This window comes from Crinia signifera, chromosome 19, assembly GCF_055691185.1.
Source record: "Crinia signifera chromosome 19, ASM5569118v1, whole genome shotgun sequence".
Lineage (NCBI taxonomy): Eukaryota > Metazoa > Chordata > Amphibia > Anura > Myobatrachidae > Crinia > Crinia signifera.
This window is the reverse complement of record NC_139226.1, coordinates 65,680,185-65,824,363: the sequence shown is the minus strand read 5'-3', so window position 1 is coordinate 65,824,363 and position 144,179 is coordinate 65,680,185. Positions and strand designations below refer to the sequence as shown.

The window sequence follows — 144,179 nt, the reverse complement described above, 5'->3', positions numbered from 1 at the left end:
GCATCTTTCATCCAGTGCTGCACTGACGTGTCTGGAGTCATGGGGAAAGCAAAAGAATTGTCAAAGGATCTGCTGGAAAAGGTAATTGAACTGTATAAAACAGGAAATAGATATAAAAAGATATCCAAGCAAAGAAGTGGAAAATGACAGATTCTGTGGAAACCAAATCAAAAAGTCAGATAGACCAACAACAATGTAAGCCACAACTGCCAGGAAATTGTTCGGGACGCAAAGAAAAATCCAAAAATAACTTCAGCTGAAATACAGGACTCTCTGAAAAAAAGTTGTATGGTTGTTTCAAGATGCACAATAATGAGGCATTTCAAGAAAAATGGGCTGCATGGTTGAGTCGCCAGAAGAAAGCCATTACTAAGCAATTGCCACAAAGCATTCGCTTACAATACTCCAAACAGCACAGAGACAAGCTTTAAACATCTGGAACAAAGTCATTTGGAGTGATGAGACCAAAATTTAACTTTTTGGCCACAGCTATGAACGTTACATTTGGAGAGGAGAAAAGGGGAAGTTTGACCAGCGCTCTGGCTCTATGGCGTTGACCAGCAGGTTGCTGGTGAACAATGGGTGGCTACTTGTTTAGAATACAGGTTAGGTGTAGTGGGTGCCCCTGGATATATGACTGCACTGAGTTGGTTAATAAAACAGAATTTATTAAACATAAAACATGAATGTATTAGTGCATACAAGCATGTGGGGTGAGTGGGGTAAGTGGGGGAGATGAATTCCCTGGTGGAGGGATGCGGGGATAGTGAGGTTTGGCAAAGGGTGAGCCTTATCGTCCTGCAAATGTCACAGGGGGGTGTGTGCAGAGCAGACACCACTTCACCTCCTGCGGTGAACGTGGTCCGTGTGCCCTGGATGGAGATTAGCTGTGGTGGAAACAAGTCACAATGTGCAGCTCGGGTTGCTGGTGATGGAGAGCAAGTCATAAGGGGTCATGGAAAGTGCATAAGTGTCGCCCGGAGCCAGCAAGTCCGTCCTCTGGTCCCAGCGGTGCACCTACCACTTACCTGATACCCGGGTGGGGTCTCCTCTCCGACTGTCCCACGTCGCGCTGTCTGTGTCTTTCTCCTGCTGGTGTCTGCACGGCTGTGCAGACGCACCAGTGTAGAAGCCGCGTCGCTTCCACAGTGTCCTGATTACTTCCGGGTCCTGCTTCTAGACGTTCGCCGGGTTGAACGTGAAACTGGAGTGACGCGGGCTCAACTCCCGGTGGGGAGGAGATTGCTGTGTTGTGTGGATAGTGTGGATAATGTCCAACTGGGATTCTTGTATGTAGTCAGTAGTGTTCAAAATAACAATGCCTCCCGCCTTGTCTGCGGGTTTGATGGTGATTTCATTGTTTTTCTCAAGTTCTCTAATGGCCTGGGTTTCTTGTTTGGTGAGATTGGGTGTCGTGATGTGTGATTTCTTTTGATCGATGGTTTCTAAGTCCCTTGTCACCATTGATTCAAAGGTTTTTATGTGATGACTCTATAGATATGTTGGGTTGAAGTTTGATTTGGGTTTTAAGGTTGTGTGTTGGTATTTTTCAATGGTGTCTTGGTGGTTCCTGACTATGGGGTTGGAGTTAAAGTACTTTTTTATGCATAATTTCCTGGTGAATGAATGTAGGTCACAGAATACGTCAAATTTGTTAGGTTTCTTGTTTGTTGCAAATTTAAGTCCTTTGGTCAATACAGTCTCCTGCTCTTGGGTCAATGTGGTGTCACTTAGGTTGTAGATTATTGTATTGCTTGTGATTCGTTCCTGGTGGGTCAGAGGTATGTGTTTGTGTTTCTATTGTTTCTCTATTGTGCTCTTGATAATCCCTTAGTGTGGTCACCCAACCTTCATCAAAGGAGAGATTGTTAGATTACTAGATTGTCATAATCAGTGTCTTCTTCTATTTCCTGTATGGAAAATGATGTACTAGAAAGGCTGTCAGTGGAGTCTTCTGATAAATCGCTGGTGTTTATGTCTCTGTCTAGTTGTTGGGATTTTGCAGTTGCGGTTTTTGTGTGTATAATGGCATTCATTTTGTGTATTGTCGTCTGGTACTGTTGGTACGTCAGGCCCTTGTTTTTATAATTAGATTGGTCTTTGTGTGTACTCGCTTTCACTTTGTTCTTAGTTTGGTTTGGTGTTTTAAGTAGGCCATGAGGTTTTTTAGGGGCCTTTGGTCGGGGGGTTTTGCTAGTGTTAGGTTTAATGTCTCTGAGGATTTTCTTAAATTAGTTTTTAATGAGTTCGTCCTCGGTCCTAGTCAGTCTGGATTTTGTGATTGCCTCAATTTGTGCGAAACCCTTCTCTGACGTGAGTAGCAGAAGGAGTTTGTTCTTGGTCTCTATATCTTTCTCAATGGTCTTTAGCTCTGAATCATGCTTCTGAGTGACTATTCTGATCAGTTCTTTTGAACAATTGTGTAGGACATTCCTCCAATCCGTCATGAATTGTTGGTCGTCTAAATGGTGTGCTGGTATTTTTTTGATTCTGAGTCCCTTAGGGATTATGTTGTTGTCTAAGTACCACCCTAGAATCCTATTGTCCCACCATATTTTGGTTTCTTTCTGTATTGAGGCTTCCAATTGTCGGAATTGTGTATAGAATTCAGCAGGGTGGTTGGCCTCTTGTGATGTTAGAATGTTTTGGATTTCATTAGTAGCCCTTTTATCCCTGTCTAGCCTTATGTCAGTGATCCCCATATATGTTGTCTGTGATGTCTAATGCGGTTAGCTGCCACACTCCTAGGACAACAGGCAATAGTGAGATAGTGTAGGAGATGGGCGCTCTACCTCTATTCCGGCTGCTTGGTCAAGTTTGTCCAGACTCAGGGTAAATGTGATAAAAAGGGGAAGTTTGACCAGCGCTCTGGCTCTATGGCGTTGACCAGCAGGTTGCTGGTGAACAACCATTGGACATTATCCACACTATCCACACAACACAGCAATCTCCTCCCCATTGGGAGTTGAGCCCGCGTCACTCCAGTGTCACGTTCAATCCGGTGACTTGTTTCCACCACAGCTAATCTCCATCCAGGGCACACGGACCACGTTCACCGCAGGAGGTGAAGTGGTGTCTGCCCTGCACACACTCCCCTGTGACATTTGCAGGACGATACGGCTCACCCGCAGCCAGACCTCACCATCCCTGCATCCCTCCACCAGGGAATTCATCTCCCCCACTTACCCCACTCACCCCACATGCTTGTATGCACTAATACATTCATGTTTTATGTTTAATAAATTCTGTTTTATTAACCAACTCAGTGCAGTCATATATCCAGGGGCACCCACTACACCTAACCTGTATTCTAAACAAGTAGCCACCCATTGTTCACCAGCAACCTGCTGGTCAACACCATAGAGCCAGAGCGCTGGTCAAACTTCCCCTTTTTTATCACAATTACCCTGAGTCTGGACAAACTCGACCAAGCAGCCGGCATAGAGGAAAAGCTCCCATCTCCTACACTATCTCAAATTCGGAGAGGGGTCAACAAGGCCTATGATGAAAGGTACACCATTCCTATTGTGAAACACAGAGGTGGATCGCTGATGTTTTGGGGATGTGTGAGCTACTGTACACTGCCACTGGAAATTTGGTCAAAATTGATGGTAAGATGAATGCAGCATGTTATCAGAAAATACTGGAGGAAAATTTGCACTCATCAGCCCGGGAGCTGCGCATGAAATGTACTTGGACGTTCCAACATGACAATGATACAAAACACAAGGCCAAGTCGACCGGTCATTGGCTACAGCAGAAAAAAAGTGAAGTTTCTGAAGTGTCCATCTCAGTCTCCAGACCTCAATATCATTGAGCCACTCTGGAGATCTCAAACGTGCAGTTCATGCAAGACCACCCTAGAATTTACAGAAACTGGAGCCTTTTTGCCCAGAAGAATGGGCAATACACAGTATTAAGTAAACCTGGGGTATGTAAACTTTTGATCAGGGTCATTTGGGTAGTTTTTGTTGTCATTATGATTTAAAAAGATTGTTGTTTGACAATAGTTTGACAGTTGTTTGACAATAAATTGCTTCATCCAACCACTAACCATGAGTGAAAGAAAAGTTTGTGAGTTAGCATTCATATCTCTGACAAAAATCACAAATTCTACTAGGGTATGTAAACTTATGAGCACAACTATATATCAACAGTTCTACCCCCAGATTTAGAGTTCTTGAACCTATTTTTTGAGAAAAATAGTACTGAAAGTCCATCAATCTCTTTACAAAATCATCAGGCAACATTAAGCCAAAACACAATCTGCATCTGAATTAGGCTAAAGACAAGATTAATCTGGCATTTTGGGCATTGTCTGCTGGATCCTTTTATAGGTGCTAGATGATTAGCTCTAGCGATCATCTGACAGACAAGCACACACAGGATTGGTTATGAAGCGATCAGGTGACTGAATCAGAGATGGCTGTGCCCATGTTTGAGCTTTGGTGAGAATTCTGTTTGGTACACTAGGAGCCTGGAGAAGTGGATAAGCAGAGTACTACATGGAGATACAGTATGCCTGGGCAGTTATTTATTTATTATTTATTAACAGCTTCTTATATAGCGCATACATATTCCGCAGCGCTTTACAGAGAATATTTGAACATTCACATCAGTCCCTGCCCCAGTGGAGCTTACAATCTTTATTCCCTACCACATGTACATGTGCACACAGATATTCTAGGGTTAATTTTACCTACCAGTATATTTTTGGATTGTGGGAGGAAACTGGAGTACCCGGAGTAAACCCACGCAAGTACGGGGAGAATATACAAACTCTGCACAGTTAGAGCCATGGTGGGAATCGAACTCGTGATCTCAGCGCTGTGAGGCAGTAATGCTAACCATTACACCATCCGTTTTGCCCCAGTTATGTATAAGGAGCCCCTCAAAGGTGGCAAAGGAATGCCCGATATCCCCACTATGCTGCAAGGATTCTTTTGTGTAACTGGATCCACAGGACATTGGTCCTGATTTGCAGTTGATCACAAAAGCCAAATCTTTCTCAAATGGACAAAACCATGAACACCGCAGGAGGGGCAAATGTAACATGTGCACAGAGATTTGGGTGACCAGAGCTCTTTTCTATGTACAGCGCTGCGGACACTTTGCGGCGCCTTATACATAAACGTACTACTACTACAGTACTACTACTTTTCTGAAACGTGGAATGATTGGCTAAGTTGGTCAGTGCTCTGTTTTTACATCCATAATGGATGGATGAGATGATCTGACTTCCATTCTAGCACACAGAAAGGCCTGCTAAAGTAGTCAGTGCTCTGGGTCAGAACCCAGAAACATGGTCAGTGCTATGTGCCTGCATAAAAAACAGCTGGCTAATGTGGTTAGAGCTCCATTCTGGCACCTAGTGGTCAGAGTTTAGTATTGGCATGGGGAATTGCTGTCTAAATGGTCAGCGCTCTTTTTTTGGACCCTGGAATGGCTAGAACTTTATAGAGCCTTGATCTCACATCTGAAATAATGGTAAAGGTGATCAGAGCCCCAATCTAGCATTTGAAACAGCTGGCTAATGTACTCAGAGCTCCATTCTGATATTCAGAACAACTGGCTAATGCACTTTCTGGCACCCAAAACTGATGGATGAAATGATCAGGTGATCTCTGCTCCGTCAATTAGACAGAGCTAAGTTCCAGCAAATGAAACAGCTGCCACCATTGCAGTATGCTAAAGTCTACAGTTTGCTAAAGTCTACAGTGTGCCAAAGTATTCACAGTGTGCCAAAGTATCTACAGAGTGCCAAAGTATCCTCAGTGTCTTCTAAGTGCTAAAGTATCCTCAGTGTCTTCTAAGTGCTAAAGTATCTACAGTGTGTTCAAAGTACTAAAGTTTTGTGGTTGAGTGCTAGAATCTTCCACAGTCGTGTCTTTCCAGTACCAAGTTTCCACAGTATCAAATCTTCACAGTATTCCACAGTATCAAGTCTTCACAGTATTCCACAGCACCAAGTCTTCACAGTATCGAGACTTCACAGTATTCCACAGTATCAAGTCTTTACCGTATTAAGTCTTCACAGTGCCAAGTTTTCACAGTACCTAGTATTTCCCATCTTCCAGTTACTACAGTTATCTACAAGGTCTTTATAGTTTACTACAAACTTTTACAGTGGTCTCCAAACTCCTTCATCATCTTCAACTTCTTTACCGTTGTGTGTGCAAGTTTCTCATCATAGTTTCATCATCATACAAACTGTTACTGTTGTTGCTGTTATCATTCATTCACTGCATTACCTGCTGTGTGCTATTATTCATTGATTGTATTTTAAGACCTTATCATTAAATGCTTCAATCTTATTCAAGTTCTCCTCGTTCATCCTCTATCCTGGTTTATGAGAAGGCAGTACATTCAACCACCAAACTTCCTCCACCCAATCCCCGTCCCCATTTGCCAGTCCCTACAAAACCCCATACTCTGAGCAACAAATGAGACGTTGGTGAATCAAGAAAGTTAGATGATAGATAGATAGATAGATAGATAGATAAATAGATAGATAGATAGATAGATAGATAGATAGATAGATAGATAGAGGCATGTTTGTGTTATACCTCAGACCAGTGATTTTCAACCGTTTCCAACTTGCAGTACACCTATAAGACTTTAAAATTGTCAAGGCACACCATCAGAGGCCCACAGGGGAAAAACACACACAGTGGCCCCTGCAGTAATTAAACAAACACAGTGCCCTTCACAGTACAATTACACTGCAAATAATCCACTCAATGTGGATAATAAAAGATTAATGCCAGGCACTACAGTAGGTGGCATCTTTAGAATGATGGGTCTATAAGCTTCTCTCCCAATATAGGATACTGACAGTGCTGTTCTTTAAAAAATAAAAATAGGATTTTAATACCTACTGGTCAATTCTTTTCTCTGAGTCCATATGGGATATTGGGGATTCTTCAGAACATATGGTAGAAGAGAGGTATCTGCAGGAGACAGGCACATAGAAGCTCTTTCACTGGGTGTACTGGCTCCTCCCCTCTACTTCCTTCTCACAAGCCAGTTAACATGAAACCTGCCCGAAGGAATGGAAAGTATATGAGAAAAGTATATAACTACTGTATGTGTTAACATATATAATGTATTAAAATGGTGACATGCAACAGCACACCCATAACACAAACATATGGCCAAGAACGCTTTTGGCAATATAAACTGTACTCAAGTGAACAGTAACAGGATTCATTATTCAGGATCAACAAGGCAGCAAGTTACCGCACTGTGGGGGGCGCCCAATATCCCATATGGACTCAGAGAAAAGGATTTACCGTTAGGTAGTAAAATCCTTTTTTCTCTATCATCCATATGGGATATTGGGGATTTGTCTGAACATATGGGAATTATACCCAAGATTCAAGGACGGGCGGGAATGTGCGGAGATTGCTGCAGCACTGCATTCCCAAACTGAATGTTCTCCGTGGCAATAGTGTCTAATTTATAAAACTTGATTAAGGTATGTTGGCTTGACCATGTAGCTGCCCTACATAGCTGCAGAGCCGAAACACCCTGGGTAGCCTCCCAGGATGATCCCACTGCCCTGCTAGAATGAGCCCTAACTGTTGCAGGGCCCGGCAGACCAGCCATGGCATAGGCCTGTTTGATAGTAGTACAAAGCCACTGAGCAATAGATTGCTTTGATGCCGGATTACCTTTTTTCTGGGCATCTTACAGAACAAAGAGGGACTCTGTCTTAGCCATCCTCTGGATGTACAACCTGAGAGCCTGGGCCACATCCAATGTCGCAGGAATGTCCGAGAGAGGCCCACCTGCTGGAACCACAATGGGTTGGTTCAAATGAAAGGTCAAAACAACCTTTGAAAGAAACCGTGGGTTCATTCTCAGCTCCACCCTATCCTCATGGAATATAAGGTATGGGCTCTTACAAGACAGAGCGTCCAGCTCTAAAACGTGTTGTGCTGAAGCCAAAGCTAACAGAACAGCTGTCTTCCATGTTAGGAACTCCACTGAGTTTAAGGGTTCAAACCATGATGACTGTAGGAAGTCTAAGACCACCTCCAACTCCCATGGAGGCATAGGCGGCACAAAGGGGGGCTGAATACGCAACATCCCTTGCAGGAACATCTGGACCTCTGGCAAGGAAGCCAATTTCTTCTGGAAGAAAATGGAGAGGGACAGAACCTGTACCTTTAAGGAATCCAATTGCACCGGCCTGAGTCATCGTAGAGATGACTGATGCATGCAGTCCCTTGTGAGCTAAAATCTGCTGCTCAACCTCCAGGACATTAAACGTAGTTGCTCTAAGGTCCGGCAGACTCAGGGACCTTGAGTGAGCAAGTCTCTTTCTTGAGGAAGGCACCACGGGTCGTCCGCTAGCATGGCCTGAAGGTCAGCGTACCATGCTCTGCGAGGCCAGTCCGGAGCTTCAGAATAGCTTCCACTCCGTTGTTTCTTAGCTTTTTTAGGACCATCGCCAGTAATGAAAATTGGTGGGAATACATACACCAGTTCGTAGCACCAGGGTGTTGCCAGTGCATCCACCGGCTTCACTTGAGGATCCCTGGTCCTGGAGCAATACTGGGCCAACTTCTTGTTGAGTATGGATGCCATCAGATCTATCTGTGGGCTTCCCCATCGATCCACAATGCATGCAAAGACTCATTCTTTCAGGCTCCATTCCCCCTGGTGAAGGTTGTGATGACTCCGGAAGTCCGCCTCCCAATTGTCCACAGTGGGAATAAAAATGTCAGACAGTGCAGTCAGATGAGCCTCTGCCCAACTGAGGATCTTGGTGACCTCTCTCATGCAGGATTTGCTCCTCGTGCCTCCCTGGCAATTTATAAAAGCCACTGTCGTTGCATTGTCTGACTGGACCTTTACAGCCTGATCTTTCAGCAGAGGTGCAGCTTGCGGGAGAGCATAAAATACAGCTCTCAACTCCAGGTTGTTTATGTGGAGTTTGGACTCCCAAAGAGACCATCTGCGTTGGAAGGTCACTCCCAGCATCACGGCGCCACATCCTTGGAGGCTGGAGTCCGTAGTCAGTAGAATCCAATTCTGAATCCCAAATCTCCTGCCTGCAAGCAGGTTTGGAGCAAGGAGCCACCATTGCAGTGACTCCCCGGATGTCGTATAGAGGAAAATCTTCCTGTGCATATGCAGATGAGACCCTGACCACTTGCTCAGGAGGTTTAACTGGAAAACACAGGAGTGGAACCTCCCATATTGGACCACCTCGAAAGAGGCAACCATCTTTCCCAGAATTCGGATGCATTGGTGGAATGAGACTTAGACTACAGCCAAGAGTTCGCTCACCAGTAACTGGAGCGCTTGATCCTTGTCCCCCGACAGAAAGACTTTCTGCTCCCTTGTATTTAGGATCATGCCGAGAAACAGCAGCCACTGCGATGGGCTCAGCGAGGACTTGGGAAGGTTCAGTAACCAACCATGTGCAATGAGGACCTGTGTAGACACCTGAATGGCCAGTCTCCTCTGACCTGGCTTTTATAAGCAGGTCGTCCAGATCGGGTATGATGTTTATCCCCCTCTTTCTGAGTAAAGCCATCATCTCCTCCATCACCTTTGTGAATATACGGGGGCAGTGTACAGACCAAAGGGAGGGTCAGAAACTGATAATGCTCCACAAGAATGGCAAACCGCATGTACGCCAGATGTGGGGCCAATATTGGGATGTGTAGGTAGGCGTCCTTCACATCGAGGGATGCTAGGAATTCTCCCTCCTCTAGTCCCGCTATGACAACCAAAAAGGGATACCCATACGGAACGTAGTGACTGTTAGGAATGGGTTGAGGGACTTTAAGTTTAGAATTGGACGTACCGAACCGGCCGGTTTTGGTACTACAAATATGTTGGAGTAATAACCCTTGCCCCTTTCCTAAGGGGGGACAGGGATAATTACCTGGTACAGAAGTAACTTCTGTATAGCCTATAACAGGGTGGTCTGATTCTCTATCAAGGCCGGTGGGCCTGATTTGAAGAACCTGTGTGGGGGTTGCTTTGCAAACTCCAGCTTGTAGCCTTGAGAAATGAGTCTGTACCCAAGGATTGGTACAGGATGCCTCCCACACCTGAGCGTAGTGTAGTAGATGAGCTCCCACCTCGAGTAAGACTCATGGTGGGTTTGGGCAGTCATGCAGAGGGCTTGGATGCGGTAGCTCCGGAGCTACGATCCTGGGCTTTAGAGGCTGAGGCCATACGGAACTTTGGGGGTTATTCTGATTCACTTGGAAAGGCACAATCACTCTCTAATGGACAAAACCATATGCACTGCAGGTGGGGCTGATGTAACATGTGCAGAGAGAGTTAGATTTGGGTTGGGATGTACTTCAAACTGATATCTATATTGCAGTATAAAAATAAAGCAGCCAGTATTTACCCTGCACAGAAACAATAACAAAACCAAATCTAACTCTCTCTGCACATGTTACATCAGCCCCACCTGCAGTGCATATGGTTTTGTCCATTAGTGAGTGATTGTGCCTTTCCAAGTGAATCAGAATAACCCCCTTTGCCTGAAAACCCCTCTGCGCATTCGAGTCACCTCTAGCCTTCTGGCGGAATCTAGTGGCCCGAAAGGAATACTGCATGGGACCTGAAAAGGGCCGCCACTGCGTATTAGGAGTAGATGGGAGGACTGTTGATTTACCAGCAGTAGCCTTGGAAATCAGATCATCTAACTGACTCCCAAACAATCTGTCCCCTATATAAGGGAGATTCTCTATGCTACACTTAGAATCAGCATCTGCCGCCACTGGCGTAGCCAGAGGGTCCTGTGTCCGGAGGCCGCCATGGCAGAATTGCGTGCATTAGTGCCACCTAATTCTTTTTGTGCATCGCACAGCATCTTGGCCGTGTCTTGAATGTGGTCCAGTTTCTCCGAAACCTGTGCCACTATCATGTCCCCTTGTAACCCTTCCAGTATCTGGGAGGCCCGAATATGGACGGCCTTTGCAATCCAGCAACTCGCTAGTACCGGGCGTTGACATGCCCCACTAGCAGTATAAATAGCCTTAAGGATAGTTTATACCTTTTTATCAGAGCTGTCCTTTAGAGACGAGGACCCTGGTACCAGTAGTACCACCTTTTTGGACAAGCATGACAGGGACAGGAAAGATTGTCTGGGATTTAGTGCACCCCTTCCTGGATAAGGGTTATCACCTCTATGTGGATAACTTTTAGACCAGCATCCCCCTGTTTAAGGCCCTTGGTTCAAGAGGTACAGCAGCTTGCGGTACTGTGCGCAAGAACCAAAGAGGCCTCTCAAAAACGCACGTTGCCCAATTACTGAGAAAGGGTGAAAGCAGGGCAATATGCACCGAAAATATGTTGTTGGTCAAATATAAGGACAAGAGGGATGTCCTTATACTGACAACAATTCACGGAGACAGTACCACCTCCGTCCCTGTACGAGGTACCAGTACCCACACCTCAAAACCTATTTGTATCCTAGATTACAATAAGTACATGGGCGGAGTGGATCTTTCAGATCAGGTACTGAAGCCGTACAGTGCCCTGCGGAAAACAAAAATATGGTATAAGAAGCTGGCCGTGTATATCATCCAGATGACACTGTATAACGCTTACGTACTATTCCGTTCTACCAGCCAGACGGGGACATTTATGCACTTTCAAGAGGAAGTCATAAAGGGCCTAATATTTGGGAACCAGCAGGCAGAGGGCCCCAGTACTTCTAGTACTGGCCTCAGTACTTCTAGTACTGGCCCCCGTATTGTATCAGGGCAGCATTTTCCTAACGAAATCCCCTCCACTGGAAAAAAGGGCAGGACACAAAAAAGGTGCAAAGTTTGCTATAAAAAGGGAATACGAAAGCAAACTATTTTCCATTGTGAAACTTGCCCCGACAAACCCGGCCTATGTATGAAGGAGTGCTTTAAAATATACCATACATCTATGGATTATTAGGTTCATCATTTCACCGTGCTTCGGGGGTCTTGCTAATGCGACATAGCACCCACCATTCATTCCACCAGAATCTGTGCTGCAAAATCCAAATATCACTCCTTCCCTTCTGAGTCCTGCCATGCACCCAAATGGTATTTTTTGGTCACATATGAGGCATTGCCGTACTCGGGAGAAATTGGGGCACAGATTTTGGGGTGCTTTGTCTCCTTCTTTCCTTGTGAAAATGAAAAATTTTGAGCCAGAACTGCATTTTTGTGTAAAAAATGTAATTTTTCATTTTCACAGCCCAGTTGTACCACAATTGGTGAAACCCCTGGGGGTTTGAAATGTACACTATACCCCTAGATGAATTCCCTGAGGGGTGTAGTTTGCAAAATGGGGTCACTTGTGGGGGGGTTCCACTGTATTGGTGCTTCGGGGGTCTTGCTAATGCGACATAGCACCCACCATTCATTCCACCAGAATCTGTGCTGCAAAATCCAAATATCACTCCTTCCCTTCTGAGTCCTGCCATTTTTTGGTCACATATGAGGCATTGCCGTACTCGGGAGAAATTGCGGCACAGATTTTGGGGTGCTTTGTCTCCTTCATTCCTTGTGAAAATGAAAAATTTTGAGCCAGAACTGCATTTTTGTGTAAAAAAATGAAATTTTTCATTTTCACAGCCCAGTTGTACCACAATTGGTGAAACCCCTGGGGGTTTGAAATGTACACTATACCCCTAGATGAATTCCCTGAGGGGTGTAGTTTGCAAAATGGGGTCACTTGTGGGGTGGTTCCACTGTATTGGTGCTTCGGGGGTCTTGCTAATGCGACATAGCACCCACCATTCATTCCACCAGAATGTGTGCTGCAAAATCCAAATATCACTCCTTCACTTCTGAGTCCTGCCATGCACCCAAATGGTATTTTTTGGTCACATATGAGGCATTTCCATACTCGGGAGAAATTGCGGCACAGATTTTGGGGTGCTTTGTCTCCTTCATTCCTTGTGAAAATGAAAAATTTTGAGCCAGAACTGCATTTTTGTGTAAAAAAATGTAATTTTTCATTTTCACAGCCCAGTTGTACCAAAATTGGTGAAACCCCTGGGGGTTTGAAATGTACACTATACCCCTAGATGAATTCCCTGAGGGGTGTAGTTTGCAAAATGGGGTCACTTGTGGGGGGGTTCCTAACTTTTAGCATCTTATGGTACCTAGAAACCTACATGGTGCCTAAAAAATAATCTCATAAAAAGGAGGCTCCAAAATCAAGTAGGTGCTCCTTCTATTATGAAGCCTGTGGTTTGGTCAACGTGCACACTAGGGCCACATATAGGATATTTATGAAAATCTACTGTGTTCCTTAGAAAAATGGATTAAAATTGCAAATCAGCAAAAAAAATGAAATTTTGAAATTTCACCTACACTTTGTTTTAATTCCTGTGAAACACCTAAAGGGTTAACAAACTTCCAAAATGCTGTTTTGAATACTGTGAGGGGTGCAGTTTTTGAAATGGCATCATTTATGGGGGTGTCTCACATACAAGTCCCTCAAAGTCACATCAGAACTGAACTGGTCCCTAAAAAAATCAGTGTTTGAAATTTTCTTGAAAATTTGAGAATTTGCTATTCATATTTTAAGCCTCCTAGTGTCCAAAAAAATTAAAAGGAGGTTGAAATAATGATGGAAACATAAAGTATACATATGGTCTATGTTAGTTATTAACTATTTTGAGTGGTATGATTATTTGTCTCACAAGCAGAAAATTTAACATTTTGCAAATTGCAAAATTTTCAATTTTTTTTACGACATTTTGGTATTTTTCACAAAAAAACACAGACTGTATCGACCAAAATTTAACACTAACTTGAAGTACAATGTGTCACGAGAAAACAATCTCAAAATCACTGGGATAAGTAAAAGCAAAAAAAAGTTATCCCCACTTAAGTGATACATGTCAGATTTGAAAAAAAGGGCTCTGTCAGGAAGGCAAAAACAGGCTGCGGCGGTAAGGGGTTAATGTATTTATTTTGTATACATCTACACCCTTAATGTAAGAGTGTTTCCCATATTTTGAAAACAGGACCCACAAATTATAGGAGTCGACATGTGTCAACTTTTTCGGCTGTTCTGTGGGCGGACTCACGCTAACCGTGAGAGTGCGGAAAACGCTCTGTGTGCACGTCCGTATGCACATTTCACCGATCCGATCAGCATAAGGCCCTTAGGGTGGGATATGTAATAGAATTCCAATCTTGTGGGATGGGTTGAGAGTTAGTCGGTGTTTGAGATGCAGGATCTACTTCTGAGGGGAGAGAGGAGGAGTACAGGGATTTGTAAAAATGTTGCATCGTCTGGGCAATCTGGGCATTAGATTTAGTCATAGTTCCATCTTGTTTTCGAAGTGGATGTACTGGTTTGCAAACTCCGCTTGCAATTTGAGATTTTTTTTTAAATAGTTTTTGTTCGCTGCTGCAGTAAAAGAAATTATAGAGCCTCTTACCACTGGTTTTAAGGCCATCCAGAATAAGGCTGGGTTTGAGTTGTATGAGTCAAAATTATCAGTACAGTATGTCTGGACTTCCTGCAATAGTTTAAAAGTTTTGAAATTTTGAAGATTTGCTAAATCTGGCAGGGAATTTCCAGTTTTTCGGAGCCAGATTCTTCAGCTATGTGGAGATGAGTTTTTACCATAGCGTGGTCTGACAGTGTAATGGGTGCGATATCAGAGTATGTGGAGAGAGGGAAGATAGCATGGGACATAAAAATGAAGTCTATGCGAGATAATGATCCGTGAGCTGAGGAAAGACAAGTATAATCCCTGTCTAGGGGGTAATGTGCTCTCCATGTATTAATGATGTGTAATGATTCCTGTATAGGTGAGATACCTAAATTTGGCAAGGGATTGGGAGGAGAAAGACGCGGAAGCCACCACAGTCCATCCCAACATCTGCAACTTTAGGGTTTCAGGTGTAGTCAGGTGGGTCTCCTGTAAAAAGGCCACATCTATGTTACTTTTGTTTAAATAAAGTCAATTTTTTCTGCGTTTCGCAGGTGAGTTTATGCGTCCCACGAGCAAATTTTTAAGTCAGGCATGGTCCACTATAATACAAATAAATTGGACAGTGGCTCTCCACCGTGACAACTGTAATACATATCTCCTTTCTACCATAACATCAAACAGGTTGGACAATTCAAATCTGAAAAAAGTATTTATAAACTCAATCGGCCGGGGTAAGGTGAAGGATGGGGTGCGGGAGCCAGGGATAGGAAAGGAATAGAAAGAGAAAAGTAAGAAGAGACATAAGATTAGAACAAGTTTTAAGAACTTGTGCACGTAATCTATTTGCCCTGCGGAGATATTTCCCAGGGCGAGACCTCTGTAAAATTTCCAACTATGCATAGGTAATACAATCAACAACCGGTTTCTCCCTCGGACTCCAGGCCCCGCCATATCATGTAATCGAGGCAAGGAAGGACATGGGAGGGGGTGGGGAGGGGGTGGTAATGCTACCCAGCTTTGGCATAAGAGCTGCCCAGTAACTATTTATATAGCTAAAACTTTCCTGGACTATATTAAGCCATACTGCCGAAGTCGGCTCATGTAATTATAGTTCTTGTCTATGGAGCTCTCTATGAGAAATATTATTATTAAAACAAGAAAGCGAAACAGAACAAAAAGCAATGATCGTATGTCCATGTGTATAAAGAAAAAAAAACTGCAGGATCCTTTATCCATGACGCATTAAATAGTAGGATGATAGTGAAGACTTCTCAACATGAATAAAGTGGGAGTGAAGTGGTGTGATCAGCTACAAGGTTCAGGTGGCCGAGTCTGAAATATCCGCTGCAGCGGACTGTGCCAATTCTCTTAGGTATGCTGCAGCGTTTTTAGGGTTTGTGAATTCTTTGAAAGATGTCCCATCATATACACGAAGTTTAGTCAGGTATAAAAGACCAAATTTGCATCCTTCTGTTGCCAGCTGTGCGCATATTGGTGAGAAGGCCTTTTGTGCTTTGGACAACTCTGCAGAGTAGTCCTGAAAGATATGCAGTTTGTGTCCTTCCCAAGCCAGGTCTTTGATTTTTCTAGAGACCGACCATATCTCTGCTTTGTGGAGGTAATCATTGCAGGTCGATTAAATTTGAAATAATGAGGGTAGGGTGTTTTACAAAATGGGTCAAAGCTGGCCCCTAAATTGATTCAGGGAGACCCACCAGCCTGATGTTATTCCTGCGGGATCTGTTTTCCAGATCTTCCACTTTGTTCCAGAGCTGGTAATTCTCTGTATTGAGCCTCTTTAAGTCCCCTTGTTTGTCAGATATATCATGGGTGACAACACTGATTTGCTTCTCATTCACAGTGACCCTATGTGAAAGTTGCTGCAGTTGTTGTGTAATGTCAGATACTGCCTTATTAAGCAGGGGGGGTCATGGCTGCATTGATTGCCTCGACCACTTTCCTATAGGACACTGGGGCCTCTGGGCCTTGACTCACATGTCTCCTGGGTTCTGTGTCCCCTGCTGCGGACTTCTTCTGGGAAGGAAGATCTCTGTCCCCTTTGTCTGCAGGGTCCATATCTCCTGCCGTCCTCCGGCATTCAGCTCTTGTATGCTGAGGCTGTGGCTGCTGCTGCGTGTACTGGAATGGCTGGGACATGTAGTGCGCCAGCTGGCCTGGCTGCTGCAGGAATTTTTCCATCTAGGCGGCGTGGTCGGCGAGTGCTGCAGGAGTTTGGGGGTGAGTAGAGGCTCTGGGAGCCGAGTAACTGCAGCAATAGGCGGGGCGGGAGATGGAGCTGAAAGCTGGAGCTCCTCACTCCATAGCACCGGAACCGGAAGTCCCTCCCTCAATGATTTAAAATAAAAATTAAAAGACATGACTAGTTAGCATTGAAAATCTTTGGTTTATTTTGTAAAATATTTTTCAAAAAGTTTTATTCAGTGCTCAAGCACATATACCGGTATAAAAGTGCAGCATCACTGCATTACCCATGTGCTCTCCCCAGCCCCTTCCCCTGCAGCAGCAGATAATCTTCCATGTACTCCCCCAGCCCTATCTAAACAGCGTTGTACCTGCTGTTAGGTCTGGGATGCTCTGGGGATCTTCTGTGAGCAGCGAAATCCTGCGCATGCCCAGTGCAGCCGGCCGGGGGGACAGCGCATCAGTGTAAACTGATGCGCTATGTCCAGAAGGGGACATCGCCGGAGTTAGCTCTCCCCGCTTCGGCGGACAAGATGTTAATACATCTTGTTGGTCTCCCCTCCTACTTCGCCTCGCTAATGAGGCGAAGCAGGAAGTATTATAGCGGCGCGATATGTGCCGCTATAATACATCTGCCCCAATATGTGAACAGGTAATGCTCTATGTGTAGCACAACCTAAAGGTCCATACACACTGGGCGACTATGCCGATGATGTCAATCACCTCTGCGGGGAATGCCGCTCAGTGCATACAAACTGAGCGGCTTCCCCCCTGCCCGGTGCCGACAGAGGGGGGAGGACGGCTTGCATAGCACAGAGCTATGCAAAGCCGTCCTCAATGCCGCTCATCTGCTGGTATAACCAGCAGATGAACGGCTCTCCCAGCGATGATGCGGGAGCATGCAGCAGCGCTCATCTCTGGGGCATACACACTGGGGCAAAACAGGCTGTTTTGAGCAGCTTTCAGTTCAAAGTCGCCCAGTGTGTATGGGCCTTAAGTGTGGAACAGCTTAACAAGCCTGTGGGTAAGACTCAGAGGCACATCAATCAGCTAGCTCCCAGATTGGGGAGAGCTGGTAAATTATACATAAACCACATAGGAATATATATACATTTATTAACCCTTCACATGGGTTAAAAGCACTGCTGCATGTTCCCCACCACTGAGGAGTGTCCCAAGAGGTGATTAATGTCAATTACAGAGCCCAGGGAGAAGTAGGAAGCTGTTGGTTTGGTGCCCTCAGAGGTCAGGTCCTGCTCTGAGGAAGCCCCTCCCATTGTATAGCACAGGGGGATACAACATATATTTATACTGGAATATGGCATATATATGCCCTGTAAGTGGTAAAACTGCCCTGGGGTATAGTGGCAGCACCTATTTCCAGTGACAGGGCTGCGCAGTCCCTGTGCATGGACGCCGCGATCGCCACCGCCATCTTGCTGCATCACATACCAGGGTAATCTGCAGTGCTGCCTTCTGCTGCTTGTGCCGCCCCTCTGCTGCACGTTCCGCTCCCTTTGCTACTCCCGCTCCCATGGCCGCCCCATGCTGTGCTGTCAGAGCTATGACCATGTCCAACAGAACCCTAGCCGGCAGCCGAACAGTCGTGAAGTCAGCCCCGGCACTTATTGACTTGCGCATGCGCAGTCACTGTTTTTTTGCCAGGCAGGCTAGAAAGCCGGGTAGATCCAACATATTCCCAGGGGACCTTCAGTAAATGCTGGAGGGTTGGCAACCCTGCATAACATACAGGTTATTTTCCTGACCATGATGGGGAACAACAACCTTCACCCACACACCCACACACACTCACAGTGATTGTATATAATGTACTGTATATAACAATGGGGCAGATGTATGAGGATCGTTATGGGGGAGAAGGGGTATCAGCGCACGTTATGTGCACTATACCACTTCTCCCCCATGTATGAAGGAGCCGGGATACGCCCCTGTCCATATCAGCGCTGCTATCTAAATGAAAGCAGGCCGAATGTATGAATGGTAAGCATCGCTTGCTGCTTTGGTTTCGCCAGCATCAGGCTGGCGAAGCCCTATCTAAACAGCGTTGTACCTGCTGTTAGGTCTGGGATGCTCTGGGGATCATCTGTGAGCAGTGAAATCCTGCACATGCCCAGTGCAGCCCGCCGGGGGGACAGCGCATCAGTGTAAACTGATGCGCTATGTCCAGAAGGGGACATCGCCGGAGTTAGCTCTCCCCGCTTCGGCGGACAAGATGTTAATACATCTTGTTGGTCTCCCCTCCTACTTCGCCTCGCTAATGAGGCGAAGCAGGAAGTATTATAGCGGCACGATATGTGCCGCTATAATACATCTGCCCCAATATGTGAACAGGTAATGCTCTATGTGTAGCACAACCTAAAGGTCCATACACACTGGGCGACTATGCCCAGTGTGTATGGACAGCGATGATGTCAATCACCTCTGCAGGGAATGCCGCTCAGTGCATACAAACTGAGCGGCTTCCCCCCTGCCCGGTGCCGACAGAGGGGGGAGGACGGCTTGCATAGCACAGAGCTATGCAAAGCCGTCCTCAATGCCGCTCATCTGCTGGTATAACCAGCAGATGAACGGCTCTCCCAGCGATGATGCGGGAGCATGCAGCAGCGCTCATCTCTGGGGCATACACACTGGGGCAAAACAGGCTGTTTTGAGCAGCTTTCAGTTCAAAGTCGCCCAGTGTGTATGGGCCTTAAGTGTGGAACAGCTTAACAAGCCTGTGGGTAAGACTCAGAGGCACTGAGGGGGACCTGTACATCAATCAGCTAGCTCCCAGATTGGGGAGAGCTGGTAAATTATACATAAACCACATAGGAATATATATATATACATTTATTAACCCTTCACATGGGTTAAAAGCACTGCTGCATGTTCCCCACCACTGAGGAGTGTCCCAAGAGGTGATTAATGTCAATTACAGAGCCCAGGGAGAAGTAGGAAGCTGTTGGTTTGGTGCCCTCAGAGGTCAGGTCCTGCTCTGAGGAAGCCCCTCCCATTGTATAGCACAGGGGGATACAACATATATTTATACTGGAATATGGCATATATATGCCCTGTAAGTGGTAAAACTGCCCTGGGGTATAGTGGCAGCACCTATTTCCAGTGACAGGGCTGCGCAGTCCCTGTGCATGGACGCCGCAATCGCCACCGCCATCTTGCTGCATCACATACCAGGGTGCCCACTGAGGGAACCCCCTTATGTCTTCGGGCTGAACCAGGGGTGTGCGGCATGCTGGGGGTGAGCTATGCTGACATCTTAAGGTCCATTCACACTGGGAGACTATGCCCAGCGTGTATGGAGAGCGACAGTAGCGTTCATCGCTGTGGGAAAAGCCACTCAGTGCATACACACTGAGTGTCTTTCCCCCTGCCCGGAACCAACGGAGGGGGTACGATGGTGTTATCAATACCGATATAAATATTACCAAAAGGACAATAAGTGAAATGCGCAGCTTACGTACTCTATCCGTAATCTGCTTACCCTTTTAACCTAGCTACGTGCGAACAAAGCGTAGCGGACCTTTTCCGTGTATTGTACACACTGGATCGACACCAGTAATTGAGTATCCCTTTTCAGTACTTAGTACCTAAACTGCGAATACCTTTAAGGACAATGTCCGTAACACACCTTTATCGCTAGATGCGAATAATAGTCAAGACAAGGATATAACTCAAAGTGAGGAGATAGATTCTCCAAATAGTGTATTTTAGTCCCTAGCGGACAACAGGGGGTTACAGAAAGAAAGGACACAGTATAACACGTGATACAGTTAAATTAACAATACTAAGGGGGAACAGAACAGGGGAACAGAAACAGATACAGAATATAATCAGCCACATTACACACACAGGAATAAAAATGTTACCGTCATATCGAATGTCGCAGCGCAGTCCGGTCGGAGCTCACTATGTTTAAATTGAACTTAGCCCGGTCAGGATGAAGGGAGAGATGCAGTGCCAAAGAGACTGAGCCAGCTCAGGGATAGCTATCTTTATAGTTTTCAGACAAAGGGGGGTCAAAGGCTGTTTCCATTGGTTAAGGGTTCAAATGTCAAGTCCTCAGGGATTGGGGCAAAGTACAGCACTTTACATGGATTGGTGGAGAAGGAATGTGTTCCTGAGTCCTTTGTCAGCTGGCATCGTCATAGGGGGTCGTAAATCAACAGAAAGAACTGGCTACATCCTGATCTTTTGTCTTTCCCAGGACACATGGCAAAAGTACATATAATAAGGATTTTGTCCGTAATTATCAGACCATAGGACTTGCGAATATTTAGCTGCGATCGGAATGCTGCGCACGGGACACGGAACATAAAGATACCAAACATGTACAGGAACAATTGTGTATTATTGGTTAAACTATGTGTAGTGCACTAAACCTTTAATTAAATATATTTTATTCCGTGTTACTGTGGGATATGAATTTATGTACATTAGTATGGCGGCTCTTAAGGTTTGCTTCGCTACACAGAACCTGTGTATAATACTTTATTTGCGCAACTCTGCGAACCAAAATGGCGGCCATACTCTTCTAAAATGGCGTGAATGTAATTCTACTTTAACAGTCCACACTTTGACAGTAAATATAAAACTGTCACAGTTCAAAAACTATTCCTAAAACACAACAGAAATTCATAATCCTAATAAAACAATTTATTTTTTAATTTGTTTTGGGATCTTTGAATTTATCATAAAAGGGGAGTAAACCATCTGTTCTTGGCCAATCCTGGATTATGGATAAACGAGGGGCCACATTTATCTAACAATTTACTCAGGGTGACGAAGGATAATATACAGATTTGGGATAAAAATAAAAACAGGAGTAGTTACACTATATACATTTTACAGATATGGCATCCTTTGGTAGGCATTGGTTGTGATTCTAGGGTCACACACACACACACACACCAGACCCTTGAGTTCTTTGTTGTCTCACATTCTGGTATGCTTTGAGTATGCTGGTATTATCACTATCAAACCTCCTTACCAACCTCCGGTCCTGGGTAATGTATCAAGCTTAGAGATTCTATCTTGACCTAAACTGGGTCGAGTAACACACTCTCAGAACTCAGTGTGATCTGCCCAATACCTGGCAGCAGTGCAAAAGCAGTATCCTTGACTTTGGGGACAAGAAAGGATAGTGGGGGGTGGAACAAAAATAGGACCCATAATAATGAAGGAGAAAAACGAAAAACGTGTTAGTGATCCTTCCAACCTGTTACCAGTGAGGTTTGTCACAGTCCTTTTTGTAGCTTGTACAGGTTGCTTGACTGCTCTCCAGTCCTCCCGAAACGATGCCTCTAGTGATTTCTTTCTTTCGCTCTTAATGTAAGGTGCTTCTGGGTTTTTGGTCTTTTGGCAGTAGGACGAAAGTACCCGAATCTCTCTCTCTGCGACTTTGTTATCAACAAGACTTGGGGTGGTTCTTTTCAATGGTCTATCAAGCAACCTGTATATGGCAAATCATGGGAAACAACAAAATCTCCTGGTTCAGGGTTATGACAGTTCACAACAGGTGTCAACAAATCCTTTTGCTGCAGTTTCCCAGGTGTGGATACATCATTTGTGTTATATTTGAAACAAGGGTCAGTTCGTGGTTGAGTCTAGGATCTTCTAGTGGGGTTATCATAACGTGTGGCTGCCGGCCAAGTAATGTTTCGATGAGGTGGAGTTCTGAGAGTGATTCTACTACTATGCAGCACAATGGGCAGTGCCCCTGGCCATAGCAATTCTCTTTCAGCTGTAACTTTACCCAGTTGGTTCTTGATAGTACCCTTCACCATCTGCACCATAGTGGTTATTTTGGGGGTCAGCAGAGAGAGTGGGGTGTACCATCAGTCCCTAGGAGTTTACACATGACTTAAACTTTTCATATACATTTGTGTACTCAGGGGTGCTTCTGGGCTACCATATCTATACATAAAACATCGACACATAGGACAGGAATAACTAAGCGCTTCTAGAGTGGACTGTACAAAGTCAATTTGTATTACCTGCAGAGGATCCTGCTGGAGGAGGGATGTGGAGATGGCTCTGTGGGAACAGCTTTTCCAGTATCTATTCCCCAGACAAGTAAGGCATGACCTTGTCGTCTTACCTGTCTGTGGGCACACCAGTAATTTTTGACCAATTTCCACATACCTTCCCTGCCAAGGCAAGTCAGGCCATAGGCTATCTCTGCCCTGACAATTTGGCATGCTCTCTGAGTCACTGGTTTTCCTTGTCCATCTTTCTATTCCTGTCCACATTCCTTCGGCTTCCAGACTGCTTTCTCCTGCAGGGGACACAAATCTTGCATTTTTATGTGAACACACTGACATTTACAGGGTAACAAAACCATTATTCGCAGAGCGCGTGGCTCACCCAGCTTCCTCGCTAGCATGGCCATTACCAAGTGACACTGAATCCTTATCGAGGGTGTGGGCTTTACACTTGATAACAGCCACTCTGTCTGGCAGCTGTGCGGCTGTCAGGAATCTTTGAACTTACAACGCTTGCGCCACTGGAGTGCCAGTTACTGTCACAAAATTTCTGAGGCGCCATAGGGCCCCAAATCTTTTGCATTACCCCAACAAACATACTTAGAGTCGGTATAAATGTTGACTGATTTCCCCTTGGCCAGTTCACATGCTCTGGTCAATGCCACCAGTTCCGCTACCTGTGCCGAGTGAGGTGGTCCTAGGGGTCCAGCCTCTACTATACCTTCTCCATCTATCACGGTATAGTCAGTGCACAATTTTCCCATCTCAGTGTCTCTGTGGCAGCTGCCATCAGTGAAAAGAAAGAGAGAAAAAAAAATGAATAACCTCTTCCAATGGGTTGTTACCACCCTTTGGGGACATGCTGCAAAGGTCTGATTCAAACATGTCATGCAATCATGTTCGTCTAGGCTCCCACTAACTTCGACCATTCCAGCAACCTCATCATCAACTCCCACCCTTTGTGCCCTGGAGGGCACACCTGGTAAGAGTGTTGCTGGGTTTACAATATTACCCATGTTACTGGTAACATTTATAAAATTCATCAATGCAAGTTCCCATTTAGTGAACTTGGCTGATGAATATTTTTCTCATGTTTAGGCAGAATTTTTTAGGAGTGTCCAGACTACATGAGGAGCATAACTAGTTAAAATACACCCCAACACCATATTCTCTGTCTTGTTTACCAGTAGTGCTATGGCAACTACACTGTGTAGACAAGTAGGAAGTGCTCGAGTAACTGGGTTTAATTGTACACTGCAGTACGACATTGGTCAGGCTGGCATCACCAGGTTTCTTAAGTCACTATATTTGTCGCACTCTCAGCAGATGCCTAGTATTCCAAATCACATGATCTCCTGTGTCAGTCATACCCAGTGCAGGGGCTGTAATCAGGCCTGTTTTCGGCACAACAACCACCAGCCATAGTGGCAGGTTCCTTTTTACTATTAGCCACATTTGTCTGTGAGGACATGGGTTTTGTGATTGCAGCTATTCATATGTAAATGCATTTTACAACCCTTTTCATTCTCTGTTGAATGGGAATGCTTTGTGCACTTCTTGGACTGCTTTTCACAAGATGGTGGCTGTGGTTGCCCTGGGTAACGTAGGAAGCAATGCTTAAGGTTACTGGGACTTTGTTCAAAGTTTACTGAAAAATAGTGTGACTACTCTCTTGTCCACTTGTGCTGGTTTATGGGGTACTGCACATTCATAAAAGGTATTTCTCTGCTGGGTGTGCGACAGAGTTTTGAACTACTTATTCTATAATTTGTGGGGTTAAGATTACTACAGTGTCCCAGATCCTCCCCCTCCCCCCCCACTCAGACACAACTGCAATCTGTCCTGCGATACCTTATGTCCTGCCTCAGGGGAATACACCAGAAGTTGTCTTATCGCCATCTACTGGTGTTATGGATGAGTCAGGACATAACAATAAATCATTGACCAATTATATCGGTATCAAGCCATTTGTGGGCTGTAAGGACAGTGTGCAATCCTGCAAGACCTGGGGGAGAGGCTTTGTGGCTATAAAATAACTGGAACAGAAGAGGAGGGAAAAAATGAAAAATCAAAAGTGAGAAAAATTAATGACAGCAATGTGTGCATTTATTGCAACAGTAATTTTTCTTTTGTTTGGATGACAACAGGATTTGGCACTATCGGGAAATTGGCTCTCAACTATTTGGTTCTGACCCTTTTCAAATCCTGTTCTGATCTGTAAGCCCTCCCTCCTTTCTCTTACCCAGTGGGGGTGTGACTATGGGCCATGTCTAGGGGTATTAACTAAAAGGTTCTCTTTTGGGAACCTTGTTATATCACTGGGTACTTTTCCAGCTTGACCTCAGGTTTCAAATGGTGATGCTGTATTTTGGGGCACTATGCTGTCTGTTTTTAAATGGATTTCTATTGAAGCTATCATTGCTATTAATCCTGTGTCCTGCCCATCTTTAGTTCAAAGGGAACTCGGTATTCATGCTGTAAATTTTAGCTACCTTAGATGGGTTAGGATCTATAACATTACAGTGCAGCATTAATCATGGAGGCATATCTAACAATTTTGCATCTTGTTCGTGCATACTGGTCCTGTTGGAGCCCAGAAGTAGACATAACTTATTTTTCAAGGCAGTTCTCTAATTAGAGGGTAAATAGCAGCTGCTGCAGTTAATAAGACAGAATATTTGGTATGCAAGGGCCCGATTATAATCTTGATTGGTTTTACCAATGGGTAATACTGCACTTCTCCTGTTACCCCAATTGTAACTACCATTTCCTTGGCACAACCCAGATCAAGAGGAAATGTTGTTAGCAGGTTTAAGCAAAAAATAACTTTAGCTTTTAAACCATTACACTTACCCATATCTGAGGCTCCTCCTTCAGATATTGTGTCATGTTACCTGGTTGTGGGGTATGTGTATGTCCTGCTCCCTGTTTGCATATATGTGTCACGCTTAGGGCGGCGTTGGTTAATTGGTGGGGCTATGGCTATGTGTTGAGACCAACCTGTCTCCTTCCGGTGTGTCTCCCAGTTACTTATGTGTGTGTTTTTATACCTATGGTTCCCTATCCTGCAATTTCTGGCTAAGTGTCCCTTTTTACCACAGTTGAAGCATATCGTTTGTTTCTGTCCTAGCGTTTCTGGCCGTGTGTGTTGCGTGTTTTTGGTTGGGGCCTTACTGAAAGCTTGACTGCTAACTGACATATAGTTTCAGCACACCGTTTGTTTGCATTTCTCTCATAATTCTTTTGTCTAGATCAACAGTTGATTTTCTTTATGCGTCTATGGTCATTTCTCTGCTGTTGGGGAAAATGGTTTCTATGCTGGTTCTCAAATTATCTTTAAGGCCTTGTATCAGCACAGAGACAATCACTCCCCTTAAATGTATGTTGTCCTTGGGGTCAGGGATACCAGTGTGTTTTGGCAATGACTGCAAAGCACGGTTGAAATATCCGCGGGCAGATTCACCATCTTTTTGTTTGATAGTGAACGTCTGGATATTTTCAACCATCGCAGGGAAATATACACCCAATTGTATAGTTATTAGGCATATATTTTCCTGGTTGCCCTGTTCAGTTAAAATCTTATCGCCCCCCACACCACTATCCTGAATAAATTTCGGGATATCTATGTGGGAAGGGAGGCAATCTCTCAACATGTGCCGCCAATCCTTATTGGTGGGCTCATCTGCATTTCCCAGATCCTTTACAAATTTCTGACAAATTGCCAGATTTTTCCTGGAATCAGGGAAATTTAAGATGATTGAGCGACGTTCCAATCGTCTCCACGTATTGTGCATGTCGCTAACCCTTGCAGGCATTACCTCATCTCTGTCTCCCTTTCCACAAGGAGTTTCCACTGTGTGCAGAGGGTAGGTTTGTATCCCCTCTGCACCATTGGACAATAGTCCAGGAATAACTATCTCTGTGCTGTGTTGTGTGTGCTTACCTGTGTTTCCGAGTGTGTTTCTGGCATCAGCCATCTCCTCGGCTAGGATGGCAGCAGCATTTTTGACTGTCTCAGCCTTTCTCTCATTTCCGCTAGCTTCGCAAAGAATGGCTGGTGCCAGGAACTCCCCATCTTCATCTATATCTTGCTTATAGGGGGTAAAAACAGTATACAGGTTATTCATTTTCATGTTTTTGTTTGTTTCACTTTGGACTGGAATTGTTCCCTTTTTTACATATTGGGAGGTAGAAACATTCGTATTCCTGTGGCTGATTACATTGGTATCTGACAAATGACCATGTTTCCTTTGAATTTTACTTTCCTTCTGCCACAAGTTTAGACATTCATTTTGTTCAACTCTCTCCTTGAGTGACAAGAGCAGACATATCTTATCTCTAACTGCTGATAAGACTTCTGGGAAATACTACCTTGCTGCCCTGTGTCATTTCCTTCCATTTATTTAAGTAAACAACTGCTTGTTCACCGTGCTTCCTGCACATTATGAATGCCGCCGATCCTTGTGGTCGGTGTAATTCTTCCCTATGTAGCACGACCCCTCTGTGCGAGCTACTGCTTCCCATTGTTCAAATTTGATTTATGAGAATGAGAGGTTCACACTAGAAGAGGCCGGTGGGTAATTTATCAGTGAGCAGTACCCAAAACACTCCTTCTCTGTAGCGTGGCACTCTTCCGCACTTAAGCGTGAAGCCCGTCTACTCAATCACCACTCGCTTATGGTAAGTGACGCATCACAAACACGACTTGCAGGGTGCGGCCGAATTTTGCAGAACACAAAAAAACTTGTTTTTCCTGTATCCTCAAAACTGGTATCTCTAAATAAGGGGCTAATCCAGTGGTTCCCAAACTGTGTGCCGTGGCTCCCTGGGGTGCCTCGGGACACTTGCAAGGGTGCCACGGGTTGGTGGTCCAGGACCAATAAAAATAATTTGTGATCAATTATTTATGGACAAAACCAGTGCCAATCATAAAATATGTGTACAATCAGAAGCAAATCCTGCCCTTTAACACATAACTGAACCTGAGAAGCACATATAAACACAATCTACTTAATTTAAAATATATTTTTCTGGGCCTAGGGGTGCCGTGGAAAAACTCTGATACTCTAGGGTGCCATGATTCGAAAAAGATTGGGAACCCCTGGGCTAATCAGATCACTGGGTTCTGATTTTGCTTCTTGTACCCTTCCGATAGATCCAAATAGGCGGATCTATAAAAGGGGCAGTTCCTATAGGTACGTCGTCACGTACCGCCTATGTCCTATCTGAACACACACACTTTCTATCTCTGATTTCTATAGCGCTATGGCTTACACCGTCATGCACCCGTTCACCCAATGATTTTCACACTGGATGCTACTTTCACCTGGGCCTTACGTTTAAACTTGAAATATTTCTGTACAGAAAACTTTCCCTGGTTGGTAGTTTCTCACCGGATACTTCTGCAGGTATAAACCCCTTAAATGGCTATGGATATTAAAATAATGCTTGAATTGCTTGCTTTTGAGAAAAAAAATGAATTGAAAGCACTATACTTTCTTGTATTAATTACCGCTCTATCAACAGTATGTTAGTATGCTGTTAAATAGAGCTCGTGATTAATACTAGCCAGCTCTAGGCTCCTATGTGTACTGCGTATGCAGTGCTTGCGAATAGCCACGTATGCATGTGTCTTTGTTATCACCTGTTCACAAGCCGCCGATGGATCGGCCACCCACGTGTTCCACAGTGTATTTGTAAGGTCGCGATCAGGTTACGCTGAACGCAGTAATTGCGCAGAAATGCGAAATAAATCCCTTAACTTGGTCCGAAAGTTACGTATAAAGATGCAAAATAAATCCCGCACTAAATCCGTAAATTAAGTACCAAGATGCGAAGTTTCCTAACGTAAGCACGTGTGTGCGTACCTTACGTAATACACAGCAGATGCTTTACGTTACTGTAAAGGCCCAGAACTTGTCGCCACGTGGCCGAGTCCCTGGCTCTGCAGTAACTAACAGTAAAAGGTTATAGTTTTGCACAGAAGGGATCCTCTATGTACTATAATAAACACAGGCCTTTGCCTCCCCGTGTGCGAAATTTCATCGCACGCGGCACATATGCCGTACTATAAACAAGCAATTCAAGACACTATACCCCGTTAAACTCTGTACCGCCTCTCCAGCAATGGTTAAATGATCACTTTCCACCCTTTTGCTGGTATAGGCTCAAGTACCGTGCCTGGCACAGTGTTTTAAAGGTGTAACGCTCGGACGTAGCGCCAAAGTATCAATACCGATATAAATATTACCAGAAGGACAATAAGTGAAATGCGCAGCTTACGTACTCTATCCGTAATCTGCTTACCCTTTTAACCTAGCTACGTGCGAACAAAGCGTAGCGCACCTTTTCCGTGTATTGTACACGCTGGATCAACACCAGTAATTGAGTATCCCTTTGCAGTACTTAGTACCTAAACTGTGAATACCTTTAAGGACAATGTCTGTAACACAGCTTTATCGCTAGATGCAAATAATAGTCAAGACAAGGATATAACATAGAGGTTGGAGAGGACCCTTACGCATATAATGCGTGACAGTGCACCCGAAGCCAATGAACAGTCAATGGTAAAATACAACCGACTTTTATTTAGCAGATGGTTGTAAACACAGGCAGTAAAGTATGCAGATGAATTGTACAGTCAATGTAGATGGCAATACAGCTGGATGATGAGATGGTATCGATGGTGGAACATCGGATCCGGAATATCGGATATGAGGTTGGAGACTGTTGGTCCGGAATGACGGACGGAAACTGGAGACTGGGGGTCCGGAATATCGGACTTTAGTGATGGCGGAACATCGATGGTAGACGATGGCGGAACATCGAATGGACCAGAGTCCTGGAGCTAGGCTTGAGTGCTGGGCCGTGGAAGCAGGCTCGCAGGAGATGGAGTGCCCGGAACTTCACAGGAGATGGAATGCCTGGAGTACACTGCAGAAACGGAGATAACAACACCAGCAGGAAAACACTTGTGGATACAAGGACAGCTGAACACACACTGGAGACAACTGAAGCACTAGCAATGAATCTGAGAGCTCCCAGCATACTTATACCCACTGAGTGGCCAGGATTGGCCGGGCAGGTATGACTGGGAGATCAGATCATTCAGGATTGGCTAATGCAGACATGTGACTGGGAAAACATGGCAGCCCCCATGTCTGACTATGGCGGGAAAGAGTGTTTGTATCCACCATCAGTGTCGGACTGGGGCATGAAGGGCCCACCAGGGAATTGCACTCACAGGGGCCCACCAAGGGGCGTGGCTTTTTTGAAGGGGTGTGGCCACCTGACCAGAGAGGAGTGGCTATACACTATGCGATTTTGGGCCAATTTTATCCGATTTCGGCACTTTGGGCCGATAATCAGGCAAAATCGGGCCAAAATCGCAGGTGTGTAACATCTGATCCGTAAATCCCCCACCCTGATAATAAAGCACATAGGTCCCACAGATAATAATACAGCAAATAGCCCCCCCAGATATTACAGCACATAGGTCCTCCACACACAGATGATAGTAGAGCAGGTAGGTCCCCCCACATATAATACAGCACATAGGTCCAGGGACGTTTCTAGACAATTCAGCTCCCAGGGTGAAGAAATAAAAATGCCGCCCCCCCAAATACATAACATGGTAGTGAAGAAATTGCGCGCGCCGCAGGCACGCCAAAATAGGGGGTTTGCGTAATTCCCGCACTTAAGTTGGCGGGCTGAAGGCCACACAGTGACTTAGTACGCCTCACAGATAAAGACCAAACAATGACATGCTACTTAAATCATTATACACTGTTTATCCCTGATACCAATTACACATTACGCCGCACACTGTGATGACAATTACACATTACGCCACGCACTGTGATGTCAATTACACATTACGCCGCACACTGTGATGACAATTGCACAATATGTCGCACACATGATGCCCATGACATACTATATAACACTCCGCAATGCCCATGACATACTATATAACACTCCGCAATGCCCATGACATACTATATAACACTCCGCAATGCCCATGACATACTAAATAACACACCGCAATGCCCATGACATACTATATAACACTCCGCAATGCCCATGACATACTAAATAACACACCGCAATGCCCATGACATTCTAAATAACACACCGCAATGCCCATGACATTCTATATAACACTCCGCAATGCCCATGACATACTATATAACACTCCGCAATGCCCATGACATACTATATAACACACTGCAATGCCCATGACATACTATATAACACACTGCAATGCCCATGACATACTATATAACACACTGCAATGCCCATGACATACTATATAACACACTGCAATGCCCATGACATACTATATAACACACTGCAATGCCCATGACATACTATATAACACACTGCAATGCCCATGACATACTATATAACACACTGCAATGCCCATGACATACTATATAACACACTGCAATGCCCATGACATACTATATAACACACTGCAATGCCCATGACATACTATATAACACACTGCAATGCCCATTACATACTATATAACACACTGCAATGCCCATGACATACTATATAACACACTGCAATGCCCATGACATACTATATAACACACTGCAATGCCCATGACATACTATATAACACACTGCAATGCCCATGACATACTATATAACACACTGCAATGCCCATGACATACTATATAACACACTGCAATGCCCATGACATACTATATAACACACCGCAACGCCCATTACACATTTGACACATAAGTGCCACTTACCTACATGCTCAATGCCAGGGGCTTCATGCTCGATGCCAAGGGGGTCTGAATTTGCTTGTTGCCAAGGTGGACAGAACTGTGCAGCGGCCTGCTCCCGCCCGGTATTTTCAATTCAGCGCACCGCCGGTGGTGTGCAGCAGGGAGGGAGGATGGTGTGTAGCAGGGAGGGAGGGTGGGAGCGGTGGTGTGTGCAGCAGGGAGGGAGGGTGGGAGCGGTGGTGATGTGCAACAGGGAGGGAGGGTGGGAGCGGTGGTGGTGTGCAACAGAGAGGGAGGGTGGTAGCGGTGGTGGTGTGCAACAGGGAGGGAGGGTGGGAGCGGTGGTGATGTGCAACAGGGAGGGAGGGTGGGAGCGGTGGTGGTGTGCAACAGAGAGGGAGGGTGGTAGCGGTGGTGGTGTGCAACAGGGAGGGAGGGTGGGAGCAGTAGTGTGCAGCATGGAGGGAGCGGTAGTGTGCAGCAGGGAGGGAGGGTGCAGCAGGGAGGGTGGGTTGCAGTCATGTGCAGCAGGGTGGGTGCAGCAGGGTGGGTTGCAGCAGGGTGGGTGGGTGCAGCAGGGTGGGTGGGTGCTGGGTGGGTGCAGCTTGGTGCAGGGTGGGTGGGTGCAGCTTGGAGCAGGGTGGGTAGGTGGGTGCAGCTTGGAGCAGGGTGGGTGGGTGCAGGGTGGGTGGGTGCAGCTTGGTGCAAGGTGGGTGGATGCAGCAGGGTGGGTGGGTGCAGGGTGGGTAGGTGGGTGCAGGGTGGGTAGGTGCAGGGTGGGTAGTTGGGTGGGTAGGTGGATGTGTGCAGAGTGGGTAGGTGCAGCAGGGTGGGTAGGTGCAGCAGGGTGGGTAGGTGGATGGGTGCAGGGTGGATAGGTGGGTGGGTAGGTGCAGCAGGGTGGATGGGTGCAGGGTGGGTAATTGGGTGGGTGCAGCTTGGAGCAGGGTGGGTGCAGCTTGCAGCAGGGTGGGTGGGTGCAGCTTGCAGCAGGGTGGGTGGGTGAGCCAGCCGCCGGTTAGCTGCTCACTTCACCTCTCCCCCTGCCTGTGCTGCGTGCTGGGCCCGGCCCCTGAGGGCTGTTTCACACAGTACGGTTCCTGCCGCACGGTGAAATCCCGTACGGCCAGGGAGCCGTGCCGCACTCAGCAGTTGTGAATGGACACTATTGTGTCCATTCACACGGGACGGCCACGGCCCGGCCGCACGGCTGCAGCCGGATCCCCCCACTGGAAGGGACGGCTGCCGGGCTGTGGCCATCCCTGCCATTATAAAATTCTGAGTGCGGCGCGGCTCCCTGACCGTACGGGATTTCACCGTGCGGCAGGAACCGTACTGTGTGAAACAGCCCTGAGTCCCCCGCTCCCCGCTGTGTCTGGGAGAGACTGACAGGGAGAGACGTGCTGCTGCTATGTAAAATTCACATCTCCCGCTGGACCGCTAGCCAATAGGCGCTCGCGGTCCAGCAGCCACCAGCTGATTGGCTGCTGGACCGCAAGCGCCCATTGGCTAGCGGTCCAGCGTGAGACGTGAATTTTACTTGGCAGCAGCAAGTCTCATCACTGCCCGCACCCTCCGCCTCCAGCTGCCCGCCCCCCACCCTCCGCCTCCAGCTGCCTGCCCCGCCGCCGGGTAAGTCACCGCTAGCTATTGACTACCCGGCGGCATAGGAAGCGTTAGGCCCCGCCCCACTGTAAAAGTGGGCGGGGTTAGGATGACAGGGGCCCACGGGGGAATCCCCCGGTTCCCCCCCAGGCCAGTCCGAGCCTGTCCACCATGCTTGTGGCCGGGAGCAATGGTGGCGGACAGATGGATTGCCGTGCACTGGATACTGTCTCTGTGGGTGAGGAGAGCGGTGCGCCGCGCAGCCGCAGACTCAGCAGCGCTGAGAGGACTGGAGGATGACAGCGATGATGGCGCACGGCAGACAGGACGCCGGCTGGGATGACATCTGAACCGCAAGCTGAGCCTGCGGAGGCACTTAGCCGGTAAGATAGCCTGTCTTAATACCCGGATCGTGACACGTGTATTATTGGTTAAACTATGTGTAGTGCACTAAACCTTTAATTAAATATATTTTATTCCGTGTTACTGTGGGATATGAATTTATGTGCATTGGTATGGCCGCTTATAAGGTTTGCTTAACTACACAGAACCTGTGTATAATACTTTATTTGCGCAACTCTGCAAACCAAAATGGCGACCATACTATTCTAAAATGGCGTGAATGCAATTCGACTTTAACAGTGTTGCATAGCGGAGCGCTATGCAAAGCCACCCTGAAAGCCGTTCATCTGCTGGTATAACCAGCAGATGAACGGCTTTCCCAAGCGATGTTGTTGGAGCGCGCAGCAGCGCTCACCGCCGGGTCATGCACAACCTGCTGTTTTCAGCGACTTTCAGCTCAAAGTCGTCCAGTGTGTATGTGTTAAGTGATAAGTGGGGGTTTTTCCCTATCTTTTCAGCTCCTGTATTTTCAGTCAAAGTGGTTTCATTCTTGTATTGTTACCCCCATTGTTTACCACGCTGCTCCTAGAGGGTTCTGTACCACCTGCATACATCTCACTGTCTGTATATTGTTTGGTCTGGTACCCCTCTAGGTTTAGGTGGTTTAAGTACCATCATTTGAGTATTGTTACTCCTGTATGCCATTTATTGTTAAAGTACCATCCTTTGAGTATTGTTACTCCTGTATGCCATTTATTGTTAAAGTACCATCCTTTGAGTATTGTTACTCTAGTATGCCATTTTGTTGCTAAATACCATCCCTTGAGTATTGTTACTACTTGGTGCCATTTGTTGCAAGAACTACCATCTACAAGCAGTGTCCCTCCTGTAGTACCATTTAACTGTCACCCCTTTAATAGGGTTGGGGGGTCCTCGTCTGTGGTGTTCCAGTCAGTTGTTCCCCTTGTCCTCTGTTGGCCTTGACGGCCGCGTTGTCACACGTAAGACCTGGTGGCATCGGGGGCGGAGCCTGACTAACAGGCTCTGTCGAATGCGGCTATTTTAGGTGAAGCCTTAGCCCTTGCACGCGTCCGTCAATTCTACCCGGAGGCAACGGAGTTAGGGTTGGCGAGGACTCTACGGATCCTAACATTATCACCGGCCACAAAGAGAAGCATATTGATATTCTTAGGGGATCCGCTCTCTTATCATGGATCCTGCTCAACAGGCCACAGGCCACGCGCTGGTAGGGCAGATGCATACTCTCACCCAGAAGCTCCAGGAGCTTACTCTCAGGGTTAATACACAGGAGGAACGGGTGCATGGGGCCTTATCCTCATCTAGAAACCCTGAGCCTAAGGTAAACCTCCCTGATCGTTTTTCTGGGGATCGCTCCCAGTTTTTTAACTTTAGGGAGGCTTGCAAATTGTATTTCAAACTCCGGCCGGTATCCTCAGGTACGGAGTCTCAAAAAGTGGGAATTATCATCTCGCTTCTCCAGGGAGATCCTCAGTCCTGGGCATTTGGGCTCCCCGCTGGGGATGTGGCTCTAATGTCTGTTGATTCTTTTTTCACTGCTATGGGATTATTATATGATGACCCAGACCGGGCTGCCTCCGCCGAAGCAAATCTTCGAGCTCTATGGCAGGGTAAGGGAACTGCGGAGGCATACTGCACCCAGTTCCGGAGATGGGCTATAGATTCCGGGTGGAATGACCCAGCCCTCCGTAGTTAGTTCAGGATAGGCTTGTCTGAGGGTCTTAAGGACGCCCTGGTCCATTACCCCGCTCCCACATCCCTTGATGGGATCATACAGTTGGCCATCAAGGTAGACCGGCGTTTTCGCGAACGCCAGAGGGAAAGAGACTCAGGGGTGTTGCCCTCACAGTCGTCTGGGGATGCCCTGGAGAATTTGGGTGAAGAACCTATGCAAATAGGGGCTACTCACCTGTCCACTGCTGAAAAGAACCGTAGGAGGACCTACATAGATTTACATAGTAGGTAAGGCTAAAAAAAGATTTGCGTCCATCTAGTTCAACCTGGTATAGATATCCATTGCTGATTTGATAGGTTCTGGTATTTTACAGACAAATTATAATTCTTATTTGTACCCTTGGATGTTTTTCTCCTAAATGTTTGTCCAACTTTGCCTTGAACGCATTTAATGAGCCAGCCGTTACCACCTCTCTGGGAAGAGAGTTCCAGAGTTTGACTGTTCTGACCGTAAAGAAATTCTTTCTACTAGCTGAATGAAATCTTTTTTCTTCTAACCTGTACTCATGCCCTCGCGTCCTAGATTCCTTTCTAGTAGAAAAGAGGGTACGTGACAGTTCCTTATATTGGCCCTTGATATACTTGTACATGTTGAGCATGTCCCCCCTTAAACGTCTCTTTTCTAATGTAAATAGTCCCAAATTGCTTAATCTCTCCCCATAGCTTAAATTCTCCATTCCCCTAATAAGCTTTGTTGCTCGCCTTTGGACTTTTTCTAATTCTATGATGTCCTTTTTATAGTGTGGGGCCCAGAACTGTACTCCGTACTCTAGGTGAGGTCTCACCAATGCTTTATATAGTGGCATAATTACCCTTGAGTCCCTAGTTTCCATTCCCCTCTTAATTCATGCCAGAATTTTGTTGGCCTTTTTTGTAGCTACATTACAATGGGCACTACATCCTAGTTTGCTGTCTATTTGGACTCCTAGATCCTTTTCAAGTATGGAATTACCCAGTTCCTCTCCGCTAAGGTTGTAACTTGCACACTGGTTGTGTCTCCCAAGGTGCATAACCTTACATTTATCTACATTGAACCTCATCTTCCATTTTTTTGCCCACTCATCTAGAATTGCAAGATCATTTTGAAGCATGGTGACATCTTCTGATGATTTGATGACTTTGCTAAGTTTTGTATCGTCCGCAAAGATGGATACATTGCTGAGTAACCCTATCCCAATATCGTTAATAAAAATGTTAAACAAAATGGGCCCCAAAACCGAACCCTGGGGCACTCCACTTAGTACCGGTATCATATCTGATACGGCACCATTCACAACCACTCTATTACATAGCCAATTCCCTACCCATCTGCAGATATTTTCACCCAATCCTAGGTTCTCCATTTTATTAATCAATCTCTTGTGTGGGACAGTATCAAATGCTTTAGCGAAATCTAGGAAAATCACATCTACAGCATTTCCATTATCGAGGTTTTTACTAACCTCTTCATAGAACCCTAGTAGATTAGTTTGGCATGAACGATTTTTCACGAACCCATGTTGGTTAGCACTGAGTAGACTGTGATGATCTAAATATTTCTGGATACCATCCCTTAAAAATCCTTCAAATAGTTTACCCACAATTGATGTTAAACTAACGGGTCTGTAATTAGCGGGATCTTCCTTTTTTCCTTTTTTGAATATTGGCACTACCTCTGCTATTCTCCAATCTTTTGGTACTATACCTGACGATAGTGACTTGCTAAAGATATAATGTAGGGGGGTAGCTAGTTCATCCCTTAATTCCATTAATACCCTTGGATGAATCCCATCTGGCCCTGGTGATTTATTTGTTTTGAGTTTGCTTAGCCTCAGTATTATTTCCTTCGGCGTGAAATCCACAATGAGATCTGGCTTATTTGTCCCGTTTGTGGTAAATGTTCGTTCCACAGTCTGCTCTCCCTTAGTAAATACTGATGAGAAGAACTCATTTAACAGTTTTGCTTTTCCCTTGTCCTCAGTAACACTTTTTCCACTAGTATCAGTTAGTGGGCCTATGATTTCCTTAATTAAACGTTTACTATTTATGTATTTAAAAAACTTCTTTGGGTTGGTTTTGCTTTCAGTGGCTATGCACTCTTCATATAATATTTTAGCTGCTTTGATTACCCCTTTACAAGTTTTGTTTGATTCTTTGTATTTTGCGAACGCCTCCTCATTCAAGTTATTTTTATAGAATTTAAAGGCTCTGGTTTTATTGTTGATAGCTGACCTTACTTCTTTGTCCAACCATGGTGGCTTTTTTTTGTTGAATTTACCTTTAGTTACTTTAGGAATGTATTCAATAGTTAGTGAATCAAGCACCTTTTTTAGAGTATCCCACATTTCCTCTGCATTTTTTCCCTCCATAACCGTTTTCCACCCAATTCCTGTTAGGGCTTCCCTGAATAATTCAAAGTTCGCTTTTCTGAAGTTTAGAATTTTTGCAGATCCTTTTTGATGTAATTTACTGAAGTTGATTTCCAGTGAAACCATATTGTGATCACTGTTCCCTAATTGTTCAATTACTTTTGTGTTTGAAACTAAGTCTGTGTTATTTGTTAAAACTAAGTCCAAGAGTGTCTCATCACGAGTTGGAGTTTCCACCGTTTGTGTAATAAACTGGTCTTTAAGTAAACTTAAGAACCCATTGCTTCTTGCGGATTTACCTGTTTCGTTTTCCCAATCAATGTCGGGTAAATTAAAATCCCCCATAATTAATACCTGACCCTGATTTGATGCTTGTTTGATTTGGTTTAAAAGAAGAGACTCTTCCCTTTCGTTTATATTTGGTGGTCTATAGCATACCCCTATTATAAATTTGTTTTTTGGTTTTTTATTATTGTCAGTTATCTCTGCCCACACTGTCTCCGAGTTGTCGTCTTCCAGGTCTGTGCTCATATTTTTCTCACATGATGTTAAGTTATTATTTACATATAGGCACACACCCCCGCCCCTTCTATTTTCCCTGTCTTTCCTGTAGAGTGTATATCCCTCCATGTTTAATGCCCAGTCATGCGACTCATTACACCATGTTTCTGTAATACCAATGATGTCGTAGTCGTCCCTACTGATCACCGTTTCTAGCTCCCCGATTTTACTCACTAAGCTTCTTGCATTAGCCAGTAAGCATTTTAATTTATGTTTATTTTTAGATATGGCTCTAATATTGTGATTAGTTTCACCCCAGGACCCATTTGAATTCTTTACTAGCTTCCTCTTTCCCCTCTCCCCTTCAATAGACTCTCTACAGGCCTCCCCACCATGCACACTGCCTGCCCTCTTTATAGTTCTGGGAATTCTTCCTCTGTCCTTCCCTCCTTCCCGTATACTAAGATCATCTGTACCTAAGAACTGTATTGGGGTAACGTGACTGTTACAACATAACATTTTATTACATGACATTCCTGATGCACCCTGAGAGTTACCCCCGATTATACCCTTGTTATGTCCCAGGACATTGTCTATGTCTCCGTCCCCCCCATCATCTCCTTCCCCCATATGATTCCTGATCCCAGTCCGGCTTCTCTCCCTGATGGTCCCATAATGTCTTGCTGCCCCCACCCCCCCGTCGCCTAGTTTAAAATCTCCTCCAACCCTCTAACCATCCTTCCCCCCAGCACCGCAGCCCCCTCCTCGTTCAGGTGCAATCCATCACGGCAAAAAAGATGGCGCCTGACCGAGAAGTCCGCCCAGTGTTCCATGAACACGAATCCCTCTTTCCTACACCAATCCTTAAGCCACACATTTACCTCCCTGATCTCCCTCAGCTAGCGCGTGGCACTGGTAATATTTCCGAGAAAATTACCCTAGATGTCCTCGTCTTTAATTTCTTACCTAATTCCCTATACTCTTTCTTGAGGACATCCCACCTACCATTCACTTTGTCGTTGGTGCCGATGTGCACCAAGACCGCCGGGTTGCTCCCAGCCCCTCCCAACAATCTGTCGACTCGGTCCGCGATGTGCCGTACCCGAGCACCCGGGAGGCAACAGACCGTGCGGCGATCGCGGTCCCGATAGCAGATTGCCCTGTCTGTTCTCCTAATGATGGAATCCCCTACCACCACTATCTGCCTTGGTACCTCACTAACTGTCATCCCGTTTGAGCTAGAGGGACCGCTCCCCCGGTTGCTAGAGGGAGCCGTATCCTCCAGCTCCGTCATTTCGTCTCTATCCTCCCCCGAAACTTCGTCCAACCGGGTGGGTGTGATAGATCCGAGATGTCGTTCCTGTTCCTCCTGTCCCTCTTGTTTCCCCTTCTAACCGTGACCCAGCTGGCTGCCTGATCCTCCTCCTCTACCAGTGACCCCAACTGCAACTCCTCCACCGTTCTATTTAGGCTTTGCTCAAGATTGGAAATGTCTCTCAGTCACTGAACAGTCCGCTCTAGATCAGTGACCTGGGCTTCCAGGGCGGACGTTCGCTCACATCTCGTGCAGATGTATTCGCACTGGGACTCATGCTCCAGGTGTGCATACATCTTGCACAACATGCACTGAGTGAGATTCTCAATCAGGGCCCCACCCATTTTATCTACCTCCCTGCGACTAACCCCCTAGTATACAATAGAGAGTTAAATTACAATGCAATTACACACTACAAGTTAATTTCTATCAAAATATAAGAAAGTTGATACTTATCTGTTCCTGCAGCTGTGTCACACTCCTGGTGTCCTCACACCTGATGTGTCTGCAGCAGCGACAGTAGGGCTCTAATCTTGTCCTCTGATCTCCTGCTGATACTGGCTGTCTTGCAGTCTGCTGACACACCACTCTGTATCTGTCCGCTTCCTCTGTAATTTCTTCCAGTTGCACGTTTTCCTCAGTGGCCTCAGATCATGCAGCACACTATCTGCACTTTGTGGACCCTTTAACAGGTCAGGCACCTGGGCTTCAAGCAAGAAGAAGAAAAAAAAAAAAACAGAAACAGAAGGGACAGAAGCCTATTGCAACCTGGTTGTACCCCTTCCTGGATGTAACTCCTTCTTGGATATAACTCTGCACTTATTAAAAATGGCACTTAGAATAAAATGGCAGTTCAAAATTCACAAGTTCATTACATTCACTTGCCCCCTGCTGTTCTTATACTGCTGCTACTAATCAGCTACCCACCTGAGCAGAAAACCACTCCCACCTTCTGCACAATTCTGAGCAGAAAACCACTCCCACCTTCTGCACAATTCTTCTGCACAATTCTGAGCAGAAAACCACTCCCACCTTCTGCACAATTCTGAGCAGAAAACCACTCCCACCTTCTGCACAATTCACTCCTTCTTGGATATAACTCTGCACTTATTAAAAATGGCACTTAGAATAAAATGGGGCTTATGTCTTATGTCTCTACTGTGGCTTATGTCTCTACTGTGGGGGTCAGGGTCACCGCGCAGTAGCTTGCCCATTGAAGTCAGTAAAAGACAGGGCCTAGGTGAATTCGGGGGGGTTCATTTAGGCCTATCTAGTTTCTCTCCCCTAGGCTCTATCTTGTTGCAGGTCATTGTCGCTAGTGGAAATATGTCGTCTAAGGTGTCTGCCTTTGTGGATTGCGGGGCGGCCGGCAATTTCATAGATATGGGGTTAGTCCGCGCATTAGGGCTCGAGCCCATACCCTTAGTTAATACCTTGTCAGTCTGTGGATTGGACGGCCTTCCGCTCTCCAACGGCAGCATTTCCTCATGTACCCCTTGTATTCATTTGTCCGTGGGAGCTCTTCATTCGGAAGAGATCTCTTTCTACATTTTTTACTGTCCGTGGGCTCCTCTGGTACTGGGTTTACCGTGGCTAAAGAAACATAATCCCAATATTGACTGGGTTACAGGGGAGATCACGCGGTGGGGGTCGTCTTGTTCCAACAACTGCCTCACGCTTCCTCTCCGGGCCACGCACTCAGTCATCTCTTCCCTGCCTCTTCCCTATAGGGAATTTGCCAACGTATTTTCTAAAAAGGAAGCCGATACATTGCCCCCTCACCGCGCTTTTGACTGTGCCATTGATCTTGTCCCCAACTCCCGGTTGCCCAAGGGGAGGCTTTATGCCTTATCTGTTCCAGAATCACAGGCCATGGACCTTTACATCAAGGTAAGTCTCGAGAAAGGGTTCATTCGTCCCTCCAAGTCACCGGTGGGTGCAGGTTTTTTCTTTGTAGAAAAGAAGGACGGGTCACTGCGTCCTTGTATTGATTATCGGGCCCTTAACAAGATAACTATAAAAAATTCATACCCATTACCCCTCATTTCGGTCTTATTTGATCAGATTCGAGAAGCAGTCATCTTTTCTAAGATCAATTTAAGGGGAGCATACAACCTCATCAGAGTTTGCCAGGGAGATGAGTGGAAGACCGCGTTTAATACCCATTCCGGCCACTACGAATACCTGGTGATGCCGTTTGGACTAGCCAATGCGCCCGCGGTCTTCTAGGACTTTATCAACGAGGTGCTCCGGCCATTCTTAGGAATTTTCGCTGTGGTCTACCTGGACGACATTTTAATTTTCTCCAAGAGTCTTGCCGAACATCGCCAACATGTTTGTATGATCCTCCAAAAACTGCGGGAGAACCAGTTGTACGCTAAATTAGAAAAGTGTGAATTTGAAGTCTCTCAGATCTCCTTTCTAGGATACATAATCTCACCCAAGGGCTTCTCTATGGATCCATGTAAGGTTCAGGCTATCTTATCATGGGCCCGTCCCACCAACCTCAAAGCAGTCCAAAGATTCTTAGGCTTTTCTAATTATTACCATAAATTTATTTGGTCTTTTTCTCAGATTGTTGCTCCCATCGTCGAGCTTACCCGTAAGGATGCCGATCCCAGTCATTGGTCCCCACAGGCGATCGAATCTTTCGAATTATTAAAGAAAGCCTTTTGCTCTGCTCCCATTTTACACCATCCGGATCCCAGATTCCCATTTGTGGTTGAGGTGGATGCCTCGAATATTGGGGCTGGGGCCGTTCTTTCTCAGAAAAATAATCTCGATCAAAAGATTCACCCTTGTGCCTACTTCTCCCGCAAGTTTTCCCCGGCCGAGAGGAACTATGATGTGGGGAACCGGGAGTTGCTGGCTATAAAGTGGGCGTTTAAGGAGTGGCGCCATTGGCTGGAAGGCGCAAAACATGTCATCACGGTGATCACGGATCATAAAAACCTGGCCTATATCGAGTCAGCCAAAAGACTGAATCCGCGACAAGTGCGATGGGCATTATTTTTTACCAGGTTTCGTTTTCTTATCACCTTCAGACCAGGGCCAAAAAACGTTAAAGCAGACGCTCTTTCCCGGAGTTTTTTAACCAGTCTTGTTACCAATTCTAATGAACCTCCCATTCTCCCGTCTTCCATCATCCATGCCGGTTTAACCCAGGATTTGGCCTCTCGTGTCATCGCCTCCCAGTCGTTAGCTCCCCAGGACTCCCCGCAAGGTCGTCTGTTTGTTCCCAAGGAACTGCGTGAATTGGTCATCAAGGACTTCCATTCTAGCAGACTCGCCGGACACCCTGGCATTACCAAGACCCTAGAACATCTGTCCCGAGCAGTCTGGTGGCCTGCCATGAAACAGGATGTGTCTCGTTTCGTTTCTTCTTGTCAGACTTGTGCCAGACATAAGTCTTCACGACTGTCACCTGTGGGTCAGCTTCTGCCATTGTCCATTCCAAAAAGGCCTTGGTCTCATATTGCTATGGACTTCATTCTGCCCATTGCACCACCATTTGGGTCACGGTGGTTCGCTTTAGTAAAATGGCACACTTCGTTCCCTTGCGTAAGCTTCCCACAGCCAGGGACTTAGCTCAATTGTTTATTACACATATTTTCAGGCTGCATGGCCTCCCCGAGAATATCGTCTCAGATAGGGGTACGCAGTTCGTGGCCACGTTTTGGAGACGATTTTGCTCCATGTTAGGGGTACAGGTCAATCTCTCCTCTGGGTATCACCCGCAGTCCAATGGGCAAACCGAGAGGGTAAACCAGGCGTTAGAACAGTATTTGCGTTGTTTCATATCTAAATGTCAGAGTAATTGGGCGGAGCTGTTACCATTGGCCGAGTTCGCCTATAACAACGCCTATCATGTGGCATCCAAGAAGTCTCCTTTTTTGTGCAACTTCGGGTTGCATCCCAAGTGTAATTCTTTTGATGTCCCCATGGATTCCTCGTGGTCTTCTTCCTCTGCGGTGTCTCTTCTTCAAAGGGCTTGAAAGAAGGTGCACCTCGCCCTCGGACAGTCCGCAGCGCGCTCCAAGATCTTTTTTGACAGACACAGGAGACTGTGTTCTTTTAAGGTCGGTCAAAGAGTCTGGTTGTCAACTCGACATGTCAAACTTCACCAGAGATGTCCCAAATTGGGGCCCAAATTTATCGGGCCTTTCCTGATTACCGAACAAATCAATCCAGTTGCGTTCAGGTTGCGGCTACCCAGATCATTGAGAATTAATAGTGTCTTTCATTGTTCTCTACTCAAACCGGTCGCACTTACTTCCCGGTCCTTGCCCCTTCAAAGCCGCAAACCCATTTTTATTCAGGGACACAAGGAATTTATTCTTGAACGTATCTTGGATTGCAAAGTGGTCCGGGGTCAACTAAAATTTTTGGTCCATTGGAAGGGTTTCGGGGATGAAGAGAGGTCTTGGGTGCCAGAGAGGTTTCTTCATGCGCCCAGATTAAAGGCTGAGTTTTTAAAGAGGTTTCCGTCCAAACCCGGTTCTAAGGGTTCGGTGACCCCTCCTCAAGGGGGGGGTACTGTTAGGAGCTGCTCGGGCAGCACTACCCCGGCAGTCTTGAGACGACGCGCCCCGGCTGTTGCTAGGCAGCCGGGACGCCGCGTCATCAGCCCCGCACTTCTGCCGGATGCAGACGCCCGCCCGGCAGCTCTGGTACAACTCCTTCCTCCCCTGCCGCAGCGGTTGCCTAGGCGACGGGGGACGCCAGGCGGCCGCGGGGAGGAAGGAGCAGTCAGCAAGCCTCACACAGCTGATTAGCAGCAGCTGCAGGGGACACCTTTTGGCGCCCTATTTAAGGTCCTGGGCGAGACACTCTGACGCCGGTGATAGTTCCTACCTTTTTGGTCAGAGTGTTCTCGGTTCCAGGTCCCTGTCGGTTTTGGTTCCTGCCCTGCTTCCAGCATTCCTGTGCCTTTCTCAGCTCGGTTGCTGAGGGATATCCCTCCTTGTCTAAATCATCATGTGTCAGATGTCTGTATATTGTTTGGTCTGGTACCCCTCTAGGTTTAGGTGGTTTAAGTACCATCATTTGAGTATTGTTACTCCTGTATGCCATTTATTGTTAAAGTACCATCCTTTGAGTATTGTTACTCCTGTATGCCATTTCTTGTTAAAGTACCATCCTTTGACCCCTCCTCAAGGGGGGGGTACTGTTAGGAGCTGCTCGGGCAGCACTACCCCGGCAGTCTTGAGACGACGCGCCCCGGCTGTTGCTAGGCAGCCGGGACGCCGCGTCATCAGCCCCACACTTTTGCCGGATGCAGACGCCCGCCCGGCAGCTCTGGTACAACTCCTTCCTCCCCTGCCGCAGCGGTTGCCTAGGCGACGGGGGACGCCAGGCGGCCGCGGGGAGGAAGGAGCAGTCAGCAAGCCTCACACAGCTGATTAGCAGCAGCTGCAGGGGACACCTTTTGGCCCCCTATTTAAGGTCCTGGGCGAGACACTCTGACGCCGGTGATAGTTCCTACCTTTTTGGTCAGAGTGTTCTCGGTTCCAGGTCCCTGTCGGTTTTGGTTCCTGCCCTGCTTCCAGCATTCCTGTGCCTTTCTCAGCTCGGTTGCTGAGGGATATCCCTCCTTGTCTAAATCATCATGTGTCAGATGTCTGTATATTGTTTGGTCTGGTACCCCTCTAGGTTTAGGTGGTTTAAGTACCATCATTTGAGTATTGTTACTCCTGTATGCCATTTATTGTTAAAGTACCATCCTTTGAGTATTGTTACTCCTGTATGCCATTTATTGTTAAAGTACCATCCTTTGAGTATTGTTACTCTTGTATGCCATTTTGTTGCTAAATACCATCCCTTGAGTATTGTTACTTCTCGGTGCCATTTATTGCAAGAACTACCATCTACAAGCAGTGTCCCTCCTGTAGTACCATTTAACTGTCACCCCTTTAATAGGGTTGGGGGGTCCTGGCCTGTGGTGTTCCAGTCAGTTGTTCCCCTTGTCCTCTGTTGGCCTTGACGGCCGCGTTGTCACACGTAAGACCTGGTGGCATCGGGGGCGGAGCCTGACTAACGGGCTCTGTCGAACGCAGCTATTTTAGGTGAAACCTTAGCCCTTGCACGCGTCCGTCAATTCTACCCGGAGGCAAATGAGTTAGGGTTGGCGAGGACTCTACGGATCCTAACAGTATGGGCATTAAGCGACCACAGTGGCAAACACCATCTCAGGACAGTGGTCCTGCAGCAGGGACAATTCGGTACCTAAAGAGGTCAGTAATTGAACACTTCCCCTGGTTTCCCATGATGTAGGAATGCTGTTGAAGCCCAACCAGCAGACTCAAAATAACAAAGAAATAAAACTAAATAAAAACTCTGGAACTTCACAGTGAGCACCATTTCCTGAGGGCACATTTTCTTGGCTTGCGGGGAGGAAGTAGAGGGGAGGAGCCAGTACACCAGTGAAAGAGCTTCTATGTGCCGGTCCCCTGCAGATACCGCTCCAGTAGCGCACGCAGGGGGGGTTTATGAGTACCCAGAACCCCCCCCCAGGAGTCTATGGGGCCTAGGCTGAAAGCTGAGGGTCCCCTCTTTCTATGGATACAAGAATTTTAAAAATCGGCCCTTGGGAACCGGAGATATTTGACTTCAAAGCAGTTGTCCCCATCCAAGCCTGTTAATTGCTCTCCCCAGTCAGATATTTCAGTTTCTGTCTGACTAAGAGTTTTTCTCAACGTATATTCCAAAAGCTGAGACTCTCCCCCTTTGATGGACACTAGTAGCTTGTCTCTACTGTTCCCAGAACCAGAGATATCGGCCTTCCAGCAGCTGGTTACTGCTCCAGCTCCACACACCTGGTATGTAGTTTTATATACTCGTTGGCAGATTGCTCTGCCTCCTGAACTCTGATCCCCTAGTCCCCAATACCATTTGGTAGGTGGGATTCTCTAGTTTTTAATTAAAATCTAAGAAATGTACTTCCGGGAACTGGAGATATCTGTAGTCAAGCAAGCTGTCCTCCCACCAGAAAATTATGAATAATAAGCCTACTCCACTATGCACCCCTCCTCTGCGTATTAAACTTCCTCTACCACCCTGAAAGTTATGTATTGGGACCCCTTCATTCAGCCCAATGCCCCCTTCTCCCACCCCATCTCCCACCATATGTGCAGTAAAGGGGTAATTAATGGAAACTACTGATCCAGGCCCTACATGCTGAGCGGTTGATATAATACCCCCTACCACCCGAGGGACATCAAAGCTTCCCCCACCCCTACTGCTGGAGGATTGGTAGGGGCCCCAATACATTGCTATGCCCAGGGGTATTATTATTTATATACATTTGGTCTATCTATAATACTTTAACTGACCCGGTGTATGCTGGGTCACCTAAGTGTCCATCTCCGTGCTTTGCTCCGCCCCTCTGGAAACCCCCTTTTGAAAATCCTGCGTTTGCCCCTGCGCTCTTCTCCCATACGTTCGACGAATCCCCAATATCTCATATGGATGATAGAGAAAAACAGCCCCCCATGGATAGGGTTGCCACCTCACTGTACATGGATTCCTGGAGACCCCCCCACCACGAGTAATGATGCGCTCCAGGATAGTGGGCGTGGCCTATCCAAAACTGGGTGTGGCCTATTTAAGAGGGTGCGATTTATTCAAAAAGCTGTGTAGCTACTGTTCTTTTTTTTACCATAAAGATAAAAATTCTTGGGGGCAGGGTAGGCAGGGTCGAGCGGCGGAGCCTGACAGTGGCAGGCAGCCAGCCAACACTCAACTCACCAGGCAGTCGTCACCGTGGGTGGGCCAGGGCCTGGCACCAGCAGGCTGACACAGCAGCAGCCAGCAACGCAGGGAGCGCCTAGGCAACGCACACACTAAAAGGAAGCCTTGGCGCAGGCGGAAGGCAGCAGGGCGGAGGCAGGGCATGCTGGGACTCGGGTCTCACGTGCACTGACTGTGCCAAGTGCACATGGGTGTCTGACTCCAAGTCCTAGGAGCACAGTCAGCAGTGGGCGGAGTCAGCGCGCCGAGGAAAGCGCTTGAGGAATTGCGGCATCACGTGTATCTACACTGGTCGCAGGCAGGGCGGGCGGCTGGCTCTGCATCATCGTCGCGCGAGTGCAGCAGAGGCAGGCCTGACAGGCGCAATGAGCGCCATGACATCCGCTGGCATCTGGGGACGAGGGGGAAACCGGCGAATAGGCCAGGAGGCTTTTCCAGACACCCGGATTCCGGGAGAACCCCGGAATCTGGGAGACTGGAAAAGTCTCCTGGAGGGCAACCCTACCCCTGGAGCTAAGTGTACATATAGCATTTACCCTTACCCCTGGAATGGACTACACTACCATGGTCAGAGTGCTGAATGCTTTTCTCCTTAGTGGGTCCCTACTGCAGCAATCTGCTGGCTGAGCCCAGAGTTGCAGCTCCAGCTATTTGGTGTGTGCCGCTGCCTCCTTCCTCGTTGGTGGAACGCAAGAGGCGTGTACAAATGATTACATCCGCCTCGATGTACAGCGGTATCCAGTTCCCGCAGCAACGGGAATCGTGTGTGGAAGGTTCCTCCAATGTATTTTTCCCTCTAAGTCCTGATAGGGGCTGGGGGCAGCGGTTCTGTGGGGCGGGTGCGGGTGGCTGCACAGCTAGAAACTAGTCTGTCACGGCACACTAGTTGAAACAGACTGCCTAAGTTTCATGTCATTTTTTATGTATCCCTGTGAGGCATGGTTAACTCTGTTCCTATTTCCCCCTACCTACTTCCCACGTGCTGGGGAGGCATGTGTGGATGGAAAAGTCTACAGTGTCCAGGTCCACATGCAAATGATTGCGGGGGGAAATTTACTAATATGTGTATTCTACTTCACATGTGATGTTGCAATAAGCAACCAATCAGAATCTACTTCTAATTTATTTAGCACCCTGTCTAGAAGATAGTAGACAGGATCTGATTGGTTGCCCATAGCAACGTCACAACATAGCAACATGTGAAGGAATACACATCTTAGTAAATTTCCCCCTGCATGTCAACATTTTGTCAATGTCAAACAGTGGCTAGACAACATTTTGAAATAAGCAAAAGCTCAACATGAAAGGGGTTGTGAAAAGGCATAGTTGTCTTCCCTCCTGCATTCTGCAGCAATCTCCCTCTCTCCCTCATTAGTCTAGCAATCTCCCTCAATTCACCTAGCCCACATTACACTGTTACATTTTTGTGGGAAAAAAAGGAATGATAGACAAATACATTTACATTGAATCATCAGCGCCATTTCCCAGCACTTTCCCAAGTATAGTAACTCTGATGGTGTGTACACACGTTAGATGTGCCTTAAGATCCTATCCACGATCTGATCAGATCGGGGATAGGATCTTAAGGCACATCCGATTTGCATCCTATCTTGACTATATAGTGCAGATCTGCACTATATAGACAAAGCAGCCAAGACTTTCTGGCTTCCGATACGTGAACGCGCATCGGGATCGGATCGGGATCGCAAGGGTTAAAACCCTTGCGATCTGCATCCGATGTTGATCCGATGCCGATCCGATGTTGACTATATCGTCAACATCAGAAAGGAAATCGGACCGTGTGTACACACCATTAGTAACTTCTTTGGGGCTCATCTACATTTGGTTATAAGTCAGTATATAGCAGTACACAACCACACTTCTAGGTGCCACATTCACAATCTCTCCATATATGGAACTAGACACGCACTTTGGGTGGAGCATGACACGCCCCCTCAATGTGGCGCTGTGCAAAATTCTACTACCAACTATAATCTCCCTGAAACTAGTTTTCAAAAGTAGGCAAGTGTGTGAAAAGGTGAACATGAGTTTTTACATTTTTTTGGTGTCAGTGTCAACACCTGTTGACATGGATCCCCAATTAGTGTAGTTTGTACCCTCGCTGTGCTGGGTACACTTTACCATTCCCAATCGAAGTCCATGTGGATGTCAAAGTATACAAAAGTACAAATGTAAAAAAAAATAAAAAATGGAAAACTCATGTTACGCTTCTGCATGTCGACCTTTTGGAGTTCACCTATTGACAGTCACCGACTTGCCATAGACTGTAAACCTATAAACCGGATAACGGGGAGGCTGCAAGCTCCATTTTCCCATTCCCATTTCCTATTACAGCTGGGGCACACTCGCAGAAGAATGCTGCAGGGTGACAAAATTAGCTTCTTCACCACATAGAAACATAGGGTGACATTTAATGGAATGAGTTTTTCGCACTTCAGTTTTTCGCCATATTTAATGAGGTGCGTGTTCCGGCAAGAAACGTGCGATAATGTGCGAATTTTCAGCATGAAAATGTGCAAATTTTAGGCATAAAAATGTGCGAATTTGAGCTAATGTGCGATTTTGTGTTTGTAAAAAATAAAAAAAATTGCGTGGGGTCCCCCCTCCTGAGCATAACCAGCCCCGGGCTCATTGAGCCGGACCTGGTTCCAGGGGACAAAAAGTGTAGGGGTCCCCCGTATTTCTGAAACCAGCACCGGGCTCCAACAGCCCGCAGTGTCATGCCACAGCCAGGGGACACTTTTTACATGAGGTCTCCCGGCCATACCATGAGCACCGTGGCTGGTCAGCCTTGGACGGGGTGCCTGGAGGAGTGGGGACCCCCCCAATAAAGCCCCCCCCCAGGCTTCATCCGTCCAGGGCTGAAGGGTTAAATCTTTCAATCCTTACATTGCTTTATACAAGAGAACTACAAGTGACAGCAGACCTCCCCCGCAGGCTGGGGCTTGGAGAACCACAAGTCCCAGCATGCGGGACATTAATGGGCCCGCTGGGACTTGTAGTCCACCTGTAAAAAGAATGTTAAAAGAAAAGACACACACACACACAGAGAAGTTTAACTTTATTACATACACATCCACACACCTCACTTTTACACCCACATACTTACCGATCCAGGATCCAGCGCTAGTCTGTCTGCAGCAGAGCCGGTCAGCCTGCACTGTCAGCGGGCTGAACGGGCTTTCTCCCGTGCAGATAACAGCCTGTGTAGCGCTGACTCCCTGCGCAATTTTTTTCCAAAAAAACACTTTAACACATTTTTTACCACAGGACCATGCACAGATCTCAATGATCTGTGCAGGGTTCTGGTCAACTCACATATCAGAACCTGGTCTGTTTTTTTGGCGAATTTAAGACACATTTCCCACATTCGCATCTCATTAAATATGCAAATTGTATACTTTTCAACGGGAAAACATCTGGATGTGAGTTCCGGCACGAGTTAAAATCCCACTTTCTAAAAGTGCGATTTCGCGGCAAAATCTGCTATGTTGGGCGTTTTTCGCACCTCATTAAATATGCGAAAACGGGATTTCAGCCGTTTTTCGCGAAAATTCCACAAAAAACACAAATCGTCTCCCATTAAATGTCACCAATAGAATTTGATGGCAGATAAGAACAATTTGGCCAGGCCCATCTAGTCTGCCCCTTTTAAATCATCCCAGCAGCATTTGGCCATGGAACACACACGTAGTTCTAGCAGCACAGTTTCGACCATAGGCTGTGCCGCAAATTGTAAACTCAACCACAGGGACTATATTTTTTATTTAAATACAAACAAATATAAAAAAATGAAATAAAAAGTCTGCTATTCCTGCACCGGGTTTACCTCGGTACCATAATCGTTGGTGCTAGTGCAGTCACTGCTCTGTCTGTTCGCATGCATGCAGGCAGCTCCTCTAGAGGGGAAGCGGTCATCTATTAGAATGAACTTAGGTCTACAGTCATTAGGTCGACCCCACTAGGTCGACTGGCAGGAAGGTCGACCTGACTTAAGGTCAACATGGGCCAAGGTCGGCATGACTTAAGGTCGAATTTGCATAAAGGTCGACATGAGGAAGGTCGACTGGTCATAAGGTCGACATGGGGTTTTTCACTGTTTTTTGAGCCGACATGTGCCGACAGGCGATATTTCATGCCCTACCATCCACTAGGGCGTGGAGGAGGTTATTAAAGCTGTGGCGAGCAAAGCGAGCCACCGTGCCCGAAGCATTGCGAGCAAAGAGAGCGATGCGAGGGTCCGATCCTCATTGCCAACTGTGTCCATGTCGACTGTGTCGACATTCGGATAAAAAAAAGTGAAAAACCCATGTCGACCTTATGACCAGTCGACCTTCCTCATGTCGACCTTTATGCAAATTCGACCTTAAGTCATGTCGACCTTGGCCTATGTCGACCTTAAGTCAGGTCGACCTTCCTGCCAGTCGACCTAGTGGGGTCGACCTAATGACTGTAGACCTAAGTTCATTCTGATAGATGTACCGATTCCCTCTAGAGATGGGTCGTTCACGAACGAACCAGATCTTTTGAACGGATCACATTCAAGAACGAGTGAGCCTCTGATCCCCAAAAGGTGATCAGTTTAAGTTTCGTTTTCCATTACAATGCATTTTCCTGATCTCAGTGCTGCCATCTGTGGCAGCTGAGATGTACTACCTCTGTAGACTGAGTACAGTGGATGGCCATCGGTGCAGACGCCATCGGTGCAGACGCCATCGATGGTTTCCATCGATGGCGATTCTGCACCCAGCCATCGATCAGTGGTTTTACCTGGTCATGTATATTCCCCTTTTTGTTAAAAGTGAGCCGAGTCCCAGTCTAAAAGATCCGTATATTTCCACCACGGGATCCACCGGATCCCGGCTCAACTTAATGAACCGTTTTTTCCGTCTCTAAGCTCCTCCCTGTAAACCACACCTATTATTTCAAGTGCCCTGCCCCTGTACACTTCTCGTGTAGTTTGTATGCGCCCGCCCACGCCACTTTTTTTCCCCCTCAGCTGGCAGTGAAACATCGCTCCGTCACTGGGCCGGCCTCAGGAAGCTGCAGAGGACACTCAGACATTTGGCTTCTTATTTAGGAAGAGGACAGGAGACAGGAAGCGAATGGTAGGGGAAATAGTATTGTAACATACGATGTACATACAATAGTGTTCCTTCCTTCAGGTAGTTGTGAGTGCATACTGGATGTGCCATTCATGGTGGATGACATTTCCTGGTGGAAAGTTAGCTTTGTATTGGGTTGTACTGTATAATAAAGTAGCACCAATGATAATCTGTCATGAATAATTGCAGTTTCCATGGTTTCCATTATACATGTATTCTGACGTTTTTATAGTAGTGTCCTGCAGAGACCTGTTGTCATTCCAGAGATGAGTCAGGATGGTGACTGCTGCCTGTTCCTACATAGTAACCTTCCTCTTTAAACAGGAGACCAAGTTTTTATAGCTTCCAAAAATAATCCATCCTTCCTAGTGTATATCTCTTATGTTTCTCTAGTGTCCCTATTTTACGGTTTGCTCTTTTTATTTCTAATGCAGTCTAGGACCTGACTTTATGCCGATCAATGATCAAGTAATTGTGGCAGCTCAGGTTTATTCTATTAGCCCCAAAAAGCTGGATCAGAGATTTTGTTTCACCTGCCTCCAGCAACCGAAGCAATATCCCTGAAAACCGCCCCATTTTCGGAAGCCTTTTAAAGTGAAAACACTCAAGTTTCAATGAAACCATGTTTTTCAGGGAAAATGTGTTTTTTATTTTTCTGGCATCCAAAATTGGATAGCCGGAAAAAAAACATGGTGCTTCCTCATCTTTGCGGCCACACATAGGCAAATCTAAGGGGTGGACCCATTAGACCGCCGGCACACACATTTTGAAATTACAGCTGGACATCAAGAGCCGTGCGCTGCCTGGCTGTATAGTCTCAGCTAAGCAGTGCACAGCTCTTGCACTGCCTGGCGCCCCCTCGCAGGTGTACCCATACACCATCCCCTGTCATTAAGTCACCTGCACACAGTTGGTGCTGATGCCGATACCCACCCCGCAGAGCGCAGGGCATTACTGGGAGTGTGGCAGAGGAGGAGATGTGGTCACCAGAGGAACTACCAGTGCCAGCGCAGCTCTGTCTGTCTTCATGCTTCTGACAGAAATAGACAGAGCAATGGTGGGGAGCTGTGTCTACTGACTGGAGTGTCTACCGAGTGGTGAGTCCAGCTACTGTATGTACACAATGTGGGTGTGTACAGTAAATATATGCATTGGGGGGCACAGTGCATGTGTTTGGGGGTAAAGTGTGTGTGGGTGCAAAATGTGTGTGTACGTGAATGAGGGCACAGTGCATATGTATGTGGGCACAAGGCTTGTGTATGGGGGCATTGTATGTATTGGGGCACAATGCATGTTTAAAGGGTCACAGTGTGTGCGTATTAGGGCACAGTGCATGTGTATATTGGGTCACTGTGTGTATGGGGTCACAGTGCATGTATAAGGGTCACAGTGTGTTTATAGGGTTAGAGTAGTGACGTAGTGCGGCGTATAGGGGAATGCAGCATATGTGATACATATACCTATAGCTACTTGGAGACATTCAGCAATACTTCATATAAAATTTAATAAAGTGCATGTCTACAAGTCTTTACTGTGGCTGTGTGCTGGCGCTAATTTACATTATTGTGGTTGTGTAAGTTGGGGCCCCACTGCACCTCTTTGCCCAGGGGCCCATAATGCTGTTAAGATGGCCCTGCGCTGGACAGCGAGCCAATAAGAGCTTGCGGTCCGGCAGCCAATCAGGAGCGGCCACCAATACTACAAATGCCGCTCCTGATTGCATACCTCCCAACTTTTCATGTGAAGAAATAGGGACACTCGGGGCGTGGCGTATGCAAATGAGGGCGCGGCTTATGCTAATTAGCCGCGACCTCATTTTCATACGAGAATAGACGCTGTGCGCATGCGCACAGCGTCTATTCTACTACATTGGGGGGTCTCCCAACTGCCACCCCCCCGCAGCGGGACAATGCCTGCCGCGGGTGGGACGTCGGGACAGGACCCGAAAATCGGGACTGTCCCGACGGAATCGTGACAGTTGGGAGGTATGTGATTGGCTGCTTGCAACTCGCAGTCCAGCCCGAACATTAAAGATATTGATGGAGCTGCTGCTTTGCTTAGACAGTGATAATACAGCCAGGCAGCACACAGCTCTTTCCAGCTGTCAATTATTTAAATTGTGTGCGCCCGGTGTCAGTGTCATTTCCCCTTTGCAATGAGCATGTATTCCCCCTTGGCAATGAGCATGAAGCCCCCTTGGCATCGAGCAAGAAGCCCCTGGCAACGAGCATGAATCCCCTGGCATCAAGCAAGAACCCCCTAGCAATGAGCATGTAGATAAGAGGCACTTATGTGTCAAATATGTAATGGGCATTATGGTGTGTGGCCTTATGTGTAATTGTCATTATGGCATGTGGCTTTATTTGTAATGGGCATTACGGTGTGTGGTCTAATGTGTAATACCACGCCGCTTTTTGTGATGACACGCCTCCTTTCCATGAGGCCACATCCCTTTTTGACCCACGTCTTCGCCGCGCAAAGGTCCGACTTGCTTCGGTATTTGGATCTGGGACCAACTACTACCATATTTCTAGATTCGCCTATGTGGCCACATGCTACGCTAGTTACCTTAGCCACTTTCAGAATAGTGTCATCGTCCCCTCATGGGCTCACTACACTTTGGGCACAGTGGCTCGTTCTGCTTGCCACAACTTTACTAAAGGTTATAGATGGTGCTGTGGACCCAGGGTGGTGGTGTGCAAAGATTCCTACGTAACTTCCGTTGCGTAAGCCGTGGTTATTCACACGCGATTATTTTTTGGCCCTAATTGAATATCAGCAACAGAATACAGTATTTAAGTTTTTGGAATGACATCAACTCTGTTTAATCACCAATCTTTATTTGAATTAATCCAGCCAGATGGAATGAAAGTACCTATATCAACAGTTTTTTTCAGGAAGGTATGTAGAAGATTTAACTATGAGTGATATACTTCAGTCAATCAGTCATCTTTCAGATGCATGTTGGGAGCTACAGTAATTGGCAATTATCACAAATCATTATTAAATCTGCCCCTTTATGTTTACGCAATCATTTTAATGTCTAGATCAGGCTTTCCCAACCACGGTCCTCAAGGCACACCAACAGTGCAGGTTTTAGTGATATCCAGGCTTCAGCACAGATGGTTTAATCAGAATCACTCAGGTACTAATTAAGTCACCTCTGCTCAAGCCTGGATATCTACAAAACCTGCACTGTTGGTGTGCCTTGAGGACCGTGGTTGGGAAAGCCTGGTCTAGATGGTCCATAGAAATCAGAAACTTTTACATTGTTTAGTTGTTTTTATTTTATTTTCTGGAAATTACCTATTTTTAATTTAAAAAGTTTTTTTTAATGGATTTTGCAACGGTACGGGTGGTGTAATGGTTAGCATTACTGGCTCACAACACTGAGGTCATGGGTTCAATACCCACCATGGCCCTAACTGTGCAGAGTTTGTATATTCTCCCTGTACTTGCGTGGGTTTACTCCGGGTAATCCGGTTTCCTCCCACAATCCAAAAAATATACTGGTAGGTTAATTGGCTCTCAAACAATTAACCCTAGAATGTCTGTGTGAGCATGTACATGTGGTAGGGAATATAGATTGTAAGCTCCACTGGGGCAGGGACTGATGTGAATGGTCAAATATTCTCTGTAAAGCACTGCGGAATCTGTGTGCGCTATATGAGAAACTGCTAATAAATAAATATCGGTATAAGTGTATATATAACTCTGACATCAATCTCACATATAACGAGCACATATGACAACAAAGTAATACATAAGATGATACATAAGTTCCTCCTTGCATGGATTAGGACTGATATTGATCCAGGGTAAACCATTATATAGTGTAATTTAGCTATTATCCCTATACTCAGGTAATTCAAGAAAAATTATGGTACTCTTTACCTAGAACGGCGCCCATCGCGGTGATCGCGACATCGCGGGCAGCACATAAACGGCCGCGACGCGATGCCCGCGATCACCGCGATTTTCCCATAGGGAACAATGTTAAAAAGCCTAATTGACCGCGATTTTGCATTCAATGCCTCAATGCCCGCGATTTTCCCATAGGAATCAATGTTAAATGGGCTACAGAGCCCAAATAGCCCCAATTAACCCTTAAATGTCCCCCCAATTTTTGTACGCCACCCCACGATCCACGCCAACCCGAAGCGTGGCGAGCGCAGCGAGCCCGCGAGGGGCGGCGGTACGCGTCCTCCGACCTTTTCATGCCCTACTATCCACGTCGGCGTGGAGTTGAGAATAGAATAGTGTGGCGAGCGCAGCGAGCCACCGAGCCCGAAGCGTGGCGAGCGGACGCGGATACCTTCACAGTTATACGCGTCCCCTCGCGGACTTCACAGGTGTCCGTGGCGACGCGGACACCTGTGAAGCCCGCGAAGGGACGCGTTTACCTGTGAAGGTATCCGCGTCCCCTCGCGGGGCTCGCTGCGCTCGCCACGCTTCGGGCTCGGTGGCTCGCTGCGCTCGCCACACTATTCTATTCTCAACTCCACGCCGACGTGGATAGTAGGGCATGAAAAGGTCGGAGGACGCGTACCGCCGCCCCTCGCGGGCTCGCTGCGCTCGCCACGCTTCGGGTTGGCGTGGATCGTGGGGTGGCGTACAAAAATTGGGGGGACATTTAAGGGTTAATTGGGGCTATTTGGGCTCTGTAGCCCATTTAACATTGATTCCTATGGGAAAATCGCGGGCATTGAGGCATTTTACAGTAAAATCGCGGTCAATCAGGCTTTTTAACATTGTTCCCTATGGGAAAATCGCGGTAATCGCGGGTACCCGATTTTGATGTACCCGCGATTTACCCGCGATGCCCGCGATTACCGCGATTTTTTACCCCCGACGCCCGCGATTCTGATCGCGGGCGCCGTTCTAGGTAAAGAGTACCAAAATTATATATACCAGGTGATTCATCGCGCCCTACGGGCGCTCTTCACACCGTCGTAAGGGGCTGCGCCCCCTTAATTTGTGAACATTTGTATATGAGAAAGATGGTTAGAATTGTATGAAAGATGGCCTGTATTGCAACTTGAGTTATAGGTGAAATGTGTTAAATAGAGAGCATATGATTTGGAAGGGGGGTGTATTGTTTTGTTTAATTAAAAAGCGGTTACAGAGTAAGATGTACATTGATAGTGTGGATGGTACAGTGACATTTGTGGGTGTGGGGGGGGGGGGGGCTGTGCGTGCATGTTGTTTAGGTGTGTGTGCGTGCAATAGTATAGTAGGGTGTTTTTGAGTCAGCGGCTCCCCACTGGTGGAGGTCACGACACAGGAAAACATGAGGCTGGGTAGTGATAGGGGTGTGTGGACATAAGGGGGACTAAAGAGGAGGGTGGGAGATACTGTGCAGCTTCTGTCAGTGGGTGAGGGTCCAGTGTGGCAGTACAGGAGTACAGGATGGTGGCCCTGAGTCAGTGTCTCCTCCTACTGGGTGGGAGTTAGGGTACATGAGAGCAGGAGGCTGGGCTATGAGGTATGATAGGGGCATGTTGCCAAAACAGCGTCAGCGACTCCCCAGTGGTGGAAGTTACGGTTCAGGAGAGCAGGAAGCTGGGTAGTGATAGGGGTGTGTGAGTATACGGGGGACTAAAGAGGGGCTTAGGGGTGCCGTGAATTGTGGGAGGGGCGTGGGGGGTGCCGTGAATCAAGGGAGGGAGGGGGCGCAGGTGTCCGCGAATCGCGGGAGAGGGCGGGGGTCCGCAAAGCGTGGGAGGGGGCGTGAATTGCGGGAAGGGGGGTTGCGAATTGAGGGAGGGGGGTGTGCGGGGGGTGACGTGAATCGTGGGAGGGGGCGTGAATCGCGGGGGGTCCGTGAATTGCGGGAGGGGGGGCACGGGGCGCGATAAATCACCTATTTGGTTATATATTCTTGTAGAAGGATGGTAGGATGTTGCTGTCATTCAGAATGCATTTACATAAACAGTAATAGTAGCAGTAAAAGAGCTGACTTAAAACACCTACAGTAAAACAAAACAGGTGTTATATAAAGAATTGGTTGATGATGTGAAGGTTGACGCGCACATAGTTGTCACTGTAAAAAAATCAACACAGAAAGGTCAACACATGTAAATGTTGACATAAGTGTGGCACTTCATTGGTGTCCATGTCGACACATGAGAATGAATATGAAAACATTAAAAAAAGAAAAATAAATCTTCAAAAACTCATGTCAATCTTTTTCATTGTCGACCATAGCCGTGTCAGTGTTTTGCATGTGCCATTTAATACTGGGGTTGCCGTGAATCGCGAGCGGGGGTGGGGGGGGGGGGAGGAGGTGAGGTGTGTCCGCGAATCACGGGAGGAGGGGTCGTGGGTGGATGCAGTGAATTGCGGGAGGGGGGGGTCGCGGGGGGGTGTGGGTGCCGCGAATCGTGGGAGGGGGGGACGCGGGGGGTTGCAGTGAATCGTGGGAGGGTGGGTCGCAGGGGTGGGTGGTTGCCACAATGACAGGGGGGGGATCGCGGTAGGGGGGGGTCGCGGGGGGTACCGCAAGGAAGGGGGTGCCTGGGGGGTTGGCACAAATCTTGGGAGGGGGGGTCGCGGGGTGCCACGAATCGCAGGAGGGGGTGTGTCACGGGGTGGGGCCGCAAATCGCGGGAGTCGCCGCGAATTGGGGGGGGTGTGCTGTGAATCGCGGGAGGGGGGTCGCCGGGGGTTCCGCGAATTGCCACAAGAAAAAATCAACACAGATAGGTCAACACATGTAAATGTTGACATAAGTGTGGCACTTCATTGGTGTCCATGTCGACACATGAGAATGAATATGAAAACATTGAAAAAGTGAAAAATAAATCTTCAAAAACTCATGTCAACCTTTTTCATTGTCGACCATAGCCATGTCAGTGTTTTGCATGTGCCATTTAATCGTGGGTTTGCCGTGAATGGGGGGGGAGGGACACATTGCTCTGTTTCTGGACTTTCTTCTTAATTTATGGATTACCATCACCTGTGCTTAAACACCTTTCTTATCAATTACCCTGTTTAAAACAGGTGATGACAATCATAAATTAAGATGGAAGTCCACAAACAGAGCATTCTGTCCCTCCTGGAGAGGGTCATGTTGGGAGGTATGGAGGTGTGGGGCGCTCACCTGGTGTGTCTGGTGAGTAGCTGTGTCTTTGCTGTGTAACATGGAGAGGGCTGGTTCTTTGTCATGTGAGTCAGAGGCTCCACCCAGCGTTACAGCTTCAGACACACTTTGAGTGACAGATGTAGCCAAATATATAAGAGATATATATATATATATATATATATATATATATATATATATATATAATAATTTTTTCTTGAATTACCTGAGTATATATTTCCAAGACTGCCGGCACTCAAAAGGTTTAAATCAGGGGTGGGGAACCTTTTTTCTACCAAGGGCCATTTGGATATTTATAAAATCCTTCGGGGGCCATATAAAAATTATCAACTTAAAAATTACATTATACACACGGGCAGCAGCTTATACATGTGGGCATTATACACACGGGCAGCGGCATATACATGTGGGCATTATACACACAGGCAGCGGCATATACATGTGGGCATTATACACACAGGCAGCGGCATATACATGTGGGCATTATACACACAGGCAGCGGCATATACATGTGGGCATTATACACACGGGCAGCGGCCTATACATGTGGGCATTAAACACATGGACAGTGGCATATACATGTGGGCATTATACACACGGGCAGCGGCCTATACATGTGGGCATTAAACACGCGGGCATTATACACACTGGCAGTGGCATATACATGCGGGCATTATACACACTGGCAGCGTTCTATACATGTGGGCATTAAACACATGGACAGTGGCATATACATGCGGGCATTATACACACTGGCAGCGGCATATACATAGAAACATGCGGGCATTATACACACTGGCAGTGGCATATACATGCGGGCATTATACACACTGGCAGCGTTCTATACATGTGGGCATTAAACATACGGACAGTGGCATATACATGCGGGCATTATACACACTGGCAGCGGCATATACATAGAAACATGCGGGCATTATACACACTGGCAGTGGCATATACATGCGGGCATTATACACACTGGCAGCGTTCTATACATGTGGGCATTAAACACACGGACAGTGGCATATACATGCGGGCATTATACACACTGGCAGCGGCATATACATGCGGGCATTATACACACGGGCAGCGTTCTATACATGTGGGCATAAAAAGTGACAGTGTGGAGGAAGGGGGGGGGGGAGTTGTCACCCCCAAACAGGTTTATGCGAATATGCAGCACTGGGGAAGGGAGGTCTTCATGAGTGAGGCTGCCGGTCACTGGGTGGTTGGGTGAGGGGAGCGGTGCAAGAGGCAGCCAGGGACAGCAGGGAAAGGAGGTGGCCCTTAACGCCTTCCACCGTTTACCTTGTTAACAGGCATTAGCTCCGGCTGCTGGACTCCTTGCGCAATGCTCCCGCCCATGCAGTGCATGGCGGATGCATTACAACACTTGCGAGAGCGAGACCGGTTCAAGAGTCCAGGGCTGGTTTCAGAAATATGGGGGCCCCTACGATTTTTGTCCCCCTTATTTTTAGAACCAGGTCCAGCTCAATGAGCTCGGGGCTGGTTATGCTCAGGAGGGGGGACCCCATGCCGTTTTTGTTTACCAGCGGGCCCGGTGCCCCAATGAATAATCATACAACACTCCAAGAAATGATTGGCACTCGGGAGGCAAAATCAACAGATGAAACGGATCTGTATTGCTGAGCTTTCGCGGTTTGACCCCCTTCTTCAGAGCACAATCCTACAGCAAACAAACAGTGAACACTCACCACATAAATACTGTCTGTACCTCACGCCCCTCCATCATGCTGGTCACGTCATCAACAGCTGCACGTGCAGACGCCGGAACACGGACGGCGGCTACCTCACTTCCGGGTCCAGCATTCAGCAGGGTTGCCTAGCATCCTCGGCTGTTTGCGTTCCACTGCGGCCATGACGGTGACACGCACATCGTCCAGACATTGCGCCGCTGAAGACTAAAGCAAGCAGAGAGGGACATATTAACAGCAGAACACCATACCATAATAGTGTATAATATCTATATACAAAAAATGCAACAATAAACAAAACTGAAATAAAGAGAAAATTAAAGAAATATACATGAAAAAATACAGGGAAAATACAAGAAAAAATACAGGTCAGAGTACCATCATAATGTAAGAACAAAATGTTATGGAATACCACGATCACATGTAACACAACTATGCGGTTACAGAATTCCAACTAATTTTGTCATTAAGAAGATAGGGGTGAATCGTGTTTAGGCGAAAGATCCACCGTGATTCAGCGATGATCAAACGTTTCGCCCTATCACCTCCTCGCAGTGAATCTTTAACAGTATCAATCATAAAATATTTGAGAGAGGATAAAGAGTGCCCTGCAGCCTTAAAATGCCGGGCCACCGGCTGGTCAATGACTCTACCACCGAGCGCCAAATCGATGGCCGACCTGTGGAGAGCCATCCGCACCCGGAACGACTGTGTCGTCTGGCCGACATAGTAATGGCCACAGGGGCACACAATAATGTATACAACATATTCTGACCGGCAGGTCAACACTGTACGAATATCAAACATTTGATCAGAATGCGGGTGTTTGAAGTTTTTGCATGTCACCATGTGTCTACAGGTCATGCAGCTGTGGCAGCTATAACAGCCAGGAGGCTTGATATAAACATTAGGGGCTCGGGGTATATTCATCCCCGTGATGTTTGTCTTCACAAGACGGTCCCGTAAATTGCGACCCCTCTTAAAAGCTGCCAGAGGCCGCACATCCCTAAACACAGGGAGGTCAGGATCACTTTTAACAGTGGGCCAAAGTGCTTTAGATGCAAAATGAATGGATGGGCTGGCCACTGTATACGTACTGGTCCAAGGCAGTACCTCTCTAGACTGGCGTTTACTGGGCTGAAGTAATGTCGATTGAGGCAAGGACAAGACTTGCGCTTTCTGCTGCTGCAAGAGGTCATGATCATAGCCTCTAGAAACAAATTTGGCTATCAGTTGATCCAGGCGTTCAGAGACAATCAGGGGGTCACTGATCACTCGAGCCACTCTCAGCATCTGTGAGCGAGGGAGACCACGTTTGAGGGCTGGGGGGTGATGGCTAGAAGCCATCAAAAACGTGTTGCGATCCACATTTTTATAATACACATCAGTGGATAATCGATTATCCTTGATCGCAACCGCCACATCAAGAAACTGGGCCTCAGTCTCGCTACAGGAATACGTAAACTTGATGGTAGAGTCACTACTATTCACCTCAGACATCAAACATTCAAAACGCTCCTGTCCACAAGATGAAGATATCATCTATGTAGCGGGTGTACAGGAGCAGATGTTGCTTAACCTCGGGCCGACTTAGGAACATATCATCCTCCTGATCAAACATGTATATATTAGCGTACGAGAGTGCGACCGCCGACCCCATTGCGCACCCTCGCAGCTGAAGGTAAAAATTACCATCGAAGAGGAAGAAGTTACGCTCCAAAGTCAGGCCCAATAATTTCAAAAATAGATCATGATTGAAACATGCTTTATCCAGGTGCCTGTGTAGAAAGGAACGAACTGCCCTCAAACCCCCTACATGGGGTATAGACGTATACAGGCTTGAAACGTCCAAACAGCATAATAAAGTCCCAGGTGGCACCTCAGGGAATTTCAACAGCAATTTGAGGACGGTAGTAGTGTCCTTCAAAAAAGACTGTTGAAGACACAGGGGTTGTAAAACACTGACTGATAAAGAGAACCACGAGCTGAAATTATGGGACGACCCGGTGGCTTCCTGGGGTCCTTATGTAAGGTATACAGGACAGGAACCACCGGGGCCGCTACCACAATCCGCTCACACACTTTGGCAGATAGATGACCCTCAGCCACAGCTGCTTTGAGGATCAGTCCCAGTTCTTGCTGGAACTTCATAGTTGGATTTCCTGGAAGTTTAGAATAGACCGCTTTGTCAGCCAATTGCTGATAGATCTCCTCTTGGTACTCATGAAGATCCTGAATCACAATGGCACCGCCTTTGTCGGCTTGCCTAATTGTGATATCTTGGTAGCTACCAAGATTTTGGAGGGCTTTAGCCTCGGCGGAAGACAAATTTTTGGAAACCTTTCCAGGCGCTGCCAAAAATCTGTGAACGGAATCATCCATCAAACGTCCAAATGTTTTGATCGACGGGTTCGTCTACACTGGGTCAAACTTTGATCTTGAGGATGACGCAAAAAATTTGTCAAAAAAAACAACTTGGGTCGTGGATGGTTTGGCTTGAAAGAACTCTTTAAGGCGAAGTTTTCTCAACAATCGATGGTGGTCACAACGCCAGTCGAATTCATCGAAAAAATTAGTGGGCACGAAAGAGAGGCCTTTGGACAGCACAGAAAGTTCAATGGGTGTAAGGTTACGGCTGGATAAATTGATAATTAAGGTTTCTTCGGGCCCGGGATCCGGGGTGGATTTCTTCTTAATTCTGTTATTTTATTTGCCCCTGCGGGTGGCTTGCCTCTTCCGCGCTTTCCTTTGGAAGAGGTTGCCTCGGCTAAAGGGGCAAATTGATTTTCATTCGCATCATCAGATTCTGATATGGCGAATTCACTATCACTCATATTCTGGGTATTCTGTTGGCGATTGCGATTTCTGCCGTGTTTTTGTTGCCACGGCTTCCACCGCCGTTGGCCGGGCTCTTGTCGACGTTCAGGGTAATCTCCTGATAACCAGCCGTAGACCCTATTTTCGTCGTAGTCAGAGTCAACTGTACTACGTTTACTGCGCTTAAATTTTAAAAGATCTCTCCTGTAGGCCTCACACTGTTGTTCAAGTTTCAACAGACTATTTGCATTAGAAGGATCATTGAGAGCCTCTTGGTGCTCATTTTGAAATGAGGCAATTTTGGCTTTTGTCACCTGCAGTTCCCGACCTGATTCTTCAATCACAAGGAAAATTAAGTCCAGGGACGCACGATTCAAGATCCCAATCCATTTTCGCACGAATTCAGGGCTATGACGCCCAATCGTAGGAGTGTTCTTAATGCGAAAGCCGCGGGGCAATTTACTGGCCCGATAGTAATCCGACAAGGAGGATCCATACAACTGGAAATCAATCTCCCGCCGGCGTAATTTAAATAGATGATGTTGCAATTCATCGATACTGTGATCCACTGCAGCTAGTGCAGGATCAACCTCAAACAAGATATCACTTATCTCTGCTGGTGTATATGTAAAGGTGGTACCAATAGCAATGGAAACATTCTGGCACCCAGGGGCATCCTGGGAAGCCGATACTCCTGCATGATCCATGATGTTACTTGAAGGAGCAGAGAGTAATAAAAGTAGTGCTGTGCAATCACAAACAAAAGTCCAATAAATAAAGCAGGTGCCATACAACTAATCACTGCTAGCAAGCAATGAAATAGATATAGTTCCAAGACTGCCGGCACTCAAAAGGTTTAAATGGACAGCCGGCCCCGGTGCTTTCAGCTCAGTCGCCCAGTGTGTAAAAGCCTTTAGGGACTCATTTGTTAAGGGATCCCATATGCAATGTGATCTGCATGGCATTTAACACCCAGGATTGCATTGCAATATTCCATCCTTTCTCCCCCGCAGGGACAGGGTTGCTGCCGGCAGTGTGGTCCGTAGCTTATAGGCTACAATGGGCTAATGTCATCTTAGAATGGCGGTAGCCCAGGTACCCTCTGCGATGCTGTCCGATATTGATACATTGCGCATCCCTATAGGGGATGCGGCTGGTGGCAGGGCAGGAGGGATCACAGCAAGGATCTGAGATTTCCTCCGTGATACATACGGGGGTTACTTAATTTTTGCGACTAATCCCTTGAAAATTTCAGAGAATTTGCCACAAATATTTAAAAGCAATTTGACAATGTTAACATAATGAATTAGTCACTCTGATTTAGTATTTTACCAACATAAATACCATGTGCCTACATCAATAAGACGGCTTGTGAAGACTTGTGGTACTGCTTTTCTAGGACATGATGACACAGCAACACCTGTAAAAAGGAAGCATTTATGAGCAAGTCTCTATAAATGTATTTAATCACAGGATAACATTGTTGTGTTTTTTTAATTTTAGGTACTCTTTACCTAGCACGGCGCCCACGATTTTGATCGTGGGCATTGCAGGTAAAAAAATCGCGGGCATCGCGGCCATTGAATGCACTAAAAATCGGTGCCGACGTGGATAGTGGGGGTATGAAAAGGTCATAGGACGCGTACCGCTGCGCTCGCCACGCTTCGGGTTCACGTTGATCGTGGGGTGGCGTTAACAATTGGGGGGGCCATTTCACACTTCAGGGTGCCTATTTGGCCTCTGTGGGCCATTTAACATTGTTTCCTATGGAAAAATCGGGTCAATTGAGGCATTGAACAGGAAAATCGGGTCAATTGAGACATTTAACATTGTTCCCTATGGGAAATCGCGGGCATCGCGTCGGTCGCGTCGCACCCGATTTTTTTTAGTGCATTCAATGCCCGCGATGGGCGCCGTGATAAGTAAAGAGTACCCAATTTTAAATATCAACGTTCCTGCATGTCGACCTACTTCCTGGTGACCCAATGACCATATCCCCATGTCCTAATATTAACGCTTTGAGTGCCAACATCTTTTAGAGCTGCTAAAAATGCCAACATCTGTGAGAGATGTGCAAAATATTGTTTAAAAGCGCAAGCATCGCTAACATTTGTTATATGAACTCTAATAAAAAAAATGTTTTGTAAAAAAAAAGATTATACTGTATTTCCTATATAAGGTAAACATTACAGGTCATTCTGATAAATAAAAATGTTTGCTTGCCAATTTTCACACCTGTTTTGACAAAGTCACTTGGCACTCAAAGGGATAAGAAGAATCAGAGGAGTAGTGTGTGGTCAGGAATTGGGTCCCTCTGTGTCTGGCCGCTGGCTGTGTACAACTCCGTGGTTCCCGCTAACACCTGTAGGATTAATGCCTGCTTCCTCCATCCGTGTCATTGCGAGGCAGATGATTGCTGATGTCTGAGGGCAGTGTGGGTAGCTCCCAGTAGATTGCTGGTTGGGCAAAATTATGAGGAGACCCTGATGATGCAACAGATAGTATTGGAAGTGACCCAACATGGTTCATCTTCACGGTAACTGGAGACCTGCCTCTTCCGCCACTACCAATATTATTTTCAAGTACCCCCAACCTATCTGCAGAGTACCTCCAGGGGTACAAGTACCCTAGGTTGGGAACCACTGCACTAGATGATAAAATAAATGATTTTGCTGATTCTGATAGCTGGAATTACAAAATCTTCATGGTGCATATGCAATATGTCATTGATGATGCATGCTCTTGTCTGTTGTCAGTGCTGTCCTCCATTGCTTGTACATGAAAGATGATGGAGGACATCCCCAGCTAGGGTCATGCTGCAGAATTTAGCATGGTCTCCACTACGTTGCTGCTGACATTGACAAATGTGTATGCACTTGCTGATGCAGGGTACCCCCCATAATGTCACTGCATACACATATCTCATAGTGTTTACCAAGCATTACAGTACAAGATAATGTAGGACAGATACATGGTTTATAAACATTTCTGCATAGGGGACAGGACAAAATACAAATCAGTCATCAGGGTGCAAAAATCAAGGGCCAGGTGCTGATTAATTTTCTTTTAAACACACAGTGTATTTATTACTGTTTAATTTGGAGCTTCTTATTACAGTAAATGAGAGCTGATCTTGCAATTCTATGGTGTATCTATATATTTTAATACTTACCTACACCTCTTACTAATTAATTTTGACTGCAGCATTTATATTCCTTAGCAATCATGGGTGGGTAGGCACACATATATATGTAATTACATACTCTCCCTGTGTTGTAATCATGCCTTCCAAAACTTGTTTGTTGGCTTTTCTAATTATACAAATTGGCATTCCTGTGCACAACCTGAGCATAGACTGTAAATGACTAGAGTACCTGAATTATCGCAAAAGAGGCACTGAAAATATTGAATCGGACAGATCAGTACACATGTTATCAGGTTTATTAAACCCCGGCATTAGACTGTGTGTCTAGACATTCTGAGGTGCTGCGTGGTTCTTGCAAGGTGCCTTGGGTTGTTAACCCCTTCAGTGATGGGTTCTTCTGGGGCAGGAGTACCTAAATAGGACAGGTTTTTCCTGTCCCGGAAAAACCATCCACTGATGAGGGAGATGAGTCCCAGCACTCCCCTCCCCTCCTGTGAACCAGCCCCTCTGCTCCAGCGATCTTTAACGGAGCTCCCCTGCCCCTTCGGCTGCTGCCAATTATACAAGCACACTGACCGGCAGCAGGCGGCACATTTGGGGATGTTCACGGCGGCTCGGGAGGACTTGGGCACCCGAGCGATCCAGAGTCCCCCGAGTCATGCTGAACATCTCCAAGCCTGCCGCCATCTCTCCCATAGTAATGGCGGCGGCAGGGGAGCTCTTTACGATCGCCGGAGCGAGGGGGGGGGGGGGCTTTACAACAGTGGAGGTGGGGAGGGAGCTGCCTGGTGGGGGTCGCTGGTCAGGTGATGCGCCAGTGGTGCACACCTGCAGGCACCACTAGCACACACCTGTAGGTTTGTGGCATGGCTGAAAATTTTCCGGGACTGCCCGCTGCGGCACCGCAGCGTGGCCCGGAAAATTTCCGGGACTGCCACTGAAGGGGTTAATACAGGACCAAGTCAAACTATTTACTTAGTCAAAGTGATAGGCAAAATGCTTGTTGCTGCCAAACATGGAACATGTGCACAATCAGAAGCACAACTGCAAGGTCACCCCCACTCCCTTGGAGCTCAGCCCGGAACCCGTTGCTGCCTGGGACCCGCCACTGCTGCTCACCAATTTAAATTCTTTTTAAATCTCACATCAAGTACCAATTTGTAAGTGAGCTCTTCCTTAAGAGTGCTTCCAAAAATAGAAGTGGGTACAGTTTTGTTTTTATCAATGAACAAAAATGAAAAGGGAATTAACAGAAGATTAGAAATAATTGCTGATTTTTTTTTTTTTTTTTTTTAAATAACCACATGAACTCTTACATATGTGTTATTTTAACACATAAGGGGGCAGATGTATTAGGTTCTGGTGAAGTGATGATAAAGTTTTTACAAAAAGGAAGGTGATAACTAACCAGCTAATCAGGTCCCAACTACCATTTTTGTTCAGCACAGGCCCCAAATGATCATATATTGTGAAATTATAGGGGTCAATATTGAGTGCAGGATCAACTTCACAAATGAATGTAATGCTGTGTACACACGGTCCGATTTCCTTTCCGATGTTGACGATATAGTCAACATCGGATTGGCATCGGATCAACATCGGATGCAGATCGCAAGGGTTTTAACCCTTGCAATCCCGATCCGATCCCGATGCGCGTTCACGTATCGGAAGCCAGAAAGTCTTGGCTGCCTTGTCTATATAGTGCAGATCTGCACTATATAGTCAAGATAGGATGAAAATCGGATGTGCCTTAAGATCCTATCCACGATCCTATCTGATCAGATCGTGGATAGGATCTTAAGGCACATCTAACGTGTGTACACACCATAAGAGAGAACACACTTCCTCTTTTAGGTGGTTGGTGGTGCTCTCAGAGTCTGAAAACTAAATATATTGTACAAGTAGAACAGAAGACTCTTTTTAGTTGGTGTACTCTTAGATTGATCATAGGGTATATGTGTATGTGCTCTGCTGGAATGTATTAAAATATAACTTATATTAAGTTGTAACTAAGTCTATATGGAGAAGATACCTAGAGAGAAAATAAACCGATAAGCAATAAATTGGAAACCATCCAGTCAGACAACTAATGGTTCCAACTTTAAAAACATGTGAATAAATTAAAGTTTTGATTGTCCTGTGCCCTGCATGTAAAGTTTTGAACCCACTGCATGTGCAATTGTATGCCGTTATAGTCCGCGCTCATGGCCTATATGGGGGAATCTGGGGCATCTCCTCCATTGTGCACAGGATATCAGCCCACAATATTTGAATCAAATTGCATAATCAAACTATTGGTGACGTAAAGGAACCCTCCCCACTTGCATTGCAACTATTTGTCTATACATGAGGTTTTAAACACTAGGGGAAAATTACTAAGATGGGCAATTACCGAATGGGATCGGCCATATACAGATGGAGCTGCTCTCAGCCAGTCTGCCAACTCACAATATCGCAGTTTCTGGCAGAATAGCGGTGGCGGGCGAGCCTTCCATTGCTATGCTTGGTGTACCTCGGTGCAGGTTTGCTGGGGTTGGTGCAAGTTCAGGGAGCGGTAAAGCAGAGCTGCACTGTGCTGGAAAGCCTGCCGCTGAAACTTCTGCTGGATAGTCCCAAATGGTGGGCGCGTCTTGTGCGCCACATCTCTGGCAGACTGCAGACCTGGCACATGACTATAGTCTCACTAGGTCCCCGTCTAAAGAGAGCAGCTCCATCTGTATGACTCAAAAATACAAATGGAAATTAGGATAAATTTACTAAGTTGTCGTATTCTCCTCATTTGCATTTTCCGATGTCGTAGCCGTTCGTATCCATTCATATTCGTCAGCTGTATTTACACTCACCAAATACTTACCATGCGTCAGCATCTCAGATCAGTCAGATCCTTGCAATGCTGCTCTGTGTAAAAAAAAATTGGAAAAAAAATAAATAAAACAGCATGTAGACTCCTATGGGCAGTTCCCATCATACACGCCTATGTTAAATATTGTCGGTACATGTTGGCAAAAATAAAAAGTGAAAAAGCCATGTTGTTGTTTTGACTGTCATGCTAGCCATTGTCGACCCTAATTTCCTTCCGCAGGTAAACCTATGGATTCTACTGGACAAGAGGACAGGCCTACAGTGGAATCCATAGGCAAGTATGTATGAGTGATTGTAGACTGTATTCAAGTTTTATTTTTCTTATATATGTGTGTGTGTTATTTGACTATTGGTTTTGTTGTAGAACTAGTGGGTCCCTTAGTGCTGATGACATCGAGCACTATGGCCACATACGGCTGTGTTCTATCGATGTCGAATGCATTTATATACAGCCGAATATTTCTGAACACTCAGCCGCATTCGGATGATGGTAAAACATAAGATGCAGCGTTTACAGCCATATAACAGAATGGGTATGAATGCATGCATTTGTACCAATTCAATCTTAGTAAACTTCCCTTTTAATAGTGAACAGTGACCGCTGATGAACCCAGTCAGCTAAAAGACACCTTCGGAACCCCAGATTAAGCACTGATACCTGTGCATCTTTCTTACTTATCACACTCTCTCTCATCCCCGACTTGAGGAATGTCCCTCTGCAATGACCTATGATAACATGACCTCTCTCTAACAGGGACAGCAGAAGAGTGCCTTTAGTCAAACCATTTTTTTTTTTAAAACATTTTTTCACACATTCTTTTTATGAAGCACCAATTATGTGTTTATCAAATGCAAAGGTTTAAAGTATCTATCTGTGGCTTTGTTTATGCTGTAAATCAATTTCTGCTGTTCAAATTATTATGACTGTTTTTGTGTATTGCTGGCAATGACGGAGATATCCAGCATCGCTCATTACGCTCTCCTACACACATCGTTTTGTGTGTAGGGCCCTTTATTTCCACCAGTAGGGTGCTGAGCAATTAATGTATTTACGTAGGCAGGGAAACACAGTATTTTCCTCAGCGTCGCTTCATTGTAAGCAGAATTACAAATGCCTTAACGGAGAATGCCTGTATTACATTTAAGAATGCCAGTGACCTTTTATATGTCGGGCACGGGACAATATAAACTTTAATTCATTCACAAGTAGGATCCAATCTGCGTCTATAATTCACAAGCTCCAAGTGGACTGCCTATCTGTTTTGTTTTGTCAGAACCATTACAGTTTTCTGACCTGGATGGTTTCCAGTTTCTTGTTTGTCTGTTTATTTTCTCTCTGGTTATCTTCTCCAGATAGACTTAAACTCTTTTAGCTACTACTTAATAAAAAGTTATATTTGAATAAATTCCATCAGATCACATATACCCTATGATCAATCTAAAGCACCATACACACACACACGGCTTAGCGACCACATTACTGAGTGTTGCATTTTTGTTAGCGAACAGTAATGGTTGCTGATGAAAAGAGGATTTTTGTAAGAACTTCCCTTTCTCTGAATCCATCCTGGTGACACAGCTCAACCATGGGATGTACAGTAGGAGGGTCCGAAGGAGCCAGGCACCTATGCTAAAGCTTTCAGAGGCAGGCTCCTCCCTTCTGCATCCCAGCATTCCTCAGTTCAACTTCCAGAGAACACTAGTATACATTAACTCAGTACAACACCTGAACATATTAATATGCACAATCAAGTAATTATAACCATCATAACATGACAACACCTGAAACGGCATTACTTACTGAGTGCAAGGGAGGGATCGCTGTGTCACCAGGATGGATTCGGACAAAGGGATTCCAATGGTTAGTTCTTACAAAAATCCCCTTTTCTCTTTCATCCATCCTGGTGACACAGCTCAACCATTGGACATTCAAGAGCCTTTCTTTTGGGAGGGTACGCTAAGGCCCGCAGTTCTCATCACTGCTTTTCCAAAATTAAGCATCCTCTAACGCAGACTCATGGAACCTGTAGAATTTATTGAAAGTGTAAACAGAGGACCAAGTGGCAGCACTGCATACTTGCTCCGCCATAGCCCAATGGCGCACAGGCCAAGAGGCAGCAACTGACCTGGTGGTATGAGCATTAATTCTGGAGGGCAGTGGTCTACCTACTTTAGTGTAGGCAAAGGCAATAACCGACCTTATCCATCGAGCAATGGTCTGCTTTGAAGCTGGCCAGCCTCTCTTGTGAACATCATACAAGACCAATAACAAGTCAGTTTTACAAAACTCCTTCACTCCTGTCCACATAAATGCGCAAAGTGCGAACCACATCCAATTTCTTTAATCTGTCCCTGTACCTCCTCAGGAGGACTAAACACTGGAATCACAATCTCCTGGTTTAAATGAAAAGAGGAAACTACCTTAGGCAAAAACTTAGGAACTGTTCTCAACACAACCCTATCGTCATGGAACACCAAAAACGGAGACTTGCAAGACAAAGCCTTTAACTCTGTTACACGCCTTGCAGACACGATCGCCAACAAAAAAGTTAATTTCCAATTAAGAAACTTTAGGTCAGCCGACCTTAACTGTTCAAACGGTGGTTTCCGAAAAACAGATAACACCAAAGATAAATCCCAAGGAGCCACTGGTTGTCTATAAGGCCACTCTCTTCTGGAAGAAAATGGACAAGGCCAACCAACTGCACCTTCAATGATTGAAGGCTTAATCCCAAAGAATATCCATCTTGTAAAAATTCCAGAAGTCTCGAGACTTTAAATCTAGAAGTGTGAACTTTGTCTCTTTCACACCATCTAATGTATGTCTTCCAAACCCTATAATAATTAGCTACAGAAACCGGTTTCCGTGCACTAGTCATGGTTCGGATAACTGCATCTGAGAAACCCTTCTTTTTCAAGATAGAGGTTTCAAGGGACAGGCCTGATGAAGGAAGGGCCGTTGCCGGAGTAAAGTCTGGTCGAAGTGGCAGACACCACAACGCCTTTGAAAAGCTCAGAATGTTGGAGTACTGGTGGGAAGACATATGCTATGTTGAAATTCCAGGGTACTGTCATGGCATCCACCTCCCATACCAACAGATCCCTGGTCCAAGCACAGAATCTGGATATCTGACAATTTTTGTCTGGGCGCCATTAAGTCCACTTCTGGGAGTCCCCAAAGAGCCACAATTTCCTGGAACATTTCTGGGTGTAACGCCCATTCTCCTTCCAGGAGATCTGCTCTGCTGAGAAAATCCGCTCCCACATTCCAAATTCCTCGAATGAACACAGCAGATAAGGCTGGTACATAGGCCTCTGCCCACTCGAAGATCCGAGACCCTTCCAGCATTGCCATCCTGCTGCATGTGTCCCATTGGTGATTCAGGTAAGCCACAGCTGTGGCATTGTCTGACTGGATCCGAATGGGGAATTCCCTTAGAACTTCTTCCACCTGCAGCAGTGTCTTCCAGGCCGCCCGCAGCTCCTGGACATTGATCGGTAAGGACGTCAATCCCATGACAGATTTTCCTGCAGCTTCTCTGCTAACTCTGCTTTTGAACAAGAGGTCGTCCAAATACGGGATAACAATTCCCCGGAGCCTGAGTGCTGCTGCCATGACGCCATAATTTTTGTGAACACCCTTGGAGCTGTCGCCAGCCCAAAGGGAAGAGCTCAAAACTACAGGTGTAAATCCCCTATCGTGAAACGTAGCAAAGACTGATGTTCTTCACACATAGGCACGGGCAAATAAGAGTCTTGAATATCTACCAACGCTAGGAATTCTCCCGGTTTCAGGCTTGAGAACTGTTCTCAAAGATTCCATTCTGAAGTGATCCACCCACAAGTGGAGATTCAGGGACTTCAAGTTCAGAATTGGTCTGAATGAGTTATCCGGTTTGGGCACCAAGAAAAGAATGGAGTAAAACCCCTTCTTCCCACGGTACCGGAACTACCATGCCCTCCTCCAGGAGAGAGTTCGCCGCCCCCAAAAGGGCCTTTCTTGAGCGTGCCTCCCTGGGTAAAGGTGTTGTTTGTTCTTTTAATCTTTATGTACATTTTTATGTAAATAAATTTAGCTTTTTACACAATGATTGTTTCCTCCACATATGTTTATGTTTGAAGAAATTTGGAGGAACGCTGAAAAGGAATCTCACGTTAATGAGCGACCCCCAGTCGACGCTATAATCTTTGACCTGAGGAAAGGCCCCAATACGGTACGGGCACCACATTATATCTTTGTGACCTGTATGTTTTTTACTTAAGGAAAATCTGCACCATGAGATTTTATTTTTGTCTTATATTTGAGGAATAAATCATGAGCAAAAAACTACAAAGGAGGAGAAGGAGTATTCACCACAAATAAGACTTCACCTGTTTTGTTATATTCACCTCAATAGGAAGCGCGAGTTCCTACTTTTTTTTTTTTATTCTTGTTTGTCCTATTCTTTAGTAGGTGGTACTACAAGTTACCCAGCAGCATCTAAGTGGTAGCGCAGATTTTTTCTTTCTTTTTTTTCCCCGCAAATCTTCCTCTACCTGACTGTCCTCTGGAGGAAGCACCCCCTCTAAAGGAGGGACGAAAGGACGAGCGAAAGGCAGCAAACCTGGAAGATCCCTGTTTGGCTGCCAGCATGGGAAGAAACTTACTCTTTTCCCCCCATAGCCTGTTTAATGAGAGATTCCAATTCAGAGTCAAAAAGCAACTCTCCTTTAAAAGCCAATGCCTCAAGAGACTTCTTGGATTCATTGTGGGCATCCCATGCTTTAAGCCATAAAGCTCTCCTGGCCATCACAGAAATAGCTGACACCTTAGAAGCTATTTTGACTCCCTCTTCTCCAGCCTCACAGGTATATTACGCCGTCTTTAGCTTTTTAGCCAAGGCAAATGCTTCAGAATTCGGCTGCAGTAAAGCACACAGGGAATTTGCCCACGCCATCATGGCCTTAGAGACCCGGGCAGAAGCAATAATAGGCCTCAGAGTAAATCCAACACCTTCAACAAACTGCTTTAAAGCATTCCTCTAACTTCTTTTCTACTGGGTCCTTTAAATGCAGCACCCCCTTGCACAGGCAAAGCAGTAATTTTAGACAGCCTATCGACCGGAGAAACTACTTTTCCCACAATTTTACATGCTCTTATGGCATGGGGTACAGACTCAAAAACCTCTTGGGCATAAGGAGTCTCTTTTCAGGCATTTTCCACGTCCCTCCCAGCAATTCCTGCATGCCTTCATCAGAAGGAAAAGTGACTGCATTTCTGCAGTCTTGTGAACTCTTGAACACTCCCTGTTGTAGAGCCTTAGCCACCTAGATAAATGTAATGCCTGCTTAACAGCCAAAATGAAATAATCAACACCAGGGACAGAGGATTCAATTTCTTCCCTCTGATCCCATGACATGTCTTCCACACACTCCCTGTCCTCCTCAGAGTCTATATTAGAGATAGGTGGGGTTGATAAAAGATTTCTGGGAGACACCTCAGACTCCTTAGTAAACTGCTTCAGAAAAGCATTAATCTTATGCACACTGTGAGCAGTGTCCTGCATTGCCTGTATAAATGCAGGGGCCCCCTGAGCGGGAGGAATAGAACCAACAGAAGGTTGTGAGGATGACAATGGCCTGGGAGATCTCACTAACTCATCTCTCTGTTCAAAGCCTGTACTAAGGGTGGCCATACATCAGAAAGATATTGTACCCAATCATACAATCTCAATTGATTGTAAGATGGATTGTATGCAGATTGCGTGCACATCTTGTGTACACAATCAATCAGCAGATGGATTGTATGATGGATTGTATGCAGATTGTGAGTCCAAAAACCACCCAAGGACTGCCGGGGATTTCAAGGGAAATTGTACACAATCATGAGCGCAATCGATCTTAAGATCGATCTTTCTGATGTATGGCCAGCTTTAGTCAGATACAGACCTTCCCAGAGCAGCTGCACATACAGGCTCTGGTTGCTCAGCCCTCTGGGCTTGCACCACACTGGGCACAGATTCGCATGCAGGGCAAATATCCCCCTGGTCCATCTGTTCAGCAGTTAATTTTAACCTGCAAAATTTGCAGTTAATTAACATGGCCGACGCTCCTTCCCCTAAGACAGCAGCATTACACCTTTCTGTCATGATTTTTAACACCATGCACTATGTCAGGCGATTGTACTAAGGCATTATATACCCGTGTACTTTTCTGTCTGCTGTTTGACCCTCTGTGGTCACCGGGACTGGCGTCTCCTCAGAAGAAACTTGTCACTTTGTCTGCAGGGAAAAATCACCTTCCAGCTCTGCACAGTGTGGGATGAAAGGGCGCCAGGGCAGAGTGAAGGAAGAGACCAAAGTCCTTGTTACAGCGGGATGGGAGGCTCTTTGGTGCCTTTTTTTCCCTGTGAGCTGCTCCTGCTGAATGTTTCTTCCATTTCTTGTGTCTCCCCTTCAATTGGGGCCATATGGAATTGCCCAGCAGCGCCTGCTGCGCTGTCAGTGTGAGGAAACTTCCCCTGGAAGCATCACACTGTGCCTGCACTAACTAAGATTTAATATTAATAAAAAAAACAAATACCCTAGCTACTCTATCGTATGGTTGCAAGAGCAGCCCTTCAGCATAGTACCCACTCTGGTGGGCACCTAAAACGAACTGAGGAATGCTGGGATGTAGCCTTTTCACCTTGAAAAGGCTGCTAAGCGAAATGCGTTGGTGTATCTAAACAGAGGACACCCACCCCTTGGATTAAAAATTTGGTTTCATCATTTGTGCCCGGACCAGCTTCCACAGACCACCCCAGCAACCGTAGAGTTTTGGGACTTTATCACTCTCCATCGCACCAGGTAGTTCCCCAGACCATCAGGTGGTCCCTGGTTAAGGAGTAAATACATCTTCCAAGTCCCTGCCACCGTGATTGGTCTCAACAAAGTGGAGTTATAGGAACGGACACTGGACACCTCTATCCGGGACTCTCTGGGTGACTATCCTTGTTTACACAATCCCCTTTTGGTACAAGCTATTTTATTATTGCCATTGAGCTCATTCATTTAACCCCCCATTTGTTTTTAATGTATATTGTATTATCTTAATGTATTAAATCCAAATTTATATTTTACACCTGTTGCATGTGTACACACGCAGAGCAGTTTCACACCACCCTCTTTTTCTTTTTTTAAATAATATATTTATTGAATTTTTTCAACAGATTTGGGGGAAGGGATACAGAAAATGAAAAGGGGAAGGGGGGAGGGTGCTAATACACATTAAAAGTAACACAAAGAGAAACCAGTGTAATTTATAATCTTTGCACATACATCATGTTCTATACATACATAGTAGTACTGAAAGAGTAACAGGATGGTCCGTAAGTATTATGTGGAGCCCACACATATTGCTGAAATTCTCTAGAACTTTAACTCTCGGATACTGGGGAGTTTAAGAGGCTAATAGCCACAGAAGTACTATTCTCCACTATATGACCCGCGTCTTCCCTATATGTAGTCCACCCCATCCACTTTACATGTATAGAGTGAGGGGAGGAGGAGTACTGCACCCCTGCTGTCTCGAAATTGTAGTGTTTCTGAACTTTATTACAAATCGAGGCCATATTAGGGATGCTCGCTGATCTCCATAACTGGGCAATAGCTGCTTTTGTAGCTATCAGAATGTGTCCAGGGACATAAGATTCGTCTGTGGACAATTGTCCCCTAAATAGGTGGAGTAAGGCCGTTTCCGGGTTGGGTTCAATCATTTCGCCTATTATCTTACTAATCATGCTAAATACTGACTTCCAAAGGGGCCTCAACAGGGGTCACTCCCAAAATATATGGAAGATGGTTCCTATTCCCCCGCAATTTCTCCAGCATGATTTAGAGATATCAGGCCATATTTTATGTTGGCGTTCCGGAGTGTAATACGCCCTGTGGATTAATTTGAAAAACATCTCAGCGTGGTTAATGCATCTCGATACTCTAAAGCATAACTTATATATCAGGTCCCATTCCTCATCCTGCAAGGTTCTTTGGAAGTCTCTCTCCCATTGGGCCTGAGATTTAAGTTTAGGCGTGTTGTTCCGGTTGACCAGAAAGTTATACCACTTGGATATTCCTCCTTTGTGGTTGGGGTTGCAGAGTAGCTTCTGGGTCAGAGGGGCAATATAAGGAGACATATTCGGTGAGGTAAGTGATTTGGATAACCAGCTTCTCAACTGTAAATATTTATAGAAGTCACCTTTAGGAATATCGTAGGTTTCTTGTAAATAAGTAAAGGGGGCTAGGTGACCGTCAATATACAAATCGCCTACCTTACTCAGGCCCCTAGATATCCAATCTAGCAGATTTAAATTAGGTATCAAGCTCATTACCGACCTAAGGGTCAGAAGGGGGGCAGGGAGGGTAATGTCTCCTCCACCAGACATACTCTCGTGCCAGACCTTCACTGTGGTCCCTATAGCCGAGTTATTTATATTCAGTGAGCGGAAAGAAGAGGACGGCATCCAAAGTAGATCATCTAGACTGCAAGGCCCTATGTATGCCCTCTCCGAACAAACCCATGGTTTGGGGGCTTCCTGAGTAAACCAATCTTTCACTTGACACAGGAGACATGCACGGTGATATTGTTCTAAGTCCGGGTATGCCACTCCCCCAGTTAGTTTAGAACGTATTAAAATGTTTTTGGCTATTTTTGGTTTTAGGCCTTTCCAGACATATTTAATAAGTGCCCTATTAAACTTATTATACATGGATTTTGGGAGTAGTCTAGGGATTGCCCTGAACAGATCTAAAAGTTTTGGCAAGAGTACCATCTTTATTGCAGCTACACGGCCCAGCCAAGAAATTTCCTGTAGCATCCAGTCTCTGGTTAGGCCTTCAAAAGCCTTTAGTAGGGGGCCGTAGTTGCAGTCTAACCAGTCTGCCTCACTGGCCAGCTGGATTCCCAGGTATTTCAAAGATCTAGATTGCCAGGCGTACCTATATTCATCTTTAAGTCTAGACAACTTTTCGGGCGGGGTAAAAAATGGGAGAACTTCTGTCTTGCTTGTGTTCAGCTAGGAGACGGAGGAATATTCTGTCAAGACGGCATGTAGTACTGGAAGGGAAGTTATTGGGTTCAAAATACATAGCAAAACATCGTCTGCAAATAGGCAAATCTTATGAGAAAGGCCTCCTAGTTCTGGACCGGATATTAATGTTGTACTTCTAATTTTTGCCGCCAAGGGTTCGATTGCCAAGGCAAAGATCAGAGGGGATAAAGGGCACCCCTGTCTTGTGCCATTGGTAATGGAGAAACTTGAGGAGAGGCACCCGTTTGCGAATACCTTTGCTGAAGGTGACTAGTACAAGGCCAGGATGGAGTCTAGTATTCTACCTGTGAACCCAAACTGGAGCAGGACGGCTCTGAGGTAGCCCCAATGCAGCCTGTCAAAGGCCTTTTCTGCGTCCAACGATAGGAGGAGCATTGCTTCCTTTTTCTTAGCGCAGTGTTCTAATACATTAAACATTCTACGTGTGTTGTCGGGGGCTTGTCTACCAAGCACGAAGCCGACCTGGTCAGGGTCAATAAGAGTTGGTAGTAGTGGACAGAGCCTGTTGGCCACCATTTTGGCGAATAACTTTATGTCAATATTGAGTAAGGCAATAGGTCTGTAGTTCTGCACCAAGGAGGGGGATTTCCCTGGTTTGGGGATGGTTATAATCTGCGCTGCTAACATTTCTTTGGGGAAGTCATTTAGGTCAGAAGCTTCATTAAAGACCGCTGTTAAGACTGGGGCTAATTCCGTTTTAAAGGTTTTATAGAAGTTTGCTGGGAAACCGTCTGGTCCCGGAGCTTTATCTCGAGGCATGGAATCTATTGCCTTTGAGACCTCCTCAGGAGACCAGGGTTCATTAAGGGCCTTACAGGCCTCAGGGGACAGTCTAGGTAACTTCAGATCCCTAAGGAATTTTTCAATTAATTCTGTTTTTGGTTGGGGCGTGGAGGGGTCATTTTTGAGATTATATAAACTGGAGTAGTATGTGGCAAATACATTAGCAATCTCGACTGGGTCTGTGACTTTCTTGCCCTTATCCGAGGTTATGTTGTGGATTTTTTCTTTGGCTTTCCTGCCCCTCAGTTTGCGTGCCAGCAACCTGCCTGCTCTGTTCCCCAAAATATAGTACTGCTGGTTAAGTTTTTTAATATTCTGCTGGACCTCTGCTAGGGAGAATTTGTTTAATTCCTCGCGTGCACTCATCAGGGATTTAAGTAGAGCCCTATCTGTGGGATTAGATTTATGGATTGCCTCAAGTCTCTTTACTTCAGTTTCCGCTTCTACAAATCGGATGTTATACTCTCTTTTTAATTTTGCAGCCGTCTGTATTGCCGTGCCTCTGACTACCGATTTAAGAGCGCACCAGTGGTTGAATACAGAGGTCTCCACTGGGGAGTTTTCACTCAGATAGTTCTGAAGTGAGTTGCTAATCTCTTGGTGCGCCTTTGGGTTTGTAAGGGATTGTCTACCTAAACGCCATGGCCCGGGCTGGGCGCTCCTCTTACTGATGTCCCAAGCTATAAAGAGAGGGGAGTGGTCTGACCATGTCATAGGGAGGATCTCAACTTTACTGAACGCTGGCAGTGACCATCTATCTGAAATAGCCATGTCTATGCGGGAGTAAGTATAGTGTACATGTGAATAGTAGGTGTAATCCCTTACTGACGGATGTTTAGTCCGCCAGACATCGTATAAATCAAATTCTGCTAGGAGCATTCTAAGGTTTTTATTGGATTCTGTCTGGGGTGGATTAGGCAATACAACTGGTTTTCTAGTTCTATCTATAGTGGGGTCTAAAACTGTATTGAAGTCGCCTAACAGTAGCAAGGCTCCTCTATTATGTTTTTGGGTAATTTCTAATATCTTACGACAAAATGCTAGTTGTTTAGAGTTTGGAGCATAGCAATTGACTATAGTGACTTCCACATTGTCTAGTCGCCCTATTAATATTAGATAGCGGCCTTCTGGGTCAGTAACTTGTTTGGATAGGGAGAATGTACAGTCTTGGGATATGAGAATAGCTACCCCGGCTTTTTTGGCCGGGCCGCACGCCATGTAACAATGTGGGAATTTTGCGTTGGTAAAGAGTGGTGGTGCCGACTTTTTAAAATGGGTCTCCTGTACTGCCACAACTTGAGCTTTGAGCTTAGAAAAGTATCTCAAAGCCACTTTTCGTTTGTGAGGGGAGTTTAGCCCCTTCACGTTCATAGAGATGATGTTAACCATATTTAAAGTACAATGTGGGCTGGGTCATGTGCTGTGGACTTCCCACAACATGAGCCATCACATAGATCTGGTTTCTAAAGTGAGAACAGTGGAGGTAGGGGAGGGTAATGAACAGGAGGTATATAAAAATTAAAGAAAGAGAAAAAGGGGAAACTGAAATGCTCCCTCTTGGGAGCACAATGAGGTGCCAAACCATGGCAACCTAGCGGGGAGATGGTCAGGAGGAGAGAACCACCCTCCCGCACCCCAAAAAGTTAACAAACTCAACAAATGTCTGCCGAAATGAGTCTTAACGCCTACTAGAGTTGTGATTTACAACCTTATTTCTGAGGTACATTAAATTGTAATCAGTAACCCACCATATAGGATATATAGAACATTGCTGAAGAAGTGTAAAATTCACATATTAAACATTTGAATAAGGCCTGTAACGTATAAAACAGTCATATTTATGGCAGAGAAGTTGTGGTGCTTGTGAGTCGATAAGCAGGTACAAGGCTGGAGCCGAGTAATTACTTCCCTGAGCTAATCACAGCCCAGTCCTGCTGAAGGCTGCGTTCAGGGGAGGTCGGAGGTGAAGACCCAGCGATGTTCCATTTAGAAATAAGTTGCAGTCCATCCTCCAAAGAGGATACCGCTATCGTGGAGCCATCTTGCGAAATCAGCAATTTAGTAGGGAATCCCCATCTGTACTGGATATTTTCTTTTCGGAGAATAGACGTGATTGGAGAGAAAGAGCGTCTCTTAGCTAGTGTGGCTTGGGACAGGTCTCCAAATACTTGTATGTGGCCCATGGCGGCGTGGGAGTCTTCCGAGGGTCTAGCGGCTTTCAGGATAGCCTCCTTTATGTGATAGTAGTGCATACGTAGCAGTACGTCTCTAGAAGAGCCTTCCGGGGCATTTCTGGACCGAGGTAGCCTGTGTATTCGATCTATCAATAGGTCCGCTGCATTGGTGGATGGGAGGAGCTTTTTAAATAAATCAGCTGCAAAGTCGTTGAGACTGGAGTTTGAAATATTGTCAGGGATTCCTCGGAGTTTTATATTTTGTCGTCTCGACCTATCTTCCAGATCAGCAACTTTGTCTTTCAGGATCTCCATTTCAGCCTGTAGCGAGTCATGGTTGGAGATCAGATCATTGTGGGAGTTAACTACCTCACTCATTTTGTTCTCGAGGTGATCTGTACGACCCCCGATATCGTCTATTGTCTGTTGAAAGGCTTGGATAGTAGATCGAAACTCTGCTGCTACTTCTGATTTAAACTGCTGTAGTAGGAGCATCATCACCCCCACCACCCTCTTTTTCTATACATCTATCTATTTGGGCTTGACCCCCGAATAAACCAAAACTGCATCTCTAGGAAACCCACTCTCCACAGGCACCTGTTTGTTATGTGAATCTGCCTTTTTCAATGTATTTAATGTCCAATTTTTGGCACACAAATGATGTTGGCTCTTGAGCATACCTAAAAATATTTTATGCTCTTTGTCTCTGACTGGTTGGCCACCTCAGAGTGTTAACCCCTATGGTGCCAGCACAAATGCCTCTACATAGCGGCTAGGGGCAGTGTTTCCGGGTCTGTACGGTATGAAAGGGGTATTTGTGATTTATTGGGAACATCTTTTAGTGATTAGAAAAAAACACCTAACCATTAATAAATATGCGAGGAACCTAATTACCTATTTTATTGTTCTCTGGGTGAAGCCCGGAGTGGAGAAGCTGGTGTGCAGTTTGGGGGGTGGGGATGAATGTTGGCTTAATTTACATGATTTTAGCCACTCCACGAAGTGCCACATTGTTACATTTGTCTCTGCAGCCATTAGAGATGCATGGTTACGATGAGGATTCAGGAGACTTGCCCACCTTTCCAGGGGGCCAGCAGGGCCATACGATTTTTGGGAGCCTTCCTGCCAACCTGGGTGGGTGTGCAAGTCCAGTATGTGTTATTTCTATGTAGTAGATTACTTTCCTGACTATTTCATGTCAACATTGGTAATACAGCAGATGCACAAAGATGCATGCATTTAAGTATCATTTTTGTATTTGTTAACCATTTGATTATTAGTACAGTGAACTTTCAGATGGAAATAAAAATGTGTGACAATTTTTTTAGTTTATCAATATTGTGCATTATTACAGTATATTACGATTCTGCTGGTTTGGACAGTAATGTTAGAAACCTTGCTTTCCTAGGTGTAATGCGTTGCTAGATTTCCTGGCTTCCATTGCAGGAAACATGCAGTGCCGGTGCTCTGTGTTTCGGTTGGGGATATTTGGACCAAGGAAGAGTCTTTTCGCAGAGAAAGTAAATGGAACCCAAATGTGTCGGCAACATATATGTCGGTCTGTACTGGACAGAGATTCTTGCAGGTGAGAAAAAAAACATTTTTTATTGTATATTAATGCTTTGAGTTTCTTTTAGCAGATATTTTGTACATCTCTCACAGATGTTGGCACTCAAAAGGTTAAGAAATGTGAACTGGATTTATTTCTTAATGTCTCTTTCTCTAGGACTTACTGGCAGAGGGTCCCGCTACACAGACCACATGCATTAATCTGTTCCTCTACAACTTGGAGGAGATTGAGCAGGTCAGTAGAAGGTAAGAAACTGTCCAATTTGACATCAGTTAATTTCCTCCAACTTCTTTGCACCTCATACTCATCAATGAATATAAAATAAGGAGGATTCGGGCCTGGTGCTTTTTGCAAAAATTAAATAATTGCAGTTATTTCTGTTCATTGTTTCTGCTATTTTGAGCCAAATTCCCGTTCTGGTATTCACCATACCGAGCCCGAGACAGTGACACCATTGCAGGAGCGTTATTAGTCAACTAACACTCCTGTGTCGGCAATGCAAACATAACTATACAATTGTCTGCCAGTCACCCTATGTAAGGAAAACTGATAGAAATTGCATTGGTGTGTAACTATTTTACGTGTGGTTTCCTAGAGTGATACTGCTTTCATAGTGGAACTCCAGAGGGTGCAGGGGTGGTGCCGTATAAATAAACGATAATAATATCAGACTTGGCTCTGCGGTTAGGTAAGGTCAGCTAGTCTCCCGCACAGCAAGCCAGTGTGCCGGGACACCTCCACAAACTCCAGCAGGCTCATTATATTGGACATCACGGCACCCCTCATATTGCTTAATAAAGAGCTGTTAACATCTATCGATCTGACCACATGGTCAAAATCAAATGTTATTCAACAATAACATTTTCCATATTTTATTTATTACAACTACTTTTTATAATATTATTTTATTTATTTTTATTTGTATTTTCATTTTATTAAGTCCCTTTCGCTATTGAGACACATTTATGGCACAAATTTGGTCTATAAAATACAAGTGCTCAATATACAGATCTTTTACCAGCATCTATATTTCAAATTGAGCAGCTAATAGAAGCGCAACCCACACTCTTTCTTTTCCATTAAATGTGAGATTCAGTTTAAAAATGGCAATTTGTTTTCTGCCTTTTCTGCAAAAAAAGCGATTTAAGAGTGGGGCAGGAGAATATACCATCCTAGATCCCAAGCAAGCTAATACCCCTTTCACATCGCAGTTTTAAAACGGTATATTGCCGTTTTTTTTCCATTTTAAAACGTTTAAGGCTGCAATGTGAAAGGTCTCAAGGCTCTGACCCGTTTTAAAGTCCCATTTAAGAATATCGTGTCATTACCCATTTCTGCAATGTGAAAGCAGTATCAGATAGCAGAACCATATAGAAGGCTGTTAGTGGGTGTAAGGCAAAAGGTGTCAAATGGCTGTTAAGTGCATTATTATTAATGGTGGCAAAATTGTAGCTATGAAGTATTTATCAAATGAACGTCTTCACAGCAATTTGCAATACAGAAAAATATCTTTAAAGTGATTTGTCAGATTTTACAGATGTGACCTCTTGAGTGGTTTCTGCAATTTTTGTATGCAACGCAGCATGGAACTTGCGGTATAGTAGGGTGCATTGGTACACACGCTCCCGCTATTGCATATACTGCAATGGGAGCCGGCTGTGATGCGTAAGCACGTGGTCCGGATCACGATACCGGTACAGTAAGCGGTACTTGTGTAGTTTCACGGCGCCGCCGCGCGCGCACTCTGTGTATGAAACTTGGCAGCTTGCCAGACGCTCTGTTTAACTGTGCGCGTGCCGCTCTAGCTGTTCTCAGCGCAGCGCGTGGCTGCTTTCCTTATGTAAGCTACGTTATCAGCGTAGCGCTGGCCAGCAGCAGCGCGCGCTGACAGGTCACTGTGGTTCTTGTAGTTCCACAGTAAAAAGCCATGGGGGGTGCCTGGATTCAGACGCAAAACCGTTTGAAACTAGGCCAATTGTAAAAGAAAAAGGTTGTCGATGCGCTCTGATAAGCTGCTCGATAGGGAAGGGTTAAGCAATATGGTTGATAAATCAAGCGCTTGTATTATTGTGCATGCCGGAAAAAAACTGGGATGAAAAATAAAATAAGATAAAATAAAGGAAAATTAAAAAATAATGATAATAGTAAGAATACACTATGATATACAAAGTGGTTTGCTTTAAAAATGTTTACAGCTCCTTCTGGAGCTCTTGGAGTTTTTGCCTCTGTATATGGGATTTGGAGCGCACTTGGTTGTAATTTTGGGGTGATTTCCCGGAGGTTGCCGTTGGTAATATTCGGGAGCGTTGGTTTCCCTAACTTTCCCTAGTCTTACCTCCCCTTGTGATGTTCTTCAAGGTACCGGCGTTTTTCTCCGTCCCCGTCTTCTTGCGCTGTTCAGCGCGGCTGCTAGACTGAAACCGGAAGTCGCAGTCCGTGCTTCCGACAGCGGCGAGTGTGCTCTTCTCCTGCGTCCCTCTCTCCAACGCGTTTCAAGCGTGGCGAGCGGCGGCGGTACGCGTCCTACAACCTTTTCATACCCCCACTATCCACGTCGGCGTGGAGTTGAGAATAGAAAGGGTGGCGAGCGCAGCAAGGGGACGCGGACACCTGATGTATGTGCACCCTGGAGCGACTGCTCCAATTGTGCATACAACGGACAAGATATAAACTGGGTGAGATTTTCAATCCTGATCCCACTCAGATTTTGACTAACTGAACCCCTTATAAAGTACAGTAGCCTTGAAACTAGGCATTTTTGTATTTAACTCCATATTGAATGTAACCGCACTTGAAAAGAAATTGCACTTGAAATCAAATTGCAGTTGAATTTGCTTACCTCCTCAACAGCTCAAACTAATCCGCTGCACACCTGTGTAAATAACCCCACGCCATAATGTAAAGTTTATAGCAAATATTACAATAAGGGGAGAATCTGGGAAACTATAATCATATAGGCCCGTATTCAATGCGGCCAGCGAGGAGGTTAAATGGCAGGGATGGCAGAAAACAAGTGATCCTCGCTGTTTTTAACCCCCTCACCAGCCGCTCACCCTATTCTACTTTCCGGGGGAATCCTCGCTGTCAGAGCGAGGCTTGCGGCTAATCCAGGGAGCCCGCTGCATTTAGCCAAAAACGGAGCAAGGGGGAATCAGCGTATGCGCGCGGGGGGGGGGGGGGGGTGGTGTGTCAGTTGAATACTGACCGGGCGAGCTGTGACAGCAAGCAGGCAGCATAGATTGGGATGCAGTATTTAAGGGAAAGAACACAAAGAAAATGTGGGATGCCTTTAAAATGATGCTGGAAACCTTTTACACATAATTACATCCCCTTGGGTAATGAAAGTACAAGTATTAGGTTTAAACTGATATATAAATAAAGACATACCCAAAAACTTTTAAGTATATCAATGGTAAAAGGTTAAAAAAAAAATGAATATAGGAAATGAGAAAGGCGGCTGGATTAGTGATAACAAGGAAAAACAGAGGAATTGAACACTTTTCTTTTATCAATGTGTATTCGAGAGGAGCAAGTGGGAGGGGAAAAGCAAATATGATACTGACCCACTAATACTCATTTTACTGTGAAAGAAGTTCATAAGCGACTGCAAAATCAAAATAAATAGCATTCACTGAAGGGTTCTAATTGATCAATTTCATTTGGCTTTGTGCCAAGGGACTAGTGATTAGCAGAAGTAGTACCATTATGTAAAAAGGAAAATAAAACCTCTAGAAAATTCTAGACTAGTTACGCCCCATACACACTACACGGCTGATATAGTTAACCATTGCGTTCATAGTCGTGGGCGGCCTATATTGCCCCTACACACCTTTTTATAAAAATTGGACCTGATGACTTCTATGGGGAGATGGAGAAACCTCTAACAGGTGGAAATAAAAAGATACCTTTAGATTAGAGATGTGCGGGCTCGGATTTCAGGGATCCGAGCACCCACGGACGTCATCATTCCGAGCCCGATTCCGAGCAGCGCTCGGAGATTCCCGCCTGACTCGGTCCGTCCACGTGATTAGAACGTCATCTCCCGGCGTCGGATTTCGCGAGGCTTTATAAGTTTCTGCCTCACCCGCCATCTTCACTCCAGTCAAGTAGTGGGTTGGGAGAGGGTGTGTTGGTGCTGCTGCTGGGGCTTAAACTTGAGGTTGACCTTGAGCTTTTGCAATCGCTGGTGCTGTCTCTCAGTGCTACTGTGTACTTGTAGTACTACTGTCTCCTCTGTGCGGTCTACCTCTGGTGTGCTGCTGTGCTGTAATTAATTATTTTATTTGCTGGGGCTGTCTCCCTCAGTGCTGCTGTGTACTCTGTTCTCCTCTGCTTAGGAGAACAGTCTAACTGTGTACCTGGCTGTAGTACTATTGTCTCCTCTGTGCTGGGGCATACCTCTGGTGCTGTGCTGTGCCATTTATTATATATATTAATAATTAATTAATTAATTATATTAAATAAATATATAATATAAATATATATAGTCCACTGGTGCTGCCTGCACTGAATCTGCCAGTCTGGTGGTCTGGGGCTCACTGCCTAATAAATAATCCTGCCGTATATCTAGTTACCTGTGTGGTCTGGGGCTCACTGCCTAATACTGCCGTATCTACCGTCTGGTCTGGGGCTCACTGCCTAATAAAATACTGCCATATATCATTATCTACCTGTGTGGTCTGGGGCTCACTGCCTAATAAATAATTAAATACTGCCGTATATCTCTACCTTTGTGGTCTGGGGCTCACTGCCTAATAAATAATAAAATAGTAAATACTGCCGTATATCTCTACCTTTGTGGTCTGGGGCTCACTGCCTATACTGCCGTATGTACCGTCTGGTCTGGGGCTCACTGCCTAATAAATACTGCCGTATATCTTCCTGTGTGGTCTGGGGCTCACTGCCTAATAAATAATTAAATACTGCCGTATATCTCTACCTGTGTGGTCTGGGGCTCACTGCCTATACTGCCGTATCTACCGTCTGGTCTGGTGCCCACTGCTGAGAGGCAATTAAACTTCTTTGTGGGCGGCTGCAATTACACTTCTTTCTGGGCGGCTGCAATTACACTTCTTTTTGGGCGGCTGCAATTACACTTCTTTGTGGGCGGCTGCAATTACACTTCTTTGGGGGCGGCTGCAATTACATTTCTTTGTGGGCGGCTGCAATTACATTTCTTTGTGGGCGGCTGCAATTACATTTCTTTGTGGGCGGCTGCAATTACACTTCTTTTTGGGCGGCTAAACTTTTTTTTACCTGTCTGGTCTGGTGCCCACTGCTGAGAGTCATTCGTATGAGGGACTTGTCTTTGAAATGCATATAACTGTTTGCATTCCACTGATTGCTGCACCAATCGCCCACTGCTCCTCGGCTGCACTGTGTAAACAGTGCACAATCAAGCCAGATAGGGGTCTTGGTGCTTGTTTTGAGGTTGTAGCAGGGGAGTGCAGCTACGAGTCGTAACACCTTGAGAGAAGATCAGTACTTCTCTACCGGCAAAGGACATTCTCCTCCACAGAGCGCGCAGCTTCACGAGGGACGCATGTGAAGCAGTGAGCAAAGGGAACACCATCCTAGCAAGCCAGATCACCTGAATCCACTCTAGCGATCAATAGAGTTACAGAAGTCGCAGCCAGATAGAACTCTTCCAGCTGCCACCTAGTCATTGATTAGCCCCCTCCCCTCCACACATTAGGCAATGATTGACAAGACGAATGGTAATAATAAATGAATAATTACTAATCACCAAATTAAAAATCAGATGAAATTAATTAATTATAAATAATCACAATCAAGACAGATAGGGGTCTTATGAAATATTAAACTGACCAAAACAGATACACACTCTGCACCATTGAGCAGGTGATCACTGACATGCCAGGTGCAACGGTCTTTAGCACCCTGAATGCCAAGTGTGGGTTTTGGCAGATCCCTCTGGACAGAGCCTCTTCCTTGCTTACTGCCTTCATGACCCCTATTGGGTGCTACGTCTTCCTACGCATGCCCTATGGCATCACCACGGGCAGCGAAGTTTTCCAGTGCTGCATGAAGCAACAGTTCGCTGGCTCTCCCTGTGACATAATCTCTGTCAGCATCCTTATCTGCACAGCCGGGTCCATCAGTTACTGCCACTGCTGCAACCAATGCTAGTGATGGTTTACACATTACATTAGATCTTCCATCTGCCACCTTAAAATTGATTAGCCCCCTCCCCTACACCCATTATCAATGATTTAAGAGACAACTGGTAATAAATGAATAATAATTACAAAATTAAACAATCAGATTACATTAATTAATCATAATCACACAATCAAGCCAGATAGGGGTCTTGTTGGATGTTAAAGTGATCAAAACAGTTACACACTTGCAGGCAAACTCTGTGCTGCACAAAATGCCCACCGCTCCTTGGCTGCACATGGTAAACAGTGCATGATCAAGCCAGATAGGGATCTTTTATGGGCCTATTTTTTTAAACTGCCATCCTGTCTGCCGCTGCAGTGCCACTCTTACATGAGCCACGTGTTTGTGCCGCACACTTGTGTTGCTTAGCATAGTTATCCAGCTACCTAAGTGCAAACTTTTGCCCTAAAAACAATATTGTGAGGTGTTCAGAATACACTGGAAATGAGTGTAAATGAATGTTATTGAGGTTAATATAGCGTTGGAGCAAAAAAACCCACCAAATTCTGCGATTTTAGCTGTTTTTATGCTTTTTTAACAAAAAAAAATCAGAACCCAAAAAAATCCAAACACAAAACACTTAGGAGGTGTTTTGCCAAAACCCATTAGAACCCAAAACCTCAAGGTAATCAGAACCCAAAACCCGAAAAGTGGCCGGTGCACTTCTCTACTTTAGATGCATGGGGGTTTGAATCCAAATGTAAGTTACTTTTTGTATGCATGATAATGCTGGTTACTCTTCTTATACACTACATATATTTTGTCAGCCTTTTGGCCGTAGTCACGGGTGGACTATATAGGGGATACTAGCTGCATTACGCAGGAACAGGGCTAAATACTTTGTTTGATCATATGAGTAAAGTTTTTAGGTAGGTTAGGTGTGTTTACTTTCAAAAAGAGGCGTCTAAGAGGTGCTACGACTTATATATACATTTACAGGTAATTACAGAGGATGGTCAGGTGACCTATTTTACTATGGGGTATATTCAATGGTGACATTGAACCTCTGACAGCAAGCTATACCGTGAGAAGTGCTGTTGGCTTGCCGTCAGAGTATTCAATTGCATCCCCTTCACTTGCCACTTTCACTTGCCGATGCCTGCTTGGGGCGAACACATCCCCTTGCATGCTACCATGGGAATTCAGGTGGTGGGGGAGGTGTTCTTTGGGGTGGCGGACGGTGTTTACCCGTTCACTAGGCAGCTAGTGGGCCTGAATCAGGCCCTAAGTTTTTAGTCCAATCCCCTAGCTCATGAACTTTGTGCTAAAAGTGTTGTGTTTTTTTTTCCCCCTTAAGGGGTATATATATATAATGGGGCAAAACTCAGTTCAAATGTAACTTGTCTGTGTTAGCACCAGGGCCATCTTAAGATTAGTATGGGCCCCTGGTCAAACTAATTCACTGGGCCCCCCGTGAAATAGTTTGTCCTGGAGCCCCCTCCCCCCACTCACCTCCATGCGGCAGCGGGGATCCGGTAGCGGCAGCGGGGATTTTCAGCTTGTAGCGCTATTTGCCATGCCGAGCGGGAAGCGCTGCTGAATTTGAAAAGACTGGGCGGACGCTGATTGGCTGATTTCTCTCAGCCAATCAGCGTCCGGCATGTCTTTTCAAATTCAGCAGCGCTTCCAACCTGGCGGCAAATAGCGCTACAGGACAGGCTCCCAGACGCTGCGGCTGAGCGGGGACATTGGACACTGTTGGGAAGTTGTCCAGTACTGCTGCTCTCTGGCATCAGGCTGGTATTGGGCGCCCTGCTGCGGGAGGGTGAGGACTGTGACCCGCTGCTCGCACACACAGTACATCCGGGACCAGGATGTCTGGAGCAGGGGTCTGCAGCGTCTGTGGGATGCTCTGCAGGACCTCGACTTTGCGCATCACTCAGGGGGCTCTCCAAGGGCTACACTGACCTCCGCTGGGGACCCAGAGAGACGCCGGACTAGCACATACACCGGACCAGGTTCCGTGCTATATGGTAACAGGGACCGGGAGATGGGACAGATCCCCGGGATCCCCAGCATGTAGCCCTACGCCCACTACTACCACCGCTACTACTAATAGTGCTGCCTGGAGCAGGTGTCAGGCTCATCACCTGTCCGGCACCAGCAGTGCCGTCTATCCTATTGGGGTGGGCCCCTACAGTCATAGGGCCCCTGGGCATCTGCCCATTGTGCCCAATGGGAAAGACGGCACTGGTTAGCACTTACCTACTGATTTTACATCGGCTGCTGCAGCAGTCATTATTTGTATCTGCACTTTTTTCACAGTCACACAGATCTCTATTCAAATGGTGAGTGATTTTTTTTTACAGCCTTGTCTATTGTATTCTGAGTCAGATGTAATTTATCTGTCCTTCTGTAAAATAGGTAGCAGTTTGATCGCATGTAACCCTTTACTTTTGTGAGCATTTCATGGGAGTTTTGTGGGACGGTCATGGGCATGTATCTAAAGCTCTGTGTCAGGGCCGGTGCCACCACTAGGCAAATCTAGGCATTTGTCTAGGGCGCCGGCCACTGGAGGGCGGCATTTCGCCCCCCCCCCCCATGCCGCGGGGGTACCTGTCCTGCGGCTGTGTATATCAAGCTTGCGGCGGCAGCGGGGGGTCCCTGCAGTCAAGAAATAACGAGCGCTATCCGCCTGGCTACACGGAAGCGCTTCTGTTGTGGAAACTGGCCGCACGCTGATTGGCTGAGATTCAGCCAATCAGCGTGCGCCGTGCGGCCAGTGTTTTCACAACAGAAGCGCTTCCGCGTAGCCAGGCGGATAGCGCTCGTTATTTCTTGACTGCAGGGACCCCCCGCTGCCGCAGCCGCAAGCTTTATATACACAGCCGCAGGACAGGTACACCCCCCCCCCCCCCCCCCGGCACCGGGGCTCCCCCACCCCGACTCGCCTGGGGTGCTCCAGTGCCTTGCACCGGCCCTGCTCTGTGTGATTCATTCAGTCATGCATTTCTTTTCTAAAAGCACATGACTCTGAGTGACATACAGAGCTTTAGATACATGGCCATGACAGTCCCACAAAACTCCCATGAAATGCTCACAAGTGTCAGATGCGTTACATGCAATCAAACGGTAACCTATTTCACAGGATGACAAATAAGTTACAGCTGACTCTGAATACAATAAACAAGGCTGTGAAATATCACTCACCATTTGATCAGAGATCTGTGTGACTCAGAATACGCCCCATTATATTTTTGCCCCTTCAGGGGAAAAAAGTGCTGATACAAATGATGACTGTTGCAGTAGCCGGTGTAAAATCAGATGGTGAGTTGCTTACATATACCAGATTAGTTGGATGGATACTCGCATTAGCATGAAGTAGTAAAACTGGTTTATGTGACTGCCCACCCTAACAACCACTACAGTATGATGACTATTGCCAGTGCATTGTTACTTTTATCAGCTTTACTGCAGTCCTCAGAAACAACTTACAACACAATATACTACCACTTGTTCTGCTTTCCTGTTGAGAATAGTTTGGAATATGAATGTTCAGACTGATATTTCAAATTCACTTTTATTACTTGTCAGCTGAAGCTCATAGTTTAAAATTGTTTTGTGACTTTTTCTAGATCCTATTCAACAGCATCGTGAGCGCCTGTGTGCATGGTTCAGCTGTTTACCTATGGAAGAACGACACTTTGGACCTTCTTTTGCTCTTGACTCCATGCATGTGGATCCAGTTATTCGGGAAAGTTCAGTGGAAGACATTCTGCGTCCAGTGTCTCCAGTTGAGTCTGCAATGTTAATTCAAAGTCCACTATGTCCAAAGAGTATGACTGTCTCTCAGTTGTTTCAACCACTCGTTTCTGGGAACCCTGTTCGGAATGTAGTCCTTTATGGAACAGTTGGCACTGGAAAGAGCACACTCATCCGGAAATTTGTGTTGGATTGGTGCCATGGCCGTAATAGTGAGTTTAAACTGATAATTCCTCTTTCTTGTGAAGATCTGTCCAATGTTACTGCCCCAGTATCATTTACACGGCTCATTACCAAGAAGTACCTTCATCTGAGGGACGTATTACCCACACTGTCTAATTATTCTAATGTGCTCTTCATACTCAATAGTCTAGAGTGGATGAATCTAGATTTCAGAATGGCCAACACAGAATTGTGCAGTGATCCAAGCGAACCCATGCATCCTGCAGCTCTCCTTGTAAACCTATTGAGAGGATACCTTCTACCTGAGGTGAGACTAAGGAGAGTAATGTGGTCAAGGTTTTACTAATGGAGACTTCGATAGACAGTGAATATGTTTTTCTTAAAATGCGCTCAAACACAAATGATACCATTATTGCTAGTAAAATTACATAACATTGATCAGTCATTATTTTCTGAAATAAAATTGAATGTACTGTCTTTTGGCATCCGTTGACAATTTAGGGCTGGATTTACTAATGCCTCTTTTATTCACTTTTTTCATGACACATTCAAAAGAACATAAAGGTGCTAATTTTTCATATCTTTCAGGCAGCTACAGTTAAAGCCTACTAGCATGGGGGAAAAAATAATTTGAGCTTTTATGACTAGCACTATACCCTGAAGTAAACTTAGCCCCATATGTGCACAATGGAACTCACACATTGAAATGATATATACCAGTGGTTCCCAAACTTCTTTGAATCGCTATGCCCCTCAGTATCAAATTTTTTTCATTGATAAAATCAGGGAAAAAGATCACATTGAAATTGGGTTTATATCTCATCCTTAGCGGGGTATTCAATTGGGACATTCCAAAAGTTGGAATCCAGGATATTGTTCGTTGGATCTGACACTAACTCGATAATCAGAATTCAATGTTTTGAGAGTCTGAAAGTCCACAAATTGCCAGAAATGCTCTGAATTGTTGTGAAATGGCTGTGAATTCTGACAAAACAGATCAGACTTTTAAAAAAGTCAGATCTGACCGCCTTCAATGCTATCGTTAACAGCAGCATTAACGGCTGGCTCATTAAATGCGTTCAAGGCAAAGTTGGACAAACATTTACTGGAGAAAAACATCCATGGGTACAAATAAGAAATATAATTTGTCTGTAAAATACCAGAACCTACCAAATCAGCAATGGATATCTATACCAGGTTGAACTAGATGGACGCAAGTCTTTTTTCAGCCTTACCTACTATGTAACTATGTAACTAGCATTGAATAAGTAAGTGCCAATATTTCCCTTGTTGGATCAGTTATTTGGTAATGGACCGGAATCACTTCTGTTTGACCACAATTTTCTTATTACATTGGTCATAAATAATTTGATTTGGTCATGGATCACCAAACCAAGGCACCCCAGCAAGTCTTCCAAAGCACCCCAGGGTGCCATGACACACCATTCTGGAATCACTGATATACTGTAGCCATTAAGTTATTCTTTATATATAACTGAAATTAGCTCTAGTGCAGGGTTTTGTCATTTTTCCCTTTGGAATCAACCCCCCTTCCTGTATTGTCCTCTCTCTTTATCCAGTACTACCTCTCTTGCCCTTTGTGCTTCCGCAAGTAAAAAAAAAGCATTAATTAAAATATACATTAGAGTCCTTCAGGTTTTAATTACATGCATTTACTGTCTAAAATATAAATGTTTTAAAAGAAATGCTACAGGCTGAGTTTGAAAAATAACAGTTGTGAGCTAGTTGGTCATTTATCACTCCCACCTTTATCACTCGAAGCTTGGTACATAATATGGATAACTATTAAGATTTATATATACTAGGAATAATTAATCAAAATAACTCACAACAGCGGCACTCAGCAGGAACTTTTCAACAAGTGTATTCAAAACCAAAAACCAACGTTTCGGGGCCCGTGGTGCCCCTTTGTCAAGGTGTGGGTAACCCACCATAAATACACTTGTTGAAAAGTTCCTGCTGAGTGCCGCTGTTGTGAGTTATTTTGATTATTCACTGAACCCGGAAGGCACCCAGGCAGTTGTACCCCGTTGGGTGAGTGCCAGGCCGCCAAACTACTTTATCCTAGGAATAATTAATATATATTATTCCCAATACTCCTATACGCGCTATATGCTAGTGTTAATTATAGTACACTGTACGATTTAACAAAATATTTTTACAAACAAATTTTGAACAAGTATAAGGCAGCTTAACCACAACAGTCCCTGAGGGTTATAGGGACCAGTTCCACAAATATCTTCCCCAATAGTGGTATAGTGCCAATCAATTATGCTAGTCCATGTGTTCCAAAAGTCTCTCAATGAAGCAAATGAGAAGAATTTTCCAAATTATGTTTTTATTTAAAATCTTCAAAGAAATGCCAAACTATCATCATATATATAATCATCACCAGACTTTATTCACCCCAATCCGGGGATAGTGAAATATTCACTTAAAGGAACAGAAACACAAGATTCCGATCATCGAACAACAATTTATATTTATCCACCCAATAGAAGATTGTTAAATGTGCCCCTGATGAAGTCTCTTACACGAAGCGCGTTGGGTCGTTTGGCATTTCCTTGAATATTTTAAATAAAAACATAATTTGGAAAATTCTTATTTGCTTCATTGAGAGACTTTTGGAACACATGGACTAGCATAATTGATTGGCGCTGTATAGATAACATATATTATAATTATTCCTAGTCTATATCTTAATAGTTCATGTTTGTAAGCATTTTCTAGGATGAGAATAGTGAGCCAATAGTTATATGCACCTTTTTTTTTAATTTCAGGCAAATGTCTTGGTCACCACTCGTCCTTCTGCATTGAAACGTATTCCAAGGAAGTATATAGGCCGATATGCAGAGATCTGTGGATTTTCAGACATGCAGCTACAGAAAATGTATTTCCAATTGCGTTTGGGCCACAAAGATGCTGATCCCCGGGAAACTGAGAATTTAGCAGAGATGTTAAGCCGAAATTTGGAACACCATAGCCAGTTGTCTGCTGCCTGTTTCTTGCCTTCGTATTGCTGGTTAACCTGTGCCACATTGCACTTACTGTACTATACAAAACCTGATGAACCTCCTATGACATTGACTGGCATTTACACCAGCTTCCTGCGACTTAACTTTGCTGGTGAAATATTAGATATTACACATCCTTCTAAGATTTCTCTCATGCGCTATGTTGCACGTACTGTAGGGAAGTTGGCTTATGATGGCTGTCACTCCCGGCGTACCCGATTTACCGAAGAAGATATTAAACAGTGTTTTCAGGTAGAATTGAACAGTGAGGAGGAGCTCAACCTTCTAACGGTCTTCCGATCTGACGCTTTTCGTTTTTTTCTGACACCTTGTGTCCAGCCAGGCCGGGAAAATCTCTTTGTCTTCACCATACCTGCAATGCAGGAGTACCTTGCTGCACTATATGTTGTGTTGGGAGAAAATAAAACTGCTCTGCAACGCCTAGGGAAAGAAGTCTCAGAAATCATCAGCAAAGCTGGAGAGGATGTGGTTGCGGTAGTCAATGTACTGTCAAAATTTCTCCCTCTGCGAATCTTCGCACTTTTTAACCTGTTACGTGTGGTTCCACGCCTTTATGGTAGGGTCAGTGGACAGAGCCGTGATAACATAGCTCAAACAATGACTGCAGAAATGTTTAGAGAGGAGGATTCGTATAATGATGATGTTTTAGACCAAATAAACTCCAGTATACTGGGTGTTGAAGGACCATCTCAGCTGGCTGAGGAAGATGATCGACCAGAAGCATTTGAATTATTTCCTATTTTCATGGGGGGGCTTCTGTCCCGTCAGAATCGAGTAATGCTTGACCAGCTAGGCTGTTCCATCATGAACATGGAGGCACTCAAAATCACAAGTGCTCTCAAAAAGCATTTGTTGCGCTGTAGCCTTCGCAGATTGCCTCCTTCTGAGCTAATGGACTTCCTTTTCTTTTTATATGAGTTTCAAAATGATGTGTTTGCGGCAGGATTGGTGAACTCCCTACGTGATCTGGACCTTTCCAATGTGCGTATGACACCTCTGAAATGTACTGTGGTGGCTGCTGTTATCGGCAACACAGGGAAACTGCTGACTGATGCCAATCTCGGTTCCTGTCACCTAGACCCCGATGCCATCCGTACACTGGCACCAGTACTACGAAGATGCCATAATGTATAGTAAGAAACTTATTGGAACAAGGGTGCAGTATTAAATTATGGATGGAGTCAGATGTTTTACTTTGTGTTTTTAAAATTGGGGGCACAAATTAATTTGTCTAAATGAGTGTGTCATATTTTGACATGGTAGCCCTAATGTACGGGATAAACATTGGTCAGCTGAGTAAAGACAGATTTGGGTGAGTTATTTTGTTTCTGTGCAGGGTAAAAACTGGCTGCTTTATTTTTACACTGCAATTTAAATTACAGTATGACTACATTCCACCCATATCTAACTTTTTCGGCACAAGTTACATTTGCCCCACCTGCAGTGCACCATTATTTGCCAACTAGAGGAAGATTTTGCTTATGCCATCAATGCTTAATCAGGCCCATTAACTTGATGACACAACTTTAGAAGTACAGTGTAACTGCATTTAAAAGACTATTCTTAATGTAGTTGATCAATAATCGTGCGTGTGTGTCCTCACGAGTGTGCAGAAATTCATCTCTGCTTTTTTTTTTTTTAACTCTGGATTTTATTGCTTGGGTAATATCCCGTTACAGCTGCTATGGAGTCTGAAAGAGAAATAAGAAATTATATTTACCTGCTAAATCCATTTTCTTTGAAGGACTTTATTAAAGCTCCAGTATTTCTTCCCATATTTTTTACGAATTAGTACATTTTTACAGACAAATTGTGAAGTTACTGAAATATAAGGAGTGTTCGGTGGAATCACTCTATATACTTTCTGGAGCAATCAGATTGTTCTGGTCTCTAATCCGGTGAGGAAGGTTTACCATACAAGTCAGGGCTACCATGCAGAGCTTCAAAGAAATTACATTATAATGTAAAGGTAGTTTGATTGGGTTGGGATCGTTAGGTCTACAGCTACTAGGTCGACATAAGGTCGACACAAGCATTAGGTAGGCAAGGTCGACAGTCAAAAGGTCGACATGGGGTTTTTCACAGTTTTTTTACCCGAATGTTGACATGGACACAATTTAAAGTGCACCGTATCCCCTCGCTATGCTCGGCACGCTATTTTTTTTCTCCCACCACGCCATAGTGGATGGTAGGGCATGAAATACCGCCTGTTGGCTCAAGATACAGTGAAAAACCCATGTCAACCTTTTGACTGTCAACCTTGCCGGTGTCGACCTAATGTCCCGTTGACCTTGATCCCTGTCGACCTTGCTGCCTGTCGACCTAGTGGTGTCAACCCAATGCTTGCCGACCTAGTTTCTGTAGACCCAATGACCGTATCCCGTTTGATTAACTTTTTTGCTTTAAGTTTGCATGCAAACTCACTGGTTCCTGCAAAGAAATATAGAGAAAAGGGCTGATTCCTCACTAGAACTTAAAGTGGAAATTAAAGTCTGTGAGTAAAAAAGAACACCCAATAATATCAGTATAAGGCTGTAATCAGGATGTCAGGAGTTGGAGTTCCTAGGAGTCATGTGACTAGTATTTGTGTCAAAAGGAGAATGAATGGAAAACTTTAATGATAGGCAAACATTATGTATGTGGTCTAATTATGCTTTATTATGTTAATTATTGTGAAATCAAGTAATACGAATGAAAATATGTATTACACAGTTTGAATGGTTTCAATTATTTGCTAAATGTAGAAAAGAAGTTTCAAAAATATGTTAAAAATGGGTATAGGTATTAGAAGCGGAATGAGCTGAGGAGAAAGGGTACCCCAATACAGCCTTATTGTGGATCATTGTTCTATACGAGCTTACTGGTATATTGTAAAACCCCTATCATGCATTTTCTTTAGTTCAGTAATATGGTTGTGGTATAAGTGCCGATGGTCAGTATACCGACATATGGAATCCCGACAGCCGGTACTCCGACAGAGAGGCGGACACAAAAAAGCCCCTTGCAGGCTTGTTGCGCTCACCACAGGTTCTATTCTCCCTTTATGGGGATGTGACCCCCCACACGAGGGAGAATATCCCCTTTCAGTCAGGATCCCAACTGTCGGGCAGTGGAACAGTCTGGATTCTGATGTCGGTGTACTGACCGTCAGGATCCCGACCGTCGGGCAGTCATCTGACACCCCCAGTGATATCACCTAACCTTTTTTTTTCAGTTTACAGATGAACTCACTAGGTCCTGATTCCTGCAGGGAAATAAAAAACCTTCTGCTGCATCCAGAGTGTGCGATCACCAGCCTGCGGTAAGTAAAACTGAAGAATTCATAAATCCAAGTGGACTATCCTTAGTGTATTTTGTTAGCCAAATCTTCAAAGCAAACACATCTTGTATTTAAAAGGTGAGCTAAAGTATATTTGCTTTTCCTCCTCCTACGGCAGCACAGACTTCTGGGTATGTTAATCCCATTGGGCAGTAGACCGGAAAGAGAAAAGATACTGGTAGCATATAATCACCATTCTTACTGAATCCTGTCTTTTGGACAGTTAGGCAGCACACACACACAGGAGAGGGCTTACCGCATGGTTGTTTCCCAGCTGCAGCATTATTGGCAGGGTGCAGGTGTTTGGCCGGCCTCATGATGCTGGGAGAGCGAGCTTCTAAGCTACAGGTCTTCCCCCACTTGCCCGGGCGGTCAGAGGCAGCAATGTCAGCAGCAGGTTTTCACAGGCACTAAGAGCCTGATTCAGACCTGTTCGCTCCTGCTCATCCATATGCCCACCGCCTGGAGTCTGCTCGCTTGTATGTGAGGGGATGTGTTGGCATACACATCCACTCGCATGCAGCTGACCGGAAACAAAATCATTAGATGGTCGCTCACCATTGAATGACTTCTCTTCCGTTTGCTAATAAGACTGACTTTGCCCGCAGATCTCTGAACATGGGGTGGGCACCACGCCTCCATTCGTAGAGGAACACCCAGTTTTTTTTATGGGGACATGCATTAAATGCTGGGTGTTCCCTTGCTACTGCCTCATGGTCATCCCTTCAAGGATTGAACGGCTCGTCGAGTGTGAAGCCGTTCGCTCCCGGAGTTTGCACATGTGCATAATCGCACCTGCGCAAACCCCGAACATCTGGGACGGGGCTGAATTTGAACCCAAACAAACTGATCTGAATCGGCCCTTAATGGGGCCTACACATGTAGCGATTTAGGGGCATTTTCTAAGCCATCTCACTTGATCGCTTCGAAAATGCCCCTACAGTGCTCAGCTATTAATATCCAGCATGCTGCAAAAATCTGCTAGACAATGGTCCCTTGTAGCAATACCCTCCTAAGTATATATAACTAATACCCCTTTCACACCAGAAAATGCAGGGACTCACCCGGGAATATGGCCCAGTGATCATTCCGGGGCATTCCCGGGTTAGCCTCTTTCAAACCAGAAAAGTCCCTGCATTTTCTAGTGTGGGAAGGAGGCAGAGATGAGGCAGATCACCCTGGGTTGCTGGTCCTCAGGGCAGGCCGGGAATCCACACAGGTGGCTGATGACACAGCACATCCGGCTGCAGTGAGGGCACCGGAGAGCTGCGTCATCTTCATCTGCTGCCTGTCCTGTGATCTGCGCCTGCCACCTGTGCGGATCCCTGGCCTGACCGCACAAACATAAGAGCGGCAACACGGCTGAGTAACAGTACCCCTTTTACACCGGCCAGGACCCCAGGTTGAACCCAGGAACAACCCTGCTCAATAGCCGGGATTTTAGGCTGGTGTGAAAGGGGTGTTAACCATTTTACAGGACAAGAGAGCATCCTGACCTCCCTCTAGAGGTGAAACTAATCAAGCCTTTTACATCCAATCACATATAATACACTCCTGATGCTGCTATCTGCATTTGAATGCAGCATCTCCATCACAGTCTGTATTGTGAACACCGGCATCCCCACTGCCGAGATGCTCATTCCATTACATGGTATGTTTGAGAAAGGCATGGGCCTATTGGTTTTGAAAGCAAAGCAAACCAAACCACATATTGTGATAGCTCATAGTACAGTGGCAGTGTGTAATTTAAATGACAGAAATTCCCAGCTTCAGAGTTTCCCAAATCTCCATGACCCCTAACGGTCCACGACACACCTGTAGACTTGTTGCTCAATCATTTCCAGACCTCATGGCCATACTTCAACAGACAAGGAATAAGAACTGTGAAAAGGCCAGGTTAGAACATATGCTATGGGCAATATGTTGGTCGGGGTGCAGATGCCGGCTGAAATTCAAAAAAAGTTACTGAAATATATTCCGCACAAGAAAGAAAAAATGTGTGTGTCTGTGTTATGCACAGCGGGAAGTTAAGCTGAAATTGCTTTGCACAGAATTTCGGAATAGAGTAGCTGCTTGTAGTAATATCTACATTGTGTAGCTTACAGTTTGTCAGCATCTTCTATTAGAGTGTGTAGAAGTCTTCTACAATAAACCTGTCATGTATACTGTTCGCTGTTAATTATAGTCTTCATAAATTATCCTTGAGATCATGTCTGAGGCCGCTATTCATAACAGCTGCCAGATCTCGCAATAAAGAACTTGAAAGCTACTTCACATTACAAGGAAATTCTTAGATGTTGGGATCTTTTTTTTTATTTTTTTTACAAACACCAAGACTGCTGCCCCATTTCTGGTGCTTTGAGCTTCTTAGCACCGCCTGCAGCTACAAGTAATCTGCCAGATGGCAAACACTATTCTGCCAACCACGTTCACTATTCACATTCACTTTTGCTTACAGTTACTGGTACAGTATACCACTTGGAGCACAGAATGAGAAGCAGATTTGAATAAGACAGTATAGTGTGTACACGCAATTGTACAATTTTTTTGACCAACTTTTTTCACCAATTTTGTTGGTCAAAATATCTTTCAGTGCGTTTGTGACGAATGATGATGTGCATACTGTTCATCAAAGTTGTTTGTCAACTGTGCATGCAGCTCAATTTGGATATCTTTCAAAAAGAGCCTATAAACTGTATCTTTCGTCAAGATTATTTATTAATTTATTTACAGTTTCTTATATAGCGCAGCAGATTCCGTTACGCTTTACAATAGTAGACAGTGATAAAACAAACTGGGTAACAACAGACAGACTTGGAGGTAGGAGAACCCTGCTGCAAGCTTACAATCTATAGGGATATAGGATGGAAACACAAGGACAGGCACCAGTAATAGCATAGCATCCCACCAAGTTACAAGTCCAGAAGGGAAGTGTCACGGCCTGGACTAACTGTGTTCCCGGCACTGACCTGGGTGCACCAGTGGAGGGCGCAGGGAACCGGAAGCGGGGAGGCTTGAGGTAGCTGGAGCTCATGCACGGAGGATAGATTAGAATAACCTGCCGGGGACACATAGGATTGGCTGAGACCTAATGCAGAGGCGCGGGGTCTAAGCCGATAGTGGTATTCACCAAGGACCCCCGCAAGGGGATATGGACTTAGCTGCAACTGCCGACCAGGTCGCGGCCCTCTGCCCAGGTTCCTCTGTGGCTTTAGCAGGGTTTGATACTCTGGAGTCTCTAGAGCAAAGATGTTTGAGGGGTACTTAAACCATCGATGGTGACCAATGGCACTGAATGCTTGGTAGCAACACGGAGGGCACAGAGGAATATGTATAACAGGATGTACACAGTGATGGGGACTGAGTACCGTGAGATGTGGCCTGGAAGCCGGAGGGAACTCGATGGTGATCACTGGGGATCGCTGGAGATCACTGGGGATCGCTGGAGCGGCCTGGGAGCCGAGAGGAGACGGGCATGGGAACCCACTGGTATCCGGACGCTGAGGAGACAACCTGGGCTGCACAGAGAAGGCTGGATCACATGGCAGATGGAACTCGTGGAAGCTTCTGGCAGGAGTGGAGTGACCAGGGACGCTGAGAATGACACAGGTAACAGCGGACTCAGGAAACCGGACCTCTGGAGCAAGTGGGGAGTCTTGACAGGAGCTGACGCTGGAGAACTCTCAGGGGAAACTGACGAGTTGTTCAAGACGGGGAGGAGACTGTGAGACAGGCTTTTATCCCTCCAGGTAATGAGGGAATCAGACGCAGGTGAGGGAATCGGCAGCAGCACACAGACCAGGAAGTGAGTGAGAGCTTACCTGGATCATGTGACCCGCAATCTGACCGGGGAATATACCTGGAGCTCTAAGTGACGCAGGGGATGATTTGGAATCAGGAGATTAGAGACTGTACCGGCAGCTGATTTGCGGAGTATATTACCCTAGCGTGCTGGTAAGGGGCGCACGCGAGTGGTCTGAGAACCGGGGTTTCTGACAGTACCCCCCCTTTTTGGCTTGCTCAGATTGTCTCAGTGGAAAGCTGCGATCAAACGAGGGGCATATACATCGACAGCATTGATCCAGCTTCTTTCTTCTGGACCATAGCCTTTCCAATCAATGAGATATTGGATGCTTCCATATCGTCTGCGAGAATCCACCACTTTATCGACCTCGAATTCAACCCCTCAATGGGTATTGACTCTGGGGAGCTCAGGAGAAGAACTTTGGAATCAGTTGAGGACAAGAGGTCGTAATAAAGATATGTGGAAGGAATTTGGGATTTTCAAGTACGGTGGTAGCTTCAATTTATAAGCTACGGGATTGATCATTTGGATCACAGGGAATGGCCCGATGAACCGTGGGGCGAACTTCATGGACGGGACTCTTAATCGGAGATTTCTAGTAGAGAGCCAAACCTTGTCTCCGGGTTTCAACTGGGGAACTGCCCTCCTTTTACGGTCAGCAAAGAATTTGTATCTCTTTGAGGCTTTCTTGAGTGAGACATGGACATTCTTTCAAATTTGGGAGAAATGCTTGAGTGTGGAAGATGCGGCAGGCACTTCCAAGGCTGGTAAGGGCTCAAAGACAGGTGGTCGAGGATGTTGACCGTACACTACGTAGAAAGGAGAGTAGCCAGTAGCTGAATGGTATCTGAAATTGTGGGCAAATTCTGCCCAGGGCAACAGACTGACCCAGTTGTCTTGTGACGAGGAGACATACAGGCGGAGGAATGCTTCAAGGACCTGATTGACTCTCCCTGTCTGCCCGTTGGATTGCGGGTGGTACGCTGTGGAAAAGTTAAATTTTACCTTTAGGGCGGAACAGAGAGCTCTCCAGAAGCGGGCCACAAATTGCACTCCACGATCGGAGACAATTTCTGCAGGGAGTCCATGAATTCGGAAGATATGCTGAATGAATATCTGGGCGAGCTTGGGAGCAGAGGGGAGACCAGTCAGTGGGATAAAGTGTGCCATTTTGGAGAAACGGTCTACCACCATCCAGATGGTATTACATTCTTGAGACTTTGGGAGCTCGGAAATGAAGTCCATGGAAATGTGCGTCCAGGGACGCGTGGGAATGGGCAACGGAAGAAGAGTACCTGCAGGGGACTGATGATGGACTTTATGCTGGGCACAAATAGGACATGAGGCCACGAAATCCTGGACATCTTTTTTCATGTGAGGCCACCAATATGACCGGCGTAGAATCTCTAGAGTTTTGAGAACTCCCGGATGGCTGGAGAAGGGTGAAGCATGAGCCCAGGATAATATTTTTGGCTGCAGCTCTGGTAGTACGAGCATCTTTCCTCATGGTGGCACAGGGGACACATGGGTGGCAGCAAAGGCAGTAGGACTGATGATAGGACGCTGTTCTTGCGGCACTGTGTCATCCTCCATAGAGCCGGACAGCGCATCTACCTTTGCACTTTGGGATCCAGGACGGTAAAAGATTTTGAAGTTGAATCGTGAAAAGAATAAAGACCAACGAGCTTGACGGGAATTTAAGCACTGGGCTGTTTGGACGTAGAGCAAGTTCTTGTGATCTGTAAAGATGGACACAGGGAATTTGGCCCCTTCTAACAGATATCGCCATTCTTCCAGTGCTAATTTAATTGCCAACAACTCTTGATCACCAATGGAATAGTTTTTCTCAGCAGGCAGGAATTTTCGTGAGAAAAACCCACAGGGGTGCTGTTTGCCATCGTGAGTGACTTGGGAGAGCACAGCACCAACACCCACATTAGAAGCGTCCACCTCGAGAAGGAATGGTCTGTCTGTTTCTGGCTGATGGAGGATGGGAGCAGAGATGAAAGCTTGTTTCAGCAGGTGGAATGCGGACAAGGCTTCTTCAGACCAGACGGCTGGATTGGCACGTTTTTGGGTGAGAGCTGTGATGGGAGAGATAAGCGTGGAGAATCCTTTGACGAATTTCCTGTAATAATTGGCAAAGCTGGACTGCTTTGAGAGTGGTTGGTTGGGACCAACTATCGATGGCTTCAAGTTTCGAGGGATCCATTCGTAACTCTGAGCCAGACACGATATACCCTAGGAAGGGTATCTGGGGAACTTCGAACGTGCACTTGGAGAGTTTACCATACAATTTATTAGCACGTAAACAGGATAGCATTCTTTGACTTGAGAACGATGAGACTGGAGATCTGAGGAGAAAATCAAGATATCGTCGAGGTAAACAACTTGATATTTGTATAAGACATCTCTGAAAATTTCATTGATGAATTCTTGAAAGACAGCTGGTGCATTACTGAGACCGAAGGCATTACCAGATACTCGAAATGCCCATCTCTGGTGTTGAAGGCGTTCTTCCATTCATCGCCTTTGCGAATCCTAATTAGGTTGTACGCCCCTCTGAGGTCAAGCTTGGTAAAAAAAATTGCACCTTTGACACGGTCAAATAACTCGGTGATCAGAGGAAGAGGATAACTGTTCTTGATAGTTATGCCATTGAGACCTCTATAGTCTATGCAAGGGCGTAACCCTCCATCTTTCTTTTTTACAAAAAAAGAATCCTGCACCAGCAGGGGAAGATGAGGGCCGGATAAAACCTTTCTGGAGAATTTCTTGGATATACTTGGACATCGCTTTGGTCTCATGTACTGACAGGGGATAAGTGCGCCCCTTAGGAGGGGACTTCCCAGGGAGAAGATCTATGGGACAATCCCATCGGCGGTGTGGAGGTAGTACATCAGCGGCTTGTTCACTGAAGACATCACTGTAATCATGGTACACTGAGGGAAGACCAGGCAGATTTTTAATCGCAGAGGATCGGACAGGAGTTACTTCACTCAAGCAATGTTTATGGCAATAATCACTCCATTCTTCAATCTGAAGAGATCTCCAATTGATACAGGGGTTGTGAAGTTGTAACCACGGCAACCCTAACACAATGTCGTAGGAGGATTTGGGGATGACCAGGAACTCAATACATTCTTGATGAAGTATACCCACATGAAATGAAACAGGTACTGTCCGATACACAATGTCACTTCCGGGGATTCTACTTCCATCTACCGCAGTCAGGTTGTGAGGCTGGGGTAACGGGAGAACAGAAATTCTGCACTTATTAACTAGCTCGGCTGAAATAAATTTCCCTGCAGCCCCGGAGTCGGCCAGGGCTGAGACATGCAGGGTACCCACTGGTGACACAAGGGCAACAGGTAGCACTAAGTCAGTGGTGGGAGGAGCTTTACTGGAACAACCTAACCTGACTCCCCCACTGCAGGTGTTAGGGCTTGGCGTTTCCCGGACGCTCGGGACAGGACCCAATGAAGTGGCCGGGAGCGGCACAGTATATACATAATTTTTATCTTTGCCTCCTGGACCGTTCCTCTGTAGATAACCTAAATCTACCTATCTGCATAGGTTCTTCTGTAGCGGGTATCGTAGGACGGTGCAGAGGCGGAGGCGGGACTCTGGGGAATACTTTCTTTTGTTTTTCTAAACCTCGCTCTCTCAAGCGCAGGTCTATTTTAACACACAGGGAGATCAATTCTTCAAGCTGCTCAGGGAGATCTCGGGTGGCCAGTTCATCCTTGATGCGTTCTGAGACGCCCAACCAGAAGGCGGATGTTAACGCCTCATTGTTCCACTTAAGCTCAGAGGCAAGAGTCTGGAATTGGACCACAAATTGTCCCATGGGACGAGGACCCTGTTTAAGGGAAGGATCTCTGTAGAGGCTAATGCAGGCCTTCCTGGCTCATCGAATATCCGTCGGAAGGTAGAGACGAATCTGTCATAATCGGTGAGGATTGGATCAGATCTTTCCCAGAGGGGTGATATCCAATTTAGGGCAGAACCAGTTAGCAGAGAGACCATGTATGCTATCTTGGTCCTAGCTGTCGTAAAGTTCTGCGGCAAAAGTTTGAATTGGATGTCACACTGGTTGAGGAAGCCTCTACAGGCTTTGGGATTGCCATCATATTTGTTAGGAGTAGGCAACTGAAGACAAGGGATATATGCTGGGACATGAGTGACAAGCTGATTGGGTACCGGTGGCGGAGGTGGCCGGAGAGATTGCTGGAGGGAATCCAGACGAGTGGACACTTCCTGTAGGTACGTAATCACTTGCTGCTGAGTCGTTCTTGCGTCTCCATACGCAAGGTGACATCTTGGAGAACCGCTGGCCCCACACTATAGTCGTGTGCCGAGTCCATCGGTCTTGAACAAACTGTCATGGCCTGGACTAGCTGTGTTTCCGGTACTGACCTGGGTGCGCCAGTGGAGGGCGCAGGGAACCGGAAGCGGGGAGGCTTGAGGTAGCTGGAGCTCATGCACGGAGGATAGATGAGAATAACCTGCCGGGGACACAGAGGATTGGCTGAGACCTAAAGCAGAGGCGCGGGGCCTAAGCCGACAGCAGTATTCACCAGGGACCCCCGCAAGGGGATATGGACTTAGCTGCAACTGCCGACCAGGTCGCGGTCCTCTGCCCAGGTTCCTCTGTGGCTTTAGCAGGGTTTGATACTCTGGAGTCTCTAGAGCAAAGATGTTTGAGGGGTACTTAAACCATCGATGGTGTTCGATGGCACTTAATGCTTGGTAGCAACACGGAGGGCACAGAGGAATATGTATAACAGGATGTACACAGTGATGGGGACTGAGTACCGTGAGATGCGGCCTGGGAGCCGGAGGGAACTCAATGGTGATCGCTGGAGATCACTGGGGATCGCTGAAGCGGCCTGGGAGCCGAGAGGAGACGGGCATGGGAACCCACTGGTATCCGGACGCTGAGGGGACAACCTGGGCTGCACAGAGAAGGCTGGATCACACGGCAGATGGAACTCGTGGAAGCTTCTGGTAGGAGTGGAATGATCAGGGATGCTGAGAATGACACAGGTAACAGCGGACTCAGGAAACCGGACCTCTGGAGCAAGTGGGGAGTCTTGACAGGAGCTGACACTGGAGAACTCTCAGGGGAAACTGACAAGTTGTTCAAGACGGGGAGGAGACTGTGAGACAGGCTTTTATCCCTCCAGGTAATGAGGGAATCAGACGCAGGTGAGGGAATCAGCGGCAGCAGCAGCAGCACACAGACCAGGAAGTGAGTGAGAGCTTACCAGGATCATGTGACCCGCAATCTGACCAGGGAATACACCTGGAGCTGTAAGTGACGCAGGGGATGATTTGAAAGCAGGAGACATCACGCCAGGGATTACAGACTGTACGGGCAGCTGATCTGCGGAGTATATTACCCCAGCGTGCCGGTAAGGGGCGCACGCGAGTGGTCTGAGAACCGGGGTTCCTGACAGGAAGCTATATAATATAAGTGCCTCAGAGGGTTATACGTGTAGAACTTTAAATATGATAGGCTTGCCTGAAGAGGTGAGTTTTCAGGGAACGCTTGAAAGTTTGGAGACTAGTGGAGAGTCTTATTGTACCAAAAACGAGTTTCTGAATTGTCCCAGTGCGCTTAGTCTCAGATGGAATTCTCTCAGTTTATGTTTGAGATATGAGTGGACCCCAAAACAGAAAAAAAGAGAAACAAAAAATGGTGTAATACTATTTAACATATAACAATGCTCCAAGTTAATGATATCTTTGCAGAGTTCAACCCGTACCAAAATGATATGTCTACTGGTTTTGTAGACTCAAGCGTATTGGAAATGTGGGGGCTGTATCCCAAAGCAGGTCATCTCTTCTTCCCTCTTTCTCTGAATGTGATGATAGGCACTCGGAGAGGCACAGAGAGAGAAGAGAAAAACTTGGTGCAATAACGTTTTATTTAAACACAAAGGTGCAGTAAAACAAATACCAAGGTAGGATCTCAGGACTCTCACCCTATATTAATGTCTACAATGGAGTGTTGCAGACAAAAGGAGCATGATGTTATACTCAACAGGCGTCCCTGGATGCTGACTCTTAGGGTTCGGTTGTCCTGGTATCCTCCTCTATCTCCACAAGCCGCCGACCAGTTTCGATTCCAAAGTATCTTCCTGAGGAAGATACTTTTTGTTGACACCAATAGGTATGGAATATTCAATAATCAAGGTGCCTACCGTACTCACTGAGCATGTAGGTGAGATAAACACATAGCGTTTTCTTTAAATGAGGCCTGGTCCTTCAAATTTTCAGCTTTGACGGGTTCACTTGTAGTTCTTCTGTCTTTCGCTTGTGTATGTAGAGCCGCTTCTACGCCACGGTGTTCTGCTGCCCGGTGTGCGCTTGTTGATGACATAAGGTCACAGACATCATGCTACACAATTTTTGGGAAGATCTGTGCCAGTGTGCTGAATGACAGGTACCCTCCGGAGTGGCGTCAGTTGAACAGCGTCCAAGGATATGGTAATGTTCCTCCTGTAGAATAATGTCCACAAGTCCTGCTTCAGGTGTCCCAAGTGCCAAATGAGACACAATTGCTGGTGTGGTTATAGGTTCTCACCTGGTTTTAATCATCCACAGAACCTGACCCTCTCCTTCAGGCTGAAAATGCTCTTTTCCTGGTAATGTATGATTGCCAATCATACAAGGCAATCATACATTACCAGGAAATTTTTGGAAATTCTAACACATTTTTCATATATTAACTTTTTTCCACATCACGAGAATTATCCATTTCGTGGGACACACAAGTTCAGCGCCAGCAAGACCTTCCTTTGTTTCCCAGTATCTACCAGTGAGGATTACCCAGTGGTCCTCCATTTGGGTCTACGGCAGCAAGGACTAATAGCGCCTTGAGACTTTTCTACACGTTGTCTTTTTAGATTGTCGAGTTGTCAACAGCAATGGAGATATCAGGGTGGTAACTGTTCTTAGTTGGCAGGAATATAAGTAATTCCGTTTTGGAAATATTGAGTATGAGATGACAGAGACATTCAGAGACTCGACCCCAAACCACTGGTGACAACTCTGGGGTTGATAGATTTGAGTATCATCCGCATATAAGTGATACTGAAATCCGAAAGAGCTGATTAGTTTGCCAAGAGAGGAGGTATAGATTGAGAAAAGCAGGACCTAAGACTGAACCTTGCGGAACTCCGACTGCCCGAGGTAATGAAGAGGAAGTAGAGTCAGAGAAGAGAACATTGAAAGAGCGATCAGATAGATAAAATGTGAACCAGGAAAGGGCTGTATCATTAAGACCTAGGTAGTGTAGTGTTTGTAAGAGAAGAGTGAGATCGACAGTGTCAAACGCAGCAGAAAGATCTAGAAGAATAAGTAGTGAGTAATGGCCTTTAGACTTAGCAGTTACCGGATCATTCACCACTTTAGTCAGTGCTGTCTCAGTGGAGTGTTGAGAGCGAAAGCCTGACTGAAGCGGGTCTAATAGGGTGTGTGAGTTAAGAACGTTTGTGAGGCAAGAGTAGACAAGTCTCTCCAGTAGCTTGGAGAGGCATGGGAGCTGAGAGATAGGACGATAGAGAGAGAGTTAGGGTCAGAATTGTGTTTTTTTTTTCAGAATGGGAGTAATCACTGCATGTTTAAGCAGTAAAGAGTAGAGTAGGAAAAGTACCAGTAGCAAGAGAGAGATTGCAGATTTTACTAAGTTTGGAATAAGCACAATATCTTTCGTCCAGGACACTGGGTTCAAGGGAAATGTCTTTCAAGAAAATTGGTCCAAAAAATTGTACAGTGTGTATGCACCTTAATTCATTATATTGGTCATGCCTTCGGTATCATTTACAGTAACATGACCATTCAAAAGAGAGAATGCAATTATGGCACATGCAAGTTTAGGCATATCCCTTTTCACTTCATTCATACAGTAAAATACCATTCTAACTGGCAGCCTTTAACATTGCATTTAGAAACTGATTGGCTGGTACTGTACTTTATTTCTCCATTTTATCACACTCCAAGTTTCATTGCCCCCTATGTGCTTAAGAATAAGAAACACAAGTGAGTAGCACTATGCAATATGCAATCATCCTGTCTTTTCCATAGATTATGCAATAATCCATTGGCACCAGAGGGCGCACGTTTGATTGTGGATGGGCTAGCTGGTAATAGCTCACTAAAGAACTTATCTCTCCTGCACACCGATCTTGGAGATGAAGGAGCTCAGATACTGACAGCTCAGCTGGGAAGAAATCAGCACCTACAAGAACTGAATCTGGCATACAATGGAATTCATGATGATGCTGGTCTCAGGCTGGTGGAAGAAGCTGCACGTCACCCAACGCTGGGCAGAGTACAGTGAGTACAACCTACACATGCAGGACATTTTTTAAACTGTTGAAAACAGACAATTATGCATTATTCTCTGTCTTGCAGTAAATATTCTTCTTGTGCTGGATAGATACATTGATAAAGTAGTGGTTAAAAGAAACAAGCGTGCATATTTATGAGGAGAGAATGGGGTGTGCCTACGTGTACGCAGGGGGGGGGGGGGGGTCCGATAACCTAGAAACTCCCCCTGCCTGCCAATCCATCGGCTCAGCTGTCATATTAAAAGCAGCCACCAACAGACGGGCTATAAAAGATACAGGTTAGGAGCTTTAGATGTAGGGCGCTTGGGTGGAAAGAAAGTTTTTACCCTTTTTGTCGGTAAAAAAAGATATATATTTATTCACACGCATCCAAAGTGTTATGTACGTATGTAACATCCATAAAAGGCACAAAGATTAAATTTCAATGATAAAAAAGTTTAAAATTAAAAAAATTATCCACACTTGGAAACACTGAAATGTCTTTTTAGGGGAGAAGTGGGGTAGGAATGATAGATGTTAACAGTACCTCTACTCTGTATAACACTGTGCGTCTGCAGCCGTGGAACCGGCTTCCAGTCAGCAGGATGTGTTTTTTTTTCCAAGGCCTTGAGGACCCAGTTTGAGGACCACTGGTCTATAGTGTCCATCACCACTATCCCGCCACCTTTGTCGGACCACCCTGAGGAAAAAAACACACCCTGCTGACTGGAAGCCGGTTCCACGGCTGCAGATGCACAGTGTGATACAAAACCCAGGTCCCCACCTGAGACTGATATTTGAAAGCGCATCAGGACACTGGATATCGGAGACAGGAGTAGAGGTACTGTTAACATCGCAACACTTTGGATGAGTGTGAATAAATATATATCTTTTTTTTTACCGACAAAAAGGGTAAAAACTTTCTTTCCACCCAAGCGCCCTACATCTAAAGCTCCTAACCTGTATCTTTTATATGCTTAATACTGGCTGATTGAACCAGGGAGGACTTGGAATTGGGCTGCTGGGAAGGGCGCCTTTGAGAATAATCACACACAATCCCCGGTACTTGTATATTATAGCGGCGCCCATCGCATGGCATACCATAAGACATGCGATGCGACGCGATATCGCGCAATATTGTACAATGTCATACAATTAAAAAATTGTATGACATTGTGTATGGCAAACAATGCGATGCGATGCGATAAAAAATTACAATGTAAAATGCACCCCCACGCCACCCCCCCCCCCCCCACTATAAACGTGAACCCGAAGCGTGGCGAGCGGACGCGGATACCTTCACAGGTATCGGCGTCCCCTCGCGGGCTTCACAGGTATCCGCGTCCCCTCGCTGCGCTCGCCACGCTTCAGGCTCGGTGGCTCGCCACACTTTCTATTCTCAACTCCACGCCGACGTGGATAGTGGGGGTATGAAAAGGACGGAGGACACGTACCGCCGCCGCTCGCCACGCTTCAGGTTCACGTTTATAGTGGGGGGGTGGCGTGGGGGTGCATTTAACATTTTCAGCATCCATTTGGGTGCTTAAAAGCACCCTTTAGGGTGCTTATACAATGTTTCATCGCATAGGGGGCCAAAATCGCGTTGCATCGCATGCCATCGGGTACATGGCATGCGATGCGATAAAAACATTGCGCGATGTACATCGGGGGCGCCGCTATAATACACAAGTACCCAATCCCCTTTTTTCACCAACAGACGGGCTGTCTGCCGTTAGGGGGAGCTAGCGTGCAGCTCCTCCCAGGCCATGCTCCATGTGTTGTGAGAGAACTGTCTGGGGGAGGCAGGGACTTTCCCCAGTTGCTGAGCAGGTACAATCTGCTGATTTTTCAGGGAGCGAGTAGGGGAAAGGGGTTGTGTGCGTGTATGGTTGCGTGTATGTTCTGTGTGTGTTATTTGTATGCTGTGTGTATGTTATGTGTATGTTTGCTGTGTGGTTATGTATGTATGCTGTGTGTATGCTATGTATCTGTGTATATGTATGTTTTGTGTATCTATGCTATGTTTGTCTGCGAACATGCTGTGTGTGTGCTATGTTTGTGAATGTATGCTGTGTGTGTACAATCTGTGTATGTATGCTGCATGTGCACATGCTTTATGTATGCTATGTGTGTGTGCAGTCGGTATGTGCGGTAGAAAATGTGTGTGTATGTATGTATGTATGTATGCATACACACACAACGGACGTACGTACGTACATATATGTACGGAAACCCCCCCCATAAGAATCCTGTGTTTGCCCCTGGTGTTAATGTATGTGTATGGTTAATGAATGTGCATGAGGGATATTATGCATTGTAATGAGGTTGTGGTTGATGTAAGAGGAGCTGGTGATTTTGGCTCCAGGTTCTCTGTTTTGTCCTCTGTCTGACAGCAGGTCATTGTACTGTATAAAGGTCCACAATTTCTAGGTCAACCCCAAATGGTAAATATATACCAGTGGTCATGGAACTCGGTCCTCATTACCCCCACACAGTGCATGTATTACAGGTCTCCTCACAAAATCACATGTGAAATAAATAACTCCACCTGCGGACCTTATAAAATGTGTCTGTGAGTAATTAGTGCACCTGTGTACCTGCTGGGTTACCTGCAAAACATGCACTGCGTGGGCTAATGAGGATCGAGTTCCCTGACCACTGATATAGACAAAAGGTCGACATAACAAAATGGAAATTGTTGGCACATGAAAATGTCAGCATGTGTTTGTAATAGGTTTTTTTGCGCACAATTGGTGTACTCCACATTACAAACCATTCTTTGGGTACTTTGCCACATGTATGGTAGAGAAAGAGTTTAAGAAATGCCTGTCGAACATACTGTATGGTGTCAAACTACTGACTGTGGACTAATTCTGGACACCATGCAGCAGTGATTGTGACACCATGTAGGTCCAAAGGGTTTTTTTCACAGCTGATTGCTGTGATGCTAATGTGTAGAGCCCTGCAATCAGTTATGCGCCGCCCAACCAGAGTAAAATCCCGCCCTGTACAAGCCTGCGAAAATATCACAGCCCTTTGATTAGCTGCAAATCCATTTGCAACTGCTCACCATCAAATGATTTTTTCACTGTGTGCAGTCTGTGCGTAGCCCAGGACTTACTCAGTCATTGCGATGGAAACAGACTGATCTAGGACGGAGCTGACGTCACACCCTCCCTTAAAACACTTGGAAATTCCTGCGTTTTCCCTGACACTCCCAGTGACACCCACAAATGCCAGCTTCCTGTCAATCAACATGTGTACCACGCTGGATTTTATCGCATAATGGCCTTGTGCTTGCCTACTGCGAGCCATATGCATGCGCAAGAACAAAGGAAAATGGATAAGATGTCACCATGTTTCAAAATGATCTTGCAATTCTAGATGAGTGGGCAAAAAAATGGAAGATGAGGTTCAATGTAGATAAATGTAAGGTTATGCACCTTGGGAGACACAACCAGTGTGCAAGTTACAACCTTAGCGGAGAGGAACTGGGTAATTCCATACTTGAAAAGGATCTAGGAGTCCAAATAGACAGCAAACTGGGATGTAGTGCCCATTGTAATGTAGCTACAAAAAAGGCCAACAAAATTCTGGCATGTATTAAGAGGGGAATGGAAACTAGGGACTCAAGGGTAATTATGCCACTATATAAAGCATTGGTGAGACCTCACCTCGAGTACGGAGTACAGTTCTGGGCCCCACACTATAAAAAGGACATCATAGAATTAGAAAAAGTCCAAAGGCGAGCAACAAAGCTTATTAGGGGAATGGAGAATTTAAGCTACGGGGAGAAATTAAGCAATTTGGGACTATTTACATTAGAAAAGAGACGTTTAAGGGGGGACTTGCTCAACATGTACAAGTATATCAAGGGCCAATATAAGGAACTGTCACACACCCTCTTTTCTACTAGAAAGGAATCTAGGACACGAGGGCATGAGTATAGATAAGAAGAAAAAAAGATTTCATTCAGCTAGTAGAAAGAATTTCTTTACGGTCAGAACAGTCAAACTCTGGAACTCTCTTCCCAGAGAGGTGGTAACGGCTGGCTCATTAAATGCGTTCAAGGCAAAGTTGGACAAACATTTACTGGAGAAAAACATCCATGGGTACAAATAAGAAATATAATTTGTCTGTAAAATATCAGAACCTACCAAATCAGCAATGGATATCTATACCAGGTTGAACTAGATGGATGCAAGTCTTTTTTCAGCCTTACCTACTATGTAACTATGTAACTACTGTATGTAAGTGGACTACCCTCTGGCACAGCAGCCGATCTTGTCTCAACACCTGATGAGGAGACACCCCTCCCCCCAAAAAAACAGACAAGGACAACAAATACAGATGGAGACACACCGGCGCTTTTTAACATAAAACGTTACTTCCCTTCGAATGTGTGGTATTCAAAATTGATTCTCAAAAGGAATGTAGATGTATCCTCATATGCATGTCTTCATATAAATTTGTCCATGCAAAGGAAAATACATAAATAACATATGGTGAAGTTCGTCTTGTTCGATTCCTCTTTCTACCTGTGTAAAAAGAAGTAGTGTCAGTTTCCCTTCCACCAGATCTGCTCAAGAAATCGTTATGAGTACCCAACATAAGGTCCTTACGCTGTGTGAGAGACCCGGAGGCGGTGTCATGAGCACGCACACAAGGGACACAGACTCTCTGTAGGGAGCGCCCAATCTTTAGTACCCAACGCGGCACAGTTTGCTCAGTCTGATGAACACTGACAGAGGCAGGACTTTTATGAGTTCTGTCCTCTTCCTCTGGGAGCAGCAGCCGCCACCTGGACAAGGTAAACGCCAACTCGTCCGCAGCAGCAGGGAGATATCAACGGCATCTGGCATTAGAGAGATCAAAGTAGCGGTGTCTGGTGCAGGGTAGGTGGAGAGGAGGGGCAGCTGCTGCCAGACAGATGACGTGGTGGTGCATTTCGGTGTCCATGTCGACACAACATGTGCCGACAGGCGGTATTTCATGCTTCACCATCCACTAGGACATAAGGGTATAAAAATAAAAGTCAATTATTTTTTTTTCTGTCAACCTAATGACCCTGTCAACCTTACCCATGTCGACCTTACTCCTGTCGACCTAGGTCAGCAACATGAAGTCGTGACCCAATGCTGAGGTGGTCGACCGAACAACTTGCTGGTGGCCAACTGACCCACACCCTCCCTGACAGTCTCTCTATTGTACGGTCTCTCTACCTCTCACCTTTCTCTTGCTCGCTTCCTGATGCCCTCTCTGTCCCTCTGTGTCTAACCCCTTTCTCTCTCTGACACACACTTTTGTTCTATATCTTTCCCTGACACCCCTTTCTGGTACATTGGGTATATTATTCAATGTAATGAGAAGATGTGCTGGTACACTTCATGAAACTAAATAAATCAACAAATGTGGTGTTCTGGCCTTCAAGAGATTTGTTCCTTTGGTACTTGTTTCCTAGCACGGCCACAAATCTTGGCCATCGGGGGTAATTTGAGTGGCCTGCGACGCGACCGACGCGATGCCCCCGATTTTTCCATTGAAATGCATTGAAAACAGTGAAAAATCGGGTCGGTCGCGTCGTGTGCACCTAAAAATGCTTAAATGGTCCAGGCGCGATGCCCCCGATTTCCCCATAGGGAACAATGTTAAATGCCTCAATTTACCCGCGATGACCACGATTTCCCATAGGAAACAATGTTAAATGGATCAATTTACCCAAATCAGCATAGGAACAATAGTAAATGGGCCAAAAACACCCCTGAACATTGAAATGTCCCCCCAAAAGTAGTTGACGCCACCCCGCCATCAACGTGAACCCGAAGCGTGGCGAGCGCAGCGAGCCCGCGAGGGGCGGCGGTACGCGTCCTCCGACCTTTTCATGCCCTACTATCCACTAGGGCGTGGAGTGAGAATAGAATAGTGTGGCGAGCGCAGCGAGCCACCGAGCCCGAAGCGTGGCGAGCGCACGCAGATACCTTCACAGGTAAACGCGTCCCTTCGCGGGCTTCCCAGGTGTCCGCGTCGCCATGGACACCTGGGAAGCCCGCGAGGTGACGCGCTGCGCTCGCCACGCTTCGGGCTCGGTGGCTCGCTGCGCTCGCCACACTATTCTATTCTCACTCCACGCCCTAGTGGATAGTAGGGCATGAAAAGGCCGGAGGACGCATACCGCCGCCCCTCGCGGGCTCGCTGCGCTCGCCACGCTTCGGGTTCACGTTGATGGCGGGGTGGCGTCAATAACTTTTGGGGGGACATTTCAATGTTCAGGGGTGTTTTTGGGCCATTTACCATTGTTCCCTATGATAATTTGGCTAAATTGAGCCATTTCACATTGTTTCCTATGGGAAATCGTGGTCATCGCGGGTAAATTGAGGCATTTAACATTGTTCTCTATGGGGAAATCGCGGGCATCGCGTCTGGCCATCGCACCCGATTTTTTTTAGCGGCCGCGATGCCCGCGATGGCCCCGATTTTACCCCCGATGACCGCGATTCTGATCGGTGTGGCCGTGCTAGGAAACAAGTACCGTTCCTTTTATTCACTTCCTCTGTGTAACGGAAGTGTCTACTAATCAAGTACAGATGGAGCAGGCTCCATCTTTGCAAGGGCTGGCGATTCCATCTGTAGTTCTGTCCATGTTTTAAAATGTCATGGTTTCTTGTGTTAATTTATGAATACGGTACAACAATATTTGAACATCCGCTTCATGAATCCCCCCCACACTATAAAAACTAGAGATGAGCGGGTCCGGATCTCACCCGACAGATCCGAATCTCGGGATCCGGGTCGGTATCAGTCGGCTCGGGAGTTCCCGCTTCAATTCCGGACCGAAAACGAGGCAAAACGTCATCATCGCGCTGTCGGATTCTCGCAGGAGCGGGATCTTATAAAAGACGCACGCGCGCCCCGCCATCTTCACTCCAATCTTGGAGAGGGAAGAGGGTGGTTGGGAAGCTCCGTGTGCTCTGTGCTGTGCTCCGTGACCTGCCCTGTGCCCTCACTGCCCTGTGCTCCGTGCACTGTGTTGTAGACAGTGAGTGTTTATAGGCCTGAGCCCTGTAGTGTGATTTAACTAACTAGGTGCTGCAGTGCTCACATGCAGGGGCTGCAGTGTCCACTGCCCAGGGGCTGTCCTGTGGCCCGTGCCCTGTTGTGATTTATTTAGCCCTAAGCCCTGTGTTGTGATTTATTTAGCCCTGAGCCCTGTGTTGTGTGATTTAACTAACTCAGTGCTGCAGTGCTCACACGCAGGGGCTGCAGTGCTGCTGAGTAGTACACTGTGTACAGGGGCTGCAGTAATACAAGGGGCTGTGTCCAGTGTGACGGCCTATATCTATTGTCCAGAGTCACGACCTATATCCTGTGTCCAGTGTGACGACATATATCCTGTGTCCAGTGTGACGACATATATCCTGTGTCCAGTGTGACGACATATATCCTGTGTCCAGTGTGACGACATATATCCTGTGTCCAGTGTGACGACATATATCCTGTGTCCAGTGTGACGACATATATCCATTGTCCAGTGTGACGACATATATCCATTGTCCAGTGTGACGACATTTATCCTGTGTCCAGTGTGACGACATTTATCCTGTGTCCAGTGTGACGACATTTATCCTGTGTCCAGTGTGACGACATATATCCAGTGTCCAGTGTGACATCTAACCATTGTGTGACGGTATATATCCAGTGTCCAGCGTGACATATATCCATTGTCCAGTGTGACGACATATGTCCAGTGTGACATCTGACCATTGTGTGACGGCATATATCCTGTGTCCAGCGTGACATATATCCATTGTCCAGTGTGACTCCATATATCCAGGGTCCAGTGTGACATCTAACCATTGTGTGACGGCATATATCCAGTGTCCAGTGTGAGGACATATGTCCAGTGTGACATATCCTGTGTCCAGTGTGACATATCCTGTGTCCAGTGTGACATATCCTGTGTCCAGTGTGACATATCCTGTGTCCAGTGTGACATATCCTGTGTCCAGTGTGACATATCCTGTGTCCAGTGTGACATATCCTGTGTCCAGTGTGACGACATATATCCTGTGTCCAGTGTGACGACATATATCCAGTGTCCAGTGTGACGACATATATCCAGTGTCCAGTGTGACGACATATATCCAGTGTCCAGTGTGACGACATATATCCAGTGTCCAGTGTGACGACATATATCCAGTGTCCAGTGTGACGACATATATCCAGTGTCCAGTGTGACGACATATATCCAGTGTCCAGTGTGACTACATATATCCAGTGTCCAGTGTGACTACATATATCCAGTGTCCAGTGTGACATGTAACCATCCTGTGTCCAGCGTGACATATATCCATTATCCAGCATGACATATATCCATTGTCCAGTGTGACGACATATATCCAGTGTCCAGTGTGACATGTAACCATTGTGTGACGGCATATATCCTGTGTCCAGCGAAAATATGTCCTCATGGACATCCATGGTCTTATCCATTCCTATCATACTTCTTTTTTGGATGGGATGTCCAGAATGGATGGCTGGGTGGGAGAGCCCCAGCAAATCTTTTTCTTGCTCTTTTTTCGTCTTTTTTTGGCTCTTTGAAGCAATAAATATTTTTTTGGGATATGATGGATGAATGGTGGGGAGAGGAAGTCCAAACAGCTGGGGATGGTCATCCAATTAGACCGATTGTGCGGCTTCGGGAGGGACACACGTGAAGTTGTGAAGTGGTGAGGGAGGTAAGGGAACACACGCCTAGCCAGTCATATCAAACGAATTAACCTTAGCGGTAAATTGGGTGACAGATGTCACAGACTGATAGACCTCACAACCTAGATAGGGGTCTATAAGGGTAGACTAGATAGGGATCTCCAAACCAGGGGTCTTAGAGAGGTGGAGGAACTCGATTATCTGCCACCAATTACCCCCCTCCCCTCCACCCATTAGGTGATGGATGAGGAGGCAACTGGTAATGTTTCCAGAGTTCATCAACCTGATCACGGCAGATAGGGGTCTTATTAGATTTTAAACTGATCAGAACAGATAAACACTTGCCGCAGGTTAGAAGTCAGTCGCTGCACAGACCGGCGGCTGCGCAGGAAACTCATACAGGGGAAATTGGCCCAACTACAGTAAATGAAAACAATTTTGTGAGCTGTGAAGTGATCAAAATTGACTAGAAATGAGTGGAAACTAATGACATTGAGCTTAATAACACTTTAGGGGCAAAAACAGGCCCAAATTCTGTTATTTTAGCAATTTTTAGCATTTTTCCCAAAAAATCCAGATCCAAAACCAAAACCCGCAAGGGTGGTTTTGCCAAAACCAATACAGATCCAAAACACGAAGGGAGATCCAGATCCAAAACCAAAACCCGAAAAAGTGGCCGCCGCACATCTCTAATAAAAACAAGTATCATGCTGATTTTTTTTTGTGTGTGGTACAGTAGTTATGTATACCTTTTGTTAAGGACCTAAAATTAATTTGGATGTCTAATGCTGATTTATTGTTTTTGTTTTTAAGTCTGTTCGGAAAAAGGGCATTTTTGCCGTAATTTATAACCTAAGACAGACAGTCATTTAGTTTTGATTTTTGGATTCAGGGGGAAAAGTTACCTTAGGGGTCTAAGGGGCATATGTATTAACCTGCCCTTAACGTTTGTAAAATAACGGGTCCCACTTCTGCATAACGTGGAGAAGCAGGCACCTATTATTGACTGATGTATTACCCCCTCCCTCCCCTCAAAGCGCTGGTAAGGAGAGCTGTTATGCCCAGCATTAACGGCTCTCCTTATCGGTGCCACCACAGTGCTGCGCATGCGCATTTAAGAACAAACACTTCTCTCCCCCGGCCGGTTCTCTGGGCATGGGCAGGATCTCGCATTTATTAGATCTCGCGTGCAGTCCGGAGCCAGCGGCAGTGGGTGTAGGACATCGCTAGCCCTCAGCTGGCTGGCGCAGCTGTTTACTGGGGGGATTGCAGGGGAAAGCCCCGTCAAACGTTACTCGACAGGATGTCCATAGCGCGCATTGAGTGCACCAGTAATACATTTCAAAACACCCCCTTCCCAGTTAACTAGCGTTAATGCTAACTCATACATCTGCCCCTAAATGTAATGGTGATTCCTTAATAAACACCTGTGGTACTTCAAATAAACTGGATAAAGAATCCACGATTATTAAATACATTAAAACTCAATATTTAATAAACTAATTACCAATCAAGATATTGGCAGAAATAGTTATTTTGACATCCTCTATTAAATAAAAAAATTGGGAAAAATCACAGATGGGTGGTGGACACACCCCTGGTTGAAATGAAATGGAATGACTCTGCCCTCCATTCCCTATTGCCTTGTTCTAGCATTTACCAACCTGTGTATATGGATATGGTACAGCAGACCTGAAGTTAGAATCAATTTGTAATATCAAATAAGAAACCAAGGGTGGGCAGGTTTTTTGAATAACAAATCTCTTATATATTTGGCTACATCTGTCACTCAAAGTGTGTGAGTGTGTGTATAACAGGAGGGACACATTGCTCTGTTTCTGGACTTCTCCCTTAATTAATGATTGCCAGCACCTTTCTAATCAATTAATAACATGTGTGAAACAGGTGATGGCAATCATACATTATGAGGGAAGTCCAGAAACAGAGCAATGTGTCCCTCCTGGAGAGGGTCATGTTGGGAGGTATGTGACTGACTCACATGACAGAGAACCAACCCAGTGAGCCCACAGTGCCAGACATCCTCTGCCTCCCCATGTTGCTCGGCAAAGACACTGCACCAGGTGTGCGCCGCCCCACCCACGATTCACGCCCCCCCTGCGATTCGCGGCACCCCCCGCGACCCCCCCCCCTCCTGCGATTCGCGGCAAACCCCCCCCCCCCCCATGGCTATGGTCGACAATGAAAAAGGTTGACATGAGATTTTGAGATTTATTTTTCATTTTTTTAATATTCTCATATTCATTCTCATGTGTCGACATGGAAACCAATGAAATGCCACACTTATGTCAACATTTACATGTGTTGACCTTTCTGTGTTGATTTTTTCTTGTGGCGATTCGCGGCACCCCCCCTGCGACCACCCCCTCCCGTGATTCGCGGCATCACCCCACCCTGTGACCCCCCCTCCCGCGATTCGCCGCCAACCCCCCTCCCACGATTCGCGGCAACCCCCCGCGACCCACCCCTCCTGCGATTCGCGGCAACCCCCCTGCCCCCGCGACCCCCCCTCCTGCAATTCGCTGCAACCCCCCCCCGCGACCCCCCCTCCCGCAATTCACGGCACCCAACCCCCGCGACCCCCCCTCCCGCAATTCGCAACCCTCCCTTGCGCGATTCACGCCCCACTCCTGCGCTTTGCGGACCCCCGCCCCCTCCCGAGATTCACCGACACCTGCACCCCCCTCCCGCAATTCTGCCCCCTCCCTCGATTTACGGCACCCCCCGCGCCCCTCCCACAATTCACGGCACCCCTGCTCCCCTCTTTAGTCCCCCGTATGCCCACACACCCCTATCACTACCCAGCTTCCTGCTCTCCTGAACCATAACTTCCACCACTGGGGAGTCGCTGACGCTGTGTTGCCCACATACCCCTATCATGCCTCATAGCCCAGCCTCCTGCTCTCATGCACCCTAACTTCATCCCAGTAGGAGGAGACACTGACTCAGGGCCACCGTCCTGTACTCCTGTACTGCCATGCTGGACCCTCACCCACTGGCAGAAGCTGCACTGTGTCTTACACCCTCCTCTTTAGTCCCCCTTATGCCCACACACCCCTATCACTGCCCAGCCTTCTGTTTTCCTGTGTTGTGAACTCCGCCAGTGGGGAGCCGCTGACTCAAAAACACCCTACTATACTATTGCACACACACACACACCCACAAATGTCACTGTACCATCCACACTATCAATGTACATCTTACTCTGTAACTGCTTTTTAATTAAACAAAACAATACACACCCCCTTCCAAATCATATGCTCTCTATTTAACACATTTCACCTATAACTCAAGTTGCAATACAGGCATCTTTCATACAATTCTAACCAAATTTCTCACAATACAAATGTTCACAAATTAAGGGGGCACAGCCCCTTACGACGGTGTGAAGAGCGCCCGTAGGGCGCGATGAATCACCTAGTTCATTTATATATCGCATCGTAGCCCACCCTAGTAGTGGACATTCCTTTTTTTTATTTTCTGATGTCATTTTACTGATGTTTTTTGTATGTAACAGTAATAAATTATGTTTTCATAATTTATCTTGTTTTATTGCATGTATCTAAATGCACCCCAGTGCTGTTATTCATAAATTTCCTTTCATTACTTAATTACATCTATACATTTATACTACTAATGTATACATATTGCTCTATAGTTACATGCATTCCACGGCGCCATATTTCTGCAGGGCATTAAAATATACATGTACATATGTGTCCATATAAATCTCGCCTCCTTGCAGGTAAAACAGTCCTTCCAATTGCGACATGCCATGGTGTGACTTAGTAGCGCAGAGCGACTTTGCATGCAACTTTTATCATTAAAATGTGTTTTATTTGAAAAGTTATGTGAATGAAACACCCAAGCATCTTCTGCTAGTTAAAATCATTTGCAACTTGCTTGTATTCTTTGTATCTGCATACAAAATTTTACGTTAGTGTTTCCCAGAACAACATTGTAATGTAGAATCTCATAAACAGATAATTTGCATACAGAATATAGGCTATATATATATATATATATATATATATATATATATATATATATATATATATATATATATATATATATATATATACACACACACACAGTATATGGTACTTGTTTCCTAGCACGGCGCCCATCGCATCACATACCATAAGCCATACAATGGTATGCGATGCGACGCGATTGGCACCCGATGGTATACAACTTAAAATTGTATACCATTGTATATGGCATACAATGTGATGCGATTTTAAATTGTATAAGCACCCTAATGGGTGCTTACAATGTTAAATGCACCCCCATGCCATCCCCACTATGAATGTCAACCTGACTGAATCGTAGCGAGCCCGCGAGGGGCGGTGGTACGCGTCCTCCGACCTTTTCATACCCCCACCATCCACGTCGGGGTGGAGTTGATTTTAGATAGTGTGGCAAGCGCCACACTATCGCGCACTCACCACCCTTCAGGCTCGGTGGCTCGCTGCGCTCGCCACACTATCTAAAATCAACTCCACGCCGACGTGGATAGTGGGGGTATGAAAAGGTCTGAGGACGCGTACCGCCGCCCCTGGCGGGCTCGCCACGCTTCGGGTTGACATTCATAGTGGTGGTGCATTTAACATTGTAAGTACCCATTGGGGGCTTATACAATTTAAAATCGCATATGGCATGCGATGAAAAAAATGCATATATATATTTAATTCCGCAGAAGCTGCTTATAACCTATAATGGTGTTATCTGTTTTGCAATATGTGCAATTATGATTTAGAAAGAAACACAGATTTCTCTTTTTATTTCTCTTCTCTGCAGTCTCTACTTTAATGAACTGTCGGACAGTGGTCTTCGAGCGATGCAGGCTTTGGGAGACGTCAGAGTCCTTGTGTCTCTTACAGAAGGACGAGATGCATCACGTCATTGGGCTCTAATATTAAGGGAGGTGAGGGCCAATGCTGGAGGCTGGGATCATGCACGAATGAGTGCTCACCTTACTCTGCTTTTACGAGATTTGCAAAGTAGCCGGGCACTTACCCAAAATCTGTGGCGCAAAGTGCGAATACTCCGTGTGGAGACTGAGGTCAAACGTATGCTGAGTAGCATTCAACAGGGAAAGCTGTGACAGTATGTTGTTTTCTAACCAATTTGCTGAAAATGTAGTTTATGTAGATCAATACATAACTGGAAGTAAAGTTCAGAAGCGCTTATTGATGGTACAGTATAAGCTGCATGTGCAGTTTTATGTATCTGCACTTATCTTCTTTATTATATCTATGCAATAAAATTACTATATATTGTTACTTAACGATCATCAGGGGGGCAGTGTTTACCATTTTGACATCTCTGTAGCAAAAAATAAAAGACTTTTATTTGAATTTCTATTTTGTTGTATTTTTTTTTCTGTGTAATTCCCCAGTGGATAACGGATAAAATAATTGTATTCTCTGAATGTGTTACACTATAGTTGCCAGCATTTGGGGTGTTTTTTCCTTTATCTACTGCCCCAGTAAGGTCACTAAGGCACCTTTTTAGTTTTCAGTGTTTTGTTTGGTGGTAATTTGTAGAGATTAAAACATAGAAACATATAATTGGACTGCAGGTAACAATTACGTTGCCCACCTAGTCTGTACATGTACATGTGCACATTTACACACTACGATAAATATTTGTTATGAGTCCATTCACTTGGAGTACCTGGAGGAAAGTCACGCCAGCATGGAGAGAATATTGTGAATCAAGTGCATGACCTCAGTGCTCATATTGTGAATCAAGTGCATGACCTCAGTGCTGTGAGCAAAGCTGGTTTTAGGCTCTGGGGGGCCTGATGTACTTAATTTGAAGGCCCCTGGGGGGCCCTTAGGACTAAATAAGCACAACACAGAGGTCCAACACACATAGGGCATACATATACCCAACATACACATTTTATGTAATATATGCATATATACAGTTGTGCTCATAAGTTAACATACTGTACCCTAGCAGAATTTGTGATTGTCTGGCCATTTGTCAGAGAATATGAATGATAACAAACGTTTCTTTCACTCATGGTTAATGGGTAGGTGAAGCCATTTATTGTCAAACAACTGTGCTTACTCTTTTTAAATCATAATGACAACAGAAACTACCCAAATGACCAGAAATGATCAGGGTGTAATTAAAGTTTACATACCCTGGAGATTTTGATCTGATAACATGCACACAAGTTGACACAAACGGGTTTGAATGGCTTAGCCTCCACTGATTTCCGTGGAGGCTAATGCCTCTAGGGATGCCCATCGACCATCAATGATTTCAAATCATCGATGGTTTATGGCCGATGTTGAATACTTTTACCATCGATGTTGGAGGACCAGATGGTTTCCCTACATCAATGGCAAAGAAGAACCGATCAAGTTTCAATTTTTTTTAAAGGTGCCGGGACATGGAGCATAGCTCCGCCCCACCATACCCGGAAGTCCCGCCACCCAGTTCTGATTGACCCACGGCCTATTCAATCAGATATAATGGATGACCATTGATAGCTACAACAATCGATGGTTATCCAAGTAATATGTTGCTACTATCGATGGCAGGGTGCACAATCGCCATCAATGCCAACCATTGATGGCGTCTGCACCAATGCCCATCCCTACTCTGCAACAGCTAAAAACCTTTACTAGCCTTCATGCCCACACACCTCTATCACTGCCCTGCCTCCTGCCCCGTAACTTCCGCCAGTGGGGACCCGCTCACCCTGTGTTGCCCACATTCCCCTATCATGCTTTACCACCCAGCCTCCTGCTCTCATGCACCCTAACTCCCACCCAGTAGGAGGAGACACTGACTCAGGGTCACCATCCTGTACTCTTGCGCTGGCATGCTGGACCCTCACCCACTGGCAGAAGCTGCACAGTGTCCCCCACCCTCCTCTTTAGTCCCCCTTATGCCCACACACCCCTATCACTACCTAGCCTCCTGTTTTCCTGTGCGTGACCTCCGCCAGTGGGGAGCCGCTGACCCAAAAACACCCTACTATACTATTGCACACACACACACCTAAACAACCGCTTTTTAATTAAACAAAACAATACACACCCCCTTCCAAATCATATGCTCTCTATTTAACACATTTCACCTATAACTCAAGTTGCAATACAGGCCATCTTTCATACAATTCTAAACGTTCACAAATTAAGGGGGCGCAGCCCCTTACGACGGTGTGAAGAGCGCCCGTAGGGTGCGATGAATCACCTAGTTGTGTTATATTATGTGCCGTCGACGGGGGGTTGATTTTTAGAGGGGGGTTTCCCAATGTAATCCAAAATCTTCCACTCCCACTCTGCAGCAAGTAATTACAGGAGTCTGGGGGATTGGTAACAGCCCTGAAAATATTTAATATGTAACAGTACAGATGGTCTATAGTATAGGCTGTGTCAAACATTTAAATAAGATAAGTGGTCAGGAAAAGGTTAAACATATAATAAATACACAAACCTAATAGAACCGGCACTGCTCTTTAAGCTCACAATCTCCCACTTCATGGTAATACTCCTGCCTCTTCCTCCTGGCAGCTACTCTCTGGTCCAGTGTGATGTTTGAGGGCTCGGATCCACACATACAGTAAATATGGTAGAAGAATCTGGTACACTAGGCATGTGAAACAGCTCTGCTCTGTCCCTCTCACTGAACGATGTGGCGGCAGCTCTATCTATCCCCCATTTAACACATGCTGATCAGTGACGTGCTGAGTGGGGGAGAGAGGCAGCTGCAGCAGCATATATGCCGACACAAAACCCTGCACCCCCTACAAATTGTTATTTTCTTCTCTTTACAGGGGCGTGGCCACACCCCCTCCCATAGGGGTCATCTGATTAAACCCATCTTAGAACTTAATTCTTTCAGGTCCAACATCTAGCCAGGCTCAACAGCCCAAGCGCTAGTAGCAGAACCAGTGGTGAGCCACTTTAAAATAAGAACATTCGGGGGGTGTGGCCTAGCCGAGCAAGGAGCAGGACGCACTCTAGGAGAGCTCCTGCCACTTCTAATACAAAAAGCCTCTCTGCTGCCACAGAGGCACAAATATAACATTTACAGCTGCCCTGCCGCCTCACCTACACCCTACGGATCGAGGCTGAGTGTGCTGCGGAGTCGGGGGAAGGAGAAATCCAACCCTGCAGGTTGCGGCCCTCTCCTCACTTGAAGCCGCGGCCTCAATTAGGAACCTGCGCCCGACTACTGGGCTCCACGGCCGCACCACGCCGGAAAACAGCGCCCGGAGGCGGCGTTTCAAGCAGCCCTTCCTGGGGGAAGTAAGCGGTGGGTGCCCCTACCTCTCCTGGTGCCTCTGCTCTGCCTCCCTGGCTGAAATTGGGAGAAGGGAGCCGGGCGCCCTCCTCCAGTCCCAGACGCGGTGGCCATCTTGGACTCGGCAGTAGCTGAGTGCATCACACAGCTCTCCCTGCCTGCACCCACTGCGGAGTGGGGGAGTGTTCCCCACCCCTGCCCTCCAGCCTGTCTGCTCCACAAGCATTGAGCCTCCTCAGCCCTGCCACATATTAAAATAAGGGCAGTCGGGGGACCTAGTTTGGAAGCTGAACGAGGAAGACCCAGGTAGCTGGGGCTCCTCTCTATAAGATCTTAATCCTCAGCCCCCTCACCCTACTTTGTTTTGGCCTCCCTGCCCTGGCTCTCTCACCCCTTCTACCCCACAGTAAGTGGCACAACCTCCCATACCACACCACCCCCTTCAGGGTGTTCCATCCATTCCCCTCAATCACTGGGGTCTATCTACTCAGGAGCCTCTACCTCTAACAGATAGCTCCCTGCATATTTTGGGCACTCTCAATTTACTTTACCCACTGCAGACCCCAACATTATAGCAGACCCGGAAACTTTATTATCTAACTGCTGCCCAAACATCCTTTAGGAGAAGCTGTCCCGACGGTTCTCTCCACTTTGATGCTGATATGGTTCCCTGGGCTCTGCGATAAATGAACGTGGAGCTCCATCCTGTGGCTCAACTGAAAATTACACCTCCACAGCTAACTTCATAAGCAAAAAAAAAAGGAGGAGGAAAAAAAGCCGTGCAGAGATATACTCATTCCCTCCTGCCTCTTAGGCTGGGCTCCCAACTACTGCAATAAGTGGGGTTCTGTTATACATCCCCCCTCTCCTCATATACGCCCTCTGCTGTTACACATCCGTTCAATCCATCACGGACTGAGGTCAAGAGCGCAGGGGAGAAGGAGAAGTTTACCCCTCCCCCAAAGCGGCTGATTGCCCTTACATTAGCTTAAGCCGTCTCCCCCCACATCAGTAATCGCCCAGTGACCGGGCCCTAACTGTCGCCTGTGAGACGCAGGAAAAAATCTGCACTGCCACAAGCGCAGGACGCCCTCCTGCAGCTTAGAAAATTACGGACCCTAAAAGAGACATTCCCCTCCTAACTCGACAGCAGGAATCTTGTAATCACCCCTCCTACCCCTGTGTACCTCTCCACAGTGCAGCCTTCATATCTTGGGCATAACAAGTTACATATCCGCTCTCCAACAGGAGCGCTGCTGGTCAGGCTCCCTCTCCACTCATAAAGCCTCGAACAACTGAACCTGTCACTGCACAGCAGAATCCTCTCAACTCACCCCCCCCCCCTCTGCCTCTACAAGAACTGGAACCCCCCCTCACCCGCAAACCAACAACTACCCTGCCAAGAAACTCCACATACAGGGTGCAGATTAACTTAACTCGCAGCCCCCTCTGTCTTTACTAACCTTTCTACTCAGCTACCAAAATAAGCGCGCACAATGTCGACTTAAACATCACCCTCCACTTCCCCTGGGTGCCCATATCCATCCCTTCCCAGTCCTTGGACTTAACAATTGCTGAACTTCCTCACTACAAACCCTTCATACCTCACCCTCCACAAGGGTACATCGCTGAAGAACTATTCAAACACTTATACCCTCCTGGGTTCTTTTCACATGCGGAGATCGGCTGCTAAAACACCCAAAAAAGGAGGCTCAGACATCTCTCAATATTTCACCAGAGCTAATAAAGCGAACCAACGGGAGGACCCTCCTTCCCCCCTTACCAAAACCATGGATAAGAAACGCCCTTCATCCCCCTCCCCTTCTACCAAAGAAGACATCCTAGCCCTTCGATCCCTCATAACTGACCTCAAAGACTCGCTTGAAACCAAACTAGATAAGGCAGTTGCCTCCATTAAATCAGACATATCCTCCCTGGCCGCAAGAACCACCAAATTAGAGTCCCGTCAAGACGGCCTTCAAAAGTCTATAAACGATACGAGCAGAGACCTTGATCATATCATTTCTGAACTAACCGACCTCCGTACCAAAAATGAAGATCTCGAAAACAGGGAACGTAGAAATAATATCCGCATACGAAACATCCCCGAGTCTATCTCTCAAGAAGCTCTGGAACCCTATCTCCACAAACTCTTCTCCTTCTTATGCCCGGATATTGGGCCTCGGAAACTACCGCTGGAAAGAGCACACCGCGCGCTTCGGCCAAAACCCCGAGACAGTGACCCACCTCGGGACGTCGTTATCCGTTTCCTAAGCTTCAAAGATAAGGAACTTGTCCTCTCAGCAACCAGAGGGCAAAAATCTACCATTTTCGAGACCTCCAAACTTCAATTTTATCAAGACCTCGCACCTCTTACGCTTGCCAAAAGGAGAGACTTCCGAGACCTCACAGTGGCCCTCCGTGAGAAAGGCATTCGCTACCGATGGGGATTCCCCTTTAAACTCATTGTGGACCTTAACGGTAAGACTGTTCTAATTAGAGACATGCGAGAATGTAAAGACTTTCTTTTCCACCTGGAAGAGTCCACTCCCTCTTCAGATGGAGTTTTACCACCATGCTAAAAGTGACATCCCCATACAACTCAGCTCTGGACTGCCCTTTCGGGCTTTAGTTACATTTAAATTTACCACCATACACTCTCCGTACAATTAGTCCATCACAGATTGTTATCCCAATCTGCTTAGACCTTTATTTGGACTTCCAGTTATGTCACTAATTGTTTAGGATGTTTTTGTTATCTCTGATTGTTCGAGGGATGGGCGTGGGGATTGGTGTGGATCGGGGTGGGACCGCGATGCCCTTGATTGTTGGAAAACACTGATGCCAACCTATCTAATTATATAGCCAATTTTGGCTGCAGCGGGTGCCGTGGCCCGCCTCTGCCCCCCGCCCCCCGCTCTGGGTCTCTCTTAGCGTCTAATGTTTTTACCGCTAGTTGTTGCAATTCTTTGACGTTTTACAATGTTTATTTTTCTCTGCACCCAGGGGCTGTGGCCCCCTACCCACACACCCTCCTAATTTTTCTTCCACACTCTGCTTCCTCCACCTTTTCCTGAGGTGACACCACCCACAAGGCTCTCACCTCTCCGGACACCCCAGTCCCAACCACTGAGTACCTCCTCCCTTTGCTGAGGACTCGTACCCAGCCCCATCCTCCTCCTCCCCTTAACGTAACCAGCCTCACTCCACAGCACTCGTCTTTCCACTCTTGAACAACATACACATTCCCGACCCCTGACACTTTCAGACCCCCCCCTTTCCCTCTTTCACCCTCTTCTCTAAGCACCTTGCTCAACTATCTTTGTCCCCTCCTACACTCCCCCTGTTTCTCCTCCCCCCCCTACCCTCTCTAAGCAAAAATGCTGCTAACCATAACCTCCATGAATGTAAGGGGCCTAAACACCCCTCAAAATTGCTCTCTCTTATTCCGTACCATCAAATCCTTGAGGGCTGATGTAATCTTAGTTCAGGAATCACATTTCAGAGAGCCCGGGCACCCCACCCTCCACTCCAGACACTTCTCCACTGTGTTATACTCCTCCAGTGCGACCAAACATAACGGTGTTGCCATTCTAATCCATAATAGACTACCCTTCTCGCTACACTCCGTGTTTAAGGAAACGGACGGCAGATACATTATCGCGACTGGTCGGCTGGGTCCCATGGAAGTTACTTTTGCCAACATATATGCTCCCAACACAGGCCAACAACGCTTCTTTAAAAAATTCTTTAACATCTTACACAAAAAAAAGAAGGGCCATTTATTCTTAGGTGGGGACTTCAACTGTGTTCTAGACCCAAATCTTGACAAATCTCTCATCCAACCCCCCACCCGGTCGGACCCCCTAGCCCGCGCCCTGACAAAACACGTTAAAGAGACAAACCTCATTGAAACCCATCCTCCAGGGACTTTACTTATTTCTCTCCTCCTCATCACTCACACTCACGAATCGACTTTATATTTTGCTGCCCTACAGCCTCTACCCAACTAGTTGACTCCTCCATTATCCCCAACTCCTGGTCAGATCACTCTTTCCTCACCTCATCCTTTAACCTCCTGTACACACCGGCACCCAAGCCCTCCTGGCGCTTAAACGAGACCCTTTTAAAGATCCCACACTTCCAAACCAAGATAAATGAAGCCATGCTTGATTACTTCTCCCTCAATACTACCGACCAAGGCTGTACTCCATTAATCTGGGAAGCACACAAATCGGTAATCCGGGGCCACATTATTAGCTATGCCTCCCATAGAAATAAGGATCAAAAACAAAAACTTCAATCTCTTTTAGACCAAGTCGCCCTCCTGGACTCCCGACATAAGTGCTCCCCGACCGATGATAACTACAGACATCTCACTGAGGCAAAATCCGCCCTCAATGCAATTCTGTCAGAGAAAATCGACAAGTCACTCCGCTGGACGAATCAGCGCTTCTACGAGAAAAGTAATAAGGCCGACGCCTTACTAGCCAACCAACTAAAAGGCCGCAAAGCCCGATCGGCTATCCCAGCTCTTAAAAATTCATCAGGGACTACGTGCTATCACCCTACCGAAATCAATACTATATTTAAGGAATTCTACAAACAATTATGTAACTCCCCTACACCCCCCCCCCATCCTCTCCCACGTCGACAACACCCCCTGAATACCTGGCCTCTTGTTCTCTCCCCGAGATCGACCCTAACACCTCCGCCAAACTATGCCGCCCCATCTCCCCGGACGAGATCGCGACTGCCCTTAAAGCCCAAAAACCCTCTAAAGCACCAGGCCCCGATGGATACACCTTTTCATACTACAAAACCTTCCAAAAAACCCTCACCCCTCACCTCCACCTTTAATCGTATTCTAAATGGGGAATACTTCCATCCAGACACTACAAGAGCCGTGATAACTGTCATACCGAAACCTGGTAAAGACCCCCAGTCCGTCTCAAACTACCGCCCTATCTCCCTCCTAAATACAGATCTGAAACTCTTCGCCAAAATACTCGCTAACAGACTCAACCCCATTCTCCCATCCCTCATACACCCTGATCAAGTGGGCTTTGTCCCAACGCGGCAAGCACTGGACAACACCAGAAGAACCATAAACCTGATCCACCATGCAAATACTTTAAAGCTTCCCTCCTTACTACTAGCCCTGGACGCAGAAAATGCATTTGACTGGGTTTCCTGGTCTTTTCTGACCCACACACTCCATAGGTTCGGTTTCCAGGGACAATTCCTCCAGGCCATTCAAGCCCTGTACCACAATACTTCCACATCAGTCTCTGCGGGAGGTATAACCTCTGATTCATTCAGTATCTCTAATGGGACCAGACAGGGATGCCCATTATCCCCACTCATTTTTGCATTAATCATAGAACCCCTAGCCAGCCGAATTAGATCCAACCCTGACATCTCGGGCATCTTGGTTGGTAACTCCAACTATAAAATCTCCCTTTTCGCCAATGACGTCCTCCTTACCCTAACCAATCCCTCTATATCTCTCCCTAACCTTTTCCAAGAACTATCCCTGTACGGCCATTTCTCAGGTTATAAAATAAACCACGACAAGTCTGAAGCACTTCCCCTTCACATCCCTAAACCCACTCTCGACCTCCTTCAATCTAACTTCGCTTTTTCCTGGCGCAGAGACTCTATAAAATACCTAGGTATCCATCTGTCAAAAACTTAGGTACTTATGTAATATCTGGGCTCCCGTTTTTCTTATGAGACCGTGTCCCCTCGCGGGGCTCGCTGCGCTCGCCACGCTTCGGGCACGGTGGCTCGCTGCGCTCGCCACACTATATAAAATCAACTCCATGCGTAGTTGGATAGTAGGGATATGAAAAAATGGGGTTCATTTAACATGGGAGCCCAGATAATACATAAGTACCAAAACTTATGCCAGCCTATATAAATTTAATTATCCCCCTCTCCTCCGGGCTATCACACAAGACCTTACCCGGTGGAGTAAACTCTTTATATCCTGGACAGGCCGCATAAATGTCATCAAAATGTCTGTGCTTCCAAAGCTCCTCTACCTTTTCCAGACTCTCCCCATCGCTGTTCCCAAAAGAACTCTTGCCACCCTCCAATACCTCCTATTGTAAATTTATTTGGAACCACAAAAAACCCCGTATACGCTGAAATATCCTCTCTAAGACTTAATCGTCAGGTGGCCTGGGCCTTCCCCTTCTCTCCAAATACTACCACGCGTCCAGACTCAGTCAATTAGTTGCTTGGCACTCTCCCCGAGATGTGAAAAGATGGGTCGACCTGGAATCTGATCTCGCAAAGGTGCTTTCTGTTTCCTATCTACCCTGGATCCCGCGCCAACAGAGACCCACTACAGCCCTAGCAATACCCACAATCTCCCTCACTCTCTCTGTTTGGGACTCGCTTGCCACCAAGCTCTCACTCACCACATATCCCTCCCCCCAGACACCTCTCTGGCAACACCCATCATTCCCCCCCGGCCAATCCCTACACATGGCCTCCTTATGGTCCTCAGCAGGAATAACACGCTTTAGGCATATTCACGACAAGAACGCTTTACTCTCCTTCACCGATCTACAGGAAAAACACCACCTCCCTCACTCCCTCTTCTATCAGTTCCTCCAAATCCGGAGCTTCATCTCGTCCTCACTCTCTAGGACGGGCTCTCTCAAAAACCTCACACCCATAGAAAATCTGTGTGCCCAGGTATCACACCTGTACCACTTTGTCCTCACTTTGTCCTCACGCCGGATAGCCCCTCCCTAGAAACCCACGAAACAGCCTGGGAAGCAGACCTGGAGACTTCTCTAGGAGAAGACTCTTGGAAAGAGATCCGACTAGCCATCTCTAAGTGCTCCATCAGCGTAGCTGTTAGGGAAACCTCATATAAAATTTACACCCGGTGGTACCTGGTCCCAACACGCCTTCATGCTATATACCCGTCTGCTACCAACTCATGCTGGCGACAATGCGGCTGCGAAGGAACTTTTTTCCACATTTGGTGGACCTGCCCACGTATTAGGCCCTTTTGGACCATGGTCCAATCTGTCATAAACTCAACTATACCAGCCTGCCCTCCATTAACTCCCATCACAATGCTTTTGTGTGCCCCGGTCGACCAGTTACCTGGTAACAAACTGATTCTCCACATCACCTGCGCTGCCAAGCTACAGATCGCTAAAGCTTGGAAAAACCCTACTCCCCCAACACACCAAGAACTACTAAACCGAATCTGGTTTGTCGCCAAAATGGAGTACATAACCAGCCTCCAAAATAACACAGTGAAGAAGTTCCACAAAATATGGGAACCCTGGTACTCATCAAGAAACATCCCCATTCCGGGACTTGCTTAAGCTCACTTACACCCTTACCAACCCCCCCTGACTATTACACCTCCTTAGGGTTTCTTGCCTCTCATAACCCCACTCTACACCCACCCCTCCCCACCCTCAAACCTCGCTCTTTTCTTTCACTTCCCCCAACATCTCCCCCTCACATCCCCCCTGCACACTCTCTCTCTCTCCCCCCCACTCTCCTCCCCCCTGCTTCCCCCCCACCATCTCCAAACACCTTTCTATTCCATGCTCCCCCATGCTTCCGCACTCCTCTTCCACACCCCTACCACACCCGAACTTTTCCTTCCCTTCCCCCCATGCTCCTCCACCCCTCTCTCTGTTTACTTCTGTTTACTACAGTACAAGGACCATGTTCGACAACGGCTCTGTTATATTAACCCCCATTAATCATTTGGTCCCTTGCTAAATCTGTACCCAATGTACGATGTACTTGTTGATGTTTTGCTTTCCAATCTTCAATAAAATATTTGAACAATAAAATAAGAACATTCAATGTAGACCATTTTTGAATAATAATAATAATAATAATAATAATAATAATAATATTACATTTAATTTAAACCAGATTGCTTCCATTGCAAAAAAAAAAAATTGGACTGCAAAGGGTTAAGTTGATAAGGTAGTATGCAAAGTTTGAAGAACATACACACACACACACACACACACAAGCATCATTCAATTATAGTTCTGTAGAGATTGATGAGATCAATCTCAATGAGATCAGCGGCATAATTAAATAAATAAATGTATATATAATACATTTATTTATTTAATTATGCCGCTGATCTCATTGAGTAAGCCGCTGATGGCTGTGTGAGCACAGGGAGGTTGGGTTAGGTAATTCCAGCTGTACGTGAAGACCAAATTTGGGCTTCCAGATTTCCGTGGAGGCTAATGCGTTGGCCCAAGTAATTATCTGTGAAGTAATGTCAGTGCAGCACTAGATGAAAGATACAAGGGTCTTTCGGGAGACCAGAAACTCACTGACCTTTGCGGGAGGGGGGCCGCAAATCGCGGAAGGGGGGCGCGAGGTGGTCCGCAAATCGTGTGGGGGGCGCGAATCGCAGGGGAGACTAGAATCTCATGAGGGGGGTGGCAATTCGCAGGAGGGGGGTGCCGTGAATCGCGGGAGGGGCTTGGGGGGCGCAGCGAATCGCGGGAGGGGGGGCGCGTGGGTGCCGTGAATCGCGGGGCCCGCGAATTGCGGGAGGGGGCTTGGGTCCGCAAATCGAGGGAGGGGGGTTGCGGGGGTGCCGCGAATCGCGGGGGGCCCACAAATCGTGGGAGGGGGGAGCAGGGGACCCGCGAATTGCGGGAGGGGGGGTGCTGCGAATCACGGGAAGGAGGGGTCGCAGGGGGGCCCGCGAATCACGGGAGGGGGTGCCGTGAATCGCGGAAGGGGGGGTGGGGGCCCGCGAATCACAGGGGGTTCCACGAATCGCGGGGGGGTTGCGGGGGTGCCGCGAATCGCTGGAGGGGGGGTCCGCAAATTGCGGGAGGGGGCACGGGGATCCCATGAATCGCGGGAGGGGGGTCGCGGGGGCCCACGAAACGCGTGAGGAGGGGTCGTGGGAGGGAGGGTCACGGGGGGCCCGCGAATGCGGGAGAGGGGTGCGGGTGCCTGGGGGGGTGCGGGAGTAATGGTGGATGGTGGCTTTGGAGAAATGGTGGATGGTGGGTGCGTACTGTAACCCTGGCTGGGCGGGGGGAGGTGATGTCAAGGGGGTTGGGTGAGTAGAACACTGGTCTTTTCCTTAGGGGGGCGGGTTTGTGTATCCCGCTGGGCGGGTACGTTATATACACAGGGGATGAGTGACAGACCTGGCTAAATATATGAGATAAACAGACCCCCTTAAGTGAACCCTTAAACCCTTAAGTGGTTTGTCCTGCACCAGAAATGCTCACGACAAAAGGGGCAGCTGTTTGCAATCGCTTGGAGAAGTTAGGTTTAGTAAACTGTTCATACCTTGCCCAGGTGCCATATCTGTTGAATGACTCACCAAATATACTTGCAAAATAAAGCATCACTCCAGGACTGTTCTGTGGAAAAACTACTGGTCTATGGTGTTTTGGGCTTGTGCCCGTCTTCAGGACAAACTGTGAAACAAAATCTGAAATCACAGTGATATATACTTACACTTCAACAAGTAAGAATCTCCAGCATCTGATCAGTCCCTAGCCTGGGTTCGTGCATTTGAACTTCCTGGAAGTGACCTATGACCGGTAGATGGTGCTGTTGTAACAAAACATTGCTCAGTGTATAGTGAAAAAATAGTGAAAACAGAATTACGTGCTTCTATTATTCAACTGTGTCAATGGTCAACACAATGTTTCTAACAAAATTGTGTGACTATAACAATATAAAAAAACTTATTGGTTAGTATTGTGCAACTTGCTGATTTAAATAAAAAATTAAACATCTTAAAGTGAAATAAGCGGTCTCTTAATATACAGTAGCTAAGCTTAAGGTAGGATTGAACATTAATGTTAATAGTTTATTTTCATCTTGTTGTTAGCAAGGTATTAGATACAATATTAAAGTGTAATAAATTAATCGCTATATCCAATATACTGTATTAACATTTACAGATAAATCCAGATATATCAAAAACTCTCAATGAAATTATCAAGCAAGAAACAATGTTATCATGAGTGGGTTCTGTTCTCACAAACAAACCTCCAAGAACATTAATGTAAATGTTTATGCCAAAGCATCCATGTAATCTTGTTTAAGAAAATATGCCAGATTCAGGAACTCCTTTAATTCCCCTGGGGTGACAGTGTTATGGGTGTAGTTCCACCTGCTTTCTAATTGAAGCAGTTTGATGTACACATTTGGTCATTCCATAGCAGAGCATCACCGTGTTACGGCGAACCTCCACAAAGGGCTGTATTCAATGAGCCTGATTCGCCATGTTTTTATGGCGAATTTGTGCTGTTTGGCGAATTTCTGACTAAAACGGTGAATCACCCTATTCAATGACCACATGGCGAATACATTTCAAGGTTTTTTTCACCATGATTCACCGAGTAGCAATCGCTATCTTTTTATGGTGAAGTGGAATGTGAACTTTTAAAATAAAGTGTTTTGTTTTTTACATTTGGTGTCAAAAAATCAGGAATTTTATTCTGAGGAGGGGCATGCTATTTTTATTCATGTGCTGTAAGCACATGAATATATGTTTAATTTTAAACAAAATATTTTTTTTTTTTACACAGCATCCAGCAGGGGGCGCCGGAGCCGAGCCGCTCATTACATATTCATATATTCACTGCACCCGATCGTTACGATCGTGTGTAGTGAATATACGCTCCCCTGCTGGCACCCCCGGGGGGCAGCCTGTGCTACCTGGCGCCCGGGGAGCCCACCTACCCCCCACAAAGTTCTGGGGCAGGCAGAGAGACTACCATCAATCTGCCTGGCACCGTCCTCAGGCTCCCTGTGGCAATCGCCGCAGGAGCTCATATTCGCCAGTCAGGGGCAGCGAGCCCCTGACACGTTGAATACCGGAGCCCGCCAGCTGCACCTCGCAGGTATTCTCATTGAATACCGCCCAAAGTGTCTCACCACAGCCTGCTCACTGGCACCTGTGGCCAATGCAGCTCCTATGGCAGCTCATTATTGAGTCATGCGTTCTTTGAGCTGTTTTGATGTCTTGCCCATGTAGTACAACCGACATGGGAAAGACAGCAAGTAAACAACAAACAGAGATAAGCAAGTAAGAGAATTGTTGATTGTGTATGATCTACCAGTATATGGATGCATAAATCTATGTCACAAACTGCACTAGGCAGGCCAGGTTAAGGCCGCATCCCTTACCCTCCCGGTGGTCCGCGCTGCGGTTGAGGCCTCTGGTCAGCGCTGCTGCCTGGGGCGATGTCCTCTGTGTGCCCGCGGGTGACCGGCATTGTCCCTTGTTGCCGACACGCCGGCTCCAGGCGGCATGGGCGCCGCCGTGACACTTGTGCTCACCTGACCAGTTTGTCCAATCCCGCTGTCCATCAGGGTGAACCCTGACCCACACACCTGTTCCACAATCAAGGTGTGCTTAGACTTCCTCCGGTGTTGATTGGTGCTGCGGCTGGCAGCCAATCAGGATCCAGCAAGGGGGATATAGTTCAGGCCTCTGGCCTGACATCCTTGCCTTGAACAATTGCTTTACCTGTCCCAGTGTTGCTCCTGTGTTCAGAGAGAGTTCCCAAGGCTCCGGGATATTCAGGTTGACCTGTGTCTCTTCTCCAGCGTTACTCCCAGCTGCTATTACTTACCTGGTTCCACCATCTCCAGAACACTCCTGCGATTCCATCCCTGCAGTCGAGTATTAGGTGTCTCGCTGAGCACCTCTCTGGCTATTAAGCCAGTCGCCTCTTTCAGTGACTTCCAACATCCAGTCCTGATCCTGTCGACAGTCCTCGTCAACACCTGGGTAGACTCTCAGCTACTGAGCTCTATAAGTGACTGCTACATCTACGTCCTACTCAGCCAGTATACCTGAGTTATCCACATCTTCATCGACATCCCTACGTCGTCAGTTCCCGCAGTTCCCAGACTGCACGTCTACCACCCTGGTCTCCTCAAGGCCTAATCCAGGGTCCAGTATCCTTAGTCCCAGCCTGCGTCCAGAAGAACAGGGCAGGGGGCTGCAACCTGCTTGTCAGACACAGTGAAGTCCAAAGTCCCTTGCGGGACTCCCTGGTGAATACCGCTGGCAAGTTAGACTCCACGCCCCTGTCTCTGGTCTCAGCCAACACTCTGGTACGTCGTGCTATCTCTATCCCGTGTATGTCCCATATCAAGGCCCCAGCATTCTGCTACCCAGTGCAACCCACTGGTCCATCACGGTCACAGCTGGGAACACAAAGAACCCCAGAGCTGACAATCTATCACCCACAATCATGTAGGTGCAAGTAACGTACCCTGTGCATTTGTAACATTTTCGAATTAGAAAGGGACTTGCTTTTGCTAAAACAGGGAAATCGTTATATTTACCACTATATCTCGAATAATGAGGCCTCCGATGTAGCTGGACATCAATCTAGATCTTTTTTTAGACTTCTTAATTTGGGCTCAGTGGTCACCAATGGCTGTAAGTTCCAGGCTTTTATTAGTGTAGTAGTTTAACCAGGGTATAACCACTATATCCCTTTGCATCCGTTGTGTATTTTTATCTTTCAATAGATCATCCCTTGTTTGTTTTTGCTTTATCTCTTGCCAATTTTAGTTATTTAATGGGATTTCCTCTTTCAATAAACATTAACATCATCTCCTAAAGTTGTTTATCACGATTGGAGGTGATGCTGTTTATTCAACAAATTCTCAAAATTTGGAATATGGCATGCCTGCTACAGTCAATCTAGGGTGAAATGTTGTTTTAGGGCCAAATGGTTGCACTGAGGTAGCTGGATGACTATGCTAGGTGGCACAAACATGTGGCCCATCTAGGAGTGGCACTGCAGCAGCAGACAGGATGGCAGTTTTAAAATCTGACAAAAAATAATGCTCAAAGAGCACATAATGCAAAGAAAATAAGTGCAAGATGGAATGGAGTATGTACATCCTCATCCTCACACATTATCAATGCGTCCCCGCTGGTCTCCACAATCACAGGTCCCTTTGTAGTCTCTGGAGGTAATTGCTGGTCTTCAGTGAATAATTGATATTTAATTTTGATGAACATCCTCTTCTCCACATTTTGCGGAAGCAGCCTCCTACGCCAATTGCTAACCAGATTCCCAGCTGCACTAAAAACTCATTTGGAGGGGGGAAACTTAGGTAAAATAGAGCCAGTTTGTACAAAGGGCCTCCAAACTGACTTTTTTCCTGCCAGTACCGGTACGAATTGTCTGACATGTCTACTTGGATACTGTCACCAATGTAATACTCCACCATTTTTTTAATGGTGACTGCATCATATGCAGTGACAGTAGACATGTCAGCAAAATGCCTGCCCTGCATTACTGCCAGGGGGTCGGGTAGGAAATTTGAGCTGTTTCGTCGTAGCCACAGGTGTGGCTTAAGGAAGAGCTGTTGCCATGTCACAGTCCGTTTCAGATGACAACCTTCTGACCAGCATGTCTTTGCATCACTGTAGATTTGTGTCTGCCGGAAACAGAGACGCAACATATGCTTTAAACCAAGGATCGAGCACAGTGACGAGAATGTATTCCTCTGATTTTAATAGACTGAACACCCTCGTATCCTGGCAAAGCGTATGGAGGGCTTCATCCACAACAGCTAAATGCTTTGCAGAATCACCACACTTTAGGTCCTCCTTCCCTTTCTCAAGCTGCTTCTGCAACAGCCTGATTAGGGGAATGACCTGACTCAAGATGGCAGTTTCGGAACTGACTTCACCTGTGGCAAGTTCAAATGACTGGAGAACCTTGCACAACACGGAAATCAGTATCCACTGCGCTTGAGGCAGGTGCATCCCCGCTCCTTTGCCTATGTCATAGGTAGCTGTGTAGGATTGAATGGTCTTTTGCTGCTCCTCCATCCTCTGCAGCATATAGAGGGTAAAGTTCCAGTGCATCACAACCTCTTGTTTGAGGTGATGGCAGTGCAGGTTCATGAGTTTTTGATGTCGCTCCAGCCTACGGCAAGCAGTGGAAGAATGGCGAAAGTGTCCCGCAGTTTTGGAGGTCACCACAAGCATCTCCTGCAGGAGAGTCTTAGTGGGGTAAGCAACTGTGAGACGATTTCCCTCAGTTGCTCTAATACTGGTTTCACATTGCAAGCCTGCTTTCAACCCGTTTTTATAAACGTGTCTTAAAACGGGTCAAAAGCCAGTTAAACCTATTTCATATTGCATGTTGTAAATGGTATATTGCAGTTTCAATACCATTTTTGTGCCTTTCAGATTCAACCTGTTTTACCCATAGAAAGTCATACAATGTCATTTTAAATGTTTATTTCCTGCTTGTGGGCGGGGATAATGCAGGGAGATAACCTATTATCCTTGTGTGGTTATCATTTGTAGCAAATAGTTTCTGAGCTGTTCAGACTGCAGGGAAGAACGGCTCAGAAACGTGTAGGATCCTGTTTTTAACAAGTTTCAAAATACTGGTATTCTGTAACCGGTAAATTGAAAATGGAGCTTTCACACTGCAGCTGTTCCTGTTTTAAAACAGTAAAAAAAACGGCAATATGCCATGTTAAAGCTGCAATGTGAAAGGGGTATTGGAGGTGGTCAGCATTGTGCCTCTTACTGAAACTAGTTATACACAGCATAGCCTGCCTTGGATGGAGCTGGCATTTCGGAGATGCTGTTACTGCAGAAGTCGATGCATCTACTCAGAGGGCTGTCACAGTCCTATATTCCTTAGTTTAACCTGAACCACTTGTCTACATGTTCATGTTTAGTTGGACAGTGGGTACAACCACATTTTTCAGGGCACTGAGGACACTTATTCGGACATCTCTGTACATCCTCGGTATTGCCTGCCTAGTGAAGTGGATTCTAGATGGGATTTGGTACCGGGGACACAATTCCTCCATCAATATAAATCCCACTCCACTGGTGGCAGACACCGAACGCATGGAGGACACTAAATAGCCGTCAAGGCTGCAGTTATCTGCATTGCCATTGGATGGACGATGTTGTACTTCATCCTCATCGCAAACGACTGTTGGATGGTCAATTGCTTATTGAAAGATGTATCGGTGTTCTGACTTCCCCACTGGGATAATGAACGACTCCCAGCAGCAACAGCACTTACGGCAGCAGTAGGCAGATACATTTCCGGTGACATGGCCGGCAGGACTACATCCGATCCGGATCGAGGAGGAAATTTACGAGGCATGCATTGCTGGTGTGGTTTTCAGGTGCTTGGATACAACAGTATCAAGGCATTTAGGTGTCCCCAGACTGCGTATGGTCCTAGCCAC

General features: G+C 46.2%; 1 protein-coding gene across 5 annotated transcripts; it reads left to right on the top strand.

The window, feature by feature from the left end:
- The first annotated feature begins 51,964 nt into the window (after positions 1-51,964).
- NLRX1 (NLR family member X1) lies at positions 51,965-126,026 on the top strand. 5 transcript variants are annotated; one of them, XM_083162707.1, is made up of 9 exons: positions 51,968-52,119; positions 69,978-70,035; positions 83,190-83,366; positions 83,508-83,596; positions 93,110-93,726; positions 96,221-97,608; positions 99,690-99,776; positions 111,694-111,945; positions 125,463-126,026. In XM_083162707.1, the coding sequence occupies exons 2-9, from the start codon at positions 69,986-69,988 to the stop codon at positions 125,767-125,769; spliced, it is 2,967 nt and encodes a 988-aa protein (XP_083018833.1). In that variant the 5' UTR covers positions 51,968-52,119; positions 69,978-69,985; the 3' UTR covers positions 125,770-126,026. The 5 variants fall into 5 exon arrangements, with proteins under 5 accessions (XP_083018834.1, XP_083018833.1, XP_083018836.1 ...); XM_083162708.1 differs by lacking the exon at positions 69,978-70,035 and having other exon boundaries at positions 51,965-52,119; XM_083162710.1 differs by lacking the exon at positions 69,978-70,035 and having other exon boundaries at positions 83,228-83,366.
- Positions 126,027-144,179: the final 18,153 nt, after the last annotated feature.

What these genes read in the sequence shown, in the direction of transcription:
- NLRX1 (XM_083162707.1), top strand. Translation starts at nt 69,986, where the DNA reads ATGGATTCTACTGGACAAGAGGACAGGCCTACAGTGGAATCCATAGGC. An exon ending in GAGGATACCTTCTACCTGAG is followed by an intron (nt 93,727 to 96,220) that starts GTGAGACTAAGG and finishes TTTTAATTTCAG; the next exon opens with GCAAATGTCTTGGTCACCAC. An exon ending in CGAAGATGCCATAATGTATA is followed by an intron (nt 97,609 to 99,689) that starts GTAAGAAACTTA and finishes TTTTTTTTTCAG; the next exon opens with TTTACAGATGAACTCACTAG.